Source organism: Diplotaxodon limnothrissa, linkage group LG4 (assembly GCF_057381915.1).
Source record: "Diplotaxodon limnothrissa isolate DT_005_m linkage group LG4, D_limnothrissa_male_GT1.1, whole genome shotgun sequence".
In the NCBI taxonomy this organism is placed as follows: Eukaryota; Metazoa; Chordata; class Actinopteri; order Cichliformes; family Cichlidae; genus Diplotaxodon; species Diplotaxodon limnothrissa.
This window is the reverse complement of record NC_140599.1, coordinates 27,733,170-27,842,801: the sequence shown is the minus strand read 5'-3', so window position 1 is coordinate 27,842,801 and position 109,632 is coordinate 27,733,170. Positions and strand designations below refer to the sequence as shown.

At 39.3% G+C, this 109,632-nt stretch overlaps 5 protein-coding genes across 8 annotated transcripts; 1 reads left to right on the top strand and 4 right to left on the bottom strand.

The window, feature by feature from the left end:
- Window positions 1–19,442: 19,442 nt before the first annotated feature.
- mrc2 (mannose receptor, C-type 2) lies at window positions 19,443–43,654 on the bottom strand. Its single transcript, XM_085352749.1, has 29 exons — window positions 43,385–43,654; window positions 37,679–38,071; window positions 34,880–35,053; window positions 34,586–34,750; window positions 33,727–33,840; window positions 33,325–33,468; window positions 33,045–33,236; window positions 31,431–31,585; window positions 31,179–31,283; window positions 27,172–27,287; window positions 26,934–27,082; window positions 24,855–25,072; window positions 24,075–24,217; window positions 23,887–23,983; window positions 23,672–23,801; window positions 23,536–23,568; window positions 23,259–23,425; window positions 22,835–23,003; window positions 22,606–22,748; window positions 22,315–22,423; window positions 22,052–22,218; window positions 21,866–21,974; window positions 21,536–21,774; window positions 21,277–21,439; window positions 21,004–21,153; window positions 20,636–20,749; window positions 20,104–20,283; window positions 19,934–19,957; window positions 19,443–19,830 (listed from the first exon to the last, which is right to left on the bottom strand). Exons 1-29 carry the CDS (start codon window positions 43,509–43,511, stop codon window positions 19,613–19,615), a joined length of 4,407 nt encoding a protein of 1,468 aa, XP_085208875.1. The 5' UTR covers window positions 43,512–43,654; the 3' UTR covers window positions 19,443–19,612.
- A 1,468-nt stretch (window positions 43,655–45,122) lies between these two features.
- tlk2 (tousled-like kinase 2) lies at window positions 45,123–58,091 on the bottom strand. Of its 3 annotated transcripts, XM_085351795.1 has the most exons (21): window positions 57,430–58,091; window positions 56,276–56,358; window positions 54,715–54,792; window positions 54,523–54,589; window positions 54,398–54,441; window positions 54,105–54,203; window positions 53,468–53,566; window positions 53,160–53,252; window positions 52,851–52,961; window positions 52,560–52,696; window positions 51,970–52,122; window positions 51,792–51,858; window positions 51,593–51,690; window positions 50,523–50,604; window positions 50,205–50,296; window positions 49,995–50,084; window positions 49,738–49,907; window positions 49,085–49,223; window positions 47,355–47,466; window positions 46,519–46,626; window positions 45,123–46,378 (listed from the first exon to the last, which is right to left on the bottom strand). In XM_085351795.1, exons 2-21 carry the CDS (start codon window positions 56,354–56,356, stop codon window positions 46,205–46,207), a joined length of 2,094 nt encoding a protein of 697 aa, XP_085207921.1. In that variant the 5' UTR covers window positions 56,357–56,358; window positions 57,430–58,091; the 3' UTR covers window positions 45,123–46,204. The 3 variants fall into 3 exon arrangements, with proteins under 3 accessions (XP_085207921.1, XP_085207919.1, XP_085207920.1); XM_085351793.1 differs by having other exon boundaries at window positions 51,792–52,122; XM_085351794.1 differs by lacking the exon at window positions 54,105–54,203 and having other exon boundaries at window positions 51,792–52,122.
- A 507-nt stretch (window positions 58,092–58,598) lies between these two features.
- Window positions 58,599–62,069, bottom strand: mettl2a (methyltransferase 2A, methylcytidine). Its single transcript, XM_085352748.1, has 9 exons — window positions 61,918–62,069; window positions 61,303–61,391; window positions 60,491–60,759; window positions 60,321–60,370; window positions 60,156–60,216; window positions 59,927–60,066; window positions 59,712–59,818; window positions 59,244–59,309; window positions 58,599–59,147 (listed from the first exon to the last, which is right to left on the bottom strand). Exons 1-9 carry the CDS (start codon window positions 62,067–62,069, stop codon window positions 59,005–59,007), a joined length of 1,077 nt encoding a protein of 358 aa, XP_085208874.1. The 3' UTR covers window positions 58,599–59,004.
- Window positions 62,070–70,308: 8,239 nt separating this feature from the next.
- itgb3a (integrin beta 3a) lies at window positions 70,309–80,415 on the bottom strand. Of its 2 annotated transcripts, none has more exons than XM_085352745.1 (15): window positions 80,280–80,415; window positions 79,188–79,273; window positions 78,520–78,724; window positions 78,010–78,262; window positions 77,701–77,863; window positions 77,242–77,403; window positions 77,059–77,154; window positions 76,882–76,971; window positions 76,633–76,767; window positions 76,123–76,552; window positions 72,220–72,442; window positions 71,716–71,816; window positions 71,363–71,479; window positions 70,808–70,974; window positions 70,309–70,426 (listed from the first exon to the last, which is right to left on the bottom strand). In XM_085352745.1, the coding sequence occupies exons 1-15, from the start codon at window positions 80,413–80,415 to the stop codon at window positions 70,361–70,363; spliced, it is 2,430 nt and encodes an 809-aa protein (XP_085208871.1). In that variant the 3' UTR covers window positions 70,309–70,360. The 2 variants fall into 2 exon arrangements, with proteins under 2 accessions (XP_085208871.1, XP_085208873.1); XM_085352747.1 differs by having other exon boundaries at window positions 79,188–79,282; window positions 80,280–80,353.
- Window positions 80,416–89,393: 8,978 nt separating this feature from the next.
- rprml (reprimo-like) lies at window positions 89,394–89,729 on the top strand. Its single transcript, XM_085352744.1, has one exon. It carries the CDS (start codon window positions 89,394–89,396, stop codon window positions 89,727–89,729), a length of 336 nt encoding a protein of 111 aa, XP_085208870.1.
- The last annotated feature ends 19,903 nt before the right edge of the window (window positions 89,730–109,632 follow it).

Below are 109,632 nucleotides of genomic sequence, written 5' to 3'. Positions count from 1 at the left end.
TCTTCCCAAAGGCTACACACCAACTTAGACAATCCTTTTTAAACAGCTTCTTATCCAGCCTCTTGTCCACCCTGTGACAGTCATTTAAGCGCCTTCTCGTTACACCTCTCAGAGACATTTCACCCTGCCACTGAAAATTTTTCTTTAGGGGCAATATTACCTTCATTTCCAAGGGCAGAGACAAACACTGTTTATATGCAGAATATAAAGCTTTAGTCTGCTAGACAAATAAATGGATGGAGCAGGAGCTTGAAATAAAAATAGTTCTACTGGAGCAGAAGGGTATAGAAATGGTAACACACATATATAACTTTATAGCACTTCAAAATTTGTATGGAAAAGATCCAAGCAAGTGGTGAAAGATGAGCCAATTTCTTACATAAGTTCAACTAGGGCTAAGGAGGAAAATGTATTAGGTGCAACCTTCCATGCACTCTGAGGAGTTTTTATGTCTCAGCATCATCCCCTGTAGCCATCCTCTTGTTCCATGTGGTTATCTGATGGGTGGCAGGGCATACAGCTTGAATCCATGGGTGTTATTCCAGCCACCGAGCTGGCTTCTTCTCAGCACCTAAACTCTGGAGGTGTTTGGCTGTAGCTGAAATCCTTGGAATCTTATCAATTTGCTTGTAGATCTTCTGGTAGCTCTCTAAAGCCATACCACAAATTCAGATATGAGGAACATTGAAATTAAATAGTACTATGACACCATGCTCGTGCTCAGTGACAGAAATTAAATTCAGTAGTGTTTGTTGAAACTATGGCTGAGTCAGAGTTAGAAATTAAGATGCAGTGACTCATACTTACAATGAGCTGACCCTAGTAGAGGAGCGCAGTGTTAATGAACTGCATGGAATTAAACCACCTGTAATAACAGATGCATTCACTGAACAGAGAATAAAGATTGTGGCTGGACTCAAGATAGTCACAAAAGTATGAGAGTATGATCACTCTCATGGCTCACTGACAAAGTCCCATCAGAAAAGATGTTGGCACACATTAACATAGCTTTACTTACCATCCTCCAGTACCAAACATTACATAAATCAGTGCCAGAGTAACCCTGAAAATGCTTGCGTATGAAATCAAGAACAAATGTTTTTGAGGCATCTGGAAGTTTAACAACAACTCAAACTGTGATTAGCTAAAAAGAGGAAACTGAAGGTACAGTTTTCACAGGCTCACCAAAACTAAAAGGACTGATCTGTTTGGATGAGTCTGTTTCTGCTGTGACATTCGACCCAGCCCAAACCAGAGTGATTATAGATTTGTGTTTACTAATTCATTTTTATTTTTATTTTAGTTGACTTAAATGTTTCTTTCCCCTTGCTAGTTTTACTTTTTTGTTTAAGTTAACTATTATAACCTTGCCTCAAACCATTTGGATGCTTTAGGCTGGTGGTGGTGTAATGTGGTGGGTGATATTTCCTTAGCACATTTTTAGTCACTAATTGAGCATTGTTAAAATGCCACAGCCTAACTACCTGGATATTATTGCAATTCCTTTGTGACCTCAGTGCACCCAACCATTGTTTGTCAAATCATGTCAAACTTGTTCCTTGAACCAGCTGAACCAGTTGAAGTGGCCACTGAGTGTATATATGTACAATACTGATCATAATTTATACTGTCCTCCTATTTTGTGCACCAAATATGTTGCTTAAAATATCTTTGTTTGCTGGTACTTTGCTGGAATTTATATTGTGTATGGTATTACAATCAATAGAAAAGGTCTTCACAAAAATGAAAGCAAAAACTAGATGGTATAAGAAATAATACTTCTTCAATATTTGCTGCTGACAGAACCTTGCATTTGCATGGAATATATGAATATAGCTGCTATATGTCACTGGATATATGGATCTTCCTCATCAATATATTTGTTCAGCAGACAAAAGCAAAATGATTGATAGTAAAGCAGAATCTCTGACACATAAAAAGCACTAAAACAAAAGGCATAATAAGAGAATTAAAGCAACTCATTTGAAAGTATTTTTCTTGATAATAACAAGCTGGCAGCAGAGACTTTATGCTATAGAAAACATCTGTGCATATGAATGACCTTTGTGTCTTATCACATTTATTCAAAGTGAAGCTTTAGATAACATCACCATTTGCACACAAGCAAAGCAGGCTGTTCCTTTTATAAAAAAAAATCTAGATGGAGAAGACAGATTAACGTAAAATATGGTACTCAGTGTGTGCTGTAATTAACTATGAAGGGGGGAAAAAGCAGAAACATATGTAATGTCAAGTCTTCTATTATACTAATGTAATGTGAAACATATGGTCCAGGTACAGATAATACTTCAGAGCATGGAAATGTGAACCTGGTTTAATGCTTTTGTTCTGTGATCTTTCTGTGGGGCAGATACTGTACAGAGACAGTGAATATTTTATGTTGATGTGGTACTGTGAAGAAGGCTGAAAGGCTGTAGTTTGATTCATATTCACCCTTTATTCTAACATTTTCTTCATAGAAAATGCCCTATCCACAGACCTAAACAAGCTATTCAATTGAAAATGTCTGCTTCATTCAAAACCCAAACCAAAACTTTCACCTTTCTCTTACACAGTCTGCTTTTGAAAGTTTTAATAGCTCATGAATCAATCTCTCCTGCTCTGAACAGCGCAGAAGGATCAAATAAGTTGAGAAATAAGCCAAGCACTTTGGTGCAGCATGAGGCAGGACTGTAGAGAAATTACCTTTATTAAGTCTACAACGACCCTATTGATTTTATGGTGCACGTCTCCCATAATAATGAAGGCAGCAGATGTCAGAACAGCCACAGTGTAATCTGTGTATGTTCTGACAGCCTTTCTCTGGGTGATGAAAACGAGAAAGGCCAAGGTGTGACACAAAGGTGCCGGGGAATGGGGAAATTCAATTCAAGATGTCATCAGTCTTTAAAGTGTGTCTGTATATAGCGGTATTAAAGGTTAAAGACCGTATTTGTAAACATATTAAATGTTTAAACAATCATCTTATTTCAAGAGTTTGCCTTATTTTCACTTTTTATAACAAATGACTTGTCTTACTTATTCACACCGATTAATCAATGTCACAGGATTTGTGTTCTTATGTATCACTAATGTAGTTTTGTATTTTCCTTATTATTATTTTTTTCAGTTTCCTTCATAGGATTGCTTTTTTTTTTATTTTTAGTTTAAATTTAGAGTATTATTTTACATGCTAATTTTAGTTTTTAGTCAGAATACAGGGGGTATTTGTCAAAAAAGCAACATGTACATTTGTTCAGAATAAAATCTGACCAGGCTAAGGCAAAAAAACTAAAAGATTTTCTGAATTAATAATACCCACTCTTACTTTCAGCTTTTAGTTTGGTTTTGGTGAGGCATAATAACCTTGCTGAACTCTTGACTGGTCATCCAACATAAGGTCCAAGGGGAGCTGTAACCTACCTCACCATAGAGGAAGAAGCAAACCAATATGCTTCAGGGCAAAAGCAAAACACTTTTTGAAATGTTTGCAATCATCTCTAACTGCACACCTGGTAATTACTACTGTAAGTTCAGATAAAAGGTTATCTGGAAACTGATAGGTGTGTGGGCCAAAGGGTTGACCTTTTGAAACTTCTCCTTCAGGGCTCTGCTTTACTTGCTGGCTGTGAGTTAAGTATGCAGCACATCTGAGCAGGCTAAGCTTAGGAAACTATAAAGAAACCTTACCAGAACCTTATCACCCTGTGTATATAACAGAATTGTTTTCTCTTTTTGTTTTGCTTGCACAAAAGTCCTCATACACATACCAAAATACCAAAAGGTTGTGGTAAAAATGGAGGCTGCTCCGGGATTTAGACCTAGGACTTCTTGCAAGAATATACCCCTACTGTTTATTTTACTTGTCTGAGCAGCCACCGATATGGGACAGCATTATTGATTCTACCCACAGTAAAGTGATGCACAGTCTGAGAAGCTGTAAGGCTTGTCAGTGCTTTCAGAGTAATAAAGTTGAGTAAGGTTTATTAAAGGAGGTAGGAGGTGGGTTTCTATCTTAAAGTAGACACAAAGCCAGAGTCAACTCAACTCAGTCCCACATCACTGCGTCACATAGCTAACACATTTAGCTTGACTTGCTTTTTTACTGCTGCTTGAGGCCACTTCCTCAGGTTGTCCTCTCACCCCCTGGTAGTAGATGGAAGAGGCATGATCCTATTATCTTGTTAAAACTGAGCATCATGGGGCTGGAAATAATGGAGAAAGGGAAAAAAAAGAACATTTAAGACTAAAAAAAGTGATGTAGTGAGAAAAGTAGCTTTAAGACTGGTTCAGCAATCCCCTCTAAGTCTCTTACATGTGTATGGCACAAACACACACTCAATACCCAAACCAGCATAAAGCATACACAGATACATGCCCACACAATCCCAAATTGCAGACTCTGAATTGATTCCTTACACATTCATATTGAGGGCCATTTCTATGTAAATTTCCCAGCTCTTCTGCATCCCTTGACATTGTCATTCACTGCTCCAGCAACACAAGCCACAGGATAAATTTTAAAGAAGCTGAGGACACTTTGATCCTGCTGAATACAAATGATGACACGGCTCAACAAAGAGACCTTTCACACGGACGCCTCGTTCACACCAGGCCAGTGCCTTCAAGGCACGAGGTGATCAGATTAGCTATACTTGCACCTGAGATGCGTGGCCATGGAAAGATAGAAAGACACCGTTTTACCCTATTTCTCTAGCAACAAAAAGAAAAGACAACAATCTGACAACTCGTTAACTTAAAAATGCTAAAAATGTGTTTGTTTCAGGATTTAAATGTAGGATTTCGCTACTTTCCTTCATTAAAAGCAGCTGTGAATTGTACATATTTTTCTTTTAGAATGCTGAAATCAAGCTAAATTTTTGAAGATGTAAAATACTTTTCTGAAGAAATGCCATGACAAATTGTATTTTCTTACATGAAAGCAATTTATATTAATTTCTGAGAGATTAATTTACACCATAAATACTTAAAATAACTCTCAGAAGAAAGCTCAGACAAGGAAAATACTAAAAAAAGAGAAAGTTCCTCTTCTAAATTCACTGAAGAGAGAGGATGAGAAGAATAAGGCCAGGCATAGGGTCCCACTTGAATCTGTGCATGAAGTTTCAGAGACGATTGATACATATTCACAGACATGTTGGAGCTGTCTGACTTATTGCTCCTCTAAAGTATTTTTATATAGTGAGAAATCCTCAAGTCTTCTACCTTGATGTGCAGAGTGGTGAGGCTGTGGGAGATGATGGACAGTCAGTCTGTGAACTACAGGCAGTCCGCTCTGTTCTGTCTCAGCTTCTCTCCGTTTTGTGGTTCATCTTTTCTGTGCTTCTAGTCTCTGCAAGACAGAAGCAACATTGCTTTTCATTGTTACCTCACTCGCTGTAGCTGGATGCAGCTGGGAATGTGCAATGCTTTTGAGGTTGTTTTCTGTGTTTTATGCAGTCAAGCTTCTACAAATTCATCTTTCTTTGGTAAGGATGTTATGCACTTTGTTTTCTGCCGTGTTTTATCATCTTTTGCTAAATGAACATTGAAAAAATTTGTTATTTTGCATTGGGATTGTTGCATGGTTTTGCATAGCTTAACAGAACTGTTAAGCTCAGCAGGAAGGATAACCTTGTTACAACTGCAACAGCTGTAACAGCCTGAAACATAAAATCCAAAAGGGAACAAAAATAATACATGATATACATTAACCAGTGGCGCATAGGTAGACAGTCACAAAAGAGGGATCAGGGAACAGTGTGTCAAAATAAAACAGGAATTAAAATAACAGGGATAGCCCTAACACAAAGATGAAGATACAAGGAGACACAGGGGAGGCTAGACGCACAGGTTATACTGATCACAAAAAAACAGAAATGGATTACGCCAAATAAATGCTAAGACTAAACACAGAGGCATATTATAATTATAAAAGTTAAGAAAACCCTGAAATCTATAAACCAAAGATTTCAAAACACGGGGATTATAAAGAAAATAGAGAACACTGAATAACAAACCACAATTTAGAGTCCCAAAAAACATAAAACTTTATTACTTTTTGACAAATTCCCCTGTTACAATATATTTACATACTATTAGCACCAACTTGAAAAAAAATATTGTGAAGCTTCCTCTCTTCCACTAAAGCTCAAGCACAATAACAGATCACCTCTGCCATCCAGGCATACAATTGCAATGAAAAGGAGTACACATTATCTATTCTCCAAGTAAGTCACAAGCACATATACCCGGTGTGATCTATTAGACATCACCATCATCACTTCTGGATCCAAGTCTGATGCTCACACACACATTTTAAGTGCTTTTGTATAGGCATCACCATGGGTACTCCACGATTAGTCTGCAGCTCCACTGCAATTCATTGTGTGTCCTGGTAATGAATTTCAGACCAGTTTTTGTAAGCACCAACCACTGTATATACAAGTTTAGTCAAAATCATTCTGATCCATCTTTTGAGCTTCGGAAACGTGCAGCTTCTGTCAGTGATTTTAAATTGATTAATTGCTTTACTCATCATAGTGTAGTGTACAGTGAGTTTTCAGAGCTATGTCCCTGAAAACTGCTGCCTGCAGCAGGGATAAAAGCAAGAATAATCCAAAACAGTGACGTTAAGAATCAACAAACTGAAAGTCACTAGAAAGCTTGAGAGAAATTCCAGAAAGAGTAACTGATCTGTTATTTCATTACCAAAATAAACAACTTCTACAGTCAGGTAGACTTTCGTGAAGAGTAACATGTGGTAACATTAGTGGAGGAGGGTTAACTTAATGAAATCTGCATATTAAAGAAAATAATAATTTCCTGTTTAATAATATTAAAACAATGATTGATTAGTTTGATATTTGTATTATTAAACACAAATGACTCAGTTGCCTGCTAAGCTTATACTATTTATGACAACTATTTCAGCCCTTGGGTAATTGTATTCGCCACTTCTGAATTAATATATATTTAATGATCTGTTCAGTGATTTAAAAAGTACTAGGAGAGTGAATCTGTTATGAAAAATTATTGTGAGAAACTGATCTATGTCTCACGTTTCACATACTAAGGCAAGCTGTTTCATTAAGCAATGCAAAAACAGTTCCCCTCATGAAATAATATCTTCTGCCAGATCTTCACTTCTTACCTCTATAAACACCTTGGCTACTTTCTGTGCCTACAGCTGTCTTCACCAACATTGCCAGTATCCCACATTTCTTCTCTTGCTCATTCTCCTATCCACTTCATGGCCCGGCCCACTCCTCACAGTCAGACAGAAAAACTCATTATAGCTAAGGATTAGATTGATCAGTACGAGGGGGGAGATGCCCGGTGGAGAGGCAGCATGCATGGGCCAAGCAATTTATACCAACAATGGAGCTCATCTCTGCATATCCTGAGTGCTTCACGGAGAAAATCACTCAGCAGCAAACCACTGGGTGAAAACACACACACACACACACACGGGATGCACACATACGTGCACAGATTTCCACAGAAAGGCAGAGTTATTTAACTTTCAGTTCATTTTTAAGCAGGAATAGAAATATACCCATCAGAACAAGCTGTAGAAATTTTATTGTGATAGCTAAGACCAGACAATGTGACATAATAATAATGATAATAATAATCAAACTGTAATGACTGCTTCAATCTCAATGATACAAGATTTGTAACGTCTATGGCATCTATGTGGTGATTGATTGGTCGATTGATTGATAAAAATGACTTCAAATAAAAGTATTGGTGCTTTTTTGTGTATTTGTACAAAGAAACTGAGTGATCATTAAACATTTTAATGCTCACCATGGGGTTTCAGTTTTAAGAACGGGCAAGATTTTATTTCCTATCTGCTATGCCTTTACCATTCACCACCATTAACTGAGAGTAAAAGATCGGCAACAAAAATGGCTGAGGGGAATGTTTCTGGATATTTCCATTCTACATCCAAACAACCATGATCAACACAAAAGTACGTGTATACACATATATGTATACTATATAACAATCAGTATAGACGGCTGACTGTAACACGAGCCTTACATTGGGGCTGTTGCCATTATGTCTTTTCTTCTAAGTTATAAATTCTTATTGCATTTCTAATGTTTTTAACTTGTTAGTCATTAAATATGTTTCCACAATTCTCAGCTGTAACTGATGCAGACAAAACCCACCCATAGGGCAGGTTTTTTGTTATATAAGAAGAAAAAGAAGAAGAAGGATAAATGGAAGATTTGTTATGCTTTTCCAACATGGCCAAAGTTTCCAGAAGTAAAGGGCTTCAGACTGCTTTGAACTCTTCATTTCAGCTACTCTTTTGCTGCACACTGCTTCCATATGATGCCAATGAGAGTATGGCACCATAATATGATTATCTCAGGCACAAGTTGCTCTAGTAGCAGAGAAGAAGAACACAAATATTTAGTTTGAAATTGGCATAATGGAAATCCTTTAGGCGTACCATTTCTTGTAATGTGAAATTTCTTCTTGTTTTGTTGTTTGCAGCAAACATTAAAGCACACACTACACACTTTCTCAAGCACACAAACACATTTATACAGCTCCACGCTGGGAAATCAGCTGCACAAAGACAAAAGGTTCCCAGTAATGGAACATTTTCCCTCTCAACACGTTCTCAAGGCCAAAAATCTCTCCTCTAAGTGCATTTGCCTCAACAGGAAGGCAGAGCCTTCTGCCATTACCCTGGAAACCAGCAAGAGCAAACACAAGCAGGATTGGGCTGATATTCTGCAGCGTGTCCTCCGAGTAGCCTCATCTCCCTCCTTTTGCACCCACAGCCTATCTTTATTTCCCTGAGGGGTAATATTGCTCTCAGTACTCAGTTGCCCTGACTCAGCTGCTCAAGGTGTGCATGCATGAGTGAGTATCCCCACACATACATGTGCATGCGTGTATGTGTAATACTGTGGAGGTTAATAACGGATTAAGCATCAAAGTGGTAAGCAGTGATGCAGCCATGGCTTTCCATAAATTAACTTCACCTTTTGTCTCTATTTTTCCCTTATTTGTGCCTTATTATTATTTGGGGGTTGAAATCCATGCAAATGAGTACGCGTCTAATCCTGTCCCTGGTTGGGGGTGATAATAGCACCTTTTGTTGTTTACAGTAAGGACTCGTCATCAGGCAGGTGGAGGAGTGGGCATCTTCTGAAGTGATTCTGTCACTGCTATTTCACTGTGCTTTATTTTGTGGTTTCAGCTTTAACAAAAGATAGTTCCTGTTGAAGCAAGAGCCTGAAAATATTCTAACAAATTGTGTCTCAGGGGGAGAAAATGGGAACAGAATAGAGAAATCAATAATCTTAAAATGTTGTGAAGAGAAAAAAAGAGTTATTATTCTGTCTCAGGGCACTGAGATACTTTTCTTGGCTAAATCTCAGCACTCGTATTCATTTATCATCTGAGTGTAAAAGAGGTTGCTTATGAAATTAGAACATACTTTGTTGACTCTAAACGGGCCAATTAAGTGTGCTAATTACATACCTGAAAATGGTCAATAAACAAGTTCAGACCCCAACATCCCCTGAAAACAGTGTCCCCCATAATCCCTTTAACCACACTGCTACTATCCTTGGCCTGAGAAAGAGCAGCATCCCGCAGGCAATGAAGTGTTCCCATCTGCAGAGAGGAGATAAGTGCACCACACCCAGCCTCCAGCCCCCACCGTCACCAACCTGCCTCTATACACCATCCATCCTCTTGGCCCTTTAAGTTTTCTCTTCTACAACTGTCCATCAAACACACAAACACACCCACTCAAACTAAAGCACAATGCCACTACAAACTCACTGAAAAGATGAGCAGGGAGAAGAAAGACAGGAGTTAAAATGAGCTTGGAGTGCAAAGCGAAAGCAAAGCATTTTTTTTCCTCCCTTCTGCTCTGGTGTTGGCGCTCTGTGGGTATCTGTGCTGATCCAGCCACTTTGAAGCATGGAGCCTTTGATTTGGACAAAGATTAGGGAATTTGATCCCCTCTTCCTTAAGAGGTGGCACACTGGGGTTGTTTTCATGGTCATAAAAAATCATTTTGACTAAAAATCAATGGACGATTCCAGATGGGGCTTTTACTGCTGGGGGTGAAGTGCATCTTTTCTGGGTGTGTCTCTGTGCCTCCAGAGTGCTTATCAGACAAACCACTGGCCAAAGAGATTATTATATTGACTCAGGGGCAGCAGCAGTGACAACAGGTGGATGGAGTGATCTCATAATCACAATGACAGTTATGAGCCAGGATTCATAAGTCTTCCTAAAGAAGTAGGAAGACTCATGACAGTAGGATCCTGTTTTTCTGATAGTTTTACTACTACTACTATATGCTCCTCTTGTATAACAATTCAGTACTGAAATATCAGCACCTCTTCACCAAAATTAAAATACTCCTCTGCTGTCCCTATCAGGCCAGTTGGATAAAGTTTAGCATCAACACTCCAGTATCGTAAGGCAGTGGCTTCCAGTGGGTTTTTATAATTGACAATAGCTAATGGTAACATTGTGTTCTATTCAACTTTCAGCCTAACACAATCTGAATGACTTTAATGCAAAGCAATTTACACCTATTGTGAAAAAATTGTATTCAAACTCATGCAGTAGTAATTTCAGCTCCTTTTCATAATTCACCTGAGCTTTAATGGGCTTGTTTGTCTTCCATAAGCTTTAAACAGTGGGATAACAGCTGTTAGCAGGCTGTTCTCCACATGCAGCCTGTTTCTCTGTTTGGTTTTAAAGGGAGCCAAAGCTGAGAAGGTCACTTAACTGTTATGTGTGTGTTCAAAAGAGGACCCAATTGCAGACACACAAGACGGGAATCCTAAACAAAATGCGAGCTTTCATGCAAAGCTCATTAAACTTACATAAAGACCCAGAAAACACAAGTCTCATAAGGCTGGTTCAAATAAAACAGAAGTCCAAGAAAGAAAGACAATATAAGAAGCGTAAGGAAAACTGGTGGATGAACAAGCCAGGACAGAAGACAAACAAGAAGGAAAAGGGAGGACTGTAAATAGATGAGAACAAAGTGCATGGGAAACACTAATGACTAATGGAGCAGACAATCACAAAAGAGGGAGAAACAATTGAAGAACTACAATTAAATAAGGGGGAAAAACATAGGAGACATGTGGTAAATGGAAAAGAAATAACAGACACTTAAGTAGATCCAATAGGCAAAAGTTCATTCCATGTATGTATGTATCCAAGTTCCACTCTAAACATCCCACAAATATTTGTCAGTCATTTTTCATCAAGTGCAATCTTAATTTAGACCGATTTCCTTCTTTTATTTACAAGGAACAGGTTCCTAACCCAAGCCAGCTTTTCAACTTGGGTTCAGAATCGTGGAAATCCAGATTGAAATGATTGTTAAGATTGCTGAGTCCGACCAGATGTTCTTTTGCAAACCTGACCATCTCTTTCAATTCATTCACTTTGTCATACATGTTATGTATATGTATTTGGTGAACACTAGTGAAAAAGACACTAAACCATCATGGGGATCTGCCCCTGGGGTCTTTAAAACAGCAGCGATGTGATGATTCACGATGAACTCCATGGCTAAGTGTAAGATCTGATTCAAGAACACAGTAAATGACAAGCTTTCCTTTTGCTTTGTCATGCACTTATTCTCTGTTAACGAGCAATATTGTTTATATGATGTAATTGTTGATATTTTATATAGAAATAAACAGCATTTTGATAACTTCACATTGAGTGTCGAGTCTCTGTGTCTTTCCAGATTTCCCAATGAAACACTGAAAGCAGGGGAGAGGATTTGGGTACAGGGTCAAAGTCTCAGGGATTGGAGAGGGTGAAGGAAGAAGGTTGCAGCTCCCAAAGCGCACCTTCTTGATGTTATAGTTAAAAAAAACTTTTTATTTATGTATATATATATATATATTCTTTGAATTAACAATTTCCAATCCACCTTTTCTCACTCGATGTGTATTTTTGTCTTTCTCTTCTGTATCTCTGTGTCTTTCTCCCCTCTGCTGCCAGCCCAACAGCTGCTTCTCCTTTGGCTGGGCTCCAAATGGATGACTGAGGAGAGTGAATGGGTTTTTAATTTCACTTGTTAATGGCGCTTTCTCTCTTGTTCCCCTCCCTGAATTTGCATTGCCAAAACTGACAAATAGGAAGAAAACATGGAGTGGGAGGAGGAGGAATAAACAGCAGTTTGTGAACAACACAAGAGCAAGATCTGAACACCAAACCTTCAAATTAAGAGGATATTGATTAGGCAAGAGCTCAGCTATTTGAAGAATTTCAGTCTCTTTTCTGCCGATTTTTGTGAGTTAATTAAAGCAAGGAGTGTTTTACTCAAGCATCTCAGAGGAAGCGAGGGCCAGTAAAGAGTAAAAATGTTGTGCTATAGTTCCAGAGGAGAGACCTCTCCCTTTGCTACCTACCTTTGAACTTCTATTTCCCAGGCAGGTGTATTCAAAAACCCTTAGGCAAGATGGCTGCTGTGTTTCCAGTGGCTGCAGTTAAGAAATGCCCATTGGCCACTGTGATGATTAGGATTTCATCCTTCTCACCTAAGAGTGACAGCTTTATACTCTCCACATAACCTGTATTCAAGAAATGAGGAGTTTATCTCAAAAAGGTTTTTTTTTTTCAGAATTCAAAAAGGTAGACTTTGTATATTCTATATTTATTACATATAAATATTACATGAAATGTAAAATTGCATGAAAATATCTCAGGTTATTTGAATTTATCATATCAAGTTTAAGTAAATTGTAATTGAAATACTATATGTAGACTGTATCTCTTGGTCTTGTCCAGTACATACAAACATATTCATGTTAAAGATTGCTGACTTGAAAGTTCTCCATATGATAATCATCAAAAAGCTCCACAAAAAAGGGCAAGCCACAATCATTGTTGAAAAGGCTAGCTGTTCACAGAGTGTATGGAACTGAATTAATGGAAAGATGACTGGAATTAAAAGTATGGTACGCTCAAGCAAAAGGAATGATTAGTGCCTTGAGAAAATTCTTAAGAGCGTGCAAGAGCTTCACAAAGAGTGGAGTGTGGCTGGTGTCAGTGGATCAAGAGTCATCATGCACAGATGTCTTCAGGAAAGGGTCTACAACTGTTACATTTCTAAGATCAAACTACTCCAGAACCAGAGATGACATGAAAAGTGGCTTACCTGGGGCAGGGAGGAAAATAAATGGACTGTTGCACAGTGGTCCAAAGTTGTTCTTTCAGATGAAAATAAAATTTGGATTTCATTTGGAAATCAAGGTACTAGAGTCTGGTGGGATAGCCACAGACTCTGAGGTGTTTTAAGAATAGTGTGAAGTTTCAACAGTCTGTGATGGTTTGGAGTGCTGTGTCATCTGCTGGTGTTAGAGGTAGTTGATCTACTGTGTTTTACCAAGTCCAAAGACATCACGGCTGTCCACCAGGAGACTTCAGAGGACTTCATGTTTCAATCTACTGGTAAGCTTCATGGATATACTACTTTTCTTTTACAGCAGGACTTAACACCTGTGCTAAAAAAGTGCTAAAACTACTTCCTGAACATGCCAGCTGACCACCTTATTATTGTGCTTGATTGACTATCTGCATGGTGGTGCAGTGGTCCGTGCTCTTCTGGGTTTGATTGCCCAGGCTGATAGGATCTTCCTGTGTGGAGTTTGCATGTTCTCCCCGTGCCTTTGTGGGTTCTCTCCGGGCACTCAGGTTATCAGTTTCCTACAGTTCAAGCAAATGCATCGATGTTGATTAATTGCAGATTCTAAATTAGACAGAGGTATTAATGTGAGTAAATTGGATAGTGGTGTTCTGTCTCCACGTGTTAGCCCTATGACAGATTGGTGACCTGTCCTGATTAAATTACTATCCAGAAGAGGAGCTATTAAAGCAACCTTGGGTTACAATAGCACCTCAGCAATACAACAATTTGATTGCATCCATCTTGGTATTGACTATATAAGTGAAGTTGGACAGTTTTGTAGTGCAAATGATTTTTGACTGATCTAATAATTTGAGATACTGGATTTCTGATTTTCATGATGTGTAAGACATAATTATCAAAATTAAAATGACAAAAGACTTGCCCTTATGAGTAATAATTGAAAAAGGAAATGTGCCTTTTTGACAAAATTCTTTTAAAAAAGAACTATTTCTATTTTTTAGATGCACTATTAATGAGTAAAAGCCAGAGGCAAGCTCATGCAATAAATTCTCAAAACTAATTGAGATGAAGAGCTTTTCATAACTCTGGAACAGACACACTGAAGTATGATGTGTATGTAAGATACATACAAAGCACAAAGCTTTTTTTTTTTTTTTTTTTTTTTTTAAATGACATCAGAAACAGCAGTATGCGACATTACGTGATGGCAGAGCTTCAGTTCATCCTTTGTCATTTTTTTTTTTTTTTTTTTTTTTTTTTAATAAATAGGACAGGGGGAATGAATGAGAGAAAGAGGGGGAGAGAAAGAAAGAAAACCAAAGGGGAGAAGAGACGGTGAGAAGGGGGGGGAAGAGAGAGAGAAAAAAAAAAAAGAACTCCTGGGTCACCTGTATGGAGAAAAAAAAAAAAACAAACAAAAAAAACAAACAGAGGAGACAGCAAACAACAAAGAGCAACATAATAATAGAGAAAACAAAGCACCATCACAATAAACTAGCTAGCCATAGATATCAATATTTACTAAATAATAAACGATATTGTGCAGCACGCAAGATAGACAGCGCACAGTGTGCTTTGAGGCAGCAGCCAAGAAAGCTTTAGTCCGCGTCTGTGAATACCCATGTGTGCATACCTGTGTGGATCAGCATGCTTGCATTCCAAAGGTTTCTCCATGTAATGATCTGCTAGGGAGTGTGGGGGGGCCACAGCCCCGTCCTCCAGGGTGTGAAGCGGGTATGGAGGAGATCAAAACTCCAGACATCCAGAGGCCCCCAGAACACAAGAGACCATGGAAGACCAACAGAGGGGCAGCCGCGCCACTGTTCCAGTAAGAGCTGAGGAGAGTCCCAGATGAGGGCTCGCCCAGCAGCCGCGGAGCAGAAGTCAGGGGGAGTTGCAGTGACGCGCCCGTGAGCTCCGCCGGCCCCCAGCTGCGCCTGAGTGACCGAGCCCCAGGCCGAGAGGCCGGGGGCACCCCACCTCCAAAGGGGCCCGAGCGAGCCCCAGGCCCCAGGCCCCGACAAGCGGCCGCCAAGGAGTGAGCCGGTGTGTACCCGGACGCCCACCCCCAGACACAAAGAACCACCAACACACCGACACCTGAGGGAGTCCGCCACCGGCAGGGGAAGTGGTGGTGGGTGGAGATAGGCCTCCAAACCTTGGAGGGCCTGAGGTGTCCCCAGAGAGGTGGCGTCTGATACCCAACCTGACATATAGACACAGACATACAGGCACACACAGACACAAAGCACAAAGCTTTTTAAGACGCAGCTCTTTGTTCAAGACAGATAGAGCTGAGACTGAAATTCACCGAGAAGAAACGTGTAACGTTTAAACAGTAAACAAAAAGTTTCTTGAGGATCGTTTCCGTACACCAGAGATGCATTAAAAAAGACAGGTGTCAGGACTGGAAAACTTATAAACAACTGCTGGAGTACATAACCCCTGGATGCTTTAATCTAAGTGCCTGCGGCATGCAGTTGGATGCATTGTGACATCCATCCTAAGTGAGATGGATTACACAGAGCCAGTTTGATTTGAATAACAAGCAATTCACTGGTTCAGATGTTATGCTGCAGAGGTGGAGCTCTCTCACAGGAAGAGACCACAAACTCCCAGTACACCAGGTGTTGGATTTAAAACACTTGTTGGTCTACCGGTTCGAATAATTGTCACGCTGGTGGAGCAGTACCTGTTGTACCTGGGCTTATAAAAATGTATTACCTTTTTGAGATGCAAAAGCTGCCCAACACAGGCAGAAAGCTTTAAACATTTTTTGTTCATGTTGTTCAAAATAACACAACAAAATCATTAGATGGTCACATTTATGTCAATTTTCCTAAATTAATATAAGCTTTACCACTGTATTGACTTGCATTGTAGGGTATTAAAGTCGGCAGTGTGTCGCACTATATTAATTTGGTGCATGTGTTTGCAGAATTTTCTTTCCTTATATGCTTTTTGCTGTCTTCATTGTTTCTTATACACTATTTTTCAATTCAAACTTACTTAATATACACTGATCGACTAGTAAGATTCACCTTGGTAATGCTTAGTTCTTTGTGGCACAGATTTAACAAGTTGGAAAGATTTGTGTCTATTTTGACAAATAACATCACACAGTTGCTTCAAATTTGTTTGTTGGACATCCCAAAGGTGCTCTGCTGAACTGAGATCTGGTGACTGTGGGGACGATGTGAATACAATGACTCCACTGTCATGTTTAGAAAATCAGTTTAAGATGATTTAAGCTTTGTGACACTTGCATTATCCTGCTGGATGCAGCCATCACTACACTGTGGCCACAAAGGGATGGAGATGGTCAGCAACAGTACTCAGGTAGGATGTGGCATTTAAATGATTCTCATTTGGTACTAAGGACCATAAAGTGTGCCAAGAAAACATCCATTGTACCACTGTATGCTTACATTATTGCCAAATTCTGACCTACCTTCTATTGTCCAATTTTGGTGAGCCTGTGTGAAATGTAGCCTCAGTTTCCTGTGACAGAAGTGGAACCGGTTGTAGTCTTCTGCTGTTGCTGCTCATCTGCTTCAAGGTTCCACTTACTGTGCATTCAGAGATGCTCTTCTGCATAGTTTAGGTGTAAACTAGGTTATTTTGAGTTACTGTTGCCTTCCTATCAGCTATAAATAGTATGGCCATTTTCCTCTGGCATCATTAAACTCACATCAGTCACCTTTGTTTTTCAATCTGATGCTGAGACTGAACTTCAGCAGATTGCCTTCATTATGCTTATGTGCTTAAATGCACTGAGTTGAGTAACTGAATCGTGCTATTGGCTAATGACTTAAAAAAAAAATTTTGAACAGGTGTTCCTAATAAAGTCTGGTTTTTCCAGAATAATTTTCAATCTCTAATTGGACTAGACACAATTAAACTGAATGTAGTAATTCCCAGCAGTAGCAGCAGCATATCAGACATAAACACCTAAGTCGCACAGAACAGCTGATCTATTAAAAGAATGAGGAAAGTGTAAGAAGTAGTTATGTCAGAAACACACAATAACCAGTTACAGACAAGTGTGGGAGTCAGATAACAACATTCAGCAGCAGAGGTCTCATACAGCAGGTGAGGTGTGCCCTCTTGTGAAAAACATCAACACTGCAGCCCACATTTTCCACATTGATGGTTGAATCCACCTCCCTGCTCGCTGCAAAAGAGTGGGACTAAGTCAGCACTTGGCCTTGACAGATAACTGGTTCCCACAGTCACAAAAGAGTTTGTTTTGGAATTAATGATAATTCACGTGAAAACAAAAGTTTTCAGAACATAGACTTTTATTCATTTCATATAAAAATGACACAAAAACTTACAAATTATCAGGTGCTTCAGGTATCTTCACAGGGACATGAGCCAACCTGCATCACACACACTGGGGATCACACCGATGCTTATCTCACTTTTACATCATCACCTCAGTAGGTTCACATCTACTGCGCATAAAGGCAAACCTTTACAGCAATCCACCAGCAGAGGACAGAGCACGCCCGGACTAAACCCCTGCACCTTTAACATTCCTTTTTCTCTACTTTCATCTCTAGCTCCTCCTTACACTCCTCCTCCTTTCCCCCTTTTCTTTACTTATTTTTTTTCCCGTTTTTTTTCTGACCTTCATGTCCCAAAGCCCTCCTTTGCTGATTGGTTCCAGACGTGCCACTGAGCTCTTCTTGCCGACTCAACATTCCACAGCTGGAGACTGCGCACACACTAAAACACACACTTCTACTTACTCCCTATCCTTCTCCCTTCCCCCTCAATCTTAGTCCGACTCACAGAGCAAAAAGGGCTGTGATTTTTTTCTTTTTCTTTTTTTTTTCCATAACAGCTTCAGTGAAACACCAAAAGCCTCAGACTGAAATGGCTCCAAAGCATTCCTCTAAACAGGAAGACAGAAATGCACTCAAAAGGCAAGGAAAATATTTGATGAGGCAAATGTGAAAACTTAAAACGACTGAATTTGGTTTTTAGACATTTTTTTTTGGCTCTCATATTTGCAACTGTGTCATTCACATGAACGATGTTTTCTGTTGCAGGAGAATTCGACGTTTAAGTGGCCAGCATTCCATAAAAGGGGGGTATGCGTCCAAATGTCTTTTAAGGGTTTTATATAAGTCAAACCAGCATCATTAAAAAGACAAAAAGAGAAGAGACAGACAGATATAACATAGAATGGGAAAAGTGAATAAAGGGTCATTAAAATGATTAATCAGGAAAATATCAAATTACAACTGCTTTGCATACAAAGAAACTGCTGCCCTTAAAAATGCTGAATCAGCTCCAGATGGCAGCGTGAGAAGCCAAAACAAACAAGTTGGGAGCAGTTACTGAGCCTTAAGGAGAATGACTAAAGGCAAGTGGCAACAAGTAAGACCGAATCAGATCAAGACAATGGAAGAAAGTGCGGAAATGTAGATCATAAAGTCATGGAAGCTCAAAGTCTGATCATTTGATGACAACCTTCAGACCTGCTATACCAACAAAAAGACAATGCAGTCTATTTAAAGACCAGCTTTCAATACAAACTTCTACTTATGTGCACAATTATAGTGTATGCCCTCAGACGGTTTGAGGTCACTGGTCCCTTTCACCTTCCACACATTCACATTTAGACTTCTTCCTCCTCCTCTGCTCGCCTGACAGCTGGTGCCGACGTGTCACATCAGGAAAGAGGAGGGAGGCAGGCTCACAAAACCACACATGCATTATGAGTTACACTTCTCTGCAGCTGCACAGATACTGAAAAGTCAGTGGGAAAGACACATTTACACAAGAACCAACAAAAAACAAGTTCAAGTTCAGGTTAATACTGACGTGGCAAAAAAATGAAAGAAAAAAAACCAAAAAGCAAATCAGAAAAATGACTTTGATCCCGAACAAGACTGCAGATATTCAGATGACAGAAAAATGTTGTTGAAACTGATCCGTAGCTGTGCAATTTTCTTTTGTCAATCAAAATAGGAAGAAAATATACAATGTGAGAAAAAACCTGACTTTGGCACCAGGGAAGGCAGCAAAGAGTTTTTGCATAAAACTGGTTTTATGGTGAATATTTCCAGCTGGGACAAATTATTCCCATCTGATCCATTATGGCCTTCTTGAATTCTTTTTAGGAAAGAGCTGTGCAGATGGAGGTATCTGATTTGTGAAGGGAAAAATCACTTAAACTGTAAGATTTTGGCAAAACGGGATTTTGAAGACAGGGTTTCAATTTAAAAAATAAACATCTGCTGCGCTCCACACAGCCTTTCAGCACTTTAAAAATCTTTTATTGTTTTGTTTTTTTCTCGGTTTTTTTGGTTTCAAAAGTGGCAGCAAAAACAGATACATGCCACAACGTGTATTCAGCACTTTGAAATCAGCCTCTACTGTGTCAGGTCGGGTTCAGTCCCGGGTTGGTCCGTCAGTCCAGGGCGGCTCGGGCTACTCTGGCTGCTCATTCAACTCCATGTCAGACACCAAGATATTCTTCTCGGCCTGTTCTGCACTGTTGGAGTTGGTGCGGCTGTAGCGGGCCCCTTCATAAGAGCCCCGCGATCCAACAGTTCGGTGTCGGTAGAAGTAGATCACGCCAACAATCAGCACCACAAGCACCAGGCCCGCTACCATAACAACAATCAGCGTGGGCAGGCGGTGACTATCTACTGGGTAGAGATTGAGAAGGAGAGATGGAAATCTGGATAAGCGCACACAATTCTGGCTTCAAATGAGCTGAATAACTTAGCAGTTGTGAACAAAACTTACCGTCTGAAGTTAAGATTTCAGCACCTGCGGATGGAATATTGAACAGTCAGTAGTGTGCTAAGAATCTGCATCATAATTTAGGCATTTCCCTTAGCAAATTACTAAGAAACATAATAATGACTGGCAAATGCTGCTTAACATGACAGTTCAATTAACTTCTTTGTGCTTACTGCGAGGCCGTTTGCAGATGACTCCGTGTGTGCGATTTCTACAGGAGCCCGGCTTCCACCGACCAGTGTTGCTCTGGATCCAGAAGCAGGAGTTGATGGAGAGCACAGAAGAAACGACATCATGTCCCTCCCAGTTGGTATACAGCATCTCTGTGCCCTCAGACCACACTAGACCTCTACCTGTGGTAGGAGCATGAGCATAAACATATTCAGAGTGCAGTTTTCAAGGACTTTGTCTTTAGTTTTGCATAAAAGAAAAACACACTCTGCTTAAAAATTCGATCTTCTCACCATCTCACCAAATATGTTTTGTAGCACTTCATATAAATTATCAAATTACTCTAATAATAAGATAGTAAATGAACTTTTCTGGAATAAGGAGACTCGCTTGCATTTAGTAATTATACTAAATAAACTGAATCACAAAAGATAAACTGCAAGCATTTCCCTTCCACAAGTCTGTCAGCATGGATTTTAAATCTGCTGCTATAGAGCGACATAGAAGAGACAGGCTGAGGCAATAATGTTGGACCTTTCACGCTGACACCCAGCCAAGCTCCATGTGCCTGTTCTGCATAACTCTGGATGTGCTCCCATACAAATCCATTCTCTGTCTCATCCATGATAGAGAGAAGTTCTGCTCCGACTAGAAGAGACAAAAAAGAAAGAAACAGAGATGGAACCAAACTGAATTGATTACTAGGGAGACAGAACAGTTCTGCCCCAGGCTGAATGACAACGTTGCTAAATTTAGTATTATTGATGTATTTTGTCAATCATGTTTGCCGTGGACAAGGACAGGGCTTTTGTATTTAATTGGTTTTCAATTTAGTGTTATAAGCTGTACAAGCTGTACAATAAAGCTAGTGGAGACGTGTGGTTTCTGAGATGCTTCCATACTTTTTTTGCAGGATCTATGTGCATCATCCTGCAGTCTAAGCAGCTGCAAATTGAAGGCGTAACAGTGGTTTCTGAAAGGGACCCAAGCCCACTCTCCCAGAGACTGGGGGCACATGCCAGGGTAGATCCACTGATGAATCACAGGCTCATCTGGCAAAAACAAAACATTTGAATGTAAGTCAAAATGTTGTCAAAGAATATTCAGTCCTACTAAATTGTTATTAGCATTCTTTTTTAATGCAGTCTTATATTTGGTTGTTGATACACACATACCACTCATTTGACAGATAGCAGCATCTAGTCTCGAATCACAGGGAGTCACAGTCCATTGCCCTGTGGTGGTCATGTGACCACATCCAGCCATCAGACTAGGCTCTCCATCATTCCAGTTTGAATATGTGACATCTTCATTATTCAGCCAGGTAAAGCTCCTTCCCTGAACCAGAAAATAAAAAATTATTTCACTGCAGTTTCTCTCACACTGATAAAGCTTTTCAACTGATATTTGTATTTTTAATTATAATCGGCTTACTCCATAGTTGTAAAGCCCAATCCAGGCTGGCTGGCGCAAGCTGTTTATAAGCAGTGTGAGGTAACCTTGCTGGAACGGATCCTTCACCCTGGCAAGAGTCCCATTCAAAGATTCACAGAGGTGCAGAGCACCAGTCCAATCCAGGCGTTTTTTCACTACTCGATACGTCACTCCCCCCAGCTCCACGGGCTTAGACAGGGAGGCAGGAATGAGGGCCGGAGCCGGAGGGAGACCTTGTTCTGAAGTCAGATATGATAGTTAACTAACATATGTAATTCTTATTATAGCACTTCTTAATTACACTGTCATAGTAATAAGTGATTATCAGACCTTGTTGTCTTTGACAGATGAAGCCATGACTTTCCATCTCACATGCTCGAGAAGCCCACATGCCTGTTTTCTTCTGCAAGTTTTCATGATACATCACCACACAGTTTCCCTGAAGGGTGACAGTGAAATATTTAGAAGAGGAACAGACTGATGACAAAGCCATGACATAAAAAGTAATGTGAGTACCGGCGTCTTGTTCTGGTGTGGTCCGCTGTTGTCGAGAGGCTCGCCAGGTGCCCAATTTGTGTAGCTGAGCAGGCCAGCTTTGGCCCATTTGAAATTTGCTTTAGAGTCTGAAGTCAAACCCACCCAAAGTTCAGCGCTGGCGTTCTTCAGCAAAGTGGTGACAAAAGCTGTGAGGAAGAGAATAAGTTGCACGACAGTCTGATGACACACCTCGTCCACCTCCAGGTTTTGACTGTATGCCATTTGTATTCTCCTTTAATTACCTTGCTGCAAATGATTGGATATCACTGCCAGGACACCTCCCTGACTCTCACAGTTGAGCTTGGCTGCGGACCATGTGACTCGGTTTGACTGATCAAATACTCTGAAACACTACACAAGCAGACAATATCGCTGTTTTACTGTAGTCAAGTTGCATAAGGATGCCTGAAATACAGCATGTGCTCTGTTGTTATTGTAGTTCTTGTACTTTACTGGCTGCATGCAAAATTCATTTGAGTCATCATTCGTACAAATGACCATAATGCGTTATGCTGTTACACTTTTAGCTCTACCTTATGCTGAAAGGAAGACCATCCATCACGACACCCTGATGGTGGATGAGGGGATGGTGGAGTTGGAGGAGCGGTCCCTGTGACATTCACTCTCTTACAGATGTAAGGCAGGTCAGAGTGGCACTTTTGATCAGCCCAGTCCTCTGTTTGGGTTTGAGAAAGACACGCTAATGGAAATACTCTGGATTTAAATGAGCTTCTCACTATATCTCTTTCCAGCTGCTCTTACCTTTGTTGGCTGACATGCAGATGCATTTCCGATCTCTGCTGATTGGGAGCGGCCTGCCAAGGGCCCAGGCCACATAATTTAACACCGAGTGATCAGACCATCGGAAGCGGCCGTCATTTTCATAGGTGTGAAGTCCCAGCCACCAGAGGTCACCTTCCACCTTAGACATCTGAAGGTGGGACACAAACTGTGAAAAAGTGTGTCTAGGCATAAGAGGTCTGTTTATAGAAAAAAAAGAGTACTACAGATTTATACCACAGTATCACTGTAAATGTCTAATTATATAAATAACTGTAGTTATATATAGTGTAATGGTTAGATTCTGTAATGATGAAGCTGGACTTTACTTGCTTGCCAAGACAATGGCAATTAATTTCAATTTTTGGACTAAATTAGTTCCTGTAAATGATGACGAGCACCATACCTTGCGTAAAGTGTTGGCCAGGAATGTCTGCTCCTCTGCTGAGTGAACCGAGGCCAATGAGGAATCAAACCAGGAGCAAATCCTCTGGGCTTGGTCCCAGGTGCTACGGTGGTCAAAAAACTTATACTCAGCCTCCCGGAAGCCAATCCATTCAGGTGAACTGGTGCCTGAATGGAGCCAGGAAATTAAAAAACATCAACAAACGTTGACATGTAGAAGGAAGGTTTTAAAATAAAAACAAAGGTGATAAAAAGAAAGCTATGAAAATAAGACAGACCTTCAGTGATTTCTGGTACCTTCTCAACACTACCTAAAAATACAAGACAAAAGTTGTGACGACCAACAAGTATATGTTTTGACAATATGTATTGATCCAACACACGATTTATGCTTAAAGTCCACGGCTGTTTTACCTCTAGGGATCTTGCAGATCCAGTCTAACTCAGAGTCACAGTGCATGGCCAGCCAAGTCATACTACCCAAGTCTGCCGCAGCACACTGCCGTATGTTGTAGTAGTACCGACCAAAGTTCTGGTATGTTAACTGAGACACAAGCAAGGATTAAACAGATTGCATTTGAAGTATTTTTCATCACTCGACATGTAGGCTGCTTGTTATCATGACTCACAGCTAGTCCATCACTCCACTTCCAGCTTCCATTGTCCATGGGGTTCCTGCGATTCAGTCCAATCCAGAACCAGTGCTGCTCATGTTCCTCTGACTCCCTGTGGGGACACATCATCGCCATCAGCCTCACCACCACTATCCATGCCATTGTCAATGTGGCATATCATCTAAACAACAATCCACACACACCCAAAAGCCTCATGTAGGATCTGCAAAACAAACTGCTCCTCCTCAGGGCCACTGATACTCAGCAGGTTGGCTCCATGTTTCCTACAGAAATTATGAGCCCGCATCCAAGTTAACTTCTGTTCCAGCTGGGAGAAATGAAACACCTGAACAGAGATGATGAAGATGTCATTCAGTTTAATTAATTCTGTTCTTCAAATCTTGTTGATTGCTGAAAGAATTATTTCTGTTACAAGTGGCAGATTAAAATTTCCATAAGTAAAAATTCATTTCTTTCTACTGAAACGCAAAAGAAAAAGAAAAGAAAACCTGGTGCCAGCATGGCAACACAAAATTGTGCAACCCAATTTAGAACCAATGGGAGGGTCTGCTGCAAAAAATTCACCAGTCATTGGCAGATGCCACCCATAGATGGGGCAGGGATAGCTCAGTAGGTAAAGTGGTCGCCCCATGATCGGAAGGTCGGCGGTTCGAATCCACTTAACGGCTACCCTGAGGTACCCCTGAGCAAGGTACCGTCCCTACACACTGCTCCCCGGGCGCCTGCTTAGTGGGCTGCCCACTGCTTCACTGAGTGAATGGGTCAAATGCAGAGAAAAACAAGTAATTTCCCCATGGGGATCAATAAAGTATCCATTATTATTATTATTATTATTATAGATGCCATCTGGCACCAAGATATAACTAACTCCATACCTGCACAAGTCTGAGCACCACACCACTTTGTTATAAAAGAAGTATAATTATTTTCTTTTCTTTTCTAATAACACTTTAATTTTGAACCTTGTAACAGTAGCGTAGGTTGCTGTTGCTCTTCCAGTCGCTGGGACAGGACCCGCTGAGGCTCGGGGTGGGCTGAGGGACGGGGAGCTCGGGGCTCACAGACGTGTTCTGGTTCTGACGGCAGATGAATTTGGCCTTTGATGATGCACACTCCCTCACATCCCACAGACCTGCTTCTGTGTCCGTCGCCATAGAAACACAGCCGCTACTAATGTTGGCTGAAATAGATACAGGGGCGATACGTAGGTGAGTGGAGAGGAAAAGAGGCTGCACTGTGGAAATGTGTGGAAATGATCTAAAGGGAAAAATGTGATTATGCATTACTCATTGGGCAATTATGGCTGTTGAATCTTGTATTTAACCTTTCTCAGTACAGACAACACGCATTAAAATAACTTGTTGCTCTATTACTCACCTCCCTTATGGTTCATCCATAAGGATGACATATTTGCTGATGGGAAGTGATAGAATGCTGCACATAGAAATTTCAAGCTCTCTTTTAATCAGGAAGAAATGTCAGGCAGAACTATGGTGCAGGCATATACTGTGCAAAGGAAAAGTGCAGAGAACGCTTCAAAGAGCACAAGCATCTGTTTTAAACTGAGTAAAGTTCAGACAGTTTACATCTTTACATCCATTAGTGACAAGTGTGCATCTGTTTGATTTAGAAATTGTTTCCATTGTAGATCTAAACTCCACAATGGTCAATATTTTACTGACAGAATTTCCTTCTCTGCTGCTCTGATGGTTGTTAAAAGTTTCCCAAGAAGTAGTCCAATTTTAAAACATTAAATTAAAAGTAGCACAAAAGCACCCTTCAGGCTAATTGCAACTGCTGCTGATTATTTTCCAAGACACGCAGATTGTCTGTTAATCAAGACTGCCTAAGAAGTAAATGCCTCTAAATGTTGTTCTAAATCTGTATTTTGGCAAAAGAATAAAACACCTGGGACCAATCTGTTTTCTTCTTTGCACATTAAATCACAAATTGGCTCTGAAACAGAATTCATTTTGATTAAGAGACTTCACTAACCTACTTTTATTTTAGGGGCTATTGTAAATGACCTGCTATTATGTAAGCATAATGCAGCTAGCAACAAAAAAGAAAACAAGAAACTTTTGCATGTTCCTCTTTTCATTTTGTTTTCTCTTTTCTGTTAATTGTAGTCAATCAAACAGGTAATTCTCCATACAAAAACTCCAGGGTGGAATGATTGTACAGCATACGTATTTAATTACCTTAAAAAACAAGAATTGGACACAAATAAAAATAAAACCAAACTGTACAACCAATTCTTGTTTTTTCAATCACCTGGAAAAAGAATTGTAAAAAAAACAAAAAACAAAAACATAAAAAGGCCCAAATTGGCATAACATTCATGACTGTGAGGAGTGTATGTAAATTTCTGAACACAGCTGTATTTTATTCTTATTATTATAACAAAACAAGACCCCCCCCAATATAACAATTTAAAAATAATATAGCAAATATATGAAAAAAATAAAGCAGAGATAATTAATCAGTTAAATCCTTAAACTAATTGGCTAATGTAAGTAGTTTAGTGATAATACAGCCCTATCCCAACTATCAAAGGCAAGCACATCCTGGACAGTCTGTAGCAATGCTATCACAGAGAGACAGACAACCTTTCATGCTAACGGTCACACGTACTGTAACTGTAGAATAACCAATTAACCTTGCATGCATGTCTTTGGACTGTTGGAGGAAGCCGGAGCACTTGGAGATAACCCAAGCAAATACAAAATAATCCATGGAAACTCCCCGCAGAAAGAGCCCCAGCTAGCAGATGGATTCCATTATATTATATTTACTTGTATATTATCAGAGAAGAAAAACTCAGCACTTATTTACTGGCAAAAACTTGTTCAGTGGATGTATGGTGCTAAAGGATTTTTTTTGAAGATTGTTTAAAATCGTCAGTGGTTTACAGTATATCAATAATAACTGATTTAAAGTTGCTCTGCAATTGTTGTAACAACAGTACAGTTACCAGCAGTACAATATCAGGTCATACTGTACATGCCATTCTGCTAATTTAAATCTGAAGTGTGACCCACCTGGCTGGTCTCGATTCCAGTGGGTGTAGGACACTTCATCATTGGTAATCCACTGGAAAGCACCGTGATTTCCCTTGTTACGAAGACCAATCCAAAAGGAATCTCCAGAGCGCCCGAACACCAGGCTGCTGGCGAAGGCTTGCTCAAACCTTTAAAAGCGACGAGGTGTTTTAGGGAACTAGGACTGACTTTTAATCGGTGCAGGGTAAAATCGCTTCCCTGTCAGTGCAGTATTTACCTGTTAGTGATAGTAATAAGTGTGGCTCCTTGGTCCTCGCAGAACTTTCTGGCTCCATCAAAGGTGAGCATTTCTTCTCCCACCCAGTAACAAGCAGGACTGTGCCACTTCCAGCCCTAAGAAGAAAGGAGAGGAATTTAACAGGATGTGGAGACTTATAAAACCAAAAAAACCAAAGCCTTACAAAATAAATATACCAGTCAAAGAAAGCAAGCATCTACAAAGGTTGGGCAACTCTTCAAATTTTCTAGTTTAAAGTGTGAACGTCAAAGTGCATCAAAGCACACACGGAGACAATCATACTTATTTTTGGAAAATGTTTTCTCTCAGAATCATGACCACTGAGTTATGCAGTTTAAATTCATTGTGTTTCACCAGAAAGAGTTAGACGAACTATGTAAAATCATGCAAGACCCACCACGCTGTACTTTTTTGTAGGAAAGATACAGCATATAGTATGTTTCCATGCAAAGCATTTGAATGATATTTTTCACAAAACACAAATTAGTGTATGTAAAAACAGAAAGCTGATAATTTTCCATTTGCAGAAAGAAAAAAAACCTTTTCCTGGACTCAGTCCCTCCTGCCACCTCATGTACTGTAGCTGTGGTCATGTACAGACACAGAGTGCAGCCAACATGTAGAAGGGGTGAGATTTTGCATGAGAACGATAGAGAGAGACAGGTTATATACAGCACTGTGTGAATAAACCCAACCCTAGGCCTTTTGCACAACCACATTTGCCATCTAGGCAGAAACCCCAAAGGTTTCAGCTGCTTGAGAAGCATTATTTCCTGAAACTTACACCTCCCCAAAACCCTTTGCTAACCACCCTTTGCTTGTGTTGCATTCAAAACATTAAACAACCCGTGCTGACTGATGTTAAATTTCCAGAACGCTACATAAATGATTTATTTCTGCTAGTCTGCAGTGTTTTTATATGTAAATTATATAGAAGCATAAACAATCACCCATATGCCATCCATCATTTGACAACAAATGGTATGCTGATGTTCTGTAGATGGAAGTACACTATTCCCAGCACACTTACTCACACAAAACATGGACACAAACAATGGAGCACATTGGGATAAGTCCCTTTGATGCTGTAACAAAGCACATATATAGCTAAGAAAAAAACCCCAACAACAACAACTATAACTTGCCTTCCCTTCATTTCTTTAACAAGTTCCTTAATGTGTGTCTTTTATACTGAGAAGCTAGCATGAAGTTGCTTTTCCGAGCATTTTTCTTTCTAGAAAAAAGCACTATGGTAGCAGTGAAAGTAAGTTAAAACAATAATGATGTGGGCTTGACAGCTGAAAAACAAGCCGAAGCAGCTGAGGGAAGCTTTTGGGGGGGGGGGGTAATATTTTTAGCTTGCTAATGTATGGCTTGCAGGAAAATCTGTTAGTTTGAGTATATTAGTATGAGGAACGGTGGCTCTCTAAAGGTGAAAGACACAGATGACTGAAATAGTAAGCACTATTGTTGAGGCAGTTAGCTAACTATGAATGTACTGAGTTGAAACAATCCAGATCAAATGTGAGCTTAGACACACTTGGCCATCAGAGGTCGGTTCTTAAGTCCATCTCACAGGCCTGAGGGAGCTATGTGACATGAAAAAGTGTCTGGGATCACATTGTAAAGACACCTTTTCATTTTGCAGTTTGCTGTAATTCCATACACACTCAAAAAATGAAATTGGGTGGTTGTTACATGTACAAGATTCAAGCTTGTAATTTGAACTAAATAATTTCATTTTTCTATGGCGAACGTAATTAAATCATGTAGCATCTGCATGAAATTCAGCAACTTAATTTGTTCTTGTTGAGATGACATGATACAATCTAGTAAGAGTGGTTAGTTGCCTGGACTCATGAAGTTCACAAGATCACATTAGATGTCAAACTGCAGGAAAAACGCTGGAGTTTTAAGAGGCAGACAACTACACCCACACCATGTGTATGCTATCGCTATTTATTGTGGTTTAACCTGTCAATGACAAAAACATACAGAAAATTCTTCATCAAGCCTTGTAATCATAGCTTTCCTAGTTTTGGTAAGCCTGGATTGACAGCTTGGTGGCATGATGGTTAGTGGTGTTGCCTCACAGCAAGAAGGACCTGGGTTCAAATCCACAATCTGGCTGGTTTGCAGTGTGTAATTAGAGTTGGGTTAATTGGTGATTCTAAATTACGAATGAATGTGCAAATGGTTGTTTGTCTCTATGAAATCATCAACCCCCATATTGGTTCATTAAGCATGACTAGCAGTAATTGCCTTGATTAACATAGTAGTTGTTCAAACAACAAGATTTCATTGCATTTTCCTAAAGTTTTTAACCTGTGTAGAATGAATTAAAACAAATTTCACTCTACATACTTCAAGTCAATGCAAGTATACTACGTTGATCCAACATAATCTGATTACATTAAACCACCAAATCCCAAATGTGTTGCTTTGACATGGTCAGAAATCTGTTATAGTACTTGGTTAAATCACGTGGAAAAAGGTGCCATGATTAAATTGTGTTCATCCAACAACAGATTTTTTGAGTGCAGGAAGGACATGTGGGGAAGTGGGGAAACACCAAGTTCAGTTTTCAATTATTTTAGGACCTCCTTTCAACACAGCCTGGTTGAAGGACCATAAGCAGTTCCAGTTGTATTACCCATCCTGCCTGTGGCATCAAATCTGATGTATTTCCTCCCTGATTATTTACACATGAAGCAAGTGTCTGTGTGGGTTCTCAGTCAAACAGGTCATTGTAGTCTTAGGAGCTGGAAAGGAAGGTGACTGGACTTCTTTAAGTTATTAAAGTCACTGTCTTGAAGCAAGTGAATTATCCAGATAATTAAAATAGTACAACTAGAAGCCAAAAAAGCAGAAAAACAACAGCTATCACAGAAAGTTACGGCTTCAGTGAGTAGGTGAAACAACAGCACAGCAGTATCCATTACATTTTCTGAAAAATGAACCCAGCACTAGATGGGGTAAATGGCTTCAGGATCAAGCAGCACAATATTGCTGAAGCAGTCAGTGGGCTTTCTGTCATTGTTGTTTCACATGTTGCGTGAAGTGAGCTCATCTGCTCGAGACAAACCGCACGGCTGCAAGACCCTGCAGCACAGGCCATGCCAAATGACCCCTGTCACATTACCACCCATGATGCCTCGGTCCCCAGGGACAGGGAGGCAAGGATTCATTACACCAAACAAATGGTCCGTCCATATGCAGAGCTTTGCTGAATGTAACAGCTGAGAAGCAACACGACCCTCAACTTGAGATCATTTACATCATAAATCAGTACTTGGGAAAAATATATAGCTGAAAACACTGCTGAAGGGCATAAAGATGCACAGATATGAGCTGTAATTTCTCTTCTCGCTACAGTGATCCGCTGTGTGAAACATTAATCAAAAGGCCCGTAAATGTAGTACGTGCACAGTGAATGCTTCCAGCGATGGTCAGGTACAAGTGGTGTAAAGTCTTGTGTGGAGAGAAGTATGAGCTGTATAATCAGGGACAGATGCACAGATGCCACATCTTTTTTTTGTATTTGCTGTACACACATGTTGAAACAAAGAAACACAATTATTTTAATTTATTTAGAGTTTTTTTTGTCCGAGAGAATAGTTTATGTGCGCAGGACTCAGTCTCTGTGGTGCACCTTGTTACTTTCCAAGTTAAATTATGATTTATATTCCAGTTACAGTCTGGGGGCAGTGGAGTGGAGTTGAAGAGTGAGAGATTGAGCGGAGCACATGCAAAAGAGGCCAAAGGTGAAGGAATGGGTGAAATATTCAGAATAATAATTATCCTGTCAACAGCTAGAATTCTATGCTGAATAGCTCTGAATACATTATTTATGGTAAAAGAGAGGGAAATATAGAAAGAAAAAAGTCTGTGTCTACAGTAGGAATGAAACAATTACCAGTAATCTAAAGCATAAACAGTAAATGTCAAGGAGAAAATTAAGTATAGAGAGAAGAAAGGAGTTATACCTTTTTACACTGTTGGTGCTGTGGCTTCCCATCACTCTTTGTTCCTGGTTTTTTGCAGATGGAGGGCAGGGTCAGATTACAAGGGCTGTCATCCCAGCGGCCCTCCTGCACATCATTGGCAAGACACAAACAGAAAGAGAGAAAACAGCTGGTAAATATATACAAACGGAGTCTGGCTGATAGTCAGGGTCTGTTACTGTGGCATTCTTATGGCCCCCTGGTTAATGTGAGGGTGCAGAAGGGATCACTCACAGGTCCCCACATGGAGACGCAATCTTCCTGGGTGTTGCGGAAGTTATTGGGTTCAAAGGGATGCCAGTAGGTGAAGATAACAGGAGTGTGATCAGTCCATTGGAAGTCCATTTGCATGTCAGTGTCATGGAGCCCTACCCACAATTGCTCAGTGTCTAAAACAAAAAACAGACTGTTGGGTTAAAAAGATGATTATGGACAAAAGAAATAGGCTTAAGTTCCAACTGTGACATTTTCCATTAGGTCTGGTAATTCGTTGGAGCGGTTTCATGACTAAAAATATGATTCCACACTTTGTGTGCTGTTTTCAAGCTCAGGAAAGAATGTGAGAAGGAAGGAGAGAACTGTCTGGTTTCCTCTTTATTTAATCATGAAGATTGGAGGCATATAGAGGGTTGCTGCAATCTTTTTAAAATCAAGTTAAGGACAATTTTAGAACTTTTCAAGCAATGAAATCTAACAGTACTGGTTTCAGCAGTGTATGCTGTATCACCACTGCCACATTTGTTAACGTTCAAAACTGTGATGCAGATTTATGATGTGCAGAATGTCTTAAAAGTTAAGCGCTATATAAATACAGGCCATTTACCATTTACCATTTAAAAGAGGATTACTGTTCTGCAGCAACATGACTGTTTCATAAAGGCTTCAACTGCTTTCTTTTTAATAGCTCCAAACTTAAAAGTTTTCAGCACATGGCAGTAAAACAAAAAACACTAACTTGATCTTCTTTTCGCTGCTCCCATTAGGGGTCACCACAGGGATCTGCCTCCAACTCACACTATTCCTAGCACTCTGTTCTGTTACACCAACCCTCTGGATGTCCACCTTCACTGCACTCATGAACCTTCTCTGCTGTCTTCGTGTTTTCCTCCTGTGTGCAGCATTATTCAGCATCCTCTGCTCAACATATCGACTCTGCACATGTCCAAACCATCTCAGCCTTGCCTCTCTAAATTTGTCTAAAACTGATCAATTTTGCTGAGTAAATTATTATATCCAATGATATTAATATATAACTGCATTATAAGCATTATAAGCAGTTTTTCATCATATAAGACATTTTAAAGATTCACTGGATTCACAGCAGGGAAATTGTAAAACAGTATTTGTTTTCTATCTATTTACTTTATTTTTAACATGGTATATTAGAGTAAATAATCAAGCTTTTAAAATGAAATTCTCTTTTAAAATTCACACCATAATCACTGCTAAAATACCAGCATGTTCTCTCCCATGTGTTTAAAACAAAACATAAAATTTCAGACATTTCGGTTAAATTTTGAGGATTTTTTTGTGAATCTACTGGGCTTTAACATCAGTTATGTAAACTCTCCTTATTGGGCAAAAATCCTGTGTCTACATTATGCCTGAAAACAAAGGTTTTATTCCCTCAACTTGGTTATTTGTAGGAAGTCTGCTGCAGAGGCACTAGGAATCTGCATTACATAGATGTCCAGTTAAAGCTGAAACCTATTTGAGAAACATTTGATGAACAAAAGTGTGGTAACATCAAGAAAAACATTAACTTTGATTCATTTTTGACTTTGAGAGGAAATAGTACAGTACTATAAAAAACAACAACAACAAAAAAACCCCCACTAAGAAACACACCTTTCTTCAGGTCACGTATGATGAACTCCAGCTCAGGTAGAGTGTGGATGCTAACCAGGTTGGCCTCCATTTTCTGGCACGTTTTCTGAGCTGTATTCCAGTCAGTTTTCTCTGAAGTAAGCTTATAGCAACCAGCCTGGAAGGCCTGCCAGCCCACATCACACTCATATTTCTCATCATCTGCCCACGAATCTGTGTAACCAGAGAGATAAAATCCATCAAAGTTGGACTTTTTCAGTGTGGTATTACTGTTTGCATTAAGAAACATAAAAAAACGAACCAGTGGTGAAGGGGTCAAGGGTGGCGTTGGGTCTTTTCTTGCAGACATACGGAAGAGCAACTGAACAATCGCGGTTTTGCCAACGACCTGATGACTCAGTTCTTATTACAGCACAGTTCTTCTCTTCAGCGTGATTTGGCTGTTCTGAAGATGAGTAAGAGAGACAAACTCTTCAGAAAATCACTGATTTCCAGGGTGTCAATCCCAAAATACTCTCAGGCTCAAATACTGTGGTTGCACCAGAGAGCTGCCAAGCAGGTGTTTGAACTGAGAACTGAACTAAAAACAAGCATGCATTTTTTCTCAGCCATCTGCAGGAAATAAACATTCAAAAAAAGAAAGATCACAGACACTTCAAGCTTTAAAAAGACAGAAAAGCTTGAACTGTTTTTACAGGCCAACCTTGCTCCCAGTTGAGATACTTGAGTGGTGAGGAGTCGGCCCACTGCCAGCCTCCACTGATGTCCAGGTCATTGAGGCCAATCCACAAAGCAGCACTGTAACCAGTGAGTAAACCTAAACAACAACAACATCTTCTTAAAATAAGTAAAAAGATAAATGAAAATGGTTTTGCTATGTGAAAGTAAAAAGTTACTCAACTCTGTCAGATTAGCTGTGACTTTAACAATCACCACTGCACCAGGCAGATTACACAATAGTTATGTAACAACAGTCTAAGTGTAGCCTAATATTGGCAGGACAGTCACATCACCCCCAAAATTCAATATTCCTGTTGGCAGAGTGAATCTGCAAACCAAATATTCTGTTTGCCAATATGTTACACAGCCTGAGGTACTGAGTCCAGTGGGATCACACCAGGCACATCTGCATATTGCTTTTATTTTTATGGTCATCCTTCCATCCATCCATCCATCCATCCATCCATCAACATATCCAGTAAAATGTCTCAGTTGGGTTGGAACCAATCCTAGCTGTCCCTGGGCGAAAAATGGGGTACACCCTGGACAAGTGGCCAATCTATCACATGTCACCAGAACTGTAAGGTTTTTATAGTCACTGATTGTGGAGTTGAGAAGGTGAAAGCACATCTAACAGAAGTGCAAGAAACACCCAGAATCTCCCAGAAAACCCAAATTCTAATAGATTTTACTTTTCCACTGTGATCAATTGTTATGTTGTGAATCACAGCATAAAAATGTAATGGCATAGAACTGTAAAGATAGGGTTTCACTTTATATAATTGCATTAAAGAATCAAGAATAAAGCATATTTCAAACAGCAGTGAACCTCTGCACATTACCATTAATGTAGGTCTGCTCATGCAGCTTGGTGATGCTTAGCAGGTCTGCCCCCTGCTGCCGGCAACTGATCCGAGCCTCGCTCCATGATAGGGTTGCCTGGAAGTTAAACTGGTAACAGCTGTCTGTGACCGGGTCAGTATCCCAGAAAGTTTCACAGCCATTACCTGACAGGGCAAAGAAATTAACAAAAAAATTAGAGGAAAGTGAAAGAATCACTTTAATGTTGAGGACTGAGAAATATAAATGTAAGACTACAGTATCTTGTAACATCAACATATAAGACTATAACTTACTCTTGACAGGACAGAATCCCCAAAGCTCGTCTTTGCCATAGTCATAGGTGGTGGCACACCAAAGATGGCCATCTTCACGGCCAGTGCTGGTACAAGTGTGGAACCACTGGCCATCATAAAGGAAGGGCAGGTAGCAGGGGCGACCATTAGAGTTCCCCTGAATTGTATAGATCTCTGCAGAGTAAACACAAGAGAGACTTTAAAATCCTGCATGGAGCAGCAGAGAAAGTCTGTGTTTGTTTTCTTCTGGAGCTATGCTTGTGAACTTTTCTGAACTCAAATACTTTATATGTTTTCTCAGCAGCTTTTATAATCAAACTCAGGGTAAAAAACAGAGGATGAGCTTACAGTCAAGACAGTAAAGTCAAATAGTGGTCAGCGGAAGGAAGAGTAAACAGGCGGGGTTTCCAGAAAGCCAAGTGTCTTTTATCATGAACATCAAGCAAAAAGAGTTCAGAAATTCCTATGATATTAGAAACGATTAGCCCCAACTAATTATATTCCAAAGCAAAATCGTAAATTATACATTAACAAGAAATTATGTCTGATTTCTACTTTTTTTTTCCATCCTAAACTCGCCATTTTAGTCTCCACATTCCACAAGTATAGTACAGTGTGAAAAACAGGGTGAAAGCGAGGGAGTGTGAGAGGGAGAGGCTGGATCTGCGGTGCTACCAAAACAAGTCACGCCAATGGAAAGTGAGGCAGACATGTTAAATGAGAGAGGAAAGATTTCTGAAGCTCCCTCCCTGACTTTCTTCTCTGCCTTTAGCATTGACCGGCTCTTTGGCTGCAGAGGAGCCGATGCTCGGCTGACTAATATCAGAGGCATTCCTCTCCATGCGCAAGCAGACTTCATAAAGGAAGTTGTAAAGATTGCCACTTGAAAGTTAAAAATGTCAATCCTCCCAGTTTGCATGCCACAAAACAAGAAAAGGGGAGAAAAATATAAAAGGGCGACTTTTCTTTTTTGTGTTAACTGCAGCTGAGCACAGCATGTTAACTACAGATTTATATGGCTGACCGACTCTAGCTGTAAAATTTTGTCAAAGAACAACTGTGACATTTGATAATGGTAAGAATGGAACTTAAAGTGGAAATGGGGCTTGGGTACCAACCACAATGGTCAGATTTAATCTAGATAGAAAACTAAATATACGAAATACAAATATACTTTAGGTCAAGAACAACTTGTGTGTGTTTACCGGAGTTTACACACACAACACACAATGTTTTTCCTTGGATTTCCGGCTGGCAGCCAGTCCTCTAGCATTCCCTAAAAGCAACATGTTTTAAAATCCATTTGATCGGATACAGCTGTGGCATCCACAGCAGTAAGTCTATCTGCCACACAGACGCAGAAAACACGCAGAGAATGATGACCTCACTCAGTGTGATCATACAATGACCTCATATGATGTTATGTAGTCATACAGGTGAGTCTATAATTACAAACATTCAATCCAATCTACATTTTTAAAGGATAATATCTCTGATTTCATATTGTATTTTTGTGAAGCTTACATGATTTTGAAATATATATTCATCTCTATGCGAGAGCAAGAAGAAGCGAACTTGTGATTTTAAGGGTTTCTCAAAGTGCTGCCTGTTGCAGTTGCAGCCCTTTGTAACATTTTATGGGATTTTGCAAAGGCCGTAGGAAAGAATGCGCCTTTGCAACATTTAATTCATCCACAGCTTATGTCATGCTATGACGCAGCCGTGCAGAAGGGTGCCAACTGTGCATTCCTCTTCAATTTATACTCTTCATTTCCAGCAATCAAAGTAGACTAATACTAACACAGAATACCAACATAATACAGCATTCTTGGCACAGACACATCATAAACACACTCTTTAGTGTGAGTATGTTTTTCTCAGTGTGTCTCTTAATCATGCTGGATTCCTAAAACATCACTCAGTCTTCAACATTTGTGAACCCCCAAACTAAATCTTGATCTAAGCTGCCTTTGAACAATCTTATTAGATAATAAACCATTTTATTGTTATTGTGCAAAAGGAATAAATTATTTGAACGTTAACAGCTTACTGCAGTTTGGAGTAAATATATGGCATGCATTGGCTTATAACATGAATATTAGAGCTACTTTAAAAACACTCTGAAATGAACATATCAGATATAAGAAGACTTACAATTAAGAATTTTTGATTTTCACCAAGGGTTTCATTATTTTCATAGCATTTTAACAACATTTCTGGAGACTGCCGAAACTCAGGAGAAGTTGTGTAATGCAGGAGGATAAATACCCTAAAAATCAGAATAACAACAAAAAATACTCATAAAAACACAAAGAAACTGTCTTCTGGAGGAGCTCCTCAGCACATAATCCAATACAAAAATACAGTAGAATAACCCGAGGAGAACAGTTCCCACCAGGCATTCTTAAGTTGAGCTGAAGGATTAATGATTTAGAATTCCTCCTGATTATTTCACAGAACTGAGCTACTGGAATCATTTGCTTTAGGTCATTTAGGCAAAAGAGGCTCAACCAACTAGAAATTAATTAGTATATGCGTGTTAAATTAATTAACTATTTGTGGCTTTTATAAAAATCAGAAAACATTATATGACTAATTAATTCAAAAGAACTGGCTCGTGTGTGTTTTCAATTGTTTTTTAATCTTTCATTAATTCTATTTAAATTTTTGCTTATCGGAATGCTAGTTTTAAAAACAATGTTATTTCAGAGTGACAGATGTATTGGCACAAACACAGATAAAGACTATCTACCAATTAGATAAATACTGCAAATTTGAACTGATAACAATTACACCTACCCTGATTTGTTTTGGAGCACAGATCTTGCAGCCCACCATGTAGAGTCCATTTGGAACGGCCTACTGTCAGATTCCAGGGTAGATCTGATAGAGGATAGCTGTTGAAGTTGTCCAGCACTTGGCCACAGTTCCAGCTCCAGTGTACTTTGGGGGGTTCGCGATCACAGGTGTATACTCCTAAAGGAAATTTATCCAACTTCAAGCTGCTGTTATTAGCGATCACACCCAGGCACAAGGAGGAGCCCAAATTGAACAGCCGCCTCCGAGTCACCCATTTCCAGCGCTGGTTGGGTTCCTCACAAGCGGCTGACAGGGCAAGGGAGCGATCCTGCACCCCCAGGCACTTGCCCTGGCCCTCAAGGTAGAAAGCAAAATCATCAGACTTGGCAGGCGCTGCGCAAAGAGAGAGATAGAAACAACATTAGCACTCAATCTAGCTTTTGATAAAAACAATATCTTGTTAGCAACTGCTGGAGCAGCAGAGGTCAGAGGCAGGATCAATATCTAGTGTAGAACTAGTGGAAGTTGTGGACTCTGATGTCCAAGTGTGACACACTGCAGTGGAATTAATTTGCTAATAATCCTAAAGTGACCCTAAAATCCTTCATAAAAGTTATATTAGAGTCTTAGGCAGGGGGGAATTGCAAAAATGACCTGCTATAAACTGTTAAAAAATGGCTGTGAATGTCTTTAATTCAAGGCTAGTGATAGAGGTTGAATCATTTCTCCATCCTTCAGGTTTCAAGAATTTACGCCATTCCCACGCTTTAACATGGAGTTCTCATATTGTTCAGATTTCTCAGCTCTGATGTCTATATTGGTATTATGGCCCTTTTATAATGATTCTCTGAGAAGCTGCAGATGCCTGCAGACTGGTGTTGCTGCACAGAGCCTTACAGTATTCACATATTACCATTACCCCAAGTAAAATAAAACATTACCATAAAACTAAAGCTATTTAAAAAAGAACACATCCTGTGTGGTTGGATGCAAGCTTCAATGACAAAGATTTTCTGTAACAAAACCCAGCACCCTGTTTCAGAAAATGTTTGTGGTTTATTTTAAGTCTGCCTTTTCTTTTCTTTTCTTTTTTAGAACAAACCAAGAAATCAGGACAGTCAAGGCACTGCTGTGTGTCGTGGTGAAGGCAAAAAACAGACAAAAACAGGCAAGTCAGAAGCATAAAACTGACCTAAAATTAAAAGTATTTCAGAACAAATATTTCCAAAATAAACAGAAATATGTTCTCTGTGGTTCTGGGTTTAGCGATTGAGGGACAAAAGCGAGACCCTCAGCATTCCTACTCAGCAGGCTCCTGAAAGAGACCAGGAAGAAGGGTAAGAAATGGAAAAATCCCTGGGCACTGTGGTAATGGCAACATGAAGTGTCAAAGAAAGGTGTCGGGCCACCATGTCCTACCACTAATAATGAATCCATTCATCTATTGATTCTCAGAGTTTACGGAACTCAAATCAATTACAGGGACTATCTGAAAAATAATCCTTATTGGGACAACTCAGAATAGTTCAAGTCAAAAGTCATCACTAATTCACTGTCAAGGGGTCAAGGGTTCAGATTTTTCTTTCTATATAGATACCTTAGACAAACCATTGCTCAGCTAAAACACTACAAACCTCCCGTTCTGATTTTATGGATGGCGAAACAATGAAGACTCATAATGAGTGCCATAAAAAACACATCCCTATAATCTGAAGGAGTCAACACGCCCTTCTACAGGCTCTCAGCCTCTGTGGCTGTGTTTCTCAAAAGCAATATACGCTCTGATTGCAAAAAAAATGGCCAAAGCTCAGTGGCAGAGCAGTTCAGTTTGAAGTACAATGTCATCAGATATGAGGCCAACCTGCTCTTAAGTTATAGCAACCACTCATACAGCAACAGCGAGACAATAGGCTTATTTACTACGAGCTCACTTTTCTAATCATGAGAAGAATTAGATCAGAGGGAGTAATTTGCCTGAATGGGGCACAAAAGCCATTTGCTTTTACTTCTTTTCAGGGTAAAAGCAAGTGGGAGCTTATACTTCATCGTCCAAGTTAAAAAAAAAAACATTCTGAATGCTTCTGAGGCAAAACTATCTTTCCATGTGTCTGTATTTCTACTCACTCTATTATTGCACTGCCTGGCAAACGTAAATATACTTCTGACTTTTCTGTGACCAGTGTCTTCTGTCTCTTCGGTATTTCCTTCAGCCACAAACCAAAGCATTTAATTTTATAATTAGCAGCTTCTAACTTATTTAATCTTCTGATTCTGTTTTTTTTAACTGTGCTGCTTTGCCTAGAAGTTAGAAATCTACCAAACAGAGACATTTCTGGAGTAAAACCAGTAAAATGCAGGGATTTTTGCTTAAAAATGACTCACTAAGAATTCTTTCCAGCTCATATAAAATGTTCTATCATTGACTTGTTCTCAGCTCTAAACGGTAAATCATTCCTGCTTTCCAATTACAGAGTGATGTGTGCCTCAAAGAGGTTATGCTCCAGTCTTTTTCAGGATTTAGTTACATGTCTCACTGTAAATAAAAAGTTGTGTGAACACTTGAGTAGCTCAAGTTACACAGTGCTGACTTGTTAACAGGCTGAGGGATAAACTGAAGTAAATCACTTTGATGCTATTCTGAGCCTTTAACAATAGGAGTTATATAATAATAATAATAATAATAATAATAATAATAATGATAATAATAATAATAATGAAGTGCTTTAAGCAGAAGAGTGCCCGTGGGAAGAGTTTCACACAGTACCGTGCCAGTCAACATCTGGATTACACTGCACTGAATGAATTTCAGTGTGTGAATATATGGTTAACATTAATACAGTGACAGGATGAGACTCTCCTCTCATAAGCTTTTGAACCATTAGACAACCTGAAGCTGAAGTTCCAGACATCAAGAAGCAGACTCGCAGTTTTAATTCCAGCCTGGAGGCGACACGACTGAATGTTTGATGTGAGAAAAACTCCCGGGCAATCAGAGAGAGTGCAGAATTCCAGATTAACTTTAAGTCATTGAGCCCTGTGAAAGCTAAGCCACAACAACTCTCCTGCTGTGATCTCATCCTTTTCTTTGCCCTGTCACCCCCTTTTTCAAAGCCGAAAATGGTTTCCTACCGAAGACACAGGCTGAAACACATGGCCAAGAACAACTAGCAACAAATGCCAGGAAAGCCAGATATTCCCAGAACCTCAGATTCTTGAATGCAGTCATCTGTTGGAACAGACTGGAGAATAATACTTAGAGATACGGGCAACAAGTCAGTAGCAAGTCTTGGCTCAAAACATTGTTCAACAAATTTCTCAACATTACACTATTTTGAATGTGAATGATTGTTTCTGCCTGACAATTAAAACCAGGTGGATTGTTCATTTCCCCGTCATTTGTATTTTTAAAGTTATCTCTAAGATCTAAATCACTGTATGAGTCAAAGTCTTTTCCCCAAATAACCTTATTTTGACAGATGTATGAGATAAAACAAAAAAAGCAGATCTTTAACTGGTCAGTGTGATAAAATGACAACCAACAAACAGACAGGAAATTCCAGCTGGCTGCTTTTGCTTCATTGGCGTTTTATGGTGGTCTGGCGTTTGAAGCAACCCTGACTGTGGATGGGCTTTTACCTCATCTGAGGAGAAGGGGTTTGGAGAAAAGAGTCTATTTGCATTTTGCAGCCACACTCTGAAACAGAGCGAACAGGAACCTCTGGGAAAGTGCAGATCAAATTTAGAACCCAGAGTGAGAATAAGTGCACCCCATTGAAACTTTCCATCACTCCCACACTTGTAATGGTGATAACAGTTTATCACAGTGTAGGTTTAGCTGTTAAATCAAGTGAGAAACAAGCCGGCTCTATTTCTGCTGTTAACTGTGAGACTTGTATAAAACATTTTTAAAATAAATTTAATGGAAGCTTGGCGTGAGAGCTTAGCGCTGGAGGATGTTACATCAATACTGAAAATGGATGTGAAACTTATTCTGAAATGGCATGCCATGCTATTTTCTGCCACTTATATAAAAAGAACAAAAACAAACAAAAAACAAAACAAAACCCAAACATATCTTAATCCCTTTTAAACCCATCATTTGTTTGAGCATCTACTAAAAATCAAACAACATCCAATGAAAGATTTAAAACAATTACAAAATGCTGGCCTATTTTAGACCAAAGATATTTTGGGGGTAAATCCGGTGGCTATGAATTGCAAAATCACCCACAAAGCAGGACATCAGGAGGCAGCATGTCATCTTTTAAAATCAGTAAACTATCATAATCTTTTCACATCTCATCCATTTGGTCTAAAAAACCTTGACAATGGCAGAGAGGTGCAAGTCAGTTCAAAACTAACAAAAAAGGATATTTATATGGCATAATCCAGTTCATGAACTAACCACGACCTTCAATATACTGACTCATGTTCTGAAGTTCTTTTGTGTTCCTCAACACAAAATATACTGCATATTGAACTATATTGATCACAAATTCAAAGGGAAAAGAAAAACACAAACGCACACACAAAAGGCTTTTTCAGGCCTATTTCACATTTTGTCATGGATTGGTGTGCAGACTGACATCCTCAAACTTCAAAGTGTTAAACAGCATAAGAAGCAATTTAATCACATGGAAAATATTAAATGAAGATTGGTCAGAATGCATTGCCTAACTTATTGAATTTCTTTGTGGTAGCTGCTTGTACACAGTATTTAATCATTCATACAAAATGAAGCAAAATAGTCATTGACAGGTTAAGCCTAGTAAGTCTGACAAACTTTTAGATGACAAGCATGAAATTGAGAGAAATTAAGCAAATCTGATTTAAAGCCAGGCGTTTAAAAGCAAACAATGATGTTATCTACCTCTTTTCTAATCTTTGGAGAATATGTGGGTTTTTAGGTGATGTGCAGACCTAACAGTTATGTAGGGCCGGACTGAATGTGTTAATTGCAGCCTGTAACAGGATGCAAAGGTCACATCTGCCCGCAGGGTGCCAAATGAAGCGTCTCTCCAAGTCGATTTTAGATTAGATTAGATTAGATTAGATAGAACTTTATTAATCCCTCGGGTGGGTTCCTCTGGGAAATTCGATTTCCAAAAAAGCACAGCACCGACAGAAGTTACAGAGTTACAGAATATTATATATATATATATATATATATATATATATATATATATATATATATATATATATATATATATATATATATATATATATATATAATACACACACACACACACACACACACACACATATATATATATAAATACAGAAATATACGAAGGGGATAAATAGAATAAATAGGAATAAAAATAAAAATAAAAATAAAAATAAAAATACAAAGCAGTCTAAAGATTCCCATCCGTTACCAAAATAGATCAAACAGGCCTCTCAAAAAGGTGCCTTTCTTTGTGTTTTCTGATGAACTTTACGCATAAATAAGAATCACTATACAGACACTAAGCCTGTAGCCTCTTTCCTCCTCCCCCAGTTTTTCTCCACATCTGGTTCCACTCACTGCTTGGCCTTTTTGGTTCGTGGCATACCAAAGCACTAAAGCCACAATGCGAAGCTTTTAATGTATTTTCCGCGTGGAAGTCTTTACCAAAACAAATGCATGCACAATATGGTTACTGCCTTCCTGCTTTTTCTCGACTTTACATGAATGAAATCAAGCAAGAGCTGTTTTATGCTCACCCGTTACGCTCTTCTTCAGTTCCAGACTAAAGATGAATAAATATAAAGTGCATTTGTAAAGTATAAGTTGCCGATTTGTCCATGTTGCCCCCGATTCCTTGTTTCGGTAACTGCGCTTGCTTTGCATGCTCGAAGCCGCACACGCCAGCACAAGCTGCAAAAACACCCAAATGTGGAGAAACAAAGTAACGTCGGAGCAACTCACGGCCCGACTGTTTGACTCCGAGGACGGAGGATGCAGAGCTGGTGGTGGCGAGTCTGACCGCTAGAGCTCCGTCTGCCTTTCAGTCAGAGGAGAGTGAAATGAATGGAGCAGAGTCAACACTGAGAGTGTGTGACGGTGTTGATATGGTTCCCAAAATGAGGTCCGAGCGTGTCATACAGGACGTCGAGTTGTACTTCTATAATGTAATGTCTTAATGTTTGCTTAATCATCCAGGTAAGCAAATCCCAAAAAGTTGATTCTGTTCATCTGGACGTAGCGTTTCCAATGGGAGAAACGTTTCGTCACTTACCCAAGTTACTTCTTCATTCTCAGCTGACTACAGGTTTCCCCAACACTGCACATGACGGAACTCAGTTATTGGACAATGTACTGTCTTTGGAATCTAAAAACAATAATTTTTTAAAAAAGTAATAAGGCCGATATCTACATTTTAAATAAATTATACACATATTCAGTGTTTTTGACCGCAAAATAGTGCTAATAAAAATGTATAAATAATAATCTGAGCTTTCAATTTTATGTTTTGAAAACCCTGTTAAAAAAACCCAACCCAATCAGCTTATTAAGCTCCTTTGTCAGAGCTGAACTCGTCAGAAAAGTTATCATGGCTTACTCGTGAGACCTGCTATAGTAGAGAGCCTTGAGTTGAAGGATATGAACATGCCAAATAACCTGTAATGCAGCATTAAAGATTTTACATTACAAGGGTTTCACACCAAGTACCACTTAAAACAACTAATTTATAAAGCTTTTTAATAACGATAGGATAAAGTCTGAATTAGGAGTGAGTTGCCAACTCTGTGTACAGGGAAAAAATAAATAAATCAGATATTAGAAAATTTAACTAGGTCTGTTACGACTGAGTTCTCCAGTTGTCTTCAAATACAAAATACATCAACTATTACTCAGCTTGCCACCGCAGACACACAAATGAGAACCCACTGAGTGTGGGCTTTAAAAATAGCTGTATAAATACTGACCTTCATGCAACTGTAGAAAAGCAGAAGTCAGAAAAATCTGTAATTGTAATCAGATTTATAACTGTTGCATTGAGCTTCCCTATTAAGTAAACTTTCTTCAGACTGTTTGTGTCCATTCTTTGTTTCCTTGCCACAACTTTCATTTGCTCAATTATTGAAGAATAAATTATAAGTCCCAAAAAGTTGATTCTGTTCATCTGGACGTAGCATTTTCAGTGGGAAAAAATACTTTATGACTGCAGGTTTCCCTAACTTTATAAACAGAACATTTGCATAATGACTGGAAATAGTGACTCAACCCATCTGCAGCCAAATGGGGCTGAATGCAAATTTCATAGTCAATTAAATCGATTCTAAAGGAACATCGAAGGGACAAATAATTAAAAAGATACATATGCTCATGAATACACCTGCATTTAAAATGAAGATCGAAAGAAAGATGCAATGGTAACCCCATCACACACACAGAAAACAAGAACAACAGACACATTTTAACCAATAGTATTTAATGTTTTATGCAACTTTCTGCTAAGGCCCAATCTCCCCCAACAGTACTATAAAGTAAACCAGTCCCTTGCATTTTATTGTCCAAAAATAAATTCAAACATACCTAAATAAATATGTGTGTTTATGGTGGGGGAGTGGGGAAGGGGGCAAACAAAACATTAACAGTTCTAATTAAAGGCAACTTGAAAAACAACAGTTTTCCCCATTAAACTGGTTTAAATTGAGAAGTAAAAAAAAAAAAAAAAGTTAAAAGGGATCTCCTCTCAACAGCTTCCACCCCATATCAAGTAGCACAACTCTAAAACCATTCATTATAAAAACAGAGGTGAAACACTGCCACCATCTGGAAGTTATACGCTTTGGTCACAGGAGTTTGACGAGGATATGCGAGGGAGGGGGTACATGAGACTGTCAACTCTGTCCCTCCTCGTCACAAACTATTCAGGTCTGGAATTTATTCGAGGCAAGGGTTCCCAGAACAGCAGGTTGAATGACATAGTGCCACAGATATTTAGGGTTCAATACAATAACAGCCCCCCGACTGGTTCCCTCAGTTAAGTTCAGGGAAATGAAAACAAAAATATTTGAGCTAGCGGAATTCAGACTACCTTGGACCAGAATGGCTCATGCATGGATGGATCTGTGAGTGTGTATAGGTATGAGGTCTTCCACAGTCCTTTCCATCTGGCCAAGCTGAAGCAGTTCTATACTTCATTTTATTTTCTCTTTTTTTTCCCTAAAGCAGAAAAGAAAGCTCCGGAACATTGAACCCCATTTTTCACCAACACGCTGCAAAAACTCGCCCCTTGCTATGTGAGTCATCCAGGGCTTTGACCCCTAGAACGATGTCATGTCACCCTTTTGAGAAAGCAGGACAGGTGGGCTGGGGTAGATGGATATGAGAAGGATGAAGGGTGACATGTTGTCTCCCCAAACCATCCATGACTTCTCACCCACCCCTTGCTGCCATCTGACCAGTTTCCCCTTGGGCATTTCATGGCAAGGTGGGATGCTGTTAGGAGGGGGGTGACACAGTATAGCGTCGCTCCCGCCCCACCCCACCCTTTTAAATGAATTCAGTTCACTAGTCAGTTAAGGGGCGTGGGCTCAGTTTGAGGCGCTGCTGTTGGAGGAGCTGGATGTGGAAGCCATTGCCATGCCTGAGGTGCCCGACGAGGCCACTGACTTGCGGATGTGGGGCATAAGGAAGGGGTCACTGGCCAGCTGGTGCACATCAATGCGGTCCTCCTTACGGTAGACTAGACAGCGCCTTATAAAGGCCTGGAAAGTGAACAAAAAACAGGGTGTAAGGACAGTACGTGCACTTGACTGCAGAGATTTTAAGGAGAGAAGAAAAAAAAAAAAAAGCATTACAGTTGAAGTATTTGAAAATGCAAAGCCAAAAATCATGAGTGCAATACCTTAGCTTCAGGTGTGACTACAGGTTTAGGGGGAAACTGAACTTCTGTCGCCTTCAGGATGGTGTTTTCCTGTAAAATGTCCTGCTGGGACTGATTGTGGCCAAAAGGCTGCAAAAGCAAAAAGCAGTTAAAACAAAACAAAACAAAAGGCTTTTTTTTGACACAGGAGAGTGAAAACAATTTGGGAGGCATTTGCAATATATTTCTAAGGGCTTAATTTGAGGAATAAGGATGAGAAACTACCAAATGTGCAGTTTACCTTTTAAAAAGAATGGCCTACAGATATATTTGAAAGTTACAAGTGTAAATGTTTGTGCTGATATTTTTTGTGTTGTTGTTGGACAGTATGTTAGCTTTAATGAAATAAAATGTAGGCATGCACAAACACTGCTTCTGCCTGAGCCAGGTCAGTCTCTACGTGCCATTTAGAATGTGTTAAATGTGATAAGAATCAGCTAAACTTTATTAATCCCAGAGGGAAATTGAGTTGTCATAGCAGCACACATACAACAGACAACAAAGCAAATAAAATGAAGTGTAGAACTAGAGATACAAATAGATAAACAAAGAGGCATAAATATAAACATAGAAGGGAATAACACCAATATTTCTGGGATATTAAATGGATGATGCAAACAAAACAAAAAAAACCAAACCAACAATACCAAGTTGATCTACAAAAACTGAATATAAATAATGCACATGCGCTGTTATACAGTGCAGTTACACTAAGTTTCTTTTCTCTAAAAATAAATGTGGAAAAAAAATAATCTAAAATTATCCCAACTGCAGCTCAGCTGTCTTATTAAAATGTTTATTCAGCGCGAGTTTCCTACCTTGCGGCCATACAAACACTGGTAGAAAATGACTCCCACAGACCACACGTCAACTTTATTGGAGATTTTGGGTGGTTCCTTGCCAACAACGAAGCACTCTGGGGGAAGGTACCTAAAAAAGAAGACGGGAGCTATGTTAATATTCATGAATTTCAGCAAGCCCAATTATACTGTCTGGACTTTCAAGGTGCATTCAATAGCATAGCAATTATTTAAATAAACATTGCACTCTAAATAAAAACCAGGCAATCAGAGTTAAATTGCAAGATGACCTTTACATATGCACTTATACACAAACCAGAACTGCAGAAACAGCCATTAACAAAAACCACAAAAACATTACAACTACTACCAGTAGAGGACTGCTTTAAATGCTTTTTAGCCACAACCTCACTTCAGTTTTTTGTTTTACATGCATTATCCTGATTATGTTTTCTCTCCATTTTTCTCCATTGTTATGGTATTATTCCTCGACCGTTCAACTACAATGACACAAACACTGAATATTTCTACCCTGCCAATATTAAGAAGAAATGCAGTTATTCAACATAAGTGACTGCAAGTGCCCCTTAATTTCACTCCTTTGCAATTTCATTCCCTTCAGACAATCCAGACAGTGTGCTGGACAATCTGACAAAATTCCCATCTCCATTGACTATAAGCCTGCTCAGCTTTCATTGTGCAGCTGTGTCATATTTTAGCAACGTCCCACCTACCAGAAACACTCTATGGTTTCTCTTTACCAATCCAGTCTTTAAGTCTGACGTCATTAGCCATGTCTGGGCCCAAACTCCGCTGCAGGTCACCAAGTCAAATGATCACTGCAGCATTACTAAGAGTTGAAAAACTGTCTAAATTCTTTCATCTGTAATAAAATGATCAGCGTTGCTGCTTTACCGGGTGTAACAGTTAAATTTAACATCCAGGCATCCATGAAAACAGAATTTATGAAATTTAACAGAGTTAGAAGTTAGCAGGAAGTTAGCTCGCTAGCTTCCATCTAAATATAATATACCATGTTCTGACTGAGAGATTTCTGAAAAAAATAACACGTACAGCTCTGCTATCACCTCCAACATAAATGAAGACAGGAAAGTAAACAGCAGTGACGTTTGTAGGGTTACTGAAGTTGGACTAGCTGGTATATAATGATGTGCTACGTGATCGCTAGCGACACAGCTATGTTAGCATAATATAAACAGTGAGGCTGGAGGGCGAACGCTAACGAACAAGGACTTTTTTCCACTCGATAAACGTTAATGTGAGGGTTCCCAATGGTTAGTGGCAAATGCACTCGGATGGCAGGATGCTGTAAATGGGCCAAATTTCAGTCAGGAGAACAACTGAGATAATCCATCCACAATACGAGGTTAGTCAATATACTGCTGCATGGGCTGAGCTGTAGTTACATCGTAAGGGTTTAAAAACGTAGCTTTAAAATGATTAGCAGTAATAAAAAGCGAGAGAAGCCGACAGTGATCACTGACTGTTTTTAGGGGCTTGTTGAAATTAAATAGAACAAGATACAGAGCAGTATTCATCACGTCATCATTTAAAGACCTGATAGCTGTTGTGTGAAAATTTCTCTCCTACTTATCTGCAGAAATTCATTGGCTAATTTTTATACAAGCTTTAACAATTAACAGCAGGCTCGATAAGACTTGTTTCCCACTCATGTACATTCGTTTCTGACTTTTCTAAACACCGTTATCTTTCAGCGCAAATATTACCAGTACGTCCCTGCTCCCTGTGAAGTCAGCTCCATCCCATCCACCGAGTTGTAGCTGTCATCATCCATGATCTTTGACAGGCCAAAGTCTGTGATCTTGATCTCCCCGCAAGCAGTGCCGTTCACTAACAGAATGTTACCTGAAAAGAGAGGGGAAAAGATTCACAGGCACGAAAGAAAATATCCAATATAAAATAAGATGGTAGCTAGCACAGTGGATCTATGTTTAGCACTTCTATTCCACAAAAAGTTCAAACCCAGGCAGGGTCTTTCTCTGGAGTTTTTATGTTTCTCCTTGTGCTTGCACAGGCTCTCTCTAGAACCTCCAGTTTCTTCCAACATCAAAAAACATGCCAGGTTAATGACACCTAAGTCAACCCACAACACTCTTGTAAAACACATTGCTAATCTTAGATGTTTTTTTTTTTTCTGATTAAGGTATTAAAAAAAAAAGAAAAAGAAAGTTACTTGGTTATGAATGAATGAGGGTTTGCTCCTTGTTAATAACCAGTGCGGTGCACTCTATTAGGCAGTTTAAAAACTGCTGCAGCAGGAAGGCAAGTAGTTAATTTTACTGATGGTATTACTATTTATTGAACATAAAGAAGAAATGTGCCAAGCTCTAACAATGCAAAAGCAAAAATGAAGACTTACCGGGTTTAAGGTCGTAGTGGATAATGGGCGGTCTGATCTCATTGAGGTACTTGAGGGCATTAACGATCTGCATGATGATGGAGCGGCCCTCTTTCTCTGACATTAACTTGTGCTGCTTCAGGTAGAAGTCCAAGTCATTACCCTCACAGTATTCCAGGACTGTGCAGAACCTGTTTCAAAACAAAGAAGAAGTGTTTAAGCACCTTGGCAGAATGTGGTGCAAGTTTCAAGTATTTGTTTTAAAAGCAATGACTTACGAGTCAGTGTCAAGTGAAAAGTAGTCATAAAGTTTAACTATTCGTGGGTGGTCCAGCTCTTTATGGATTCTATATTCTCTGCAAGCATGTCTGAAAATAAAGGATTTATGCAATGAAGTTAAAATGAAGTGACTTTACAATGGCACAGAAGATCAGTCAAAGCTGTGTTAAATATACCAAAGTATTGCCTCAAAATGGCAAAGCACTCACTTGTGATAATTTTCCTTCTTCTCATCCCTCCAGTTCTTGTTTAACTGGTGAATTTTGACCGCAACGTACCTTTGCTCTGTTAGGTCAAAGGCCTGGAAAAAAGTGAATCAGTAAGCATCTGTAGCAGCCATTGCTTCATTAGGTAAAGCAGAACTTCAGATTTAAGTCCTGTTTATTAATATTTCGTTTTCGTTTCAAGTAATCGTTTACTTGAAAATGCTGTAAAGGCAGCAAAACACGGACAAAAAAATATATATATATGAAAATGCAAGAAAAGAAAGAAAGACTGATCAGTCTCTTTCCTCATTACTCACTCACCTTGTAAACTTCACTGAAACCTCCCCGTCCAAGTAAATGGAGTAGCAGGTATCGGTCATTTAGCGTAGGGTGATCTTTGAATCTGCACAGAACGGAGTTTATAAAAAAAAAAAAAAAAAAAAAAAAAAAAGTATTAGGAGCAGAAGGACACCCCAGATTATTTTGGTGGAGGAGAAAGATGAAGAAAATAAAAGAACTATCCAACACTGAGGGCATTTTACCCCAACTAAACAATTTGGTAACAAAGCAACATTACTGACCTGGAGCCAGAAACTTGTTATCCGTTTTAACATAGAACTTGGAGTGAAGCCAGTTACACTGACAAATAGGCTTTCAAAGGATTAGACACCAATATAAGTAAAAAAACAAAATTCAGGAAGTGAAGTCTGAAATGGGTACAACCCTAATCAATTATTTGAACACAGCATTTTAAACCATCTAACTATCATTACTTATTTTAAGTTATAACAGTCCATCTTACCGTGCTGTCAATCCCAATGTATAATCAGATTAGATTTACAATTTTGGTCATCATAAAACATTTTATTTTTAGACAGCTTGGTTCTCCAAAACAAGGATTCCTTACTTCACTCACTCTGTGTCTGTATGCACAATAAACAAATTTTGCTCTGTTCTCTTACTAAAAATGAATAAAGGGAAAAAACTGCATATATTATCACAGGTGAAGTTCAGGAATTAATCAAATGGATTTGGAATGTATGAACACATTAAAATTAAAGTCACCTTATCTAAGAATGACTAAGGTGTCACTTTAACAGCAATGCTGTGTACATTGTACCCCTGCAAAATCACAGTTCAGAGTTCATGGCCTCAGTCATTCGTGAATTTTTCCTTAGAACCTAACTAATAAGCGTTCGTAGACATTCTGCAATTTTGCAGAAATGGCAAATATCCTCCACAAATTTTTATGGCCCTTTGAACGACAATAAAAATAGGCACTTATAGGCCTTTTATTTTTATTAAATTCACAGGTACTCTAGGAACATATCCCCAGAAAATTTCAGAGCTTGACTGTACTCCATGTCTGAAATGGGACTAAGAAATCTTACTGGGAATTATCTTCATTATGGATCCTTTTCAGCTCGCGTATGTGAAGATTTCGCACTCGCTCCAATCTCTCTAGCTCTGCTTGGATCTCAGCCTCTTCCTGCAAAACAAAATATAAATGTCAGAAGCTGTGCAACAAAACAAAACAACTAACGAAAAAGTTCATAATGAGCAACTGGCATCAAAAACATGGAGGATTACCTTCTTCAGATGGCCTAATCTTAGTTTAAAGATTTCCTCCTGCTCATGGTACTCTGCCTGTGATAACCTGCAAGACCAAAAAAAAAAGAAGAAAAAATAAAAAAGGCAGCTCCAAATAAATATACAGAGGGATGATATCTGGTATAAAAGAGAAAAGAAATTAACAAAAGCATCATACGCTTCACTTTCTGCTCCATTGGCCTTGCTTTTGCGTTTGTTTTGCTCAAGGCTTGGTGGTGGAGTCTGAGCCATGGAGGGTGGCTTGCGTTTGGCTAGCAGCTTCCTCTGCCTTTCAATCTCCTCTCGCTGGGAGTTGATTCTTTCCTGTTGTCTGGAAATAGACAATACATTAGCAGGAAAAATGGACCGTGCACCTCCCATTGTTTTGTCTTTCATGTGCTGTGTATCATTTGAGTTTTCTTTCTTTCTGTCCATTTTCTTTTTCTATTCCTCTGCTTTCTTCTCCCATTGTTCACCAACCTGTCCTTCATCCCCTAGCCGCTCCAGCATAATCCCCACACAGAGAATAATATGAATAATAAAATAAACTAAAATAAATATATAATACAAAAAGATTAACAATGGGAGCCTACAGAGAGTATAAGGTGCTCCTGTTAGGAAAGCAAATGTGTTTGACACAACAAAGCATTCAAACTATGATTCTGCTTGCTACAAATGCTGGAAAAACAAAGAAAATAATTTTTACAGTTGGATTTTGACATTTAAACTAGCACAAATACTTAATGCATTAAACACGAAGAGCCTCACTTGATAAGATTTTGGAAAGCATATCCATCTGTCCACTGCTCAGTAAAAGATGCACCGTGTCTCACTGTGGTGAAATGACCCAGTCGAAGCCTATCCTGCATACTTTTATCCCGACATGCCATCTTCTCTTGTTTAGACTGAAATAAGGGGAGGGAAGAAAGGCAGGCATTAAAGCTGGAATATTTATTGTGAAGTGCCGTATTTCAGGATTTGTTCAAGTAGCTCATTAATTTAATGACTTATTCACTTTGGAAACTAATAGTTTAAAATTACATCAATGCATAAACATACCTTTTCAATCAGAAGCTTCTTGGACATGGTCACACACTTATTTAAACGTTCCTTGTATCGCTCTAGCATTCTCTGTTGTTCATCAATTTGCCTCCTCAGATCACAGTTGGCCTGGAAGAGAACATATAATAAAGCACAAAAACGTTCATATATGAAGAATGAACAAAAAGAATACTTGTTTATAAAAGCAGAAATGTCAACTCTAACATGCCTTGAGTGAAAAAAAACCAAGACAGAAAACATGATATTCTCAAAACTAATGAAAATTGCAAGCAGAGTAGCAGGGGTGAAGTGTAATGAGATTAGTACCCGCAACAAATCGTCTATGCGGCCCTCCTTCTTCTCCAGGTCAGAGTTCTTGTTGTTCTCCATTGCTGTTAGTTTCTCTATAGTAAGGTCAGACTAAAGGGTACATTGAGCACAAAAGTGTCGGTTAATGCTGGCTCAGTCTACATCACAGTGAAATGCAGTGCAACAAGTAGTTTCATCTAACAATATCTTCCATCTTATAATGACTGCTTGTGACTTGTTGGTACATATGCTGACTATTTACCAACTTACAACTCAAATAAGAGTTAAACCAGACAAACAACCAGCTGGAAGAGCGTGTCCAGTACCTGTGTGGCTTTGTGGAGCACGTGAAGAGAAGGAGGCTTCAGTGAACAAGAGGAGTGTTCTGTGTTGGAGCTGACGGATGACGGGCTTCCTTGCTGCACCTGGAAGATAGAAACACTCATCAGTCGCCTTCATCACAATAGTTGTGATAAAACATGATAGCAATCTGGAACAAGAACATTTATGGAAACCGCAATCTGAGAGTAAACGAGAAGCATATGAGATAAAATAGGCAAGTCTAAAGTTTTGGATGACAAAAAGAAGCTCAGGTGTATTAAACAATTCATTTTACTTGGAGAGATGCACGGCCTCTGGTTTACAAAAGTAGCAAATGTGCAACAGGTTTATCTAAACTCTTTTTGATTATAACATTAATAGCTGCCTTTATGTTTGACAAACGGTACTAAATAAGCCATTTCTCATTCAATACTTTTTTTTCCTTGGTTTTAACTGCTAACTGCATTGTACTGCACTAAACACAGTTTCTGTACAGGGGCATTTATAGACCACATTTGATTCTTCACATCTTCTTAATAAGACAAGTGAAAGAGACAATGGAAAGAGCTGAGATTTGAAAAATAAATAAATAAATAAGAGTAAAGAAAAGCACAAGAAAGACCATAGAGCAAACATGCTCACCATGACAGGGGGGTTGGACAGAGAGTGCTGTGGGGAAGAGCGGACCACTGGTGGAATTCCCCTGGCAGGGCTGGTACCAGGACCGCTACCTCCCGCAAACTGATAGACAGGTAAAGGAAGAACGAATGGAAGAAGAAAAAGAAAAAAGCAGTTCAATGGAAAAGACCAAGGTGGCTATAAGAAGGTGTTAGAAGATATGTGAAATATTATATCCCCCACACTGAAGCATTCCAGGGGATGTGAGCTTAGCTGTTCCCAGCACAAAAAAAGGGAGAACATTTTCTGCCACTCACCTCAAAATAATCACTAATTTTATGTCCTCTTGCTCCTGCTTTGGCTGGAACAGAGAATCGAGGAGTTCAGAAAAAGCTGAGGAAATGTGGGATACATGATAAAAAGAACTCAGAGACAATCCTACCTTGGCTGTCAAAGTGGTCTGCTTTGCGTTTCCTCACTCTCTGGTCATTTGCCTTTTTCTCAGGAGTCTGTGAGGAAAGTCGCATGCATCAGCCAAATGCATTACAATGTAACACCCAGAGATGGGGTTGGCATTAAAAAAACAAAAACATAAACAACAACAAAAAATAATGCTGTAAGGGTTGAGACTAACCTCTAGCTCTTTGTCACTGAGAGAGCCCACACTGCATAGACTCTGATTGGATGACTCATTTTGATTCTGACCTGAGCCCTATTAAAAATCAGGTAAAAATACATGAGAGAATTTACAGAGAGCAAATAACCACACATATGCTTAAAAGGTGCAAGAGACATGTAGAAATAAAATTTCATCCTCAAAATGCATGCCCGTGTGTGAGAGAAAGAGAGAGAGCAAGAGCGAGAGAGAACGAGTTTGAAAAGAGAGTAAAATGGGTGACAAACTGAGGGAAAGGATGCGGAGGCTTGGCTAAATACCATCACCATTAACTTCCCACAGAATGTAGACCTGCATCGGTTCTAATGCTGGTTCCCTAGGTGATGCCTGTCAATCAAGTGATTCACATCAAAATTCAGGAGGCACTGTCCAATCAGGGAGAGATACTTAGTCATTCAGAGCACACTAGAGCTCTCTCACTGAACCCTCCTAAAATGGCTGAACATTAGGCATGCTGCTGGGGATGTATTCCTCTGTCTCTCCGTCACCTTTAGATAATGTCATCTATTTTTCTCCTGTTCACTATAGTCTTAACTAGTGCCCCTCTCCAGAGAAAGACATTGAAAAGATGCCTCGCATCATTTACGAATGATGGTTTCTTTTTAACCCCCTCCAAATTCATATCTTGGTTGTTTTACAAAAAAAGGGGGCACTTTTCAACAGATTCTAACCCCCCTATGCTCCATTATCAAAAGGTGCTCTACATCTTTGTCTGCAAAGGACAACAATTTTCATGCCAAGTCAGTGATAACAAATACAGTAGCAGTGCCACGAGGCTTTCCAAGGTCAAAGAAAAAACTCAAAACTTCTATGTAAGATTGAAGGCTTTTAGACCACCAACCCATATTTCTTCAGAGCGATTTGTAGAATTACTTGTCCCTCACTTTCTAAACCCCCACGCACACACACATTGCTTGTCTTGTCATACAGGGTGGTTGTGGCATGATGCCTTAGCAAGAGCCGCCATCTTCTCTGCGGCAGCAGCCATGCCATGCTCTGGGCTCTGCTCTGCCTATGGCTGGCACAGGGCCCACTCCTGGCACTGACTCTCACTCCCTAACTGTTCCAAGATCACCTTCCACAAAGACAGCTCCATCTATGTAGCAAGAAAGGGGTGTGAGGCTAAATGCTGCCTTCACTTACACCTGGTCAAGAACCATTTCTGCATTCCTCTTCTGCTTTCACTCCTCCTCCCTCTACCACCCCTGTCCCGTCTGTGGCCTTTTTGGCAGGCATCACCACTTGCATATACAGCCGCTACATCATGAGCCAGGGAGAGATGCCATATCACACCAGCCAAAAAACACAGACACAGCTCAACCTTCTCCAGAGACAGACAAAGAAAAGGAGTGGGGCCAAGCTTGTCCAGGCCAAACAGCAGAATGATACTGAGGCTGAGTTAGACAAAGAAAGGGAAGAGATTCACAAAAATGTTTAATTAAGAAAATCTGTAATTCTAATAAGCTCTCTGACTAGACTTCCGATGCTTCACCTTTGTGACATCTGCTGTAACACAAACCTTTGCCACACCGACCCCTGTGAAGCGAGCCTCCAGCAGCTCCTGCCGTCGGGGGTCCAAGCTATGCAGTTCTTCCATCATGGCTGCAGAGACAAGAGCACAGATTAAGGAAGGTGTTGAAGAGTGTGGAATATTCAAGTGGGAGTGAGGGTTCACTGTTTCAAAAGCCATCTTTTGTGATGACTCATGGCTGTTTTTAACTATATGGATGTGGAAAATTCCTGTTCTGAGTCATCAATAAGCTTGACAACAATGTTATACATCATGTGTTCAGCAAGTACCGGCCATAAAACTTTGTTACTCAATAATATATTGCAAAATCTAGCCCAACATATAGCTAATAACAGACACTTAATAGGCATTAAAGACGTGGGCCAGATGTGTGTAGTGATTGCTTGGAAATTATAGCATCATGTGATAACGCCCTGGCATTATAGGCCTAAGTTACATGGCGCTGGAGTTATGAAAGGTCACTAATGGAGGGGCTGCCAAGTACACTCACAGCAATGGCCACAATAGACAATAAGGGTCCAGCTTGCTAGCTTGTGTAAAGGTTAACGTTACACGCCCAATACTGTGTTCCAAGTCAGTTATCTATGAATTGCATGGATTGAAATAAAAAGTGCAACCTGTGGTGTCCATGTCAATCCATGTCAAACAGCCCTTAATTCTACTCATTACAGGTTTGGCTGGCTCAACGTTATAATGACAACATATTGATCTAAAAGATCCCCTGTGAATAACCCGCGAAGTAATCAGCCAAGACTGAAAAATGAGCTAAATGAGCTACAAGTCTACCGATGTTGGACATCACTTAGCGTAGCATTGCAATACAGCAGCTAACAGTTAACGTTAGCTAGTAACATAAAGATTGGATTTTGACAAACAATTAATGCTCCCAGAACAGACAAACGTTGATTATTCCTGCTCGATCAAATGGCTGCCTAAGCAAATAAATAGTAAATTGAACCCCGAAACAGTAAGGGGTTTTGCGAACATATTACATGGCTAGCGTTAGGTATCCAACGGGCTAACTCAAAAAAGAAGCATCTTCTCTGTTCTGTTTTGCCAGGTGCTCGTGCCACGAAGTCTCCATTTAGCGAGAGGCATGCCCAGATATGTCATTTTGTTCGATAACCAACCGAAATACTTACTGTAATTTAATATTTTCACGGTCCTCTGAAGGGCCTGTTAACCCCGAAACTGTCTCTGTTGTTTCCCCCTGTTCTCGGCAGACCCTCCCAGGCTAGGCCGCATCCACAGCCGCGTCCCTCGCGTGCTTATTGCAACGATCAAGACACGGGAGCGCGCTGCGTAGCTCAGGGTTGACGACGGAGGATTCCCTCGGAGGCCTCGACAACTCCGGGTATCCCAAACCCGCCTTTCTATACCAGTTAGGCGGGGATCCCCATCACATCCCTCTCTCCGAGGACCATACCGTGCATCGGTCGGGTTATCTCGTTCCACACAATGGCGACCCTCGAGGTCCTGCGTTTTTCACCAGGTATAAATGATGTCTTTAAGCTAGCGTTAGTTACCCCCCTATCTTTATCTCCCCCGGTGATGTGATGAATTTAGGGTCCTGGGTGTCAGCTCGACCAAAACAAAGTTCGTCTCCAGTCGCCTTCCTCGCTTCAGGGAAGAAACCAATCTATTTCGGAAGTTGTGCTGTTGCAGGCGTTTCAGCTGAATCCGGATCGATTCGGTTCGGTTCTCATGTTTTTTGCAATGTAAACAATAATCAGTAAAATCTCATATTTTCTCGTGAGATTGGTCAAGTATTTTCACCTTCATCCAGTCCACGCCTGCTCCAAATCTCTTGTCTGGACCAATGGCAAATGCCTCTGTACACAATACAATTTACCAGCGCCCACCGACAGTTACTAAAAGGATCACTTATCAGAAAGTTCCCATCATGTTCACACCCACATGCTTTACGGACTTAATATAACCAATTGCTAACTGATTTGTTGTCTTTTTTCCTAACCAGCCAGTCAACCACTAAACGTGAGATGGAAAGCAAAGTAGCATCGGAAAAAAGCACAACCTTGAAATTTTCAAGGTATTTTAAATACTAAATTAAAAATAAACTTCATTTTTTAAAATTTATTTTTATTTTGCATGTACAAAAGGGAAAATCTTAAAAATCATTCAGTTTATTTCAAAACATCAGGAACAATATGTCAGAAGAGAAACATACAGGTAACCAGCACTTTCTTAAATAATTGAACTGAACAATCACTGAAAAAAATGTTTTTGTCTTTCTCAAGTCAAAGTTTTGATTTAGTACTTCGAAATTTTTGACTTATTAAAGGTGATATTTTAAGAGATCTAGTTAGTAAATTGAAATTTTCAGCAACCCAACTTAAAACTTCGAGATAACTTGAAATTTAGACTTAGCTCTGCCTGGTAATTTTTTTTTCTTTCCAGTGGCTGAAACAGGCTTCCATAAGAAAGTGACAAGACATGACTATTGCAGCTAGGACTGCTGCACCATCAGGAAACTTACGCATAAAAAAAAGTGTCCATCTGCAGTTTAGCAGCTGGGATAGTGTAAAACCTTTACAGTATGTAAATATTCTGTTGCATTCCCTTCATCACAAAGCTTTTCATGTCCACTCCATACACCCACTGGAAAAAGCAAGCACCACCTTCTCTTCACTTCCTAAATTCTGGCTGTAGTTGACAGTCAAGTCAGGTGGGTTCTCCCCACTTTCACACCCAGGTGGCTAAACTGGAGCCTGGCGGTACTTGCACTGAATCCACACCCTGTACATGGTGAGTTGCTTCCCTCTGTTCACCTGTAGCCTTCTGTCCACAAGGTTCTGCACTTTCTCCAGCTTAGCCTGAGTGAACAGCTCATGGAGCTCATCTAAAATGAGCACAGAAATATTTTTTGGATACACCATCAGAAAGCAACTCTACAAAAATAAACCCCAATAAATCTTTATTAAGACCTTTTTTGTACCTTGAGTAAAAAAATATACTTGCGTTCCATCGCCTCGGACATAAAAGTTTTCAGCGAGACACCTTCCTAAAAAAAAAACCAAACCACAAGCACATTATTTTCCAGCAACTTGTAGAAAATAACATATCATTGTCATGTAAATAATAAGCCAGAACATGGTAATATTACATAATAATATTACATCCATTAATATATCGCCCTTTCAAACCTCAAATTCGAACTTCTTGCACAGCTGGATTTACTGTTACTTTTTGCATTTTAAGCAGTTCTTAATGCATTTTAAACATATTTAAGACCATCTCTCACTCATTTTCGTAACCGCTTTTCTAATTCACTATCATGGGTTTTACAGATTTGGAATTACCTAAAAAAAAAAAAAAAAAAAAAAAAGCATGTTACAGCAGGTAAAAAAAATTTTTAAAGACCAAACTGTGGAAAATTTTGAACCCAGTGTCTTGCAGAACTAACCTTTCTTGAAGCGGAGCTGTGCCATATCGTAGCGTCCATAGTCCCTGAGCAGCATCACTCCACCGGGCTTCAGGAGGCGTGCTAGTCTACTGATGGATGCTTGCATCCTGAAGTTAGGGTGAAAGTATAAGAAGCAGTGACAATTTAATTACTTCCACCGAGTGAAACCAAAGGAAAGACAAAAGGGAAGAGGGAAAAAAAAAAGAAGTTCATACTTCTTGGGATGCAGAGCTGATAGAACAAAGATTAGCACTATAACATCAAGGGTTCCATCAGGGATGGGGTAATTGGCTTCTACATCGCTCAAGTCGTGAACAAAGGCATAACAACGCCCTGGGTCGTACTCTGGATTACTCTGATGACAAGAGGACAGTTTTAATTTATTAGCTAGATTACAACCTGAGAAATGATCATCCTTTCATGATCCCATCATCATTATCTCACCTTGACTAATTCCACAGCAGTGCTGGAGAAGTCACAGCAGTAAACAAAGAGTCCTGGATCACTGCAAAGGGCAAATTATTGTTTTATGGTGCACATTATACTACAAGAGAATAAATAAGATGTGTGCTTTTTAAACATAGATTGAAATGTTTTGCCAGCACTTACTTGTTGGTCTTTAGTATTGGAAAAACTGTATTTCCCACACCACATCCAACCTGTACAGAGTTTTATATAAATAAAACAGTAAAACTGTTTCATGACAACAAATCCTCTTAAAACCTTTAACTGAAAATTTAGCTAAGTTTAGCTAACTTGCTTTCGTTATGCTGTCTCACCTCCAGTATGCGATAGGTGGCAGACAAGCCAGGAAAGTCACCATCAGTGTGAGACAAAGCTGCATGTTCCCCGCTTTGCTCTCCATCCTGACTGTTCTGCTGACTTTCTACTGCACCAGAGGCACCAGGGTGCGATTCATGGTTCAGGCTGCACTGTGGGGCCAACTCTGGGAACTCTGTGAAGAGCCAGTGACGGTCTTTGAAGAAACGATTCTCGTGGATTGTGTAAAAGCCGTTCCAGTACTCATTGGCCCGGCTGTCGTATTCCTCTGCAAAGGTAAAGCAAAGCAAAGTAAAGCAAGTGTTTAAGTAATGGAGCATTATGTTGCCTTGCTTACAAATCACCACAAAACACTTTAAAGTACTTAATAAGACTATATATACAGTGTATCCACTAAGTATTCATAACATTTCATCTGTTTCACATTTTGTTATGTTACAGCCTTTAATTTTTGCCTCAAAATTCTACACATAATACTTCATAATGACAAGGTGAATAAAAGTTTGCCTGAAATTCTTGTAAGTCTATTTAAAAGCAAAATAAAAAAACAAAAACAAACTATAATATCTCATAACCTGTAAAGTTAAGCTGAAGGTGAAAAAAGTGGTTACAAATTAATGTCAGCAACAATCTTTTTGTGCTAACAGCAGCAACAGAGATCTGGTCGCTTTCACAAGAAACAAAAAATGAAAGGAAAGTGGATGCAACATTGGGGATGGCTGTCCTCCTGATTAATAAGCTATACATCTCTTACTGGTCTTTACTGTCAGTCACACTGTGCGGTTTATGTGTATAACTGCAATGATGCAACCTTGTTTCTCTGGAGGTAGCGGCTGACTGTTTTCTAAGACTTTCTTCTTAGCGGTTGCTTCTTGTTCATCGGTCCACTCCACATTGTCCCTGATGGTGAGAAACCCCAATTATCCCAAAGCAACGTGGCACACAAAAACACTCTCAGTCCTGAAATACTTAAAGATATGACACTTTCACTCAGATTGGTGATGGGTTGTAAGCAGGTGTAATAAAATCTGCAAAGTACTTTGACATGTAGCCTGAACATTTTTACACAAATCTTTGCTACATGTTAAAGATGTTTTAAATAACTCCGTATTTAGATATGAAAGGCTGACCAATCAGGTGCAGAGAAATACTTGGCAATAATTTTATGAATGTTATTCAGCAACCAGTTCAACCCATGTCCCGTGATTACATTGTAGGAGAAATCCATATTCAGTTAATGTTATTTTAAGTGTTAACATAATGTTATGTTAACATTAAATTAATGTCAATGTTAAAAAATAACGGCTCGCAGAATTACACACAATCTATGGCAAGTCATAACAGTGTCCGAGTGAGCAGCCTTGACAGAGATGCACAGGAACATATGTCTGCTCCATTGGGGGGAGTTCTTTTAAAAGATACCGACCATGCGTTATGCTGGAAGACCTGTCGTGGGTCTGTAAGGAAACGTGTCCCGAACTGAGGTCTCTTCACATCACAGGTAGATGAATCCGACAGCGTCAACCCGGTTTCGCCGCTGCCTCCCTCCACCCCGTCCACAGCGTGGGGCGCCGCCATGTTGGAACTGACGTGCAGAAGAAGGGGCGGACGTTTAATTATGATGCATTCAAAGGCGAGAGGAAATATTACAACTAATGTGAAAAGCCCTAACAGCTGTATTTAACAAATAAAATAAAATAACAATAATGATACATATTTCAAGCTCGGATAGTAAAACTATCGGGAGATTTACGGTGTATTTTAAAAAAAGAAAAGAGGCTAGTTTTAATTCTTTACACTATTTTTTCACGTTTCACTTTGTTATTTTTCTGGTAGCACTTACAGGTGTTCATACACTAGAGGGAAACATATGTTAGGAAGATTTTCGGGAGGTTAATTTAGAAAAACTTACTAAAACCCGTCTTTAAAAATACTCTTGTCTGATCGTGTAGAAAATTTTTACATTTTTACATAATGGACAATAGTTACCAGAGCAGAGTACAGTACAGTTGTTAAAATTAGCGTACAGATAGTGTGCAAACAGAGCAGGATACTGAAAGATGTTTAAATAGTTAAGAATATTTAGAATAATTAGAAAAGTGCAGATTGTGTATTGTACCTGTGCATTAAAAAGTAGACATGTAACTTACAATAAGTTAGTGTATATATAAGCTGAGAAAAAGTAATGTGCAGTTATAACAGTAGAAGTTGTTGCAGCACTGATGTAGACATCTATGTTTGTTGGGAGCAGTTCTGATTGTACAGCCTGACAGCTGCAGGGAGGAAGGACCTGCGGAAACGCTCCTTCATGCATCGAGGATGCAGCAGTCTGCCACTGAAGGAGCTCTGCAGTTCAGCAACATTTACATGCATGGGGTGGGAGACTCTGTCCATCAGAGATGTTATTTTGGCCAGAGTCCTTCTGTCTCCCACCACCTGCACTGAGTCCAGGGTGCATCCCAGAACAGAGCTGGCCTTCCTAATGAGTTTATCCAGCCTCTTCCTCTCAGCTGTCAATAAACTGTTGCTCCAACATACCACACTGTAAAAAATAACGGATGCCACCACAGAGTCATAGAAGGTCTTTAGAAGCGCTCCCTGGACTCCAAATGACCTCAGTCGCCTCAGCAGGTAGAGTCTGCTCTGACCCTTCCTGTACAGAGCATCAGTGTTGTGGCTCCAGTCCAGTTTATTATTCAGGTGAACACCCAGGTACCTATACGAGTCCACTATCTCAATGTCCACTCCCTGGATGTTCACCGGTGTCAATGTGGTGGGTCTGCATCTCCGGAAGTCCACCACCAACTCCTTGGTTCTCCCAGTGTTGATCAGCAGGTGGTTCTACTGGCACCAGTCCACAAAGTCCAGAGTCCACTGTCTGTACTCTGAGTCGTCCTCACCTGTGATGAGGCCGACTATGGCAGAGTTGTCAGAGAACTTCTGTAGGTGGCAGCGTGGGGAGTTGATGGAGAAGTCTGCAGTGTAGAGGGTGAAGAGGAACGGTGCCAGCACTGTTCCCTGTGGGGCCCCTGTACTGCAGACCAGCGTATCAGAGACACAGCCCTGTGTCCTCACATACTGTGGGCGTTCTGTGAGGTATGACACCTTTTGCCCTGAGATAATATACATTAAACAACTCTTATGTAAATCAAAATTTCCAATAAACCAGTAGTATGTCATTCTTTTATATAGCATTGTGTTAATGGGCCCATATATGAATATTCGTTTAAAATGTTTTTTTTTCTTTTATATATATAATGTTCAAATGTTCAAAAGTTACACATGCCCAAAGTTGAGGTGTGAGCCAAAAGCTGAAGTTTTAAACTGCTGAGTAGTTATATACAGCAGAATACTTCTTGAAGTTCAGCTGCATCATGCCCACTCATCTGTTCAGTCTGACTTTCAACTGCTCTGAATAGAACTACTTATAGACTGTTATAATGAAAAGGATGTTACATCCGAGTCTGAAAAGTGCCGCCATTATAGAAGTGCCTTAAACCTGTTATCTAAGCAGGAGACAACACCTTTGGTTGCAAAAATGATGATAACGTAATAACATGATGTTCTTTTTGTAAATCATAATTCCAGTTAGATTCAAAAAGAGGAATAAAGCACATTATGCTTTAGGACGGGCCTTTGTGGCTCACTGAAAAGAAGGAAGGTTCCATTTGTTTGCATCTCTTAAAAAAAGCACCAGACAGCCTTCACATAAAAGTCTTACCTTAGCATCACCCTTTATGAAGTTTGATTTTCAACTAAACTGGTTCTAAAAGACTAATATTATCAAGGCAATGGGAAAACATGGCATTTTTCACTATATGTCAAAGACATCTTCATCTTTGTTGTTGAGATTTGTACTGAAGTTACCTTGCTAGCCAGTTTAGCCTTTACCTATCTCATCTCAGAATCAGCCTACTACTTTGTGCCTTAAGTGTGAACACTTTCTTACATCCATTTAGAATAGAATAGAATTGAAAAGAACAGAATACAACAGCCCTTTATTGTAATTATATATAGTGGGGCAAAAAAGTATTTAGTCAGCCACCGATTGTGCAAGTTCCCCCACTTAAAATGATGACAGAGGTCAGTAATTTGCACCAGAGGTACACTTCAACTCTGAGAGACAGAATGTGGAAAAAAAAAATCCATGAATCCACATGGTAGGATTTGCAAATAATTTATTCGTAAATCAGGGTGGAAAATAAGTATTTGGTCAATAACAAAAATACAACTCAATACTTTGTAACATAACCTTTGTTGGCAATAACAGAGGTCAAACGTTTACTATAGGTCTTTACCAGGTTTGCACACACAGTAGCTGGTATTTTGGCCCATTCCTCCATGCAGATCTTCTCGAGAGCAGTGATGTTTTGGGGCTGTCGCCGAGCAACACGGACTTTCAACTCCCGCCACAGATTTTCTATGGGGTTGAGGTCTGGAGACTGGCTAGGCCACTCCAGGACTTTCAAATGCTTCTTACGGAGCCACTCCTTTGTTGCCCGGGCGGTGTGTTTTGGATCATTGTCATGTTGGAAGACCCAGCCTCGTTTCATCTTCAAAGTTCTCACTGATGGAAGGAGGTTTTGGCTCAAAATCTCACGATACATGGCCCCATTCATTCTGTCCTTAACACAGATCAGTCGTCCTGTCCCCTTGGCAGAAAAACAGCCCCATAGCATGATGTTTCCACCCCCATGCTTCACAGTACGTATGGTGTTCTTGGGATGCAACTCAGTATTCTTCTTCCTCCAAACACGATGAGTTGAGTTTATACCAAAAAGTTCTACTTTGGTTTCATCTGACCACATGACATTCTCCCAATCCTCTGCTGTATCATCCATGTGCTCTCTGGCAAACTTCAGACGGGCCTGGACATGCACTGGCTTCAGCAGCGGAACACGTCTGGCACTGCGGGATTTGATTCCCTGCCGTTGTAGTGTGTTACTGATGGTGACCTTTGTTACTTTGGTCCCAGCTCTCTGCAGGTCATTCACCAGGTCCCCCCGTGTGGTTCTGGGATCTTTGCTCACCGTTCTCATGATCATTTTGACCCCACGGGATGAGATCTTGCATGGAGCCCCAGATCGAGGGAGATTATCAGTGGTCTTGTATGTCTTCCACTTTCTGATGATTGCTCCCACAGTTGATTTTTTTCACACCAAGCTGCTTGCCTATTGTAGATTCACTCTTCCCAGTCTGGTGCAGGTCTACAATACTTTTCCTGGTGTCCTTCGAAAGCTCTTTGGTCTTGGCCATGGCGGAGTTTGGAGTCTGACTGTTTGAGGCTGTGGACGGGTGTCTTTTATACAGATGATGAGTTCAAACAGGTGCCATTCATACAGGTAACGAGTGGGGGACAGAAAAGCGTCTTACAGAAGACGTTACAGGTCTGTGAGAGCCAGAGATTTTCCATGTTTGAGGTGACCAAATACTTATTTTCCACCCTGATTTACGAATAAATTCTTTACAAATCCTACCATGTGAATTCATGGATTTTTTTTTCACATTCTGTCTCTCACAGTTGAAGTGTACCTCTGGTGCAAATTACTGACCTCTGTCATCATCTTAAGTGGGGGAACTTGCACAATCGGTGGCTGACTAAATACTTTTTTGCCCCACTGTATGTTAAATTATGGGTGCTTCATGCCAACTGTGGAAAATATAAATAGTAAGACAGCAGGAATAAATAAATAAAAAAATAGGAGACATATATACAACCAAGAGAAATGTATACAAAACAAGAGAAAGGCACACAATAGAAAAGGATCACTGGAGAACAAAGTTCTTGGAGGTAGTGCAAAGGACTTGGTCTTAGTATAGATTATAGGCAGATTTCCAGAGCTAAAAGAAATGTCACTCATGTTGCTGCACACAATTTATCACAAATCTAACAAATAACCAACAGGGGGTGTCATATTATCAGAAACTGAGCTACGTTTTCTTCCCAGAATAAAAGGTCCATTCAAACAATTCAATACACTAATGGTGCAAGGAAACAGAATAATAAAGAAACATTTTTGATAACACACTCATATATCTGATAGTAGAAACAAGGCTAGACACTGCAGTGACCCTTATGTGTTAAACTACAATACTTACCTATCCTTCAAAAGCAAGGGACACTAATTAAACACTCTTGCTTGATCAAGTTAAAACAATGTTCATGTAGGTGGGTGCTCAATTACTACCCGTACAACTGTGACTGTGTGATCACCTCAGGTTCCAACATCATAGTCAAACACACTGACAACACAGCGATAGTAGGCTTGATCTCAAATAATGATGAGTCTGTCTACCAGTATGAGCTCAACCACCTAGTGAGCTGGTATAAAGGGAATAACCTTCAGCTGAATGTCTGTAAGACCAAGGAGCCAGTAGTGGACAACACTAGAAAACAGCAGAAAAGCTTTCACCCTCTAAGCATAAAATGTGCCCATGTAGAAAGGGTGGATAACTTCAGAAACTCGGTGTTTACATTTCTCAGGCCCTGTCATGGTCCTAGCACATTAACACCCTGGTAAAGATAGCCCATCAATCCCTCTATTACCTCAGACAATTACAGACTCCTGACTGCTCAGAAACACTTGCAGCATGGAGATCAGTTTGAATGCGGGCATGACCACCCGGATGGGGAGCTGCACCCGATAGCACCATTTTGCCCTTAGGATGGTAATCCATACAACCTAAGCAAATAATAAATGTGAAATTTCACAAAGAACCAGAGATTCTCGCCACCCCAGCAAAAGACTATTTCATATGCTTCCATTAGTGATACAGTACCATGTGCTGGCTAAGAATGAGAATGAGCTTTTACCCTCTGGCCATTAGGCTGCTAAATGAGACGGTGACTTTAGCCCACCTCGACCACTACCTACCTACCCTCTACACATCTATTCATCTACACTCGACTATAGTTGCCCTACTAGTTATAAAAAAAACCCCAAACCAAAACATTTATTGTTTTCCAGTCTCTATTTGTGTTTTCCTCTTATTTATGCACAGTCAGACTTTAATATCCCTTTGTGTAGGGATTTGGTTTTCTCATTGCACTTGCATAATTGTGTGTGACAAAATAAACCTAATCTTGAATCCCCTGAGTGAGTTAGGTACATTTCTATGCTTAATGATTCATAAAAGAAATGGAAATGGTCAGGTACAAGGATTGGACTGAAGAAGAAACTGAGAAAGTTTTTGAAACACTTTTAGAAGGCTTGTAGAACTATTGCTCAAGACTGCTTTAAAAAATTAACCTGGATCCTTGGAAGCAAAATCTAAAGAAATGAGGGGTGGCTCAAGAGTTTTGTACAGTACCATAATTCCACTATTTCTGAAAGCAACATGTAACACAAGTACTGAAATTCAAATGCAATCATTTCTTGTTACTTTTGATTAGCATGTAATTACTGTGGCAAACACTGAATCATTTTCTGCAAGACAGCAGGGTGTTACTTCACAGCTTTTTATTCTCCTAGTTTGTAGAGCAAATTTTACTCACGCCTAGCTGTGTTGATACAGGGATCACTATTAATCCTACCGCCTGTGTGACATCACAGCTTCACTAATCCTACATTCAGGTAAATATAATACAATAGAAGCAAATAATAAACATTCAACATTTTGTAACAGCTAAAACTGCATATAATGTTAGGCCAATTGTAAAGTTTACCAATTTTGAAATAAGCCAGAAGTTAAGATATAAACCTGCACCTGCATGTGGCTGTGAACAATTAAATTACAAGTGGGATAAAGTATCTAACCCGTTTTCCTAATATATGAAAACACAGTAAATTCAAACAATATATTGTTTATGTAAGGGTTGTAATTTTGTAATGTAGTGGTTGACATATTTGTCAGGCTTACCTTTTGACGTGTATGTGCATTTTGTGTTTCCATGTTCAGACTGCTTGTAGGGGAGAGCTGCCTTTTGTTTTGTGATCCTGTTATGGTTATAGGTTGTATATTTTGTTTCCTTTGGAGTTAGGTAAGTTTCTTTTATTTTCGTATCAGGGATGTTTTGTTTGTCATGTTGCCCTTGTACCCTCAGTCTGAACCAGAACTTTAACACTAGCAGACCATAAACCTTTGTTTTTTTTTTGTTTTTTAAAATAATACCATTTTGACTCCTCCTTCATTGTTTTAACTTTATGTTAGTCCCCAACCCCTGGACTAGCCTGGGGACATAACAAAGCCAGGATATTGAAATGCTGAATGCAAAGCAGTTGAAAGCAGTACTGGGTAACAATTTGGATACTTGTAGTGATGACAGCAATATGTAGATAGAAGAGAAGTATATCATATTGCATGAACTGCATACTGTAGATATGTGAAAAAATATCCTGTGTGCTTCAAAACAGGAAGTGTTGACTAACTTGATAGCAGATAAGTTGTTGCAGAATATAGTTTCCAAAACACACATCACAGTGAAACTGTGTGCATGATCATAGCTAATTCATTATTAAAGTATTGCATAAAATCAAGTGACTATAGGCTTATTTTCTATTTCTTTGTGCAGGGATTTGATTTTCTTGCAATGCCTCCATAACAAAATCATTTTATTATTTTTCTTCGTATGAATAGAGTTGGGAGAAAACAAACAAAAACAATTAGCTCCTTGCTGAAGAGTGTATGAGTGAATGTTTATTGCAATTTCAATTTTCTGTTTTAAGTCAGATCTTAATAAGCAAAAAATATATATACATTTTTCAAAGGAACACACAAGTGACACACAAAAGTTGCTTGAATATTTGTGTCTTCAACTTAACCGCTAACAACTTTAGAAGATGTGAAAAAATGCAAACATCCTGAGAGAACCACGAATGTAAAACCAAAATGTACGTCACATTTCAGAGAGGCTAAAAAGGTGTGGCACAGTGGTGGTCAGTAGAGAACTGAATCAAATCAGACTTACATTTACAAAAGCAAAGGTACAACAGAGCACAGAATAAGTTATATATTTTACAAAAGAAAAATATATATATAAAAAATCCCCAAAAGCACCAAAATAGAAGAAAATCTTTATAGAATTATGTTATAAGATTATTGAAGTGGCAATTTCTTTTTTGCATTTAACCTTCTAAGACCCAAACTTTTTCATAGCATGCATTTTTAATTGCTCTTTGCTATTTGGGCTGATTGGGACCCGATGAATGTAAAAACAAAGAATTATGTGATTTTATTTTTTACCTGATTTTTGTTTCTGGGAAAAATGAGATCCACATATGAGGACATTCACTTTAAATTTTGATAGAACAGTGGAACTATAATGTCCTCGTAAGTGGATATCAGGACCTTGTAGAGCAAAATTTAGTATTTTGGTCTAGAAAACCAAAATGTGATGTCCACATATGTGGACGTTCAGGTCCTAGGAGGTTTAAATACAACGTACATCCCAGACGTCACTATAAACTAGATCTGCAGTAGCTGCATTCTTGCAGTTTCGTTGCTGCTACTGTTATAACTGACTATTAGGAAAAAGGAGAAGTGGTAATGGGTGTACAGAAATATTCATCTTAAAAAATATTGCAGTGGTGGACACAATACCACAAAAATGAGAAACCACAGTAACAACCAATCTCCTTTTCTTAAATGCACATTTAGTATTTTAGAATACACCAGAAGTGAAACAGTGTAGAAACAGAATGACTAAGAACACAGCCATCTGTTCTTTATAACAAAACATTTTGTTTTGTTTTTTCCTTTTATATTATGTACAATCATTACATCAAGTTCTTGACCACATTAACTGCTTTTTCAGCTACAGTAGCTGGTCACATGACAGTGTACAGTATGTTCATTTGCAATCCATTTCTGTGCTGCTACATTCCCTCTTTGTCGTTGACCCCTGAGATTTTCCTCTTGGCCATTAGTCGTTAGTTTCCCCGATATGTTACATTGGTAAAGGTGGAGGTAGCTCCTTTGTACAAAGGATTGTTAGCCTATGAAAATAAAACAGTGGTGTTTACTTCAGCTCCATGGTGATATGTAACATTGCCATATGCAGGCTAGACTAGAGGGCAGATATATTCTGTTATTACAGTGTATTGGCATTACTTTACTTGTATTTAGAAAATCACTTTTCAAAACAAAGTTACAAACAAAGTAAGTGCTGAACAATAATAAAAGCAAGTAAAAAATGAATATCATGGAAACAATTTAAAATTCAAAAGAATAAATAAAAAGAAAAAAAAAAACCCTATACATATTCATGTTTGGGTCTTAAAATTGAAAAAAGATTTGTTAAAAGCACTAGAGGTTATAGAAAGCCAAACGATATTGCTTTTGTTGTACTCTGGTGTTTCAATGGAGTTATTTCTCACCGTATCCCATTTGGCTTTGGCTCTCTCCTCCTCAAACTTGGCAAACTCTCTGCGATCTTTGATTGTGACCAGCAGCTTCCATATGAGCAGGCCAACAAGGCCCAGTAGCAGAATGGCTCCAGCCACTGACATCAGCACCACCAAGATGTCAGCACCAGGCTGGCACTCTGACAGACATGAGAGAGGGAGAAACTGAGCTAATTCACAGTTTTTGGCACCATGTTTGCTAAGAAATGTAGTGCAATCAGAAGTTAAGCAATCAATGCAATCTGGTGAGAGACATTTCACAATTATTTGAAGCATCAATGCAATGTGTCTGAGTTTCTGTGGTGTGGGAGAGTGTGGATGTGGGTAACTGGCTGATCATGTGTTCTTTAGATAATAACACATTACAAGATGCACACACTGTTCCCCTGTTGCTATGGCTGTCCAGAAAAACAGACTGAAATGGAACTCAAGCACACACTATTCTCCCCTAATAATGTGCCTAAATTATAACGCTCAGTTCTCTGGCAGTTTAAGAATCCCATAAATGCACACAAACTTTCACAGTACCTGGTTCTTTCACGACGCTCAGAATGGATTTGCCGGCAACATCTACATAATACTGGAAGTGCTGCACGCAGTCGTTCTCATCTTTGTACGAGCAGTTTACTCCATTGCGTTTTTCCGCTTGTGTGGGACGAGATCGTGTGAAGATGAAGAACAAGGTAATACATTGTTTTAAGGTATGTTTATGAGACTAAAGTATCGAGCAGTCCACAATACTCTTTGACCACAATGTTTTCATGAGGCCTCCAAATACTTTTAATTTTATTATGCTCATATGATCTGAAGCAGAAATACAACATTACCACAACAGGCCAGGATAGCAGCAATAAAGAGATTAGAAATGGTGGAGTTCTCACCCAGGTTATCCACTACTTCAATTTCATCGGTGCACATTCTATTACAACTGTTGTCTTTGATGTACTGTCCTCTCTTGAAGTGCAGACAATCGACACACTCCCTGCAAAAACAGTAAGTGGTTCACTTCGTATGCATTCAGCGGACATCACACATTACATCTCTTATACATGATAGCGTCTGCACTAAAAAATATGTAGGAGTAGTTTGTGTTATGAAATGTGGAAAACGTAAGCAAACGTGAGTTATTTGCAGAACATTATTTTGCCAACAACAGGTAGGGCCCTGAGAAGCCAAGTATGCTGTCTACACATAGGGATGATTTGATAATTGTTCAATAAGTTGATCAATCACTTACCCTAAAATTAAACAAGATATCTCACTAATCCAGTGAAATTGTTTTTAGGGTTAATCAATTTGTCCAAGGAAAATGTGTCTACATTTGGTTGAAAATTACAAGTTCTCATATGATTTTTCTGTTGTTTTTTCATCTCTGATTAACTCACTTTTTTAGCGTGCAGGCATCAGGGCAGGTGGGGCATTTCTCACAGGTGGCTCCGTAGGCACCAGGCTGAGTGCAAAGGCAAACTCCACAATCACAGATACCCCGGCTGCTGCACAGGAAACCACTGCTGGACATGCAGGTGTCTGTGCGCGTGGTGCAGTTGCAGTTTTCTCCTTTCCATCCTGCGTCACACTTGCACACCCCACAATCACATTTCCCGTGACCTGAAAGAATGAAAAAGAATGAAAAGCTAATTCTTTGTGGCAGCATGGTGATGCAGTGTCTAACATGGTAGAGGCACAGCAAAAAGATCCTGGGATTAAATATAGGTTTCAGCCTGACTGGCTAGACCTAGGTAGGTTCATTTAGGTCAAGGTGTGACTGTAAGGTGTGCACGTTTCTGTAAAAAGACAGTGTCATTTGTGGTATAAAGTGAGTTTTTGGTTAGACTATAAAAGTGCTCAAATTTATTCTGTAATACTTGAAATCAAAAATATACAGTTTAAGTGCACAACTACAAGAGGGACACAAACCTACAAAATACTACTTGCATAAATATAAATGAATCTGTGTGCACATTTGTCTGTGTGTATACTTACCTAATTAGTGTGCTTAGATAGGATGAGTGTTATTCTTCATGAAATGAATGCAAGGTCACTGTAATGTTCTTTGAAGGAAGTGGAATTAGAGAGTGAGTGTTTGAGAGAGAGATAAACCTTTATTAGACCCACTCGTGGGAAATTTGTTAGAAAAATGACCAGAACTAGCATGAAACAGTAGTACATGCAGAATCCAATTGCTAAAACTTCAGTTAAAAATTACGAGAAAATAAAGATGAAATAAGAAAGAAGCTCAGAAATGAGCAGAGCTGCTGTAACAGGCTGCTGCACATGGGGGGCCCCAGAAGTAAAGAGTGTATGTACTATGTTTTAAGTGATGTGGTTTTATTGCTTAATTGTTTTAGGTCTATATTTAGGTCTTCATTGTCATTCATTGTAAAAAATGATAACTTTGCCTCCTTTGTCATGACCTTTGCTTGAACTGTTTTGTTTAAATAATAAAAAAGACTAGTCAGCGTTTGAAAACAATCATCTGTTTCAGATTTCTTCCCACATCATTCTAATCTTCCCTTGAAAATGCTGCTGTGTTAAGCAATAACTTGGTAGCTGTTTTTGCATCTGAATTACTCAGCAATGGGAGTCACGCATTTCCCTTAATCATCCCCACTGTGAGAAGGGCAGAAAATGTTCTATTGTGAAAGTACAGTTTAATGATTCCTGATCCCATCGGGCAAGCAGGCACACACAGAGTGACACAAACATCCTCAGATGTTGTGAAGCACAGAAAGCATGGAAATACCCAGTCATTTTAGGAAGCTGTCATCCATTTCCTGAGAAGATTGGTTGGTGAGCTTTTCTTCCTGCATTACTGTGCAACACCCCACATCAGCACATTACACCACCTTGGATATTATTGCAGAGCTCCAGCGACAACAGGGTAGGAAACTAAACTGGCATTGGATGATTATGAGCCAAGCGAGTGAGTCACAGTCCATCTGGATCAGACAGGGGGAGTGACTAGTGCTGAAAGATCACAGAAGGTGTAAGGGTAACTAATTCCAGAGCTCAAAACAAATCAACAAAGCTTCGACAAACAATTCCACCGTGTTCACCCTGTCAGCTGAGGCTTTTCTTTTTAAAATGTGTTTTAAGCAGGGCCGTCCGTGTTAATGGTTAACAATTTCACATATAAAGCCCGGCGGTGGAGTTGTTGTGTAATCTTTCTCAGTAACTCTGTCAACAACATAAGAGCTGAGATATGTATAAAGGCTTTGGAAACAAGAAAAATGCTTTGAGTCACAAGTTAGTTTTTGTTTTTCTCTACACAACACTTAATAGGAGTCAGTATTTGTGCTGCTTTCATTAACTGAAAGATGATTCACAAACATGAAAAGGGGTTTTTAGTTTTACATCATGCTCATTTCTTTGTGAGCAAGCACAATAATTCAGTCAATTAAACAAATCCCAGAGCACAGGTTAATAGTGGGGCCACGATAACAGGACAAGGACAGGGACAAAGACAGAGTACTAAAACATAACCTTACATTGTTGGAGAACAAGCGGAAACAGAATCTAGTAACGTGTACTGATGAGGAAAGGTAAAAAAACAAAAATCAGCAGAGGAATGCAAACTTTGCTGTAGTCTCCTCCCTCCTATTTGTGCTCCCTGGGGCTGTGCTTGCTGGCTCCTGTTCTTGAGCCCTGAAACAGCTTCATATCAGTAGGAGATCTGCACACCCACAGGGAACGTCACAGAGATTTAACTTTTTTTATGCCCTGTGTCGTGGTAGCTTCAACTAAGATGCAGACAAGGGACACTCATGCTTTAAATACCACTTCTGCACACTGCGGTTTAGCACTAATGCTCTATAGACTGACTTACACCAGTGCTGGCTTTGTGTCTGCAAAAGTTAATCTTCCTTAAGAAAGAACCTGTGTGAGCATTTGCCTTGTTGACACAAGTATGTCACATTTGGATATCAGCTTGGCAATGTATGTTTATTTCAGGTAAAACTTGATTCCAGAGGATGCATGCCTAATTTGGGGCTTTCGTGTCATATTTCTGCACTTTACTGAAAATTACAGTGGACTACTAACTGTCTCCAATTTCAATAATATACTTTAAAAAATGTGGGTGACTGACTAACATCTCTAAAATGGATTTTTCTTACACGTCCTGTAATGAAAGCTGACAGGATCTTTCAGGCTAACTTATTGTGTCTGAATGCACTTTCTTATAGCTCCATGAAGTTTGCTTGTAAGTACGTGATTCATGGTATTCGCGTCCTCATTACCGTAGAAAGAAGAGGTACCTCAGTAACACAAGTCCGTGTACTTGACATGTTTACTCCAAAGTTTGAGTAAACACAGAATGAGTACTAACCCTAATAGGAAAAGTTTCCTTATTTCTTTTAAAGAGCAGTTTCCTGTTCTACTATTAGTCATACTCCTTCTTACCAATCATAGAGCCAAAATGCTGCAACAATAAATTACTCAAGGACAAAGCTTACTAAAGTTTTATTATTGTAATTGAGTAACTCTGTAGTGAGTTGCACCAACTTGCATTTGGGAATGATAGAGATAGCAATTGCATATCACAAAAACATAGCAGTAAATGGGTGTGTTCTCTGACTGGCCTTCTACAGAGCACAGACATAATATTTGCAGGTCTGACAAAGCGTTGGTCATTTGATAAGTATGATTGCTTATGTTTAATAATTTTGTACTAATTTACATGTCTGTTATAAGCAAGAAAAGACTGTCTTAATGATGGCACAGGCACTTTAAGTAGCCTAGTTTTTTGGCTTATCTACCTATGTAATAGGAAAACTATGTAAACCAACTGAGATATGTTTATATACAAAGAGAGAAAGGAAGAAAGCATACAACAAAGCCTCAGAGCAAGGAAAGAAAAGGGAAGAGAAACTTCATTTTTCCTGCTCTTAGTGAAGAAAACAGCTTTTAATATGATATAATATTATCTTGTGTATCTTTAGTGCCCTGCAGGTAGTTCAATGCCCATGATTTGATATTTTCAAAAGCTGATTGAGTGAAGGGGGATTTTGTGTAAATCCCCAAATCAGCATGGAAACATAACCGCAAAACTAAGAAAATATGCTTGATGTTTTAATAACCTGGACATTTTTGCAAAGTCTCTAGAATTTCTCTAGATCCTTACTACAGACTTTTTAAATGTCATGATTTTAGAATAATATACTTGCACATACCACTGCAGGTTTACTTTGATTTCAGTTTGTGCATCAGGTTTTGTGCTATTGCAAAATGTTAAACTGATGGTTTAAGATTTGACAATAAAAAAAAAACAACAACGACAATTTACTCACCAGAACACAGAGCTCCTTTAAAGCGCAGACAATTGAAGTCATCGCATTGACAGTACTTTCCCCACACCTGACCAAACCCTCTTGTATGACACGAGCACTGTCCACACAGACAGTTGCCTCTTCCACTGCAGATTGGGCCCTCTGGTTCCCGGATGCAGTTGGCATTATCAGATGGACTGTAGTCTTCAAGTGAGCACTCACAATGCGGGCCCAGCCGACCTGGGTGACACTGACAAACACCACAGCTGAAGGTCCCATTGCCGTTGCTACAGAGGGGGCTGTTGGCTTGTGCCTTTGCCTCACACTCACAACCACAGGCAAAATCCACCGTAACCTCAAGGGCATCTTTGAAGCCAAGAGGTTTGATGGTAAAGGTGCGACTCTTCTCCTTAGGACAGCTCCGCAACTGAGCCTCAACACTGAATGACACCTGAAGAGGAAGAAATGCCTCTTTGATAGTCTGTGTAGAAATACTGGATGCATACTGAAGATTCCTGAACCGTTACTTACTGTGTCTCCAATCTTGAGGCCAGTACAGGACTTAATTCCGGGGATGACCTCTCCATTTAGACAAGTGGCGTTGAAAGAAAGATTTAACTCCTCTGGGACATTCAACAGCTCCAGCTCCACTTTAGACCGAATTTTCTGCTCAGATTAAAGGTATAAATCACATATTGGTTCTAGTGTACCTTTACAGATCAAATAGACAACATTATTTTGCAAATTCTACTTGTCTTTCCAACCTCAAAAACTCCTTACCGCATATGCCTGCTCAATTAGGTGAATAACATTCCCAGAATCACCAGACAGAGTTCCCACGGTTGTGCCTGGAATAAGCTTACTGTATTCCTGGCAATAGAGACATGGTGGTAAGATAGTGAAAGTTTTTTACAATAGTAAATTTATCATGTGACACAAGCAGTCCATTTTCCTTACATCGTAAATTGGTATCACTTCGTTGGTCACAGCAAAAACTAAATTTATGTTGTTTGCGGTCATTTTTTCCGTTAATAGCCCCAAAGAGGGATAGTCCTGGAAGACACCAGAAGAACATAGTTTGGAAAAGCAGCACTTTGTCCAAAAACATTTAAAATTATGCATTTAACTGTCTCTCTTTACCAGCACTGTAGATTTGTTGTAAAGATTGTCACTATCAAGGTGACACTCTCCATCATTCGGTTGGACAACACCAGCTATGCGCGCATCCAGAGCAATATGAGTTTTGGCATCAGTGGTAAACACCAGAAGATGTGACGCATCCGGACGCCAGCCAATCTTATCCTAATTATGATGGATACACAAATATAATATAAAATATAATATAAAAAGTTAAATATACCATAAAAAAAAGATAAAGCATACAGCAAATGTATAATTAAGTTGAAAAAACTACCAATATGTGTTAAAAAAAACTCAAAAGGAGCTGATAATAGAAAAGTATATGTTTAGAGACTTATGTGTATATAACATCAGCTAATAGGAAAAGAAAACATTCTTTTTCTTTTCCATAGGGTCATACTGTGTTGCAAAATCTCTGAGGACGTGTATCTGTAGTTGACATATTTATGCTATTTATACCTTGCACACCACCGCCTGCATGACAGCATCAAATCCACCCTCTGGAGCATCCCTGTTTCTCGATATCTGCTGTTTCCTCACCTCCTCAGTGAAACGAGATACCTTCTCTGTCAGTGACAGCACATTCTTGAAACTGAACTGAGCCTGGCATTGTACACCAATCCTGTTTATATTAAGCGTGAGATAGTGGGAAAGTGAATCAGTGAAAAAGGAAAATCAATTTCAAGTTGCTAAACACATCTGGTAGAAAAATCTCCACCAGAGCTCCTTATCTACTTTAAACCTAACAACAGCCTGCATCATACCTACCCATAGCACGGATTACTGATTGCCTGTGAAGGAAAAGTGTACATGTATGGGGACATAGTCTTGTCCACAAAGGCCCCAAACCCCATATGCAGGTTGCTTGTTTTTTTGCCCATGGCTGCAGCAAGATCATTGCCCAAGGTGACGAGGCGAGCCAAGTCATCGTTCATTGAATATGAGAGATCCATCAGATAGTAGAGGTCCACGGGATAATCCTCCACCTGTTTCACAGACACAGTGAAACGTTTGGCATCACCTGAGGGGAACAAGAAGAGGACCACAGGGTTGGACAAGGGACAGAGGATAAAACTGATTAACTACACAGCACAATTAACTCAAAAGGTGTCTACTACCAGGAGAAAAAGATGTAATATTAATATCAGTTTACATCCGTCATGCTATTTCTACATGTAGAACAATAATAATGACTCTTTATGGCTGGTTGCATAATGGTGCTGTTGCATGTATCTCCTGATCTTTATACAGATGATATCTGGTTGGGTGTTAACATACCTAGTCTTAGAGTCATCTGGAGTTTTTGAGGCTTGATCTGAGTAACATCTTTAGCTGTTCCTGATGCCTTGTCACTAAGCGGCACATCCTGCTGAATAGTGAGGGTGCTGGAGGGAAACTCCAGTGACGCTGCGCTGCATCCTTCTTTCAGTAGATTCTCTTTTAGGTCACAGCGAGATTTGCCAGATGCCCCTTTCCCAAACTCCTGAAACAATCACAGCCATTCTGTTGGGCCTTTTGCATTCATTAGTTAATTTAATGTATATAATACAACAGTAAGTGGCTCCATAGTGTAGTGGTTTATACATTTTCTTAACAAACAAAAGAACCCCAGTCTCCAGACATTATGATGAATCCCTTTAGGCATCTGGATGTTAACCCCCCCCCAACAACAAAAACAAAAAACAACAACAAGAAAATTGCCAAACAAATAACCAATATCTGTGGAGGTGCCTGTCCTGGCTATTTGGACGCAGCAGGACAATTTTCTCTTAATTATGCTTGAGAGCCTAGGGTGTATATCTGTGTTGACTAGGTACCATGAAAAAGCTTTAGAGGGTGATGGAATGAAGCAAGCTGGTGGGGAATGAGATTTCAGTTCTAACTTGCTTCACTGAGGAGTGAGGGGGAGGAGTGAGTAGAAACCGTGTCTATGTGTGTGTTTTTACCTCCTGAGAACACCATGCACAGCTCGGGTGAACAGCCAGACACTGTTGACATGTTGTGACCCCTCGTGATGTGCATACATTGGAATCTGTGAAAATGACACCCAGAAAAATGTAAAAATACATGCAATACTATAGAGTATAGTGTCTTTCTAACTTTCCAACCAGTTTGTTGACTGGTTTTACACGAAGTAGCACTAAGATGCTACTTAGCTCTTTTCAGATACTATAAGATTCTAAGTGTTTGATACAGTCTAAGAGGATATAATTAAATTCTTCAAATTGAGTTGAATGTGTAAAAAGTTAGAAGAATAATGAAGTCCACTCCCTTTTCAGTGCATTCTCTTGTGAGGCCTTTGGGTGTGGCTGATTGTAGATTAACACTGAAACACGGTCAGCAGTGACAAGTTTGTTAAATGTGAGCTAAAGTAAATGATCTGAGAGAATAAGCATTATATAAAAACATGACCTAAGTTCATTCAGTTCATAAATAAGTGCCAATAAGTAATTATAGTCAGACATAGTCAAAGATCATCTCATGTAAATGCACTTGCTTACTACACTCACCTGATTGTATGTTGCTTTTCATTCACAAAACTTAAGTTCATTCATTGATTGGCTTTGTTTTGTAACAAGCAAAAATGATCATCAGTGAAATCAAAAGTTAGTGTGAGTGCTAAGGTATTTAAGTTGAACTGATGACAAGTGAAAAGAAAAGAAAAGAAAAGAAAAGAAAAAAATATTAGTTAAGTTGAAATAATGAGCGTTATAATGTGGAGTACAGAGAAGCCAGAGCAGGTCACCTTCCAATGGGACACACATCCCGACTATTTTCACTCCCTTATAAGGAGAGGTGGCGAAAGCTACGAGGAAGCAGCGCAATTACAGATCCTAAACAGCAGCGCCTATCTAGTTAAGATATTCAGCTGCGGTTTTATTTTTCCTTTTCAGAAAATTGTAGGTTATTAAATAACTGTGATCACACGCACATGTATCGACTTTATGCTTTCAGAGACATGAGACAAAAATACACATCGGCAGGTGAAAAAAAATAGCCTAAGGCTGAATAAAATATTATTCATTAAACCATCTTACCGCAGACGTTTGATGCTGTGGACAAAAGGAGAACCAGTATAGCTAGACGGTCTGTTAAAGTCCCCATGACTGGACAGCAAATGAACCGGGATCTGAAGTGAGTCGTATGTGTCTGTGCAACTTCACGCTTCCTCATTCTGCATGTTAGGTCATAACCCACCGCCTAATACTGTAACAAACTCCCATCCACAGTGTGTACAGTATTTGTCCCGTGACATGTTTAGACTGCTCTCTTAGTTGTTTGATAACCATCGGTGCTGATGGATTACTTGCAGGGTTACAAGAGCAACGAGTGTCGTCAGAAATCAAGCACACAAATCCTTCTTCATTTCGCAGAAGTAGAGAAAGTGACTCATCGGACTGAAATTAGGAGTCTTTGTACCTTCTAGAGACATTTCTTAAGCAGGTCTGCAGAACTCTGAAAGCTGTGGCTCAAACAAGTGATGAAATGAAACCGTGATTAGATTTTGAGAACATCAGCGGTTTGGCAACGCTTCATAAGAAATAAATACATTTTTAGTTAAATATTGCTTTTGGTGGAAATGATATGAGGGACGTCAAAGAGAATTCCATCAACAGAATAAAATAGCTCTTCACTGTCGTTGTACACGTGCAACAAAATTGCGCTAATCACTAGATTATTATACTCTAAGAATGGTCAACTTTTGCAAAAATGCCTATAAAAAAGAGTTCCCACCAGAATGAATGCATTATTTTATCACTTGCGAGTGTGAGCTTACAACATAGACTACAAATGCCTATTAGTCAGAAACCTGAACTGCAGTGGCAGACTACAAGTTTAAGCTTTACTCATTAGAGCCCTGTGATTAAATAGAGCTTGTACGGTGGCTTGCTGTGAAAACCTCAGCTGGTGATTTGTGTTGCTTTGCATGTCAAATCAAATCAAATCACTTTTATTGTCACATCACATGTGCAGGTACACGGGTACAGCACATGCGAGTGAAATTCTTGTGTGCGAGCTTCACAAGCAACAGAGTTGTGCAAAATACAATAACATAAACAGGCAAAATATACGAATGGCTAAATCTGAAACTAATAAATATATGTACAATATATAATAGTATATGCAAAAAAACAAACAAAACAAAACTGCTTAAAGTGGCTGTTAAATCCTGTTAAATGTTATTCGCTTTGCATGCCTTCATGCCCTCTACTGGACCGACAGGAGTACAGCATATAACAGTCGCCTCAAAATGTGAAATGTGTTCTGGCAAAACTAGAAACACATGACATATCATGTGGGGTTCTATAAGATTTTATAGAATCCCTAAAAGAGAAAATAGAGTAAATGGCGATAGATTAACAGCAATAAGTAAGTGGCAACTACTTGCAGGCCTTTCCTGATTTTGTTTTAATGTCTGGCTTTGCTTCAAGCTATTATTAAAAGTTCACTAGAGACTTGAGTTTCACAGCTTCATGCCACGGAAGACCTCCTTCGATTCCAGTAAATGTTGGAGCACTTGGACATGTGCCAGCTTCTATAACAATTGAACAAGTAAGTTACTTAAATAAATACATTTTAAAAATGAGGAAGAAATTGGATAAACAATTTCCTACAGAAATCAACCCTGGGAAGTCTGTGGTGGCAGCGGTGTGTTTATGTATGGTCGTGCTTGTAGAAGCAGACAATGCTTCTTATCTGAACATTTGTCCATTTATTGAATCTTTATCCCTGTGTCCCGTTCTTAATCTCTGTCTGGTTGCTAAGATACTGCTATCAGTGTCCAAGAATTGCCACTAGAAGAAATGACAGAAATAGAGAAATGAGTAGAAAAGCTATAATAGTTAACTGTTCTACTGGTATTAAGCTGTGGGTGTGGGTGCAGTGTGCAGGTAATACACTGCAGGCAATGAAAACCAAACTTCAGTATTGACTGATTTGGATCTATTGGCTCTAGAGCCATCTGTGGAGATTTCACCCACAGATGAGTGACATATTGGGATGAGCATAGCGCCAGTTGTCCTGAATAAAAAGCTGCCGACTGGGTCAGATGGCAGCCAATTAAGACTGAACAAGAAGCAAGGAGTGGAGCAGGAGGAAGAAAGGGGGTGGAGGGGTTCTGACCTATGTTACAGATCTATCTGGAGCCCTTTAAGCTTTTCGCTGAGTCTGAAATGCTGTCACACTGGACCAATATCCAAACACAATCACACTCGGGCAAAATCAGCTTTTGGTTAACTGCACTCAGCTTACCATTTCCTGCTTTCGTGGGTTTAGCTGGCAGGTGGGAAGGTCAAATCGGGGATATGAGCTTTTAAGGTGTATTTCAGGTGTGTGGTCAGCCAGCTTATGAAATGCGCCCCACAGTCACTGACGTGGGAAAATGTGTATATGCGTTATGAAGTTTTGCTATCTGATCTTCCTCCTACACTAGCTCCTCCGGCTCTGCGGCTTACACTTGCCTCCCGGGGGATGATAGCTTATATGTGAAAAAAGTAAAAATAAATAAAAAAACATTCAACTGAGAACACACGAGGGGTGGACAAATGGAAAGGGGGATTTTCTGTTGTTGTTTTTTAAAGACTTCAGAACCGTGGGAACTCTAATGTTGCCTGCTGTTACATATAGAGACAGCTGAGGGAAAAAAGGGCTTGAAGATGACAAAGTGGCTGAACATTGAGAGTAAACAGGCAGAAATGACGAGGCACATCATGGTAGCCTGCTTACTGAGATGTGGGGTTATGACTAAGTGGAAATGAGGTTAATGGGTGGCATCTGAGAGCATGAGATGTCTGCACAGGAGAGGAAATTCTTAAATTAAATTTATAAGTTCTGCAAACTGTGTCTTAAATAAACAGCAGACAACACACATTCTTAGAGAGTCTAATATCCACTTGTATATAAACTAAAGAAGTCACTATCTTCTTAAAAATAACTTTAATGATTGTTTTGTGTAAAGTCTGTATCCATGTCATTTACGTCAATGTATAATTATTATAATATAATCATGTGTAACTGTGAGTCCTATAGGTGTTTAGCTCCTCCAGGTTTTCTGTGCAAGTGGTGTAAATCCACTGTTATTAATGACAGGCAAAGGGAGCTGCAGCTTGCAGTATGTGCGAGCAAGCTCTCATGAGCCAAGCAATGATGAGAAATAAACCACCCGAGACAGTCCTGTACTGTTATATGTATTGTTGCCTTGTTTTATGTTGTGCTTTGATTTGCCAAACACTTTGTTAGGTGCACCTATCAACTGATCATTAAGGCAAATGTCTAACTGGCCAAACACATAGGAGCCAATAACATTTAGACATTTAAGCATGGCCAAGAAAACCTGCTGAATTCCAACTGAGCATCAGAACGGGGATTCAGGTGAATTTAAACGAAATTGGGAAAATTTGCCTTGCCTGAATAGTTTGGATTTATGCTGCAATTGTTGGTGGTGTAATGGTGTGAGAAACATTTTATTTGCACATGTTGGACCCTTTAGCCTTGAGTATTGTTGCTGACGTCTCTGCATCTGACTTCACTCCAACATATACATTTTCCAGTAGCTGCTTCTGGCAGGATAACATACATTCCCACAAAGTTCAAATCATCTAAAACTGGTTTCTTGAATATGATATATGACAGTGCATTCAAAGTACTCAAATACTCTCCACAGTCACCAGCTCTTAATCCAATAGAGCAGCCAGCATATCTTCAGCAACTCTGTGAAGCTACCTTGTCAATATGGAGTGGTGTAACATTTGGAAGATATTTTCTTGGTGCACTCTGGGTGGCTGACAAGATTTAAATTTCTGAATGTACCTGAGTATTGCTGACAAACACTCCTTTATAACCAGCATGTACCCACCTTTTGATGGGTGCAAGATAACATGCTATGTCACAAAATCAACTCAGACTGGTTTCCTGGACATGACAATGAGGTACTTAAATTATTCAAATCATCATCTCCACAGTCACCAGATTTCAAGCGATTCATGGCATGGATATGCAACTGAGAACTGCGGCTCCATAACATAGAGGTTAGCACATTTGGCTATCACATAAGAGATCCCTAAGGACTAAGAGGAGACAAAAATCCCTGGGAGGGTTGCATCAGGAAGGGAATTTGGTGTTAAAATCTCTCCCAAATCAAATATGATTATCCATCTGCTTTGTGACCACTTGTGAATGAGGGAGCAGAAAAAACAAAATTATGTGCAGCTGGCATCTGTGTGATGCAATCATGTCAAAATGAACCAAAATCACAGAGGAATGTTGCTAACTCCTTCTTGAATTCATGCCTTGAGGAATTAAAGTAGTTCTGAAGGAAAGGGGGGATGAAACTGCTGGCAAGGTGTACCTAATTAAGTTTATATTGTATACCTGATCAAGATAATAAAGTTAACTTTGATGTGACAGATCCACAAATAATACATGAGTTAATATTATGGGGCATAATTAGCTGATTAAGTAGTTTAACAAGTTAGCTGGACAGCAAGTATTTCCTCCCAGATATTAGTTTTCTTCAGGTATCAAGCTAAGGTTGGCCAAGTAGCTGTAACTTGGTTACACTGCGGGGATTTAGTTATTTCACACCAGATCAGCCCCCTGAATTTTGATGACCTGCCTGACCCCATCCACAGAAAACAAAATTTATCAGCCTGTGTTTAATCTACAAGAAATGCCGAAAACATTTTCTTCTGTGATAATGTATTTATTCATATTTAATATCAAAACACACTTTTTAAATGGAAATGGAAATTAATCCTTCCATGTGTTTTTTGATTTGCTAATAACTGGACATATTAGAAATCTCATAATTAATGGGGAGGATGTTTTGAGGAATTTTGGTTATCTTTGTGTTGGAAGGGTTTGAAAAGGTGAATGTAGGCCCTGTGTCAGCAACTCAGAGAAAAAATGATGTATGGATAAGGAACGGTAGGGACGTGGGTGGGGTCAAACACCAAATCTTTGTTGCTAGGGATGTCTTCACTTAGTTTGTGTTGCTAGGCTGCCAATTCCCTCATGTTAAGTGGAAACATTTCCCCCCTTCTGCTCCGTCCAGGCACCTCACCGCTCCCTCCCTCTCTTTCTCCTCTAAACCAAAATAACTTCACCAACCATCTGTCACTGGGCTCACAGGTCTACTGTTGCTTAGGAACAAGTCGGGCACTCACATTCATGTATGCATTCTCATATGAATATATTTTCATCTACAGTTATACTAACAATAACCTCCAGTTATGTCTCTTCCTGTGACTGGTGCATCAATGAAATCTGAGGCATTCACAGGAAAGCCTCTGACGCTCTGCTGAGTTTGAAGTTTAAATATGCAACAGGTTAATGAAGTCTAAGAAGCTTCTAACGTGCAAAACTTCTTGAAAAACCACTTAATAATGACACGACGAGCTCTTTGTACTTGTGCGTCAGAATTTGCTAATTAGTTCAGAAGAATAACTGAAGTTTCCTCCTGCTGATTTTGCAACTACTTTTTCATCATTTGCACATTCTTTGAAGTTCTGTAGTTTAAAGCCTCAAGGAAGCATTGGTACATATTGACAGAGAGATTAGGTGTTAGTACAAGCTGCTTTCTATAATCACACTAAAGTGAATAATAGAACAAAGTCAGATTGTACAGCACTGATTTATATGCTGCACAGCAAATTCAAAAGTGTTAAATTTTTTGGTGTTAATAGTCTCCTTGCAAAAGTAGAGTTAATTTTACTCTAAGCAGAGTCACATTCTTTTAATGTAACTCTGAGGTGTAAAATGATAGTAGTTAAAATCGAGTGTTAAAAATGAGTGTTTCTCTGTCAAATCTGGAGGTGTTACAATGGAAACATTAACTCTTGACCTCTTAACTCTGAACTCCTAGAGGGGCTATGACACCAATAGAGTAAATTCACAGACTCCGCCCCCAGCACGGCTCCAATCGAAGCTGAAGTGAAGCCGTTTCAGAACATTTTGCTCTACATATTTGAGTTGTTTGCCATGCTTGGTAAGTCATTTTTTCAAAGATTGTTTCAATTATTATTATGAGCTTTTACTTCTGTGGCTCTTTGGAGTTGAGACAAAGCTGTGTGAAAGGCATTAGCCGTGTTGCTCGCTGATAGCATAATATTCTGTTTTAGCTAGCTGAAAGGTATTGTTTGCGGGCAAATACCACAGCCTTGAAAAAAAGCTTGCATGTGAATTTTCAGTCAAACTTTTGGTCAAATACACCTAAAACAATGTCTAGAATGTGAAATGTTGGTATAATGGTGCTACTTGAAGCCTGAAAACGATCGCCCATAAAAAAAAACAAAAAACGAGCAAACAGCAGTAGCAGACGTCCTGACTGGATTCTACGGTAGCATTTAGATCCCTCCAGAGTTTTGTGCACACGGTTTAGGTAAAAATGAAAAAGGTTGAGGTTTTACATTTAGTTCAGTATTACCTGTTGCCTGTGTCTTTGTCTTTTGGGAAAATACTTTACACAAGTAATGGCTCAAAGAGGATTCCTTTTTTTTTTTTCTTTTACTGTGCTGCAATTGATTACTGGATTATTTGTGCCATTAATTAGTGTCAACTAATTTTTATTCGATCTCCGCACAGGATATGCTTGTGAAGATGGAATATGGGGGAGAGCAGAAGTGCGTTGAAGTTCCACAAAGGGATGAATGAAGGACATGCATATTGTATTGAAGAAATAAGTGATGAGAATGCTGTTATTTGCATTTACCATGTCAGACCTTTTGATAAACAAAATTCTAATGAAAGTGAGAACATGTATACTGTTACATCTTTCAGAAAATGTTTTGAAATTGTGGTGCACAGTTCAGAATAAATGTTTTTCAAAAACCATTGCATCTTTTTAGTAAATGTTTATTTCCAAAAGAAATTTCTAGAAGTTCAGAACAGTAAAATTCCCGCTTTTTCGAATGAATTAGAAGATAACTCTTACGTAGTTAAACTAAAATACTCTTTGAGAGTTAATATATAAACTCTTAACACCCAGTGTTAAATTATCAACTCCAGACAGATTTGGTGTTTAACACTAAATCAGAGTTAACGTACCAACTCTCCAAAAAGAGTTAAATTAACACTCTCTGGTGTGGACCCATATAGACACTTTAATAGTGTTGAAATCAAATCCGACAGTGTTAATTTGGACATGCTGGATTTGCTGTGTGGCAATCAATTTGCAGCAACCAAATCGAAAGGCTAATGAGATGATTTGATCTTATTGTACACAAAAAACTACTCATTGTTCTTCTGTTGTCAGCCATTAATAAATTATCTGAAAGTAAACCACCCCCAGGCTCATGGAAAGTATTTGTGATTGAGCGAATCATTGTTTGTACACATGCCTGTCAGTCGCTGGCTGAAAGCTGCTTACCCAGAAATCAGGAGCACCCCAAATTGAATTTCATGGCCTTTGTTTTTAGACAAACAGAAGATTAATCTGACAGACTCTGCACACAACTCTTGGTAAGTTTTATAATGCGTGAGGATGACTTTTCTTTTCTTTCATTAATCTGCTGAAATGTATCGCGGTTATCTCACAACCAAACAAGTGAGGTATTAGAATAAAATAGAAAAAACATTTTTTTCTTTGCTTTAAAATTTGAATGTGCTCATGCATAACTGTGTCGTATATCAGCAGTTTGAGGAAGTCACAGCAGCTGTGAGATAATAAATATTAAATTGGTGCCTATTCAGCCAAGGCAGCTTAATACTCTCTACTTTGATTATAGTACTTCTTTTCAGCAATTTTTAAAGGTTAATTTCTGATTAAAACTCCTACATCGCAATAAGAAACTACACAAATACTTTCATATATTAGTCACTGACCAAAATGAAACCTCGCATTATGTGTGAACGAGTGAAGGAGGATAACATTATTAATATAGAACGATATTCCAGTATATTAAAAAATCTTTAACTGATACAATTGCATGAAAGCTCTCATTTCTGTTTCATGCCACCAACAGTTTACACCTGAACGTCAAAGTAATATTTGAGTAACACATTCCAATAAATATGAGCTCAGAAATTTAATTTCAGCAGCAGCCTGGAGGAAAACACAGAGAAGTTTATTAGCTCAAGTCTTCATTTCCAAGTTACAGCTTGCAAATACTGCTGCCTCTCTCACCTCCTAAACCATAGTCACATCTTATTCAGAAACAACAACAACTAAAAAAAACCCCAATTAGAATCAATTAACACCTCTCATTTATTTTTCAGTGCAGGCGGTCAACTTATTTCTCACTGAACACAATGTTCATCCAGGTAAATATTTTCCCAAGAAGCCACCACAGTTAATGCCCCAATCAGTACTAGGGAGATTTATACAGCTTTTAAAATGTGCATACATGGATACTATGTTCCTCAAGGAGATCAGAATATCTTTTAATAAGCAATTTAACCCCATTTGTGGTGTACCTGAAATACATTTACATGCTTTTTAACAAACATCTTCATATTTGTTAAGCTAGAACTGTTACACTACTCAGATCCGTATAAAAACAAACAAACAAACAAACAATAAAAATGAATTTGAAACAGGTGGCAGTAAAAAAACAAGTAGGGAAAACTATTTTCTTCCTTTCTTTTTTCTTTTTTCTTTCTTTCCTTCCTTCTCTCCTTTTTTGTGTATTCAGTAGCGCTTTATGGAAAGCCACCTGACCGCATTCTCTATTGAGGAGCGGTGTTGTGGTCCACGGAGAATTCATCATCACTTTAAAAGGCACGAGAGATTTGGCACAGTGGAAGAAAACGCTCGCAGGCGAGCTCGGGTGCGCAGGGAGTGTCTCTTAATACACCATCGGGGAACACCATTTTGCACCTTCCTTCCTGTGCAGAAGACTCGCTAAGACTTAGAGAAACTTGGACTCTGAATTAAAGAAACTTACCATAGTTGGGTTATTACTTGATCGACACTCTCTGACTGTAGCGGTGCGGTGATGTGGATGTGGTCATTACGCACTCAAGCTTTGGCAAACCTCGATGTTTGGCTGCAGAACTGGACTTCAAAAGCTAGTTATTTCTCGATACCTTCCTCTTATTTTTTGTCTCAGTAGTCATATGACACTAAGTTTTGCTCGGTGTCGGGGTTTTATAGTGAAACTCTCTGCCTACCAGTTGGAGTCGCGTGATTTGCTGCTAACAACCCACAACAAAAGATGAATGTTTCCCTCTTCAACGTTACCCAGGACGCAATGTTTAACGGCAGTCAGAGCCTCGCTGGGACACTGGCAACATACTCCGGCAATGCAACCGACAGCGTGGTGACCGGCGACGGCGGAGGGTCCCTGGTACTGCTGCAAGACGAGCGCAAACTCTTCGTGATGCGTGTGGTGCAAATCGCAGTGCTGTGCGTGTTGTCACTCACTGTAGTGTTCGGTGTATTTTTTCTTGGGTGCAACCTGATGATTAAGTCGGAAAGTATGATTAACTTTCTGGTAAGAGACCGGAGACCCTCCAAAGACGTGGAAACTGTTATGATTGGGCTCAGCTAGTTCACCTAGATGGAGAGATGGATGGAGAACCGGTATGGAGATCTGTTGCACATTTCGAACAGCAGATCAAGATCTACATCTGCATGTACTTATCAAAGTGTGTCCTTGTGACTAAGATATGCAAAAACATGACCTACCGAAAAAAAAAGGACTACAGGAAAGTAGTCCAACGACCAATGTTTGTGCGTAAAGTCTGTGCGTAAAATAAGGGCAGCTGTTTACACGTGGGCCGATCTGTTGAATATTTTGAGTGAATTTGTCGTTGCCAACTTGAACAAAGTAAAAAACATGTTTACAAGCCGTTACCTCATTTTTGATTTGTTTTTTTTTTTTCTGGTAAATTTCGAATGATTATTAATATTTGGTTTAAAAAAAAAAAGTCCAAAAGCATGATTGTGAATTTTTATAGTTCCACGCCTGCCAGTGTACTCTGTGGACGTGATGGATGTGTATGTGTGTATTCTCTATACAAAGTTTTGATTGTTTGTTTTCTTGTTCTTGCTTGGTACACCTTGAGTATGAAAAGCCTTTAGGGTTTTCAACAAACTTCGTTACAGCTTTATGGAGTGACTCTGGTCCTACTTGGCATGCTCGCTAACTGCTCTGTAAAGTGACTTTGGATCTGTTTTGCACTTTGAAATCATCAATGCTGCATGAATTATTTTGTACCAAAAACTTGAAACTGCGGCATGCAAGTAAAAAGTTGTAACAACTATTTTAAGCTTTGTCAACTCTTAATTAATTAGCACTTTGTATTATTTAATTGTTTTTAAACAGAACATGTTCAGAAGAAAAGGCTACAGTGGTATTTCTCTTGTAATTGCATTTTGAAGTCTTTTTAAAAAAGTATTTCTCCTTAACATTCAGTTGTGATTAATCCTGTGCTATACAGATCTCTGAATACACCTTTAATACACCTTTTTCCCTTTAATAGTACATCCCTCTATTTTCTCAGCCAAAATATATCATTTTCTATTTGAGTTTTAAACAGAGAAAAAGATTTTGGGTTTCCACTGAATTCATCTCAGCATTTTGAATCAATTTATCTTCTCTTTCTTATATGTATCGACATCGTCTCCTCTTTCTCTCTGATGTACCCCACTCTGAAGCAACCGATGTTCTCATTATTTTTTCAGTACTTGTTAGGAGAGCTCGGGTAGATGAATCCTTACAAACACACCCATGCATTCACACCTGTGTCCACTGACCATGCACACAAGACAGCGTGTTCAACAGACCATCAAACTCTGACAAAGGTATCTCAGACAAACACTATGAATTAATAAAACACATTAGATAATTAGACTTTAATGGCTAAGAACAACTCCACACACTATTTCAACACAACATGAAAACCTGTATTTAAACATCTGGATATTGATCGGTGGAATAGTTCAGATCAAGATGACCACAAAAATTGTATAATATAGCCAAGAGAAAATAATATGGAAGCATAAATGATTAAACTTTATAGGGATCAGTGTCATGTTTTCTTACAGACAGGTAACTGCAGTGTGTGGTGTATCCAGACTTTCTAAACAGGAGATCAGATGACTTCGCTGCTTTCATTTAGTAGAGAGAATTTCTATTAAAACATTTATTTTTACTTAATCTTTTCTTCCAAATCCTTTAATTTTGTCAATACTCTGAAAAAGAAAATCCAAAATTATCCTGGTATTGTTCTCATAAATGTCTACTGGATACAGGGAGGCACATGTGAATATTATTTATCATTTATATATTAACTGTCGTATAACAAGCCACACACTAAACACACGAAAACACCTCACACCACATCTCAAACCTCCCCATAGCATTAACTGTATGGTTGTTATAATTTGGAAACCACAGCAACAAGTGGGCTCTATTCAAAATGATCTTTTACTTCTTTACAGTAAAATATAGATCTATGCAATTTTTTTATGGAGTAAAATACATGCAGTTATTCAGGAAACATGCCCTATAGGTTGTAGGAGACACGTAAGGTGTTCGCTTGTACAACAAGACAACAAGAAGGTGAAGCAAATAATGTGAATAACTGGTAATATGACACTTACTTGCATAATCGGTTGGCCTGCATGTGAAAATAAGAAGTTACAAATTCTATTCATTTGCAGATATTTTCAAGCCAGTAATTGTACCGCTCAAACGATGAACAGTTCAAAGTATATCCCCTTTCTTTGAATCTTCTCTAATGTTCTCACATAAATGCTTATTCTCTTGACTTGGCTGAGTGCCAATTAAAATTACTTACCTTCTTGCCAAAGACCCACTGTGAACTGTCACATTATGAGCACTGCTAGTCGCCCACTATCACAGATGCATATGTTAAAGAGTTACCACGGAGCAAAATCCGCGTGTCTACAATCTGTTGTCAGTGTGCATCTTTATAGTGATTCTCGTCATCACCTGAATGATCTGAGACAATTTTAGAATATTGTTTAGAGAAGAACATCATGTGCTGTTACTGGGCCTGCAGGTTGAACTTTACAAGGAAACATAATTAAGATTGTGACTAAGACTGCGTCAGCTAAGGTTGACACATGGTTAATTAATACAAGTGCATGAAGAGGATATTAAAAGGCTAATGTAGCAGTGCAGGAACAACACATTAGCATGTTATCCCTTCACCCCAATCAAAATGTGTGCACTTGTGTCTTTGGCAAGGGTTTGTCGCGTTTCAAGATCTCTCTCCAAAAGTGTACATTTGACTGTCAAGAAGCATCACTGCTGACCTTTTACAACACAGACCTCACAAAAAAAATAATGAACGGTGTACTGAACTCATGACAGAAATACAGGCGATTAAACTGGCTGTGGCATTCGACCATAACAAAGATAGCTCTCACGTGAAGCCTGCCTTTAAGCGAGAATCTTTTTGAAATCTCTGTGAAAGTGTCTTGTTCTGCCATCTATTTGTCAGCACGAGCGGCGTTGCGTAGATAGCCATTTTTAATTCCCTCGGCATTTTTGATTAGGGGGCAAGACGCACAAAAGATCTGCTCTCTATGCCGACGCAGGTCCCACAAGGATGAAGTGGCCTTTCACAGACCCATTCATTCTGTTTCTAATGGGATGTGCTGTATTCAAAGGAGGAAGTAATAATACATGCAATGAAGATGAGGAATGGAAACGGTATCTCATATCTCACACAGGTGGATGTAAACAGTCTTTTTCTCTTTCTCTCCCTTAGGTGCATGAACACAATAGAAAAAGTACGACTTGGCAGTCATTTCAAAAGATGTTGCATGACCTCTCATTTCCATCAAAATCAGTGGAATTTAAAAAAAAAACGGGGGGGGGGGGGGGGGGGGGGGGGGGATTTAGTGTAAACTCATAGGCATCTGTGCACAAAGGTGCTGATATGCCCTCAAACAGACTCACTGCCTTTTCTCCACATCATCCATGCAAATTGTGCCACGTGCCATTCAGCAGGGGACCAACAGTCCTTAAATTCAAGTTCATGAATCTTTAAATCAACCTATTATGTGCAGGCAAATGAACAACAAACAACGAAACTGCCTCATTCAGTACCCACAACACCAAGAATTTGAAAAGTTTCCCACATACACACACACACACACACACACACACACGCACGCACGCACGCACGCACGCACGCACACACACACACACAAACACTTAATTAATGGGTTTCAGACCATCCACAAACTGATACACCTACAGCATTTCACACTTGGAAATGTGTTTCTATGGTGCCATATTCTCAGCTTGAATGTGAGCGTAATTTAACCGATAACACTGTGCTGTCAGATACAAGCCTAAGGCATTTCCCCCCCCCCCCCCCCCCCCCCAGTTTTTGGTCGATGTGACGGTTCACTGGGTTTTTTTGTACTTGTCCAGTCCTGAAATTCACCTGTCAGTATGTCAGTGTGTTCTCACTCCAGCAGGTCTGTCCACTCCTCCTTCTCTGATGGCTTTTATCTGTCGGTACTTTACAAAAAAAACCATCTTTCTCTATAAAGTGGCAACACCATTATTTTCACAGACACACACACAAACAAAACATGCTGTCGCGTAATAATGGAATAAATTAGGAAATAAAGAACAACAACGAGGTGACAATATTTGATTCAAGAATTAGTCAAGTGAAAGAGTGGCCCCGGGGCATAAAAGGAAAGGTAATTTGCGAGTGAAAATAGAGAGCGATAAAAGCTTTACACTTTAAAGAAATTAATTATCCCCCTTCTTATTCTCTTCTTAACCGTTGCGGACACTTATTTTATTTGCGTGCTTCTGAAAGCAGAATATTAATAGAAATGCTTACCTCAAGGAGGTTTTTACACTTTTGAAAGGTGGGACTACTCAATTCAATTTTTAGTCCATTTAGCGTGAATTGTTACAAACAAAATGCAAATGAATGCTTAGCATTCACAGGTTTAGCTCTCACATGTGCTGTTTTGTGTAAAGAGCTTAATTATATGCAAAAGGAACAGATGTTTGCAATAAAAATGAAACAAACCGAAAGTCAGTGATAGTGTGATCTTTAGCAGGCTGGGAGGTGGGTACACCTTGATTCTGCAATGCAGCTTTTAAGCACTGAGAGAAAAAGAGGCTCATTTAGTAACTCACTGTTATATAGACACCCATGTGCTTAATCTTTCATTGAGAAGACCATAAACTATTCAAAATTAAATCACCCAATGAACCTCTAACCCTAAGGAAACTTTTAAATGGAGCATAGTAAAGCTAAGGTTCACTGTCTGTGCAGACCGACCGGCAGTGGGGTTAAATCTAATTCTCATGAGGGATGGCGAGTCATACACTGCACTAAGCAATCTTTCATCTCTGTTTCTGTGTTTAGCCGAGGATCACATTTGGGTCAAATTCTGCATCTGGGTACACGTACAGGCACAGTCAGAGCGAGGAGACAGCTCTGCACAGGGGAGATCCGATCAAAACAGAAGAAGGGAGCCTGGCACAGGTTGTGTTTGATTAAGTCTGCATTCAGAGAGGAGTACTGAAGAGAGAGGGAGCTGAGGCACAAAGACACCAGCTTGGCTGCCTTAGATGGAGAAGATCATCATGGGACTAATCAAGCCCACAATAAACAAAAGTAAACATCCAACAGGATGGGAGCTCATTCTGTCTAAGGCAAATGGTCTTAATATGCTTTTCTCTAATGACTGTGTCCTCTCATGGGGACAGTGGGCGCTTCATCCTATTGATTTCCACTGCAAATCCATTGTACTGCGTGACCATTAAAACCCTTCCCATCGCCTATGACACACCTCCCCCAACCACTTAAATTGCCAAATGAAAGATAATTGGTGTCTGTGGCAAACTACTTTATTTCTTATTAATAAACTAAGAGTATGCATATAGATGTGTTAATTAGCTCAAGGTGGTGGTAAGCACAAAGCTTGCCCACAGCCAGGAGAGGAGGTGGTGGTGGTGATGCGGATTGTCTGTCAGTCAGTCCTGCTCCTTAGAGAGAAAAGAAAAAAGAAGAGTCTGAGGAGATATATTCAAAGCCTTATCTCACATTGCTTTTCTGGCTTTCTTTCTACCTTTCTTTGTACCAGACAGTGGACCACCAAAGAGAGAATAACATTCACCCTCTCTGCCCTGTCCTTCACTCTGTTTCAGCTCCAGTGTGTCACCCATGTGCTCTTGTCATCTAGATATATCTCTTTTTCTTATTCAGCATTGCAGATCAATGCTAGTGAGAAGGTGTCAAACTTGCCATGGTGACCTCAGATGGCTCCTGGTGACAAAGAAAAATGCCTTTAAAAGTCCGCTTACCCTATCAGAGATTTACGACCTACAGCATGAGGGATCAATCAGAAAGCATTGCAAACCCACAAATACTAGTACCAATGGACATGTAACACGTGAGCATTTATTTCCTAAAACTTAAAACATCTATTGCCTGTTTTTTAAGCAGTGAGTGGTATACATTTAGCAGTGACAAAGAGGAAGTGGGTGACATTAAACCTCAATAAAACTGACCATACTCTTTGATGGCATCATCTAAACTAGCCTTAGCCCACCACGAACATGCTCACACACCTACAGCCACGTGTGACTGTGAATACACACACATATGCACACTACTACTACCTCCACATAAGAGCTGCAGGGTGGTGTTGCTATAGGAACCGGGGAAGGTAATGGCCATGTTCTTGAGCTGATGCCGCAGGGGGTGAGGGGCAAAAGTGTGTGTGTGGGGGGTTCTGTGTGTGTGTAAGTGTGAGGAGGGTTGAAAGTGAGTCAGACTTATAGGCTAATGATAAGCACTTTAACTTCAAATCATCTTTCTGTCATCATCTGATGAACTACGGGGGCAACAACCAGCACACTAATGGGATAATAAAGAAAACAAACAAACAAAACAAATGCAATAAGTTCCAAGCAGCAGTGATGCTATTTGTTTTTAATTCGTTCAACAGAGCATCCAGCTAATGTGGTTAATGCTGTTAGCTTTGAAGCAGAGGGAACTGCTGGGTGTCTCCATGCATGGCCTTCTCCAACCACCCCTGGGGTATGAATAAATGATCGCTAATAGAATGAGCTAACCCTTTGACAAACACTGACGACCATTTCTGTAAATGTGTGAGTGTGAGTGCATGAACATGATTAAATATTACTGAGAGGCGCAAATAATTTAAACATATTTAAGGAGCCTGGTGCTTTTAGGGAATTAGAGTCAGAAAGCTGCAGGGCCTGATTCATATTTGACATACCAGTTTTTTAGGTACACCTGTTCAACTGCTTATTAATGCAAATATCTAATGAGCTAATCACATGGCACTAACTCAGTCTTTTTAGATGCATAGAAATGGTTAAGATGCAATGCCAAAATTCAGAATGAGCATCTAAGTAGGGAAGAAATGTGGTTTAAGTGATTGGTGGTGTCAGACAGGCCGGTCTGAGTATTTAGAAACTGCTACTGGGCTTGCTCAACCACTGGGATACTGCACAACCATCTCAAGGGTTTAAAGAAAACAGTCTGAATAGGAAAAAAAAATCCAGTAAAGGGCAGTTATCTGGGTAAAAAAAAATGCCTCGTTAATGTCAGAGGAGAATGACTAGACTGGTTTTGCACATAGTATACATATACATATACATACAGCATGATCTTTGCAGAAAAATAGGATAGAGCTTGTCAAAAGCAGTTAATTTACAACCCTCAGTGGTTAAAAAAGTTTGGGTTTTTTGTGGGTACAGTAGCTAAATACACAAAATTGGAAAATAAATATCAATCACTATCTGTTTTCTGCTGTCCATATGTAATTTTGAAAATTGTGCATGTGGGAATGGATGAGTCACGTACTGCAGACTAGATCTGCTGTGTACAAATAAAGCAGCCTGAACTGGCAATTTATTTACAACTCACTATTCTTATACTGTTATCATGGTTGTTTTTGTTGCGCTTCTTCATGGTTCCAGTTTCACCTGCCTTTGTTATTCTCGTGTCGCCTGTTGCTATTCTCCTATCACATTTGGCCATAGTCCTCGTGTCTCAGTTACTTCCTGTTTGACTTTAAAGGCAAAACTCTTCAAAGTAAAATTTCTAAAGCATGAAGGGATTTTTGAGGGGAAGTGTTTGGTTGCTTCAAACACTTTCCGTCAAAATCAGTCAACGAAAGCATAATGTTTTTGCGTTTTTCTTTGTTAAATTGTCTATTGTTTCCCTTATATCAGCCTCTTGTTTCCTATGCTCCGGTTCTGGCTTGGCCTTCTGTATTACCAGCTTTTGTACCAGCTAATCTGTGTTTATCATTTCTTAATTTTTTAACTTGTCTCTGTGTCTTCTCATTCATTCCCTTCATCATGCCACAAGAAATATCCAACACTGACTGCTTTCTTACTGTCATTAATTTTGACATCATCACAATAACACAGTTTTAAAAAAGATTGTATCAATGTATTGCTCATCCCTTTATGCTGTTGGTGTTTTAATTAAAGTAATAGGGCAATGGATTACAATAAATGCTAGTATTTTTTACACTTTGTCACATTTATTTCTGTTAAAAATGTATCATTTAGAGTAGTTAATGTGAATGGCAGGGCTCCACAGGATAATGCAATAAGAATTATCTTGAGGCCATTTCGCTAACTAAACATAGTTTGTTAGTTTTCTCATCTCTCACTATGTTGTAGATCACCTGCTGCTGTTTGCCTAGCTACCCTCTCCTCCTCCTTCTCTTTCACTGCTTGATGCCTCCCTTTGTGTCACTTTACCCACACAGTGACGAGGGGTGGGTAGGGGTTTTAAAAATAGAGACGATCCACCTAGATTACAGCATTTTAATTACAGAGCTGGCGATGAAATGGGAGTGTGAAGGCCCCTTCTACTGACAGGGAGTGGGGAGAGTCGAGAAATGAAGGAGAGCTGGAATGCAGGAATGCACAACTATGTGTTAATTAGTGTCGTCTGCCATAATAATAAAAGTTTTCATGGTGTAACTATCTATTAAACATGCATTGTTGGCCTGAGTGTACTAATAAATATGGACTCATGGCCATATCACGGTTATTTCAAATAATGCTAAGCATCACCTGCATGGAGATGGAAGCAAGCTGCTGTATCACACTCAATTTCTGCAAACAGGGGAAAAACTAAAGTGACGACACTTCATATCTAAACACATATTTTACAATCTTTCCCCTCATTGTATCAGGATAATGAAACTGAATACCTAACTGAACCAAATTCCAGGCTATACAGACTTTTGTCCAGAACTGAAAAATATAATCATTTACTTATTCTTATTGCTCTTAGACAGGCTCTATGTAATTTTATGATTATGTTTAGGATCTGTCATAACTTCTCTCTTATTAATAATTTTGACCTCTTACTGTGAATGCCATTTTAAATATAGAGATCCTAGGACTGATGTCTCGTGTGTTCCAGGGGTCTGACTGAAAACTTCAGGTGGAAGCTCTTGCAGTCAGAGCCTCAAAGCTCTGGAAGAAGCTGCCTGAAAAAGAAATCAGGTCAACTAAATCGGTGACCTTCTGAAAGTGTCTTTTTAAAAAGCCTCTCCTTATTTCAATTGAGTTTTAAATAATTTAAACGGTCTTTTGTTTCATTTCAAGTTAAACAGGCTTAAGCAATACTCCATTTGTTTATGACACTTTTATAGTAACTGTATTTTTTTTTTACATCTTTTTAAGCAATACACTGACTGGACACTTTAATAGGTACAACTGTTTAACTGCTCTTTAACATAAATAACTAATCAGCTGATCAACTGGCAGCAGCTCAGTGCATATAGGCATGTAGACACTGTCAAACTGACCATCAGAATGGGGAAGAAAGTGATTTTGAATATATTATGTTTGCTGGTACCAGACAGGCTGGTCTGAATATTTCAGAAACTGCTGATCTACTGAAATTTTCTCACATAATCATCCCCGGGGTTTACAGAGAATGGCCTAAAAGAGTAAAAGTATCCAGTGAGTGACAGTTCTCTGGGAGAAAATGCCTTGTGGATGTCAGAGGAGAATGGACAGGCTGCTGTAAGCTGACAGTAACTCAAATAACCACTTGTTAGGTATGCAGAAAAGCATCTCTAAAGAGGAGATACATTACAGCATCAGATCCTGTTAGCTGAAGTTAAAGTTCACTAAGGCTCACCAAAACTGAACAAAAACTGAAAAACGTTGCCTGGTTTGATGAGTCTCAATTTCTGCTCTGACATTTTAAAGGTAGGGTCAGAATTTGGTGTAAACATCATAAAAGCACAGACCTATTATGTTTTTTGATTTGATTTGAGCTATTGCGGATGGTGTAATTGTGTGGAGGATATTTTCTTGACAAACTTTGAGCTATTTAGTGCCAATTAAGTATCATTTAAATGCTACAGCTTAGCTGCTGACAACATCCACCCATTTATGACCACACTGTATTTTCTGATTTCAGTTTCCAACAGGATACATCATGTCACAAAGCTTAAATCAAAGTGTTTTCTTGAACATGGTAATGAGTTTGCTCACATTCACAGCTCTCAGTCCAACAGGCCAAGTTTGGTATGTGGTGTAACAGGAGATTGACATCATGGATGTGCAAACAATCTGCAGCAACTGTGATGCTATCGTGTCAATATATATCTTGACATCTATATCTATCTATATATAAATAGATATACATAGATCAGTGTTGTTCCAAAGCCACAGTTTGACTGATCACTCCCATTGTTTGTGTTGTTTCCAATGACACATAACATCAACACCTATTTGCGACCTGCTGAATGCTCAAAAGCACTCTGAACTTTGCACATGTAAAAGTGATTTAAATCATAAATTTTTTTCTTATTCGGCTATATTTTTTTAAAATAAAGTCTACATCCTTCAAGTTACATTACCAAGAACATCTATACTTAGTTTTTAATATACATGTAAATGGTAGATATTTTTTACTTTGACATTTTCCCCCCTGGCAGTCAAAGTTATGAAAGTCTAAGTTATGATGAAGACTAATCATATCCACTGAGATTCACAAAAACAAGCCCAGAGAGGGTGGATGCTTTTTTCGGTTGGCATTGCAGAGTTTTATTTCTGTGAATTAGTTGCTCTGCTTTTGGTTTCCAAGTGAGCCTAATTACACAACCTGCCTGTTGCATACTGTGGGTCAGTGCAGTGATCACAGACAGAGGGTGTGTGGTATATTCTGTGTGGGTGATTGCATGTGTATATATGTATTTTGTATTTTGGCTCCTTGGCAACCTGCTACATTGGGCTTCCTTACATCAGTAAACGGGTTACAGTTACATAGTGAGGAGCTTATGAGCTCTCACATAGGGATTAGATGGATTTTTTTCAGCTGTATGATCCATGTGCTTTTTAGATGTTGCCTGTAAATTTACTTTACTGTAAATTCCTCTTTACTGTAAATTCCTAAGTTAATTTGTAAATTTTTGTAGTAAATTGTAAATATTGTAAAACTTTTCTTCTGTCATTTAATGGTCGGGCATTGTACAGCTACAAGCATTTCACCCCCATGTCATACTGTGTATGGTTGTGTGTGTGTGACAAATAAAATTTGAATTTGAATTTGAATTTGAATTTGAAATGTGCATTATTAGAATTCAATATTTGTTACTAAAGCTCTTTATCTGTTTTTGTGCAGTTTAAACCTCAGTTACAAGCCTTGAGTCTTAAGTGTTTATGCAATAATTTCTGCTTGAAGGTCTGATGTTTGAAATGTTCATTGTTTTGGGAACAATAAACCTTCTCTCTCAATAAGTGGCGCCTCAACTCTTGTATAGGTTCATGCTGCATTTTATTCTAAGCCACTGTGCCTTCAGGCAGAGAACCTCATTACAGTCCTATCTGTCCTCCCCACGCTCTTCAGCCCACCACTGCCACCATCCCGCAGACCATGATGCCTCCTGCGATGCTCCTTCCATTAGGCCCCGGTGGTCACGTCAAGAAGGCTATGGCACACTGTCACCAAGCACAAACTAAATCTCAGGATTCCATACTCACTACTCTTCTTGCCTGTCTGTCACATTATGGGGCTTGCTAGCAAGGACTCAAATATATTATTTATGGTCTGCTCTTGAGCTTGGACAACTGCATAAAATGTGTGCACGTATATGAGTTTATGTTCAGGTTTTGTGTTCAAGTGCTGCTGCAGTCTTACTTCTTGACAATTTACAAAGGTGTCATTCAGAATATTTAAATGAAGTTTTTTACAAAACAGCTGTAATGACAGTCAAGCCTAGATTCTGTAACTGGCACAGTGCTACTTTTTATTATGTTATAACTTGTAATCTTGTTCAACGTGTAAAGAAATGCAACAAGTAAAACATGTGTGGTGTAATTAGATGATTTGTCATCACATCACATGCCCAATCATTAGATTAGATTAAATTAGACCAGAGCAATGCTTTATTGTCACTGTGCAATGCACTGATAGAAAGCCAATTAAACGTAGTTAGCACAGAAACAGAAGTGCAAAAGAAAGAACACGTTCATACAGTAGAATTAAAGCACTGGTGTATGGAATTAAAGTGCTGCAACATGTGTAATGCTATAACTTACAGTATGTATATGTTTATATGTATATATTTGATGTGATTGTTTTTATGTGAGGTATACAAATGTCAGGTGACTTCTGCTACATGTAAATTTTCCCACGTTGACAAATCAATATATCTATCTATATAGGCTGTTTTATGTACAATGTAACTACAGTATTTGCAGTTGGATGTGCATGTGATATCATCAGAGGGCAGAATAACCTCAGAGGTTCACACAGCAAGGGCACTGGTCAATACATAGAGTTTAGCAGGGTCACAGTCTCAGGAAAAACCTCTTCCCGAGCCCGCTTGTGTTGGAGCGGCGGCTCCTGTAGAGCTCATCAGATGGAAGACAATTAAAAAGTAGATATGTGGGAAACATCCCTGATAAAGCTTTTTGCCCTGACAAGGGAGGTTTTTTTGATCAATGTTCTCAGTGGTCTGCAAATGGATGCCAGTGATCTGCTGGGCAGTTTTCACCACCCAGTGCAGTGCTTTTGCTTCTTTTTTTTCTTTTTTTTAAAGCAGTGCAATTGCTATACTACACTGAGATGCAGCTGGTGAGAATACTCTTGTTAGAACAGCAGCAGAGGTCCATTAGTATCCTAGGAGACAGATGAGCTTTCTTAAAGCTCCTCAGGAAGTGAAGACACTGATGTGCTTTTTTGATCAGAGTAGGGTAGTTCAGAGGCCAGGGGAAATCACGGGAGTTGTGGATGCCAATAAAGATTTATACACTTTCTACTGCATAAGCACTGATGTAGATATGGATGTGTGCATGGCTAATGGTTCACATGAATTCCATAATGATCACCTTTATCTACTTCTCAGCTACATGCTGAACCTCATCCCTGTAAGCAGTCTTGTTGTCTCCCTCATCAGTCATATCTCTGTGCTGTCTGAAGTTTACTATGATGTCGGAGTCATAAATAATAGTGCAATCATGGGTGAAGAGCAAGTAGACAAGAGAGCTCAGCAACCATCCTCGTGGCACCCTATTATTCGAGGTGAGAAGGGAAGAGGAGAAGTTGGCTAGCCATAGATTCAAGTTACAGACTGATGCCATATGTTGTATGTGAGGATGCAAAAGACTCTCAGGCAGACGTAGTAAAACAGAAATGTCTTATTGAGGCTGGTGACCAGAATGCAAAAACAATCAAACAAACACAGAATAAAAAGCAAAACTGAAAACTTGGGATGGTCACTGTAATTCTGCACCAGTGGAGTTGGGAGACACAAAGGATAGATGAACAGACGCTCTGATAAAGGGCAATGGGCAACTGAGACGATACATACACATGGTGGTGATTAGAGGAAGTGGAAACAGCTGCGGCGAATAAGACACAAGTGAATCAAATCACAGCAGACGGGACAAAAGAGCTAAACTAAAACACACCGTGTCACAAAGCTCATGATAATGAGTTTGCTGTACTCAAATGGATAACACAATTACAGCTCTCAGTCCAACAGAACAACTTTGTAATTTGGTGCAAAAGGACTTTCACATCATGGATGTGCAAACAATCTGCAGCAACTGTGATACTATCATGTCAATATATGTATTTTATTAAAAATAAAAGCAGAAGAGTGACAGCTTAACTGGAAAAACACAAACACATGAATAAAGTTAACACAGGATACTTGACACAAGTGGATAGGACACTAATTCTGAGATAACTGAGAACTGAAAGCTAGAATAAATGCACTAAGAATGCACAAAACATAAATAAATATTAAATAAATCAGGATTCAACATAACAGAATAATCAAATTAACACTAGAAAGTCCAAAAACACAGAAACACTGGGTCAAATGACCCATGGGAGCACGGAAATCAGCTGCTGAATTCAGATACTGAATTCTGAACTGTAATCAGTGATCAGGATTCTGACATAAATGTTGGGGCTGTGCAAATGGATAAGGGTAGAGTGAAGTGTCTAGAGGTGACACTTTCTTCTGATCTGTTGGTGAAATGGGCAAATCTATGGGGTCTAAGCAATAGGAAAAAGGATTTTAGGTATAAAAGAGAGTCTTTCAAAGCATTTTACAATGATAGGGATGAATGCAACATGACAGAAATCATTAAGGGCTGCAGAGGAGGAGTATTTTAGCATGGTGGTAGTAGAGTTTAAGCTTAAGGGGATAATTAATGACAAGCCTGGGTTCGGTTTAAATGGAAATTTCATCACTGTTTTTATCTTGAAGTTTTCTGCTCATGGATCACACAATGTCTTTGGCAGAAATGAGGCATAAACTATAGACAGAGTGGTGATTATCTAAGACTGGACACACGTCTTTGTTGCATTGGAGGGATGATATAATTTTGTCAGTTCTGCCATTAACATTAGGATCACTAGTTGCCATGGTTACAGGTAATTTTGTTTAGCTCATTTTCTTTCATTTCATGTTGAGGTAAAATTTGGTGTTGTTAATATGAATCTGTTATTCTGAACATGTGCTGAATATGAAACCCTCACACACACACACACACACACACACACACACACACACACACACACACACACACACACACACACACACACACACACACTAGATGTTATATTTGAAAAAAATGACCACATGTGTGCTGAGCTCAGCCAGCCATCCTCTGTTTCACATGAGCCACGTGTTCCTTGCATGAGCAGTCCTTGGTATCATTACTACATTATTTACTGTATAAAAATATTTAATCCTCTGAAGATGGTGAGTTATCCCACAGCTTTCCAAGTTACTGAAAGTTGCATCATTGTGCTTCAGAAAAAAAAGAAAGGAACTGTATCATTTATTAAGGTGACAAATATTGCTTGAATGGATTGTCAGCACATACGTGTATCATGAGTTTTGAAATGTAGGCAACTTCCCTTGACTCTTTGTTGCGTGCTAGGCCTTTAATAATTTAGTGGGGTGAGTCATTGCCGAACAAATCTTAAGTGACAAGACGGTGAAAAAAAATTGAGCTTGGCACTGCACAATGACCACGTCTGCTTGACACAATGTGGGTTAATCACTGAGTCACCCTGAGGGAGGCGAAACAGAATTGCAGGCAGATAAAATAGATAAGACAATTGGACAACCCTCAGATGGTGACATGTGTGTGTGTCCATGTATGAGTAGGCAATATTAATACTATACAGTGGAGCTGATGAGCACCCAGAATTCCCAAATCCACCCGATCATTATGAACAAGAGGACCGTGGGGGCTCTAATGAAACAACAGTTCTTCTTTAGTTTGGGTTCAGTTGAGTTCAGTACATTTTCTAGATCAGGTTAGATTTGATTAAACAATTTAAATTCTATTAGGAATAAAGAAGAGAATCAAAAATGAATATGAGCTTCACCATCATGAAATCCAAAACCACATTAAATTGAAGTGTCACCTTTTAAAGCCTCATCACCTTTTGATAAACACTAATAAATAGATTTTACAAAACTGAATGATTTTTACTTAATTTCACTTAAGAGTAAGAGCCTTTCAACTCAGTAAGATTATATAACTGATTCCACTCATTGTAGAAACACTGATGTTTGGGATACTTTAGACTTAATCTTAATTATTTTTAATATTGGAATGTTTCTTTAAATGTACATTGGATACACAAAAACTTTATACAGAGTTTCAGAGTAGTTAGTTACATAGACAGACAGACATGGACCAGAGTGTTGATGACTTTTACCCACTATGTTGATGACTTTTACCCACTCAGGGACCCCACACTGTAACTTTACACGGTCTGGCACTTCATGGCTGAGTTGTGGTGGTTCCCAAACATTACCACCTGTGTTACAAAGTTTCACTTGAACAAAGTGAGGTCTTTAAATTGACCAGTTTTTCCATTTTCCCCCACAAATATTGTAAAGGCAGACTGCATGGCTAGGTGCTTGATTTTATACACCTGTGGCAACGGTACCAAAACCCCCTGATGTCAAAGAACGTGGCTAGTAGTTTTATTCATATAGAAGACAAAATCGCTTAAGACATGATTTTTAAACATTTTGTGTTGCATGGTTTGAAAAATGTATCACTGACAAGGATACCAGAAAAAGAAATCAACTGAGGTTGATGATCCATTGCAAGTGCTTTCTCTGTTCTTGGTAGTTTGCTATAAAAGTTGGTACGCAAATTTATTAGCACAAAGCATGGATTGTAATATAATCTTGTAGCAAGTCCTCTAGCATGACCATTTCATTAAAAACCCATGCTGTATCCAGTGCTAAACCTACTAAAAATCATCAACACATTTACATTGCCAGGATGTTAATTCAAGTAATGTGAGCATGTAGCACATGTACAGATCAAGGAAACAGCACGGCTGCCAACACTTGGCACTGAGGAGCCATTCACCTTTTCCTGTATAGCTTAAAAGTATCAAATTTTTTGGTATGTAATCAAAAATAGAGAGAAAGAACGTTTTTAAAAAGTGAATCGGGATGGCAATTACTAAAATGCAATGCCATAAAACTAAATAGAAATGAGTTCAGTAATTGTCAGGGTTACTGAACTGAAGTTTTAACAGTGAAAACTTTGTTATGACTAAATTCTCTCACTGAAAAATTAATCTGAGCTGTTTTTCTCCTTCACTCTGTCAGGTTCCCAGAGACTAGGTTCTAATTCAAGAGAATGAGGCCGACCCACAGATGCTCATCGCTATTACCCAGTGCCCAGTACATGTCCTGCCCTGCCTCAGGCCACTCAGAACTATGAAGACAAAAACACAGACATGGGTGATGTCTATTACATTTAATATGGCAACTAATTATTGCTAGTGCACAGTATTAACTATCAGATTAAATTTTAAAACTAATCGAGACATAGAATGATCAGATTCATTTTCCTTTAGCTCTTTTTGCCTCAAATCATTATCTGCCAGCAGGCTTAGTTTTCACAGGAGGAACCGACATTTATTTTACACAGACAGAGCAAATATAAGATTTTAATTAAACTCAAAGTCATTTTTCAGACACAGCCTCACTGTGTGTATATTTATTCATGAAAATCACTACTGCGTGGCTCAAATGTACTCATAATTTGGAAATTATAGTGACCATTTCTGCTAATTTGGATGGCATATATTTAAGTAGATTTTTTTATGATGTAGTAGATTTTTTTTTTTTAGCCTTATGCATAACAATGAAGCAAAATGAAGCAAGAATGTCTGCTAAACGTCTGTGCAAGGACATTTCTTAACCAAGCAATCATACATCAGAAAAACAGAAAAACCAAGAAATGTTGTTTCGGGTAGCAGGTTGGATGTGCAGCTGCAGCTGGAAAATGACATCCACATATTGAAAGTCTATAGAAAGTACTTCCCTGGTACAAATTTCTGAGAATTTTCATTCCGTTTATGAAAAATTAAATGGTAAATGGCCTGCATTTGTATAGCGCTTTACTCAGTCCCTAAGGACCCCAAAGCGCTTTACACTACATTCAGTCATTCACACACTGGCAATGGAAAGCTACGTTGTAGCCACAGCTTCCCTGGGGCGCACTGACAGAGGCGAGGCTGCCGGACACTGGTGCCACCGGGCCCTCTGACCACCACCAGGCAAACATGGGGTTAGTATCTTGCCCAAGGATATTTGGCATGCAGCCAGGAGGCAACCTGGGATCGAACCACCAATCTTCTGATTAGTGGCTGACCTGCTCTGCCACCTGAGCTACAGCCACCCTAATTAAAAATTAATTTGTAATAACTATAGCGGTCCAATTTTTAAATCATAAAATCTAGGAATAACATTAAGTCATGTGCCAACCATTTAAAATTTTTCTCAAATTACTGATGAGACTCAAAATTATGCACCCAATCATGTGTATACCCTTTTTTTGTCACTGGACTTTTGATCATAACTTACACTCACCAGTCATTTTGGGAGGTACACCTTTTCAGCTGCTTGTTGATGCAACTATATAATCAATTTCATGGCAGCAACTTGCATTTAGGCATTTAGACCTGGTCAAGGCAACCTGCTGAAATTCAAACAAAAAAAGAATCAGATTGGGGAAGAAATGTGATTTAAATGACACTGATCATTGTGTCGTTCTTGATGCCAGACATGCTGGTCTGAGTTTTTTAGAAATTGCTGATCCACTGGGATTTTCCCTCAAAGTTTCGAGTGTTTACACAGACATGTCCAAAAAAGAGAAACTCTTCCATGAGCGGAAGTTCTCTGTGTAAAAATGTATTGTTGATGCCAGAGGTCAAAGGACACTGGCCAGACTGCTTCCACGTGATAGGAAGACAACAGTAACTCAAATAGTCACTCGCTATAACCAAGGTAACTTGAAGCAAACAGGCTGCAGCAGCAGAAGATTACACAGGGCGCCACTCCTGTCAGCTCAGAACTGAGAATACAATTTATGAGGGCTCACAAAAATTAAATAAACAGGAAACTGCAAACTATTGTCTGATCTGATAAATCTCCAATTCTGCTGTTGCATTTCTATAGTAAGGTCCGAATTTGGCATAAATATCATATAAGAATAATGTCATTCTGCCTTGTATTAACAATTTAGGATGCTTTGACAGATGTGATGGTATAGAAGATATTTTCTCAGGACACTTTGAGCCTCACGGTGCCTCATTTAAATTCCAGGGCCTAGCTGAGTATTGCTGCTCACCATATCCATCCTGTTATCACCACAGTGTTTCTATCTTCTGATGTCTGCTTTCAACGGGACGATGCAGTATATCACAAAGCTCAAATGTTCTAAAAGGGGTTCATTGAACATAACAAAGTACTAAAAGGCCTCTACAGTCACCAAAACTTAAGCCAATAAAGCACGTCTGGGGTGTGGTGAAGCTGGAGATTTGCATCTTGGATGTACATCAGCTACATAGACTACTCTGGACTGTATTTCCTTCACCTTATTAAATATATGTTCATATAAATTAGATTAAGTTATGAGGGAAAAGGTTGTCCACCCTGATACTAGGGAGGTGTACTTAATAAACTGACCAATGAGTGTAGGCAAAAGCAGTTATATGTGTGTTTAGGCTATCTCATTGTTGCCTGACAAATTCTTCTGGGACTGCAGATGTCAACTCGATCCCCGCAGCAGGTAAAACCATCCACGCAGCAACACCCAGCCAACAGCCAATTAACACGGTCTACTAGTGATGTCATTGGGGCCTTTTGAAACAGCATGAATGACAAAGTGGTGACAACAGCAAGCATCACAATAATTGTGATGAGAAGGGTACTGATTGGGGCCACTGCTTGTGATTATGGCGCAGTTGATTGTGGATGGCTGAATAGATGAGTTAATCAGAAGCTTTAGATCTCTGTAATGTTTTGTCTTTGTTCTTTTTACAAAGGACAACAGTGCTGCCAAGGCAGAAGAAGAGAAGAAGGGAAGATGATTATTAATGCTTTCACCAGCTGGGTTTTGCAATGGGCAACAAAGATGATGATTTCATCTTTATGTTTGATGTTTACTTATTTATTGCAAATATATACATCTGATTTTTTATGAAAGATAAAAAATTTCTTTTTTCCTTTTCTTTTTTTAAGTCTTTGTTCAACTTACACTACCCAAATTATCCAGTAGGTAGCAGCAACACATGGTGACATCTATCACAGAAGCACGACGAGAAACAGACAACAAGCAAGATGCTTCAAGCATCAGTGGTGACTCTGCATGCTTAAAGCATATATGCCATGAGAGACATTAGGAAAAGCACCTCTCGCAGTGTGCCACTGTTTGATCTTCTCTTATTGACACAGTGATGACTATTTCTTCTGTTCATGACAGGAAACATTGTCCATGTAGATGAAAATAGTTTTCATTCAAATGTTGGGTATGTTAAAAAATAAGAAAGTAGGCAAGAAAACAGGCAAGGTCAAGTTTAATCCCCATCCCACACATGAGTTAAGACAGTTGGACTCAAATCTCAAAGTTCACATTAACCTAC

What these genes read in the sequence shown, in the direction of transcription:
- mrc2 (XM_085352749.1), bottom strand. Translation starts at nt 43,511, where the DNA reads ATGCAAAGCAAGCGCAGTTACCGAAACAAGGAATCGGGGGCAACATGG. An exon ending in GTATCTCAACTGGGAGCAAG is followed by an intron (nt 33,469 to 33,726) that starts GTTGGCCTGTAA and finishes ACTCATCTTCAG; the next exon opens with AACAGCCAAATCACGCTGAA. An exon ending in TGAAATCTTAACTTCAGACG is followed by an intron (nt 19,831 to 19,933) that starts GTAAGTTTTGTT and finishes TCTACCCAGTAG; the next exon opens with ATAGTCACCGCCTGCCCACG.
- itgb3a (XM_085352745.1), bottom strand. Translation starts at nt 80,415, where the DNA reads ATGAGGAAGCGTGAAGTTGCACAGACACATACGACTCACTTCAGATCC. An exon ending in TGCAGGCGGTGGTGTGCAAG is followed by an intron (nt 77,404 to 77,700) that starts GTATAAATAGCA and finishes CATCATAATTAG; the next exon opens with GATAAGATTGGCTGGCGTCC. An exon ending in CCAAAGCCAAATGGGATACG is followed by an intron (nt 70,427 to 70,807) that starts GTGAGAAATAAC and finishes TTATTTTCATAG; the next exon opens with GCTAACAATCCTTTGTACAA.
- tlk2 (XM_085351793.1), bottom strand. Translation starts at nt 56,356, where the DNA reads ATGATGGAAGAACTGCATAGCTTGGACCCCCGACGGCAGGAGCTGCTG. An exon ending in AGACCACTTTGACAGCCAAG is followed by an intron (nt 54,442 to 54,522) that starts GTAGGATTGTCT and finishes TCTCTGTTCCAG; the next exon opens with CCAAAGCAGGAGCAAGAGGA. An exon ending in TTTTCACTTGACACTGACTC is followed by an intron (nt 49,908 to 49,994) that starts GTAAGTCATTGC and finishes GTTTTGAAACAG; the next exon opens with GTTCTGCACAGTCCTGGAAT.
- mettl2a (XM_085352748.1), bottom strand. Translation starts at nt 62,069, where the DNA reads ATGGCGGCGCCCCACGCTGTGGACGGGGTGGAGGGAGGCAGCGGCGAA. An exon ending in CCAATACTAAAGACCAACAA is followed by an intron (nt 60,217 to 60,320) that starts GTAAGTGCTGGC and finishes TGCCCTTTGCAG; the next exon opens with TGATCCAGGACTCTTTGTTT. An exon ending in TCAGCTCTGCATCCCAAGAA is followed by an intron (nt 59,819 to 59,926) that starts GTATGAACTTCT and finishes CCCTAACTTCAG; the next exon opens with GATGCAAGCATCCATCAGTA.
- rprml (XM_085352744.1), top strand. Translation starts at nt 89,394, where the DNA reads ATGAATGTTTCCCTCTTCAACGTTACCCAGGACGCAATGTTTAACGGC.